Source organism: Sardina pilchardus, chromosome 11 (assembly GCF_963854185.1).
Source record: "Sardina pilchardus chromosome 11, fSarPil1.1, whole genome shotgun sequence".
In the NCBI taxonomy this organism is placed as follows: Eukaryota; Metazoa; Chordata; class Actinopteri; order Clupeiformes; family Clupeidae; genus Sardina; species Sardina pilchardus.
The window spans coordinates 22,273,428-22,381,422 of NC_085004.1; the positions used below are offsets into that span (position 1 = coordinate 22,273,428).

Consider the following 107,995-nt stretch of genomic DNA (forward strand, 5'->3'; position numbering starts at 1 on the left):
AAGGTGCAGAACTAGCATCTAAGGATGGAGTGAAGTGTGCGGCCGGAGGTGTGCGGCCGGAGGTGTGTGCGGAAGATGCGGTGGAGCCCACCAGAGTGGAGCAGGAGAACTGGGCCCTTAAGCGAGACACAGATTCCTGCGTAATCCCGTCTCGTCTCCTAGGAAGGCTCCGGGATGTGAGCAGACAGAGGTAAGGCTTCAGTGACCTGTGAAAAGCTGTCTTTCACTAAACCAACAAGACTGTTGCCCTTGGCAGAGTGGAGCTGACCACAGGGCATGTTGGCTGCCCGAAGCTGGCATGCACGCACACACACACACACACACACACACACACACATCATTTGCACACACACACACACACACACACACACACACACTCACTCACTCACACTCACACACACACACACACACACACACACACACACACACACACACACACACAAACACAGAATCATGTCTTTTCCCTTCGTACCTCAGCGCACACAAAAATACACAAAACTTTCAGCCATCCCACTCACTCAACTACATACAAACACAGACGCACGCACACACGCGCACGCACGCGCGCGCGCACACACACACACACACAGACACACACAGACACACACACACACACACACACACACACACACACACACACACACACACACACACACACACACACACACACACACACACACACACACACATTACATTTTATTTCCCTGTAAGCAATACATTTGGACTCAACAAAGTGTGCAACAATGTGCTTGGCCTCAAGCTTGAATCATTGCTCTCTTCCCAAACTCTCACTCCACGGCCCTAATTCACAAGAGCAGTGTGATGAACAGAGAAGGACGTGTTCACTGCTTTGTGTTTAGAAACACAACTATAAATCCTTCTCGTCATTTTTAATAAAAAACAGTCTTGGATAATATGGATCCAACTAAGCTCTTATTGCAGACAGTACCAATACAGCCACTGTTTTCTCTCTTTTACTCTTGTGCACAAACATACACACACAGACACACACACACACACACGCACACGCACACGCACACGCACACGCACACACACTCTCTCTCTCTCTATTTCTCTCTCTCTCTCTCTCTCTCACCCTTTCCACTCCACAGGTCATAATACTCTTAAATTAAGTTATTTCTCACATAAATTATTGAAGGGGCTGTTTGCATACTTTGGGTGACCTAACTATACCCAGCAGTCTCAGGGACCTCAAAAAAGGGCCCATCCATCACTATCCCCTCACCCACACACCCGCCCAAACTCCAGACTCCTCTCTTTGTGTTTTCATTAAGGACTAGTGGGACGTTTTTGGTCAAAGGAAAATAACTATCGCACAGCTAACTTTCTCTCATTAATCAACGCCCCCCCCCCCAAACACACACACACACACACACACACACACACACACACACACACACACACACCACACACCATATACACATATACACACACACGGCAAAAGTTGTCGTGATGTATTTGGTTGGTGAGTGATGCCTTAGGCAAGGAGGTTTGGAGGTACGGTAATTGCTAGATTATAGTGAGCGCTTATGACTACCACCCAACCACCAGAAAGAAAAGAAAGAGAGAGAGAGAGAAAGAGAGAGCGAGAGAGAGAGAGAGAGAGAGAGAGAGAGAGAGAGAGAGAGAGAGAGAGAGAGAGAGATTAACTCACACTTCCCTGGCCGTAACTCCTCGAGGGATGGCATTAAACATCCTCCTCCTGACTGAGGCCCTCTAATCACCTCCGTCACAGCCCAGCCTGCGTTAGCGCCAGCGCAAGTCTAATCAAAACACCACGGCGCCCCGCTCGGAGGGCAGCGGGACAAGAAGGACACGGCCGGGCATTAATCAAGACAGCCCGACAACGGAACGACGTCAGGTCCTCCCCAGGGACGGCTGAGGGAAGTTTACGGAGGGAGGTGGGTAAAAATAAAGGCCAGACTTTGTGGGAGAGAGCTGATACCCCTGGAGGCACTGGACGGACCTCTGGTCAGCCTACTGTTACCCGAGCCTGGCCTAGCGTGCCGTGTTTAAAAGTGGGTGTGGGTCGGGTGTGCGTAAGTCATCTCAGGCAAGGGGAAGGAAGTTCAGTAACCTGGCCCCTTGGACCAGCTTTTCAGTCTCGGCCCAGAGGCAGAGCTCAGAGGTGAGCCTTCGGATCGGATCGGGCCTGACCCTACAAGATGAGAGGCCCGATGACATGTCATGCAGGGCCTCCATCATTGGATGGAGGAAGAGCAAAGGAGGAGAGAGGGGAAGATGGAGAATGATGGAATAACAATGAGCGGGTGTGTGCGTGAAAGTAATATCTCAAGCACAGCGATCCTCTGGCTCCACCTCAGAAAGATGTCATCACCTCTGATTGTGTGCGTTCAACATTTATATCCATGAGCTTTCCCTCCCTCGCTCTCTCTCTCTCCCTCTATCCTCTCTTTCTGCCTCTCTCTCCTTCTCTCTCCTTCTCTCTCTCTCTCTCTCTTTCTGCCTGTCTCGTCTGAGCGCTGTGGTTTTGGCTGCCTGGGAACTGATCGCGTGTGCGTGTGTGCGTGTGTGTGGGGGGAAACGGTGTATTTTATTGTGGCGGCCGCCGACGCCATAACTCATTTTTCTATTTCTCCTCATTTATGATGACGCACCCCCTCCATCACACGCAGCCGGCGGGGGCGAGCAGGAAGTGGACTGACACCGAGAGGTCTGAGCGATCCATCAGGGGCAAAAAAAATAATAAAACATAAAAAAAGAGCCCATACAGGGCTCCACGCCAGGCATGAGCAAATGTTCTCCCTCACCATTAGGACGAAACAAGAGCATTGTGTAACATCAGAGAAACAGGGGAAGGGAGGGAGGGAGAGAGAGAGAGAGAAAGAGAGAGAGAGAGAGAGAGAGAGAGAGAGAGAGAGAGAGAGAGAGAGAGAGAGAGAGAGAGAGAGAGAGAGAGATGAAAGAGGAAGATTTGGGGAACATCATGTCAGACCACACAAAGTGTAATGAAGGGGGCAGAGAAAGCACACCACCGTGACCTGACCTGGGTTACCCTTTATCTGCCTGTATTATAGAGAACTTGCTATCTCTGTGCTGGCATGGTCCCTTTCTTTCAGTTTCTCTCCTCCTCCTCCTCCTCCTCTCTATTCCTGTCCTCTCCCTCCTCTTGTTCCTCTTTATCCATCTGTCCTCCCTTCCTTCCTTTCCTCGCCGGTGTCCCTTGTTCACGCGAGCGAGCTCAGTGTGTGGCCGCAGCAGGCAAGGGAAGCGTACCTGCCCAGGCCTTTGATTCCCTATTTAAGAGGCACGCTGACTGGAGCTCCTTCCTCCCCAAGGCCCTCTCCTTGAGCCCGGGGTTCCCCTTCTAATTAGCACTGCGCATGGGAACCATTGTGTTCGCATTTCAAGGGCCATCCGCTTTTGGAGTCATAGCACAGATGTGTATGACAATTCATACTAGTTCAACTGTGTGTAAGGGTGTGTGTGTGTGTGTGTGTGTGTGTGTGTTTGCTTGGGGGGTGTGTGTGCACGTGCATGTGGACTTCTGTGTATTCATGCACATTTATAGCTCTTCTATGTTCTGTTCTTGGATATCCGCTTTTGTCGCAGTTGCAGCGTTGTACACATGCCACTGTTGCGTGTGTGTGTGTGTGTGTGTGTCGGTGTGTCTGTGTGTGTCTGTGTGTCTGTGTGTCTGTGTGTCTGTGTGTGAGTGTGTATACAAATACAGTATGTGTACATCTTTGCAATAACTTGTGCATTTTGAGCTTTGTGTTGTATTTGTGCATGAGGATGCATACTACAGCTGTAAATGTGTGTGCATCTGTGAAGGTGTGTGAGTGTGTGTGTTTGCTGTTGTGTACATGTGTGCACTTCCTTGCCCATTTATAGCCCCTCCAGTAATCTGTGAGCATCAGCGTCAGCCAGGCTGTGCTGGTGAAGGGGTTGGCATGGCCAGTGTTTTTGTTTCCCTGTGCAGAGAGCAGCGGGAGAGGAGGGGTGGGGCTGCACCTAGGGAAGGGATCTGTTGCTACTAGACAGCAGTGTTTATCATAACAGCTGTCCACCAGGGAAACTTGGCAGACAACATCAAAGCCTAATTCACAACTCACGTTGTCTTTTCGCTCGCTCGCATGCACCGACGCTCGCACGCACGCACGCAGACACGCAGACACACAGACACAGACACACACACACACACACACACACACACACACACACACACACACACACACACACACACACACACACACATATACACACACACACAGAGACTACTCTCATTCACATATCCATAAAGAATGCAATGGGTAGGCCCATGGGATGAGATAAAATTGCTGTATTTAAAATATATCATTAAGGTCCAAGACCACTCAAAATTTCTCAGCACTCGGTAGCCTGCATACCTTAAATGCATATAGGCCTAGTAAAATGGCAACCTGCATACTTTATCATAGGTAAAGATATATGAAAAGGGTATGTTGTTAGCTAGCCTTACACACTAATCATTTGATTATATCTGAAAATCTGAGTGCACATAGAGGTAATTTACATTTCATTTGAGTTAGCCTCTCTGCTAGCACGTCACCTGTTCCAGGAGTGGACAGAAGGTGAAGGATGGGGTTGAAGTCCTCCCACAACAACCCTTTCCGAAATAATATCTGGTTTCAAAAAAAGGTTTAGACTAGACTGTTGGACTAGAGGTTTAGACTGTTGGAAATGGGATTGTTGTTTTGACTCTATGTCTTTGCGTTTTACTAAAGAAAAACAGAAAGAAGCTTACCATTATGACATTGCCATTGCCTTTAGTTTACCATTATTTGCGTATTTCTTGGAGTATTCTGCCACCGTGTGGTCAACTGCTTCATTTCGTGAGGATCATTGCCTGAGATCTGTTGTTGTTTCCATAGAAACTCCTTGGCTACCTGCAGCAGGTGAACAGGCTATATAACCAAATCGATTGGATCAATCATGAACTCACTTTTCTCAAGGTAAGTCTTCTTCCTCGCGCGGATAAAATACGTTTAGTGACTATTCATTTGGCAAGGCTCAAGCGTTGAATTAGAATGTTGAAATAACACATAGCTTATGAATTCAGCCCGTCTGTATCTTCTGGTTGCTAAGTGTGATTATATAAAGCAGACTGTTTTTGCTTTCAGAGACTCTCAAATAAAAGCGATAGAATCTTTGCTGAATGACGCAGAAAAGTACCTTGGTCAATGTTGCACTACACTCGCCTCGTATACACGAAAGACGGCCAAACTTCGAGACAAAGCGGACGTTCTCGTCAGACAGCTGAATGAATTTGCCAGCACCGAGGATCCCGAACTTAGAACATGCATCAAGAACCTAGCAGAGGACATGGCAATGGTCCAAGACTACAGACAAGCGGAGGTGAACTGTCACACTTTAAATTTACTAAATCTCCACATTCTACTATCTTGGTACCCTGACAACCTACTAAGTCGACGATAATGTATTATTTTCAGGTCGAGAGACTGGAGGCGAGAGTTGTCACCCCACTGAAAGCATATGGAGATATAGTGAAAATCAAGCGGGTGAGAGGGCACATCTCATTTCCTTTTTTCATGAGACAGCATCCTGCCTCTTGATGTAATGTAGCCTATTATGCATGGATAGGTAGCCTATGTAGCAACATCACTACAATGAAGGACTGGATAGTGAAAAAGTATAATGAAATATTATCTGAAATATAATCATACTCTTTGATATAGGCAGATCTGAAGAGATTCAATGCTGATCGCAACAGGGAGATGAAAGAGCTTCAGAAACTGGAGAAGCTCAGACTGAAAAACCCAGCAGACCGACAGAGCATTGTATCCTTTATCATTTGATGAGTGACAGTGGTTTTTGGATTGAATTAGATTATTTTGGCTCAAAGAAACATCTTTAATGCAGTCAGACTGCAAAGTATAGGCCTAAAATACTTTGAAATGGCAGAGAAATTCACATGGTAGAAGATGAGTGTCATGACCCTTGTCAACTGCCGCAGGTTTGTCATATATCATTAAGTCATGCTTCATTACCTTGACATATCACCTCAGTCTCAGGTACTCCATTAAGAATGACTGTGTGGATCATTTCCTCCAGAGAAGAAATGAGTCCTAAAGGACAGACCTGGCACAGATTTTATTCATTATCCCATTTTAACTCCAACCATTTATTTTCAGTCAAACTATATATTAGTCATTGGCCAATGTCTCAGTCAGCCTCTTAAAATCTGAACATTTTGTGGATATGTTATTATTGGACTTTTTACAGGCTGAGGTGAATGCACAGAAAGCCACCAACAATGCTAACAGAAGCACCAGGCAGATGGAGGAGGCCATCACTGACTTTCAGAGACAGAAACTAGAGGATGTGAAGGTTAGTTAGCGAAAAACACACATCCAAGCAGAAGTTCACTCCCATGAATTGACAGACCTTGCGTTTAGTGTTGTTGACAGCATGTACACATTGCAGTGAGTGATTGCCATGGTCCCAGAGCCTGCTGTAACGCTGAAGATTGATTGATTATGTTTTCACTTCTACAGAGTCTGTGCTTGATGCTTTGCTAGTGTTTAATGGTTGTTATGCCATTTCTTGACAATTACAGAAGGTCTTTTCAGAGTTCATTATGGTCGAGTTGCTCTTCCATGCTAAAGCCCTTGAGGTCTACACCCACACCTTTCAGAATCTTGAGACGCTGGATATTGACAGAGACCTTGAGGTAGGCTCACAGACGACTCACTTTCACTAAATCACTCACAAACTTTGTTGTAGGTGACACTTTGAGGAGGTGACTGACTAGACATGGTGCTATCAAGCAAAGAGTAACATGTCTGTGAGGTTAGATCCAGATTGGTGGTCTTCTGTCTTAGTTGTTCAGCAGGAGGATCCAGGTGGCAGATCTACCGTTGGACAACCAGACGCTCCAGACTGTCCGATCCACCTCTTCAGTCCCGCCTTACTCCAACCCTACCTCCCCCACCCTCAGGCAGACAGCCGACTACTTCACACGAGTGAGTCTCTTACTGTCTCTGATGCTTACGGTAATTTCCTGTGTATTAGCCACATTGTGTATAAGCTGCCGGGCAGTGTTTTATGCAAGTTAGAATAAACGAAACCATATTGATACCATATTAACTGTCCCCATGTATTAACCTCATAGCTGAAGAAATTTTGCAAAATCAATGTTTAAGTCGCGGCTAACAGTAGGGAAATTACGGCACTGACTGACCTTTCCAAACAATCCAAATGCAAAATTGACAATCAAACTTCTGGTCCTCATCTTTGTATAATAGAGTGACCTTCCTCCAAATACTATGTCTCCATTGATTAAAATGTGCCCACTGCAAACAAAGAAATATGTCTAGTTGATGATGAAATCCAAAGATCAAAAGGTTTGGGAACAGTGGTTTATTGAAGGGTTGGTGAGAAACCATGCAGGACCCTTCCAGGAAACAAAACAAAACAAAAAAAAAAATAGAGAAATGTATAAAATAGTGACAAAAATTGAAAAGATGGATTCCAAACTCATCTGAATGATGTGGAAACACTAAAAGAGCCTGTAGCATCTGGAGTGCAGGAGTTGGAGGGAAGGACTGATGGAGGAAATTGAAAGAAACTGCACCGAGAGAGAGAAGGGAATATTCCGTCAGACGGTGAGAACTCCCAGGCAGTGTGACTGCGGCCGGATGTGTTTACTGAAGGAGCTGGCGCCTGACCATGGTGGAGGAAATGAATAGACAGGTGATGGAAGGAAAGTAGATGAATAGAGAAACAAATGAGGCAAACGAGAGGGAGAGAGTGCCAAAAAAAGAAGTAGAGCAAGGAGTATCAGAGGATCCGGAGAAAGTGAACCAATGGTTGAAAGCCCACACGAAGGTGGAAAGAAATATCTAACTGAGATATAGTATTCCAGGTGGAATATGATAAACACCAAAATTAGATGGAACATTTCAGATGGTTACTTTGATATGACATCCCCTGTACTTTAAACTCTCTCTCTTTATCTTCTGAATATGATTTTGGTTGAAAATCAGAGGTACAGTATCACTATAGAACTGATGCCATCTTCAGATAAATCCAAACATTTTGGCATGTTACATAGTTTTTCTGCCTTTTTTCTCTTGTCTATGTAAACATGTTTTTGAGCCTTTCAGTTGCCGAGCTTTGTTGTCCTACCAAAAGAGGAGACCATAGAGGGCATCATTGAATTGAGAAAAGGGGCATATTTAATGTTTTCATCTGATGAAGTTTTTCTTATTTTTTTCTGATTAAAGTATTGGTGCTAAATAAAAGGTACATTAAATGAGCATTCCAAATAGTGTATTATATTAAGGACATGCAACATGCACATTCTCTATTATAGTCCAGCCAGTGCCAGAATTATTTGGAACTTTTCCTTAGTTCTCAAGCCAAGTGGTAAACAGTTGCAATATAGCAGAATAGTAGTACACACTGAATATTGCAGTAGTCTCTGTAAATACATTGCCCCTCTTCAGTTTGTGGATTCCCCGCGTGATGTGTGTGTATGCTAGCATCCATACTTAGTCCAAATCATTCATGCCAGTTCCGAGAGTGAGACCAGTCATGTTACCATGTTGGCCTATCAAGCGAATATCAATGCTTTTGTGTCCTTGTCAACTTTCCTGCAAATACAGTCACAAAGGAGTACATCGCGCCGACAAGATGCCATTGAGGTTGACGATGACGAGGAAGAGGAAGAGGAAGAGGAAGAGGATGTGTATGAGTCAGAGGGACCATATGAGGAGCCACAGACTCTGAGGGAATCATACGCTGCACAGTATTCCAGAGTGCGGAGGCAGACATGAGTTGGCACTCAAGTTCCAAAATGTTTACTATTATCTCATGTGGCACTTTAATTAGCTATTTATTCCTGAGATATTTATTGTTATTATATAATATTTCAATTCTGTAAATGGAAAAGAATCACGTAGTTGCTAAGAAAAAAAACAAATAGAACAGCCACAGCATATAATTTCAGTGAAGATAAAAGCATTTTTTTTCATGGGCACAATTTCACAACAGCTGTGACTGTTATGACTGATTGAATTTCAGAGAGAAAAAGTTTACAGAAGAATTTTAAATAAATATTTGCACGGACCCAGATCATAGGTCTTGTCATTCTGCCTAATTACAAAGAAAGCACATTGCCTGCAATAACCCACATCTTCAAGTGTACAGAATACACCATTGTCCAGATGATTGTAAACCTGGCTTGCCTAAAAACCTGCTGTTTTGCATTTTACTTCTGTTCTGTCTATTCATGGCCACAGTTGTCTTTTCAGCAGTTGTCCATGAAACATAGTCCCCCAACATAGCACCGACACAGACTGTATACAGTATATACACACTCTATGGGCGTCAGCATGAGTGATACAGTACACTCCACTTTCAATGTTTTGCTACTTATTCTTTTCTGCTCAAATCCTAATCCAAATCCAAATCCTCTCACCTCTGCCATTTAGATCTCAATACAGTTCTACAAACCCAGGCAAAAAAGTGCGGAATCACCACTCTTTGGGGATGTTCATTCATCTGTTTTATATATTTATTTATTTATTTTTTTTTTAAAGAAGACTAATCACAAATGTGCCTCAAGAATATTTTTGGTAACACTTTACTTGACGGGTTCATTCATAATAACACATTCATAACAGCTGTCATGAACTGCACATGAAGCATTCATGACTGATTCATGAAATATGACTCAACATTCATACCAACCCTTTCATGAATGTGGAAGACAAAATGACGGAAACTTGTAAAAATAAAAGTCCAACAATCTAGTAATCCATATACAGGGTATTATGAATCCTCTCCAGCGTTTGTAGACATCTCATGAATATTGTATGAAGTCTACTTCAAATGTCACTTTACTATACGAGTTGTGAAGTATTCATCATATTGGGAAGTGAACTACTGACCATCTGTGGACCTCTGAATGGTTGGACATTCCTATTTTATATATCTATATATACACAGTCATTGGTGTAGACAATTATGCATTCTTCAGAGGTTATCATAAAATAAACAAACAGACAAACAAAAAACTAAATTCTCCTGGAAACTGGACTTCCCCGTTGACTAAGATGTGACATGATCAGATTGGCTAAAACAATGCTGCAATGCTGCTTTGCGATTGTTGGACTTTTATTTTGACAAGTTTTTGACGTTTTGTCTTCCACATTCATGAAAGGGTTGGTATGAATGTTGAGTCATGTCTCATGAAACAGTCATGGATGCTTCATGTGCAGTTCATGACAGCTGTTATGAATGTGTTATGAATGAACCCGTCAAGTAAAGTGTTACCATATTTTTTCTGTAATAGATAAACATTCTGCCTTTATGATACGAATATTGAATATCACTCAATCTTGAGGGGGAAAAAATGTGCCATCACAAATACATGTACATCATAATTAGTACTTTTTTGACGTTCATTGGCTTTTATGACAGCTTGATTTCTCTGAGGCATAGATACTAACTAATGTAGATATTCTGGATAGCAGCTGACAGATCAGCCTTGCAGGGGGATGGAGCCTTGTCATGTGCTTTTTTTTCCACCATACAGACTGTTTGCTGGCCATGTCATTGGCTTGTTATGTCTTTACTATGAAGAAAAGTTTTTTAACATTCTTTGCTCTGTGCCAATATAATCATCCTAGAAAATTACCTCCTCACCAAAATTCCTTTTTGATTGACAGAACGACAAAAGTGTCCAAAACTTGAATGTACACCTGTGCATTTACTGTAGAGATATGACTGCCATCTTTCCTGGTCCTTTTCCTGACATGCAACCCCATATCATTAATGACTGTTTTCTCCAGGAAGTCATCTTTATATTTTTTGCACCACTCAAATAACGTTCATTCTAATCTCATGCAAATGCATGCACACACACTCTCACAGATATGCATAACCACATGCAATAGAAACATACATTCATGCTCCACACCACACACACACACACACCCACACACACACACTCACAGATATGCACACCCACATACAGTAGACACAAACGCTCATGCTTCACACACACACACACACACACACACACACACACACACACACATACACACACACACACACACACACACACACACACACACACACACACACACACACACACACACACACACACACACACACACACACACACACACACACACACACACAACACACATCCCATATTGTGAGCACAACCCAGAGAGCTCAGGGAGATGGAGCTCTATTTTAGGGGTTTCCAGCTTTCTGCCTCTGACACAGGACACTCATCTCCTCTCTGCTCTGCGCTGCTCCGCGCAGCTTGGCCATGTGATGGCAGAGGGCAGCGAGGCACGTGTCTGTGAGCGTGGTCTCCGCTTGTTTAGAGGTGACTCTGGAGCAAAGGATAGCGCCTCTGCGAAAGCTACAGCAGCCGCAGCTCCCCTGCCCTATCAGGCAACCCCACACACACACACACATACACACACACACACACACACACACGCACACACACGCACGCATGCAAGCATGCACGCAGGCAGGCAGGCAGGCAGACAGACAGACAGACAGACAGACAGACAGACAGACAGACGCACGCACACACACACACACACCACTTATTTTCACATGATCTCACTCATCTATTTTTATCTCCTCCCCACAGCCCTACAGTTTGAATGTATGACTGGGAGGCAGAGAGGCTGCAGGAGGGCAGTGTGGATCAGCACGCTGGCCTCAGCTTGTGCTGTACTGTAGCTGCGCTGCGCACCATTTACGGTTATCTCTTACTCACACATGAATGCAGAGATTACAGCCTGAGCTCACGCTCTGTGCAGAGTCAGGCCATGGCGCCAGCTATGCCACATCTGCATAAGGAGAAGCTTTCAACAGAGATGCCTTAGTTGTGTCAGAGGGAGCTGTTGCAGGGTTGCAGGAAGTACTGTGTGTGTGTGTGATTATGTGATGTGGTTTTGATATTATACACACTGTAACAACCCGTTCCTGGTAAAACAAGCTGCATTACCTTGTCTTACCACATGAGGACAGTAGAGGTTTGAATGATTGTCCCCAGTGTGGAGAGGGATTCACATTTCCCATTCATCTATTTGGACTGAATTTAATGGCAGAGGGAATGTAAGGGCTACTGGTAAAATGGTTATAAAGCAGAAATGCCTTTAATATGAATCTCTCTCTTTAGATTTGATTGTTTCATTGTTGACTATATTGTCAAAACGTCTAAATGAATAGCTGTACTATTATTACAGGGCACCTGCAAATGATGATCATCCACTGTGTCAGAATCATTTATACACTGTTACGTAATAATCTAGTTTGACAAGACAAAATTATGTGTATTTTGTCGCTCAGCTGCAAATGATAGTGGTGCTATGGTAACATTGATGGTGTCACGAGACTGGCAGGGAATAGAACACAAAGGGGTTGCCACTGAAGAGCTTTGTTACCAATGGACACGCACACACATTGCATTTCCTCCATGATAGGGCTGGGTTAAGGGCTCACTGACTTAACATGAAAAGGTGCCGGTGCTCTAGTATGCAGACAAGCCTCATACATTTTTTATAATGACTGGCACAACCTCAGGCAGAGCTTTGATAATGGTAACCCAAACCACCGTTGCCACTGTATCTATGGTTAATTGAGATCTTCATGCACACATACAGTACACACACACACACATGCATGCACATACACACGCACACACACACACACACACACGCACGCACGCACGCACGCGCACGCGCACGCGCACACACACACACACACACACACACACACACACACACACACACACACACACACACACACACACACACACACACACACACACACACACATCAAAAGGTCTCTCCTGGGCATTGTTCCTCCTATCAACAACAACTGGTGAGGTGCTTACTGTAACAACTGCCAGTGAAGGCTGTTAAAGGGGGAGAGGCATTCCATGTCAGGTGACAGTTACTCAGAGCACATTACTGTAAAGAGCCTAAAGAAGAAAAAAAGATAAAAACACAAACACACACATAAAACAGTCGATGAATGAATTAGGCAGACCTACACGAACAAAAGCATTGGAGTTGGCTCATTATATACTGAATGACACAGCATTGCAATTCTGGGGCTTCAGAGACAGACGGTCGAAGGTTCTTGTATGACCCATAAACAACGTAACTAGACTCCAACTCTTTCAAACTCAATTCCATTTATTTAGATAGAGCCAATAGTAACAAACAAAGTCTCAAAGCTGCTTTATAGAGTCCAGAGTCTGAATCCTGCCAATCAAATGTAGCAAATGGTAATGGTTGGTTATGGCTATTACAAATCACTCCAACCCAGTGGGAGTCTAGAAGGCTTTTCAAGTTAGAGGATCAGGCTCTCAGAATGGAGATCTCAGATTGGAGTGGTATTTTGGCCAGGACTGATCAGCAGTAATCAGCAAATGAATATCGACTTTTCCTTAAAACAAAGGTCATTACTTCAGATTCAGAGAAAACATCTTTTGAGTGATTTCAGTTTTACCAAAAAATGTGACTAAATGTTTACTAACATCTTAATGAGTGTGAACATGATTAAATGTCTTTCCTGTATGACAGTTGGTATGTGTGATGTTGATGAGAGCGCTCTAAAGACCACCATCATCATCCTGTTATCAGTAGATGATGTCATGTGGTACATCACCAGGAGATGGCGCCACTAGAAATTCATGTCTCATTCATGATCACAGTGAAGGGAATATGCAAGCAGTCATATGCATTGCATTCATGCACGTGTACACACACACTCGCACGTACTCATCCACACTTGCACACACTAGGGGACTGTAGAGCAAACCACAACAGCTTCACGCTGCAACCACACCAGGCTGCTTTGCTCTCCTCCATTCCTGCATCAGATAGTTTAGCTTTTGTTTCACATTCTCATAACAATGCACACCAGGGACGGCTTATTTCCGATAGCCACTGCACAGGCCTCTGTCCGACTGTTAAACATGTTTGACTCGGAAAAGTGAGTTTCTTTAAATAAAACATAAATTGTAACCGGGCAACATGTGTTTGCCCTGAGGGACACGACGGTAGAACATGACATTGAAACAGCCGGTCAGAGAAGCAGTGTGACTGACACTCAGCGACTGTCTGGCTCATCCGTGTGAGAGAGAGAGAGCTGAGTTTGCATGTCTGCCTCTCTCTGTGTGTGTATGTGTGCGCGTGTGTATGTGTGTGTGTGTATGCGTGTGTGTCGTGTGTCGTGTGTGTGTGCCTGTGTGTGTGTGTGAATGAAGCGAGAAACGACTGTGTCATAATCATGTAATATGCACTCGGCTCTTTAAGAGGGTGGTCCCCACGGAGGGCAGGCCCTGTGCCTGACTCGATCTACTGAGCTGCCTTGTGAGTTTTTCATGAGCCCGTGCACATTGCATCAGCCATGGCTCAGGGCACAGCACGGGGCCTATGAGGCAGACATGATGCTCCTGATGCTGTTTCGCCAGAGGGACCAGGCGCGCCGCTGAGAGCTCGTCACACCCGGGAAACACCCCTGGATACTCAGCACTGTGCACACACACACACCAGAAGTACATGCATGCACTAACGCACGCACACACACACACATACACATGCACACACTCACACAAACACGCACACTCACACAAACACGCACACACACACAAACACTGGGCATGCAACACAACAATTTATGCACACAGCACTGCACCAACCCACCCACACACCACCACTCTACCGGCTCAATGTGGTATAGAAGGATCACTTGACCTCACTGTGAAGAGATGCAGTAGGTGTGATAAACTGTTGGGATAGTGTGGCCATGAAGGGGAAGAGCAGAAGGAGGTGCCACTAAGACGGAAGGAGAGATGATGGTGTGACTCAGAGGACAGAAAGGAAAGAGAGAGATGATGGTGAGACTCAGAGGAATGTGAGGAGAAAAAAGAAAGAGAGAGAGAGATGATGGTTATCTGTGTTGACCGGAGTCACGTTTTGCCGAGTCATGCACGCGCCTGGTGCTGTTGCTCGTCATGTCACATGGAGCCGGGGTGGGCAGGGGGGGTGGGGTGGGTAGCCGCCTGCTGACATCACACCCTAATGAGTCCCCCGCGCAGCCACTGCGGCATTGTGGGAAGGCAAGGGGGGCGGAGCCGCTGAAGCCAGACGTTGCCCTTTCTCTGACCTGACAGAGACATGTGGCGTGGTGTTGATGGAATGATGAATTGAAAGAAACACAGGAGCGTGTGTGTGTGTGTGTGTGTGTGTGTGTTTGTGTGACAGAGAGAGAGAGAGAGAGAGGCAGGGAGACACAGAGAGAAATAGAGAGTCAGAGAGACTGATGTGGGCCAAGAGATCAATCTTACGCTTCCCACATAAACCAATCTCCTAATCTAATGTCATCTCTTCATATTTTGTATGGAAAATAAAAGACTTGCAGATGCAGATAATACCTCATCTCATCCCTCATAAATCTTTGCTTATTGTCTCACTCTTTCAACTGTCCAGTTGAAATAAAGCACACGGCCCTGACAGTGAGACAGATAGATAGATCTGACCAGTGGCACGCAGACAGACAAGGACAGAAAGAGTGGAAGGCAATGAACAGACTGACCAGGCGTTATGAACATGAAACCACCTCTGGTGACTTCGGGGTATTGCAGCTTTGACAGGCAGCGCTCCTTGCTGAACCCACACACAGCTGGGGCAGAGGAATCGGACCAGATGGCTTGTTCAAAAACTCACATGCACTCATATGCAGTACTGGCAAATGCACACACACACCTAATCAGAGAGAAAATGAGAGATACAGAAAGAAAAAGATACAGACAGATAGACAGACAGGCAGGCAGACATACAGACAGACACACACACACACACACACACACACACACACACACACACACACACACACACACACACACACACACACACACACACACACACACACACACACACACACACACACACACACACACACACACACACACACACACACCGCGAGAATCATTCAGCTTAGCACAAATATTAAAACAATCCATCAGCTAATCTTTGGTCAGACCAAATGTTCACAGTTGACACTGACAGAATTATACACGTGAGAGAGAGAGAGAGAGAGAAAGAGGGAGAGAGAGAGCGAGAGAGAGAGAGAGAGAGAGAGAGAGCGAGAGAGAGAGAGAAATGAAGAACACAAAACTGCCATTGAGGGATCATTGGACTCTCCTCTGAACATCATTGATCGGACAGGACATGACCGGACACAGTCTGACCTAGTGGTGATAATGTTTCCGCCACATGCAACACAAACTCTGTGCGTGTTACTGTGAGAAAGAGGGATAAGGAGATAGCCAAAATAAGCATCAGCATGTTCATTATTTATGACCCTGGTGCAGGAGAGTGCCTCTAGCCTGTCAGGGCTTGGTGATTAAAAGTGTCTGTGCCTCTGTGGCCAAAGCCAGTCTAATTGGAGTGTGTTTTTAGTCCTGACTCCCAAGGAGGCCCACCTAGAGGCAGAGGCAGCCAAGGTGCTGATGTTGGGAGGAAATGATCAAATGGGGAAGAGAAAGAGAGCGGAATAAAGGACTGAGTCAAAGAGATTGCTTTGTGTGTGTGTGTGTGTGTGTGTGTGTGTGTCTGTATGTGTGTCTGTATGTGTGTGATGTGTGGGTATATGAGAGTGTAAGCAAGAAAGAGGGAGAGAGAGAGAGAGACAGTAATGCAGACGTGTGTTGCATTGATTTCCAATATCAGCATGATTGCTCATTTTATCCAAAGCTTGCACAAAGCGCAGACTCACTGTTCACTGCAGAAAGTTATAACATTTGAGGCCAGAGTTCGGTGCCTATATTTGTAGCTGGAAGCTACGGCAATGCGGGGACTCTGAAATGGATGAGACTTCTCCAGTGAAGTGAAACTGAATGAACCACTGACGGCAAAATACACTGTCAAACCCGCACCCTTGATCTCTGGACCTCAAAATAACCAAATGCAGAAGAATAATGCCGCTATTCACAGAGTCTGTGTCGCCATGGTCATGCCATCCGTTTGGAATACAGCATCAACATGTTACCATGCAGGCTGTAACTTGCCTAATAAAACAGAATCTAAATGAGTGTGCAGTGAGTTTGAAGTGGATTTACACAACTGAGACTTGGTTGGCTTATGGTAAGTAGCTAAACAGATGTTGAGGATTGTGTTACTGTACTAGAGATAAACAACCTTTTAGACTATTTTTAGGAGAAACAATTAGAGTGAACACAATAAGCCAAGAGTTTCTTACATTCTAAAACTACATTAGCCTCTTTGACTTTATTATGAGAGATAAATATATGTATCTCTATCGTAATCTCTGAATCCATTTGTTTCCTCCCTTTCTTATTGTCCAGGGGACTAAAAGGAAGCACCACTACCTCCATCGGGGCTTGTAAAACACTGTGCCTTAATCCGTGGAAATAAATTCAGGTGAGCGTACAGAGAGAGCAGAGGAATACAAAGTACTGGCAAAGGAAGGAAGAAAACAGAGAGAGAGAGAGAGAGAGAGAGAGAGGAGAAAAGGGGAGAGAGAAAGAGAGAAAGAGAGAGAGAGAGAGAAACGAGGAAGGTGATTTGTTCTGACTGCCGTCATACCTCATTCTTATCTCCCTGTGAGTTTTGGATGGAGTGCGGCTGGAGCACAGAGAGGCACCACAGACCCAGTGAGGGTGGGAGGCGGGGAGGGGCTGTCTGGCCTGGGGATGTGTCTGGGTGGGTGGGGGTGAAGAGAGATGTCACACAGCAACTGACTCTCAGAGAGGCAGCCCAATGTCGCCACACTGGCTGGCTCTGAGGCAGGGAGATAAATTAAAGGAACACGCTGGACAGCAGTGTGCAGAGGTGTCCAGAGAGAGAACATGTTTTCAGAAGGGGTCAAACAACACTTCGCCATTTACTGTCGCTGGTGAGAAGTTCACCACACTGCTGTCAACAGCAGCTGTGTGTAATAGAGAGTCATCTACAGTCCACATTCTCACTCCATCCCTCACGCGCTGTGGGTGGACCACACGACTACCTTCTGCTCTGCTTGAACTCTTCCACCCTCTCCCATGACTAAGCCAAACCAGCCTCCTCTGCACGTCATGGTACAACTCTTTGTCATCGTGTTCTAATCTTTTAATATGTTCTCTTTCACGACCAGCCACGCAAAATAGCTCAAATTTGACCAAACCATGAACTTCAGCATATTACGTTAACTCACCAAGTCATAGTTGAGCGTTTTGCCACCGTGGTTGGTGCTCCAGGATGTCTGCACTTACGAATCTTTTACAGTGTAGCAATGGTAACAGTGATGAGGTTGACTGTTCTTCATACTCACACAAAAACTCTTTTTTGAAATACTAAGCAATCAAAGATCCAACCCAAAAAATATCACTATGTTGTGAACTCTAAAATGTTTTACTGGCATTTTTATGCAACTCCAGATGGTATCCAACTGCCATCTGCCACATGAATCAGATGTGACTAAACTCCACTAAATACAGCAATGATCCTCTAAATAGCAATAGTGTTCAGAACTTACAGCAAATACAGTTCATGTTAAAGGGCAATGCAGATTTTTTGTAATTGTTGTAATTTATTTGTAAACAGACTTGCCTTGCACAATCTTAAAGACAGTTGCAGGCCCATGACTTGTCTCAAGATGGTCACAGCCACAGGTCTTCAGAGCAAAGATAGCATCCATACTGTTTGCCTGCATTTTTTGTAAAAAAAAAATTCAAGACATCCCAAAGGTGTTCTATTGGGTTGAGGTCAGCACTCTGTTGCAAGCCAGTCAAGATTATCCACCAAAACTCTGTCATCGGAATTCATATGTGAATCAAGGCAAATGACCCAATACTTTTGGCAAGACATTGAGTTAAATGGTAGGTGGGAGAACATACGAAAGCAAAGAGGTGAACATTAAATATTTACATAAAATGTGCCAGTGAGTCTGGCCACGTCCACCTAGATCTCCTTTCAGGGAGATACTAGTCTTGAAGCCCATAATTCAAAAGTGGCTGTGGTAAACGGTAGTAGCAATGCCTGCAAATATAAAAAAATTACAGTCCGGAGAATGTGTACATTTATTAACAGCAGGTAGGCCTATTGTTTCCTGACTGCGATGCTGTTTAATGGCAAAGTCTGTGCGAAGTAGGAAGCAACAAAATCAATGTGATTTCCCACGTCTGGTTTTAGCCATGCTACAGTGAGTTGTTACTCTTCATGAAGAGTCTTCAGTTTGTCCTATTGCTTATACACACTTTTTTTGTAGGATGTGGCTCATTAGGTCAAAACTCTACACACAGCCAAATAAGACGCCACTTGAAGATAAATAAGTCACATCTATTACAAAATGAAACACTGCAATCAAACTTAACAATCCTTTCTAAAAAGGTAATTATTGCAACAAAACCACACACATACTGTATGTCATGCACCATTGGGAATACTCTTTCAAATCAACAGCAACACACTGATGTGCTTGCAAAGACAGGCTGGTATGTGGTTGTTGGTCACATACTTTTCATTGGCACAATGAACATAATTATTTGATAGGCTTTAGAAATAGGCAAGTAAAATGGCACAGAACTGTACACGGGTGGTGCTCAGTTTTCTCTGTAAGTATTTCAGGAATGTGTGTGTGCGTATTACCAATTACCAGATGTGCTTGCATTTTGAATGGAAGTGATATGATAACAGGAATGATAAAGATAACAAGAAAAGTGTCTGTAAATCATGTGTAGTGTTGTGGAATAAGTGCACTGCAAACAATGTGCATAGCAGAAAATAAGCTTACACAGTGCTTAAAATATGCTACAAGAAGTTTAGGTATTGAGGCTTTGGTCTAAGCATTAGTTTTTTGTGCAAAAGCAATGGGCAAAAACGGTAATATGGTATACCAGGATTTAGTCCAAACAAGGAAAAACAGATGAATAATTTGTGAGCTAGAATGTTAAAATGAACATTGGATTTTGATCCCAGGCAATTGTACGGGTGCAATCAATTCGCTTGCAGGCATCTGGGTCATGTTCCGCACGGTTCAGCCCCTAGCAGGTGAGTTTTAATTATCTCATAATCAATCACTGGTGCCAGACGGTCACAGAGGGTAACATTGGAGGAAGGACTCTGTGATCTCGCCTCCGCGCTGCTTCATGTAGACCTTGGAGTGTTCACTTATCTCATAAACACTGGGACCTCAGTCCCACCCTCTGCTCGTATAGCTTGACCTTCCTATGCCATCTATGCCATGACCAAAACAGCAACCAATAAGTCTTTACCCACTGAATTAAAATGCTTGCACTGATCAGGTATTCCCATGTAGAATATATAACTTTGCTGTTATGTCATTCATTGCTTTAAAATTACAACTCTTAACAGATCTATGTTGCTGCTTATTCATGGGACCATGAATATATATTGATTTGATTTTCCACTCTCATGCATCAAGTGGGAGCACCATAGATTTCAATTGACTGATGGGTGCTGCTGAGGTAGCTAATTTGTTTCAAACCAGTGACTCAAAGCTAGTGAGTTCAAAGCTATCAAAGCATGGATTCAGTTTCATATTTCATAGGCCCGTAGTGTTGTGTTCAGGGAGCCATGGGCCTTGTTTTACACTGGCTGCACTCACATAATTGCTCTAAAAAAGACAGACACAGATTTTCTAGGCCACTCTATACCAAATCCTGCTATGGGAATGTCTAAACTAAATGTATCAATACCGCTGAAGTCAAACTAGGTTCAATAGAAGAAGCCAAAGATAACTTTACCTGCATGCAGACCTAAACAAAGACATTGAAATGTCAAATGTTTACACAACGATGGAATGTGCTGAGGTTTGATGAACATCTGACTGTGTCATACTTGCCAAAAGGATATGAACGCAGGTTTTAGGATTCCCACAACTCCATTCATTTGTGCATAGGGTTTTTTTTCTTATGAACTGGAACATGGGAAAATGTTAATCAAATGTATAAAAAATGACGGTAGTGACTACCACACTCTACATCTAGGCTATATGATCTACAGCACAGCTCTGGAAAAAAATAAGAGACCACTGAACATTTTTCTGATGACATCCTGAGTGACACTAAAATGAGTTGATGGTCATATTCAAATTTGCACTGGCCTCTCAATTTTGAATAAGAATGTCAACTCATTCGAATAATTTGAGCTTTTTACTAATTCATTTTTACAACTAATTAACTAGTTGTTAACATATAAAATCGGAATAATGGGACACAAACAGACAGCAGATGTAGTGGACATATGAACAGACTGGTACACTAATCTATTCCAGTGACAAAACTTGCCAACTACACAAACTAACTGTGCACATTTCAATACAGTATGTCTGGAAAACCTAATAATTCCTTGAGACACTAAGCTTAACTTTCATGTTGTATTTTCATAAACACTTCAAGGAGCAGGATAAGGATAATCTATGTTTGTGATAAGCAGACCTCTAAGGGATGTCTTATGTAACAAAATAACAGAGCCCTTTGACGTAGCCTTTCTAATAGCTTGTGTACAGTCTTGGTACTCACAGGCAGCCAACACCCTCCAATCTGCCTTGGGAAAGAGAACTGCAGAGGTCCATGGAGGTTGATGTTATCTGATAGGAATCCAGCACAGAAATAACCCTGAAAAAGCCACCCTGGGTACTGTACATGCTCTTATTAAGCACAGCAGCACCAGCAGGCTGATGCTCCACCCACCCACTGATGAAGGCCCCAAAGGCTACAAGACACTGGAGCTCCTGCAGAGGAGACCCAGCCAGAGCAGAGGGCACACAGGATAGTGGTGCAGCCACTGTTCTCGCTATAGAGGATCTGCTTTAGGTACAACAGCAGTATTTTGATTGAAGGATGCGTTGTGTCAATTTAATTTACAACGCCACTGAAAGGGGGAAATAAGGTGAACATCAGTTCATTATGAAAGAGTTACTTGTATTGGTGTCATTTATACAGGTAATAATGAAGTAGAAATGTTTCACCTCATCTGATAGATTTGTGGGTTTTTAACCCACAAAAATAGTACATCAGCCAAATGGCATGATCTTGACAAAAACGTTCAAACATGTCAGCCAGTGAAGACCATCAAATCATACAACACCCTTATGTCACAACTATTTAATGATAATAGTAGGAATGTAATGATACATACATTCCTAAGAGTAGATGGGACTCTAGACTTCAGACACTCTCCATATGCAAAGATCCATTGAGTCAATGCATATGGACATTGCAGACAAAATCAATCAATTCAAGGACATGAGCTGACATATGACAGTAATGACTTCATACGTTACTTATTATCTAACAAATAAATATTATATTGTATAACACTGTTACTATTAGTTCTATACTAGGCCTCAAACGGTCACACAGGCAAATCATTAAGATGAGTGACAAAATGAGTCATAAGCAGTATGTTCCATCACGAAAAGCCTTTAATACCATGAATTAGTAAAATATAGGCTAATATAAATTACAAATCCACTGTAAAAGTATGGTGGATGGTTCTGTCTTTACAAGCTGGTCATGCAACATGTATGGTGTGGGAAATTTAAATTTAAATACAGATTTCATGAACTTAAGCTTACAGCTTAACTGAAGACATAGCCTACATTTTGCATAGATACAAAAACAAAACCCAACCAAATTTCTGAGACACAAAGTGCTATGCAAAATGTCTAACCATGTGTACAAGAAAATACAGTACAGTAAACAAAATAAACATGACAGCAAAAGTGCATGAAAAAATAAGTTAAACCCCAAAAGCAACAAGTACAACTTGGTTGAACAAGTTTCTTTTAGATGTTGCTACATTTCAGCAACTCTTCTTTTAAACTGAACAAGGTGCTTAATCTACATAGAATTCATCTGAAAAACCTAATTACAATCATTCCAGCCTATGTCATATCATTTCATCAGGCAAGGTGAAAGGTGCTCCTGGAAGCTGCACTATTGTCAATTCCAGTCCACAGTGTGCAAACCAAAGCAAAGACTTTTGGCCCTCATGACAATGTCAACAGTGTCAGCACTGTATCATCAAGCACATTCCTACATATTTTTATTCACATTGGTTACAACCAGACTCCTGGACAGAGCCTTCTCAGCACCTAATTGCCAGTCACAACACAATGAACTTCGTTGTGCCATTCATTTAGTTCCGACATCTCTAAAAGTGCCTCTGTTTCATTTAGAAATTGATCACATTGATTGTAAGCATACAATAGATTGGAGAAGAATAATAATAGTAATAATAATAACAATTTCACAGTAATGTGGGAATATAGTCATTCTTACAATCTGTCAACACCTTTCTTCCAGTGCATGTAAACTAGAACAGCCAAATGAAAGGATGTTACTTAATGCGCGTGCCTCTGCGTGTGCTTACTTTTTGGGCTCAACTACCTTCTCCATATTGCTAACATATTTATTACTCACTCTTTCTGAAAGTAAAAAACAAATGTTCTAACATTGTATCATTTCATGATAAAATTGTCCATTCAAAGCACTATTGTTTTGGTCGATGCCCATGACTGTAGGTCACAACAGCAGTTTAAAGCCTCCCTCCCACATACGTCTCAGGGCATGCTAGGTTTCACCATGAAATTCATCAGTCTTAGTAAGAAAATACCTTTCTTTACTGACTGGCAGGCCTAGTCAGCTACAATTACATAAATATTGTATCCGTTTTACACAGTAACATAAACTGAAGACAAACATTTTCAGTGATAGCTCCATCCCAAATCATAACCTGACCAAAATGAAGTCATTTGAAGTCAATCCCCTCTAGATTACCACAATGGATAGAGTTCACCATTACAAGCACATATTAAAATTATTAAAATTAAAGAGAACATAACATGCAATGGAAAAAATCTCAACACTGCACTGACTAAAGTTAACAGATTGGCCATGTGACCAGACTTCGAATAGACCTTGTGATGACAAAAATGTTCATTCATTTAAAAAAAAAAAAAAAAGACCAAATTAAATACCAACATATACTTCATTGTATATTTTCTGATGATTGGAGAAGTGGAATACATGAACAGTGATTGTAACATACAGCCTATACAATTGTTGGCTTGCTGAAGACTTTATGGCACACTGCTGAAGTTATTTACAAATACTGACAAAGACTGCTTTTGTGGAAGGCAGAATCCTTGATGAAAGGATATTTCAGGTGTTCTGGAAAAAGATTAAACAAAGTTCACAAAAATACTTCAGGAGGATTTGAACAAAAGTATCGTTGTAGGCCTAGATTTCCTAGGAAAAAAAAGGTGTTTTCCTAAACCTGAATAAACATATTTAACCTGGATTTACTGACACTGCATTGTATTGTGATATTCACAATAAATATGCCGTTTGAGATCTGAGGTAAACAAGTCCATCAACAAAACAATGCCTGCAACACAAGTCCAGAGAAATACAATTTCTACTAAGTCCATTCCTGTCCTGTCACTGTGAATGTACCACTGCATAGCCTAAACAGACTTGCACAGCTGGATCTTTGAGTCCAGAAAAACACATGAATCTTACTGAATTTGTAAGGCAGTAGTCTGAAACATTGTTCAAAGGAGAATCCCTCCACCACATTCTCTGTAAGCCTGCAACCTGTTTACTAATAGATCGTGTACACTTTGTCCAGGAGAGATTTACAACTGTATTGAAGAACAGTATTGTCTCTGACAAGCATATAAGCTATGCTACGAATTTAATTTAACAAGTGAAATCAGTGACATCAGTTTGAAAATGCTGAATGATCTGTGCTAGCCCAGGGGTGGGTGGGGGGGTGTAGCATCAAACTGATTCTATTGCTCCAGCCACTGTTCATACTTCCTTTCATTATGTGTAATTTACCTGGTGCTGGGATTTCATTCAACTTGGCATGAGGTAGGCTGGGCGGATGCTACGTTTTTTCACCCCTGTAGGATAGGCTATTGTTCGAGTATCACATGCACCAGACAGGCTGTCTGAATCCGCCGGATAGTACACAGTGTACCAATGTCAGATAGGTCTACCCTTCGATACGATGGGCTAAGGCATAGATAAAAGTAAGCGAAATATAAATATGAACTGCAATTTATGCAATATTGAACGCTATGGTGAGATCGTAGTGAACCGATTTGTAGGTAAAATCCCATTCCCACGACACTGAATGATGCATTTACGTTTACAGCATTCAACTGTTGGCGACAACATTGCGATGACTAGACATTGTGTAACTGGGTAGACATAAACCTTAAAGTAATATTAGGATCTAGTGCAGAAAGGGGCAGATGACTTCGTTTAGTATCTAAATAAGACGATGTGATACGTGAACCTATTCTCTATGCGTTCCCTCTGCACGTGCACATGTTACATAAAAGTCAATAAAAAGGCGTCAGACTTGAAAATTAAACGCGTCTACACATTAACTGTCACAATGCAATCTGAAAACATTTCATATTGAATGTAACACCAAGTGTAAGGACATTTGTTTTCCAAATAAGTGATGAGAACAAGCTCCATAAAGCTAACAAAAGCCCTACGCAGAACCGGCGTTTGGGTAGCATTTGCCTTTTTACAGCAGTTGTTCAGTGTCTGGTAGGCTGCAGCAGGAATTTACGCGCAAAAACGCACAGTGTAACGGCGATCGCTAAGCACGTTTAAATAAAATGAATCCAGCCATCCTCCCATTCCCGTGGGGGAGAAATTTTGAACTTGTGGCGTTTAACCTTGTAGTTATTCCCATAATTGTTGTCCCAATATTCCTCTCCACCGACCGTGTACTTTACAGCAAATTGCAACGTACCGCCGCTCTCCAAAAAGGTAGGGACAACCATTTTAAAGGAGAACCTGTCAGTAACTCCATCATTCGATTGTGGGACATAGGATGCCAGAGTATCCATACATGTCATCCAGTTGTTGAGAGTGTACCTTAGAGCAACGCTCTTTTCAAATGCAATGTTTAGGACCCTTACAAACCCAGAGAGGCTGAAATCGTCACTCTGAACACATTCCAACAACACTTTTAACTCTTTCACTTTCTCTAGAAAGTCGGGTAGAGTTCCTGGATTTATGAACTCCATTTCCATCAAAATAGTTTGAGTAGGCACAGTAGGAAACTTGTCAAATCTTTTGAGATAAAGTGGAGTCTGACACCTGAACTTTGACAGGATGCGTTCTGGAACCTCCGGCTCATCAGTGTCGTCAAAGTGTCTGACAGAAGTAAGGTCCAAGCCCAAAGAGTCTGCAAAGCGAACCTTCTTCTGACTTGATGGGCTTCTGGTCCGACAAATCTCAAGCTTAGCTCTTTCGGATGGGGTCGGCAAAGACTTGCACCTGCGGCGCTGTGTTGGACTCTGTGGCGGTTTTAGAAAGCTTTCTCTGCCCCTGGGTCTTTCTTCCACCACCTGGAATTCCAACGGCTCGCAGTCTCCATTAAGGTCCTCTTCTCCCTCTTCTTTCACTTGATTCACAGCTGCCAAGCTCCCGAAAAGCCCAGCAATACAGCTGTAGTTTCTCGGGATGCAGTTCTTTGGAGGCAGCATGACCACGACAGAGTGCAGTGCTTCAGTTTCCATAGAAGGCTGCAAAGTGGTCTACGTGGGGTGCAGCTCGGAGTTTTTGGGGAGGCTGGAGGCACGTCAGGTGTCCGGTGACTTGAGCACGTGTTTGAAGCTGTGGTCGTTGTTAGTGACACTGCGGATTTCTTAGCCAATCTTTTTCATGCAGCTGAGAGAGCAGCCGGTGCACAGAGACAGAGAGTGAGTCTTGGAGAGGCACACCCCCCTTCACTGTCACTGCTGACAAGGTCCTGAAAATGAAGATATTCTTAAGAATAAAATGGCATAAGAGTGTAAAGATGACAAGTGCAGTGGTGATGTGAAGGGGGAGGCTGGTGTGAAGTGTCGCATGATTTTCGCATGATTTTCATGGAGCGAAGCGATGATGGTACAGTCGTGCCGAAAGGGAACACGATGTGCCGACTTGGTGTGTACTTGGCAAAATGATTGAATTTCTTACCGCAAATTTTACGTAGCTTTACAACAATATTTAAAACTATTACTATAAGAAAATATATCAATTTCCATCATATATAGTTTTATATCAATGGTATAACCTATTACTTATTGCAAGCGAGCTATACTGCTGTCAAATTGCACACTGCACACCAAAATTAAAACGTATGAGGAAGAAAAATATATGCCTATAATCACAAAATAATACGTTTCGTTAATAGCCTAATATTGAACTATTCTTGCCAATTCAATAGGCTATTAGGCTACACACTTTATCTTGGCAACACAACAAAACTATATGAAAAAAATGAGAAGACTTACCCTTCCAATAAACTCTAGGAAATAGATGCAATGCTTCAAAAGCAAACAATTACGCTGGTATCAACATGTTGTAAGCAACTGATACATACTTGCAAAAATCAGGATGTGCGCGGTTACTTTGTTCTGCTTTCTGGCGCGCCCCCTTTCCAACACGTCACATCCTCGTTCAGTTAGATTGTCATAGCAACGTTCTACACTAATGATCTCAGGTTTGTTGGTCTATGGTTGTAGTCTAGCGTCCTGTGTGGACAGTTAAAAAGAGATAAATATTTGATGTCCTCGGTCGCCCCTGTCAAATAAACGGACATAGATAGCACCTGCAGGTAGTCCTAACTTGGGGTCGGGTGTGCAATATGTGTAATTCTGCAGGTTAGTTGGTAAGTATGTTTCATTAAGTTCTGACTGTTTTTTTAGGGCTTCGGAACTAGCATCAATGTTGTCACATTTCTTCACTATTATGCAACGTCCTGGATTTTAGTTGTCGGTACACAATTTATTTTACGGTGTAATATGCAGCTTTGTCAACCAATGTTAAGCGGGGAAACATGTCAAAGCTTAATTTCCAAAGTATTTGCTGAGCCAGTTGTCTAAGATGTCTGTGATTAAATGTATCGATAACTAGCATTCATTTACCTGACATTGCCTTGATGTCAATTTTAGCAAGTTGCAAAGGTTACAGCGGTTAGTGCTAGCCCAAAACCTGTTCACTTTTTTCATCCAGGTCATCTCATCAGCGTATCAATTATAACGTTAGTTGCTAACATGATGTTGTTGCTGATGCTGACAAGCCTAGAAGTTATTGTGTAGCCTTCCTATAACATTACCTTTACCCTTTCAGCCACATTCCTCTGAAAGACCATTGGAATGGAGTCTTTCAGAGGATTTGAATCAGCCTGCGTGTATGGTGATGATACAAATGGCTGCATGAAGATGGATACATATGAAGAACATCAGCTATCGGACAGGGACCTTGTTAACACACTTTTGGATGTCAGTGAAGAATGTTTAACAAACGACCAGCACACTGATGGATTTAGAAATCTCACTGGCTGGGAAGAAGCTGTGAGTAGGCCTACCGTTCAAAACATTCTTTTTAGTAGATTCGATTCCTTTTGTGAATTTTTAAGCATAGCTTTAAAAAAAAAAAAAAAAAAAAAAAAGTGTTTTTTTTTTATATAAATACCTAATATGGTGTTGCAACAGTTTTTAACCAGCCATTTTTTTCTGGTCATTATCTAACAGGTCCATGGATGGGGTAGAGGCCCCTCTCTCCTTTGCTTGTTCCAAATGCAAAGGAGAAGCAAGAGACCAAAGACCTGGGACGCAGACTCTCACTGCCTTCTCTGTGTTGACACAAAGGTAGTGGAACCCCATGTATCAGAGACTGCAAGACATTCTCCCGAACTTTGCAGCAGGTCATCTTCAAAAAGTTCAAAGAAGACAATCCCACCTTGCGTAGAATTATTAAAGGCACGCCCAAGCAGCACATGCTCTGCCAGCTCTACCTATAAAAATACACTAGAACTCATGCCAAAACAAGCGGTCTCGGCAAAAAAGTTCTCAGCCATGAGTGGCCTGCTCATCAACCGCACAGCTGCTACTTGTGTAGGCCTCTCCCACCATCAGGAGAATCAGTGTCCTATGTTGAAAGACCAGTGTGCTGGAAATGTCACTCTGGTCAACTGCTTTGCTGTACTGCCTCCTCTCAAAACTTTCTTGGATGGAAACGTGTGTTGCCCCAATCACCTAGAAAGTGGCGAGGTCAGCTTTGGAGCTGACATGCAGGACGTGGCTGAAATTTGGCAGAGAGGTGCCTCAGCGACTGCCACTGCTGGGGAGAGCAGAGGTGTCGACGGCTGTGGGGAAATGAGAACAGAAGCTCACCTGGACTCCAGGTCTGCGGAGGATGGTTTACACGGCTCCGATGCCTCCAAGTACTGGACGTGTCAGAAGAGTCACAGCCTGCTGACGGCTTTCAGCATTCCCATCACCAAAAGGTCTGACCAGTCCTTCCCCACCATGAACGAGGCAATGCCTCGGGTCACTTACCGCCTGGCGAGGTACCCTAGACAGGAGGACGTGGCCAGATCACCTGTGAGGAGTAATAGTGGTAAACTCTACTTTGGTTACAAGACCAAGAACATCAGGCGGGCCGAGCCTAAACTGCCAATGCTGTTTGGCACAAGGGTTGCCATCCCTGCCTCCACTCACCGTCTCTGACATACTCAGTGTGCAATGTACTGCTGTCATGAGTCTGTCAGCTGATTAAAGAGTGGTTTGACCCCAGGGTATGTTTTCATAAATGGTGTTCTTAGAAAAGGTTAACAGTAAATGAAATGAGCACTAAGAGGTGTATACTTCTGCAAGGTTTGGCATCTTTTAACAGTTTTCATTCCCCCAAAATAGTGGATATTGCTGAACCATGATGTTGTGTGCACTTGGATGACACTTTCTGTATTAAACTACTAAGAATGAGTTTAAGGGAGAAAAATTGCAGAGGAAGGGCCCACATAAAGACAATAATATTTTATAACAAAGAATTGAAAACATGGTACCTCATCATGGATAAGCCTTGCAGGTGTCCGTGACACATGGGAGTATCAAGGCTTCCTTCATTTAAAGGTGATCTATGCAAGTTTTTTAGCTCAATTTGCCTTAACTGATCAGCTTCGGAGTCATTGGAATGGTTATTTGATTTATTCCGAGTTGAATGATGGCTGTCTCGCTTCCCCCTAGCGCCTGTGAGCGGAAAAAACATGCTTGCAAGTTTGTGCCACTGGGTCGGCAGCCTCGCGACCATGCTCACGAAAAGGCAGACTGACCGATTGAGGAGTGTTGTAAAATATAGACACTAAAGCTGTAGGTGAAGCTCTGCAGAGAAACCTGCAAGCGTAGAACGAGAAAAAAGCGATCAAAGGCATCAACGCTCAGATGAGTTTCCCTTCAGTTACCAAGCAACTGAGTTCCTCTTACAAGAAACCTCAATGTAATTAAGTTTGTTCAGGAATGCCTTGTGTGAAATTTCAGCTGTAGTCATCCTAACCCCAGTGCAAGTCAGTCTCCCTACGGCAAACATACTGTTCAAGCTACTACAACAGTCACTGGAGACACCAATTCAATACGGTTTCTCAACAGAAATAGATTTATATGAAATGTCCTCCAGTCTCAGCCATCATTAGGTTAAGGTTTTAAACAGTTTTCTTCCCCTAACCCAGAAAGTAGTCCCAGTGGAAGTACTGTTAACAGGTCTTTGAAAGTGGGAGTTTGAGCCTGCCATTTTCATTTTGGTGTGCGGACTGTTATATTGTTGGTGGAATGTGAAATTAACAATTTATTAAATTAGGTCTTGTTTTCTTTTTACAAAAAATAATGCCATGCATTAATAAATGTAAAATGTATTGAACACAAGTGCCAATTGTTTGTTCACAGACTCTGGGAAGAGAATATGGGATTTGTACAATAGACAGGGAACAAATGTCAATTCAATACAATTTATTATGGTCACTGCTTGTTTAGCAGAATGAACTTAACTGACAGTTTACATTTTCAGCAAATTAAGACACCTCCAGGAAGGAAACTCAAGTTAACTTAACATCCACATCATGGTACAAACATGACAGCATGCATTCTCTGGAAAAGAAAATAGCGTTTTAAGTAAACATTTTCAAGTAGAAGTGGATACATTTTAATAGTATTTTTGTAAATGGGGAAAAAAACAAGTATATAATTTTCCAGTTTGTGGTCAGATCGGTGCAATATATTGCTTGCAAGTTGGAGTTTGGAAGTATGAATCCTGCATTGAAAAACGCCTAAAATAATTACATACATCAAATGGATAATATTCTGTTGCAGTTGTGGCCTAGACAACTACCAGTAACAATAATGTGTCATTTAGCTTTATGTTCTGAAAAGGTTTACATATGTTCAACCGATTTCCACACTCAAGCACTGGTAGTGAGTAGTGTCATGCTAGTAGGCTTGCACTTGCACGCACACACACACACGCGCACACACACACACACACACACACACACACACACACACACACACACACACACACACACACACACACACACACACACACACACACACACACACACACACACACACACACACACACACACACACACACACACACACACACACACACACACACACACACACACACACACACACACACACACACACACACACACACACACACACACAATCTATGGGCACAGTGCTACTTACATTCTACAGTTGACAGAGATACACAGACATAGAACAGTATTCTCTATCTATGGACAGAACATACATGACAAATGACAGCTGAGATCCAAGTTTACAGGGCAGATTCTAAAGGGTTGTAGTACTTCTGATATTGCCACCCAAGACTAAACCATTTTGGTGCCACGTTTCCAATCATAAACATATATAGCTGCTGAAACAAGTAGTTTCTCAATACCAGCATCTACATATTTTTACAGAGTACATTTGGTTGGTATTCTAGGTTTACACCATGACATTTCCACATGTTATTGTCTGCTTGGAAACAAACATCAAAGTTAAAGGATACAACTTGTATGGTTGTATAGAAACACTGGTTATGTTCTTCCTTCCAAACACACAAACACCCTCTTTGAGGCACTCACTCAGTCAAAATGCACAACGAATGAAAATGACTAATTTATAGGCACAGGTATAAGGTGTTAACTTAGAGGGTTGAAGCAGCAGGTGCTGGATTGAGCTAGATGTATGACGACTACCACATGCGTTGGTAAACACTCCATAATCTTAAAAGCGCACACACTCACGCACGCACGCACAGTGGTAACAAGTATGGAATGCTGGTTAATATGGCTTCCATGGCAGAAATTCAATCATTCACACAAGTATATTTTTGCTTTACACAGCAGTCACTTATACTGAGCAACTGTTGCGCAGACTTGAAATGTGCAGCCAAAAAAGTAATCAACAAAGAGGTAACTAAAACAAAATCACAAAAATGTTGGTTTATCCACAACACATCATGGTATATTACACCTGCGCAACACAAATGGCAATTGCTTACCTTCTATTAAAATAAGGCACCAACTAAAGGAAAGTACTCGTGCAAATAGATAGCAACAGCACAAATAAATACAAAAATGCACATTCAATGCAGGTATTTCTGTGATATTTCAATGCTTGACCGAAGTATCAAGGTAAGCTTAATGATAAACCAAACACATGTAAACAGCATTACTTTGAAAGAACGGAGGTTGCCTCATGATGACTAAGTGTATTATTAACAGTCAGCAAGAAAAAAAAATGTGTGATGATTCCTGCTAGAGGAGCACAGCAACCATATCTTCACAGTGACAGACTTCTGTTCTATCTAACAAATTGTAGACTCACAATTTACATCACAGGTCATAAAGGTTTCTTTTACACCTACAGCAAGCTCACAAATATGTAAAAAGCAATATCTGGGATAAGAAGTGTCTTTTGGCCCATAGTGGTATCTGACTGAGTATCACAGGATCGTTCCAGTTAGGTCTATGGGCAGTTTTCTCACAGGTGATGTACTGTAGCTTCAAGAGGGTCTACTGACAGAGCAGCAGTCCAAGTGGACTGACAGATGTACATTTCTAAATCTTTTCATGCGAGTACTGTTAGTGTTTAGTCAGTTTACCCTTCACTGAATTGACTGGTATCTATCTTCCAACCTTTGTAGTTTTCACAACTACATTTACATTGACATTAATTTCGGAAAATGTCAAAAAGAAGCCTAATGAAGGAGAACCTTTCATACAGTGTTGAAATTACACATGCTCTGACTGTGGAGATGACCATATACAAATTTGTCATTTAGTATTTAATTTTTTTTGTTGTTGTGCAAATCACAGAGACATGAGGTGAACTGAAAGTGCTGCCAGTATATTTTCTTCAATGTTTTCATTTACTCACTACCTCACACATTTGGAATGACACTTTAGTGAGTGAACACATTGGCAGGGAGCTTCTATAGGCTTATTGATGAGTGTTTGTCTAAGCACCCATTCTCTGACCCTCGCTCCGAAAGGTAGATTTCAGAGGCCAAGAGATGCTTTCCGTGGGATTTGAATTCCAGCCGCAGCAGGGGAGCTGGGCCTTCAGCTGTTGGGCTTCTCAGAGTGTTGAAACAGAGAGAACAGCTCCTCGCAGGTTTGTGTTTCTACCGAGCTGAAATGAGACTCCATGTTCCAGGCCAGGTCCGCTGACATAAAGTCGTCCACGACTGTCTGGGTCTCGTTGCTCGTAAGGAACAGGTGGCCCAAGCTGTCGAAGGAGCTTGTTACCGTTTGGGTCTCTGCGCTGCTAAGCCTCACCTGTCCATCAGATGTGCAGGGCAAGGGTAACGTGGGTGGACGGATGTCCGTCTGTGTCTCGTTGTCCGAAGACTCTGTGCTTATGTTGAAGCTGGACTGCCTCAGAATGTTCCCAAGGGGCATGTGACCACTCGGGTTGAGAATGAAGTTCAGGTCTGTCTGCGTCTGAGTGTCAAACATCTCCATCTCCAAGTCCGTCTGCTGGGTTCTGGTCATGTCGCCTCCGCTGAGTTTGTCCAGGAGCAGGAAGTCGGTTTGTGTCTCAATGTCGAGCAGCTCCAGTTGTGTCTCTGAGCTTAAGCCTCCCAGATCACTCTCCTCAGTCTGTGTCTGAATGTGTGCAGCACTTAAGAACTCCTCAAAGTCAAAGTCAATGCCTGTGCTGTTCTCTTGCACATGTTCCAGTCCTGGTCCGCAGCCCACTGCCGACGGCGACAGTGTCTGGTCATTCTCCAGGGCCCCTTCTCCCATGCCGTCGGACAGGATGTTCTCCAGGTCGTTCAGAAGTGTCATGGTCTGAGTTTGGTTGTCTGCCACGGAGTTCTGGTTAAGATTATCCGTTTGGACTCCGAAACACATGGGTGCTTCGGTTTTGTCGCTGTAGAGCACAGAGGCCGATGAGCTGAGGTGGTCGTGGACACTGCCAGTGCGGAATGGAATGTCCGTCAAGACTGTTTGCGTGGAGACACTGGGCGAATCAGAATCAAAGAGGCCGGAGCACATCACAGACTGGTTCATCAGAACCTTTTCCTCTGGAGTGCCAACAGCACAATTAGTCTGAGTCTGCCTGGTGATGTTAAAGGGTTGAAAAGAAAGCTGGTGGTGGGTTTCAGTCTGTGCGCCGATGGACGAAGTGGCTTTGGCCCGTGCAGGAAATGTCTGGGTCTGCACACTGACCGGCAGTAAGACCTGAGCGCTTACACTGATGTCTGTTTGTGAGCAGGAGGAGACCGAGGACTCGCCCATGGAGCTCACTAAAGCCCCGTCCAATGAGGGTCCCTTTTTGAGGTATGAAATGTCTGTCTGAATGTCTGTGGAGGTGCTCTTACCTCGGAGCGCAAGCCCCAGACCCAGGTCCCCAGGAGACACTGCACTGTCCATGCATACCTGGACACCAGTACTGACAACACCAGAGCCAGGTCTGGAGTATGACACAGTGTCTCTAAAGGTTAAATTCTTGGTGCTTAGCGTAGGCATGACCGCTCCAAAGGACTGAGGGAGAAGATGGTACGTGCTCAGAGAGCCTTGCGAGTCCAAAGCCAGGACGACGGACCTCAAGGCACTGCTGTCTCCTGACGGGAGGAGGACGGGAAGGTGGGCCAGCTGCATCACAGGAACGTTGACCAGGGCCACTTTGGGCTTTGGCAGGAGAAGCTTCTGCATGCTTTTTGAGGGATTGGGATTCTGCCTTGCCGTGTCATGGGTTTGGCATGCTCCTTCAGTAGGGATGGCTCCCTCTGAAAGCTCCTTTTCAGATCCAGGCATCGGAAACGTCGGCTCAATGGGTCGGACTTTAATCGCACTGCAGATCATGCGTTCCATCTTCCTCTTCTTCACCGGCGGGTACCTTCAGGAAAAATGAGAGAGTGAGACTATTTAGCAAAATTCAGTCCAGCTGAATTGTGATGTGACCTGCTTATGTCTTACATGCCTATGTGTACGTTCACATGTAGAAACGGAAATTAACTGCCGCAGGCTGACCAGATGCATTGCCAGCCCATAACTTATGTCCTGACCCATACAGAAAATAAAACTCCTCCATCTACAACCATCATCTCCAGGTTATTACCAGCTATACACAATGCAAGTAACAGTGGAATCATTGAAAATGAGGGCTACCCTCAATGACACTCCGAGAATAAATAAAGGTTGAATGAAAGAATGTGGCTAGTACCGGTGTTCATCTGGAATCTCATGACCAGTTCTGTAGGTGTGGGACAGTAGTGCAGCACGGCTAGCATAAGGGCAGCCACATGTACAGCTGTATGTTCTCCCACAATCCTCCGCATGTCGTCTGAGGTCCCACTCTGTGCTGTAGCTGTTGCTACACTTCACACACTTATGTTTCTTCTCAGTGTGCATCTTCATGAAATGCTGATGTGTACATATAAGGACATATTAGCACAAATTAGCATGTTAGATGGCACAGATCATGTACATTGTGAAATGTGTTGACAGCAATTTTCCAGGATTTACACATAGTGCTAAATTTAAACCTTTTCAAACAGATCATAGACAAACGATAGATTGTTACTTTATCAGTCCTGAAAGACATTCATCAGTTATTCATTGTCCCTTTAGCACCAAAAGATATATTAGAAAGTTCCTTTTGCTTTCTGGACAGCGTCAGACACACATCAATTGGCTGAGTAGATATGTTGACAGAAAGTCAAAGGGATTGCATTTTTTCCCTTAGAGACTGGATGTACTAAGATTAGAATGACTTTACCTGTTTGACTAAGGAGAACTGTGAGAAGGGTCGATTTGGTCCTCGTGGGCACCCCTCTATTGGACAGCAATAGAGTTTTTGTGGGCCTTTCATGTCCTTTCTAACAGTGGGGTTGACAATGCCATCCTAATAATGAAAAGAAAGGCGTGTGACATATCATAACATCATGACATATCTTAAGAAGCATTACAATAGTGACTGACAATTCTCAACTAAATGAATCCTACCAGCTAAACACCACTGACAATACCTATGAAAACAACAATTGCTGTTCAATTCCAAAAGGCAAATGAATTAACAAATAGACCATGTCAGTAACCAATGCGTTTTTTTATGAGGGTCTATGCAAGTGAACCATGATATAAGACTTGCATAACAGAAAGTAATATGCAGGCTGTTCTAATTAAAATGAGGTACAAAAATCCCTTGACAACACCTTGTGATGTCTGAAAAGCTAGAGCAATAGATGTTCTACTGCACTGGAAAACTTGGCAGATGTCAGGTCAGTGCACAGAATCAATGTGCAGAATGATTGCTTACATAACCATACAGCACATACACGGAGAAAGACATTCCTCGTGGGAGATACTGCATTATCTGAACAGCAAACTATATTCTAGCCTGTACTGCAGCCCTTTTTTGATCAAGCCCTTACAGTCTCTCTGCCTTACGCCATGCCTTTAAATGAAAGTGTGCCAATAATGCTAGTCCTTAGTATAAATGCAGTGTGTGTGTTTTTTTTTTAATTATTATTATTACTAATAGGCTATTCTGTATTCAAATGATAAAGGGCCAATATCAATGAACAGGAGAGCACTAGAGAGTTTACTGCAGCAAAGAGAGAAACAGCAAGAAGCAGCCGTAGGTTAACATTCAGCCAGCATCTGACCAAACATCATGGCCCTGTCCCCAGTGCCGTGCTACACAGCATTCATTTGTCTGCCAGCCCTGGAGACACTTCAGTGGGGCCGGCTGTGCTGTTTTGTTTCTCAACACCAGCAGGAGGGTTAGTCTGGACAGCCCTGAGTGGCACACAGTAAGTGGAGGGAAGGCTTTTAGCTTGCTATGTTGAAAGTCAACTAAGAGCTGAAATAAGATTTTTAGCTCATGGTCCATTAGTCTCCACCTGCTACCACCACCACCACCACCACACCCCAAAATTCCTTCACTCACAGCTGTCTAGCTGCTCTCTGCCTGCAGTCACAGGACTGTAATGTGCACCTGAGAGAACTGAATTCATACACTTTTTTCCCTGTGTGGACACATAAATAATGCATGAGGAGAGCCGGATGAGAGTGCGCCACTGCCTGCCTCGCTGCTGCTGCTTACTGATCATGTGTTACTCATAACATCAGTTCTAAACATCCCAATCACACAGCTTATAACCAACCTGGAAGATCTTCAATGACCCTAATACAGTACACAACACAAGTACATAACCAACAAGCTAATTAGCCTCTAAAGCTCGAAATTAGAGTGCAATTACAAGCAAATTGTAGTCCACTGTACACGACCAACAGCAATTTCAAGAGCGAGGACTTGTGAGCATGTCTTATGGGATCTACAAAAACAGATCTGGACATACTCTTTCTCTGAACATGTATTTTAATTGGCGTTGCATGTGATCTCTCTGAGTCATTTAATGAAATCAGCACATGAGTTCAACTCTCCATCACCAAGGGCAAAGGCAATGAAATGTGTAAATCAATCCGACGTTATTTCCCTTTATCAGTCAGGGTCTCTTGGGGCTTTTTGCTCAATTTTATCGCAGAGCTAGTCGATCTACATTTGACGAAGAGATACATGCACCATGTGAGTATTATGTTACATAGGACAACAACAAAACAACCAATACACATCGTGACGGTGGTGGTTTCCCATTGAAGTGGACAAGTGTTTGGCCCACTGAGTACGCCAAGGCAGTGAGATGGATACCTTTCCCCATAGCTGTACCAGAGCCAGTCTACGGCTGTACAGACAAGCAGAAATTCTGAGGAACGGAGCACACTGTCAAAGGACAGCTGCACAACTTTCTTTGATATTGATAATGCTAGCTTGCTAGCTAAATAGCTAACGAATAATGACGTTTGAATGACTCCTACCGCAGTGGTCTGAAAGAGAGCATACACTTAAGGCTAATATGACAATTCATTGACAAGATCAGCTTTAGCTAGCAAAGCTGGTGTATAATCAACTGTTTTCTAAAGACGTGCGCAGTTTCAATCGCAACAACTGGTTTGTTCTTTCACTAAGCGTTAACGTTGACGAGTGCGATCAAGCTAACTGGTCTAAACAAAGGCAGACTAATTTGGTGGAGTTTTACAGCAATCTAGTGTGCTTCTAGGGTGTTTATGTTAAATATAAAACATTAGTTAGCCAGTCATCGCTGACGTTAGCGCACTTACCTTGACTCTGTGGGACTTAACAAGGTGCATGTTCAGGGCTGGGGTATTTGGAAGGATCTTTCCACATCCTTCAACAGTACAGAGGATATTGGTCCGCACCTCTTTGGTTAGCTCTGCTATATCAGGTTTTATAATTTCTTTCGACTGTGAAGGTACCTCCTCGACCACATCTCCGTTATCTGCAATATTGCGTTGTGGCTTCTCCGATGCAGAGGCAGCCATGTTTCCTCTGAGAAGAGAGACCGCCCTGGATCAGAGAAAGCGTAGGGAAGCAGGAGCACCATATATGCGTTCACGTAAACTTCCGGGAGGGGGACCTTTCTTAGCAACCAGCTGGCTACTCCCCCTGAACTCCACCACGCGCGTCGCTCCTCATAATAAATTCATCTGAAACCTTCTAGATGTGTTTGCTTAGTAAGATCACTGGTTACTACAATACATTAATCTGCATATGTAGGTACTCAACACAATGCATAACTCACTAGATATTTTGTTTAGAAACTTTATTTTAGATACACATAAAGAAATAAAAACGGATAAACATACATTTCTGAAATTAATACCTAGTAAAACGAAGAGAGAAAAAATCAGGACTTCCTCCACTGGAAAATCTCATCAGTCAAACCAATGTAGGACAATAAAATTATTATATAGTTAAAACACTAGTAGATAAACCACTGGAAACAGATCCAATTCTTATGATGGAGTGTGGTGCAAATCTACTCCAATAAGCACGTCTCACACACACCAACTTCCTGCTCTTAGACTTTTGGTCTAGAGTTCTGGGTGGTGGCGTTGTGTCCTTTGTCTGCTTTGTCTGTGATTACAAAGTAATTCCGACCTTTCTGAGTGATGGATGATAATAGTGGAGAGACTGGAGCTTCAGCAATACCTGTACCACAACAAAGCAAAAGTTCTGGTCAAGTGTTGTAGATGGGGGGTGGGGGTGGGATATTCCAAGTACGTGGTTTAGTGATAAACCAAGTGGTAAACCTCCTACAACAAGAGCCCTATGGAATTGTTTTGTAAGGCAAATTAAGCTATACAGTTATTCTATTAGGAGGTTTATCACTTACTCAGGTTTGTCACTAAACCACGTACATGGAATACCCCCAAGAGGGCTATACTACGAAACAAGGCAACTGGTTTACCCAGGTATCTTCAGGAGTTACCGCTGAGCTCAAAACACCACCACAATGAATAGATGTTTGGTGGCGTGTTATTTAAGAGATCAGCTGTTACCTGGATAAACTAGTAACCTCATGTCACAGTACTGCTCTCCAATATAGGAGAACAATATAGGAGTTTCTGCATTCCTCTTGTACAAGAAAAGGTGAGGTGATCACAAGTGCTAATGCCTCGGTCACTGGCCCTCTTGTGGTATGATATGAGTACTACAGGCTATTTGTTTGTGATGCAAGATGCACTAATAATGTATATGAGATACAGTAATGCATTCATACCATAAAACTGTTTGACAGTATGCCATCAGACACAAAACCTTTGATATTTTGATTGTTTGATATGACCTGATGATTTGGGTAAAAAATCTTATGATTATGATTCCTGCTTCGATGTAAGCTCATATTTATTGGCTGTTGTTCATATAACATGAATGGAGATGGTCTCTAAAGTCTACAGAGATGTAGCAAATCCAATTTCTACAGACCATGATTCATGATGTTTGAAGTGCTATGTCAAATATGATTGGAGGGTAATTTCACAAAGCAGTCAAGTAGGTTCAATCAAATAAATTATTCCAAGGGCATTGGTCATGTGATTTGCCAGTTTTTCCATCTTGATAAAAAAAAAAAAACACTCTTACTGGACAAGTTCTCATACAATAAATGCTCTGTCAGTGTATGTGTGACAGTCAGTGTAAGAGATGGCATTACCTGACGATACACAGTGACGTAAAGATTCTAGGAGGCTGGTGCTGGCAAACTGGACAACTGTTCTGAAGGGTTTCTCGCCATCAGAAAATGTGTCCATACCTCCACCACCTCTGAACCTGGTCTCCAACTGGAAATAAAAATGAAAAGAAGAAGAAATAAAAAAATTAAATGTACTGCTAAACTAAGCAACTGTCAATAACGACCAACATGTCATAATACCGTAATTTCCCTACAATTAGCTGTGGCTTATACATTGATTTTGCAAAATTTCTTCAGCTATGAGGTTAGTACACAGCGGCAGTTAATATTGTATCAATATGGTTTCGTTTCTTTTAACTTGCATAAAACGCTGTCCTGCGGTTTACACACAATGTGGCTAATACACAGGAAATTACTGTAGTCGGTTTCACAAGTTGCATAAATGTGGATGTGGAAAGGGAGAAAACAAATAGTGGATTAAGTACCGTGTATGTGGCAGTCTCCAGTTTAGGAATGTCTCCTTCACCGAATGCTTCACAGGCCACCTGCTGTCTTTTCTCAGCATGCTCTTTATGCTCCTTTTCAATATTGGGATCTAAAGAGACAGAAGACATAAAACATATCAATGCAAATCAGGAGATACAGTTAGTATATTATTCAGATTAAAAAACACATTTTAGTATTTCAATACCAATGCAATACAAGAAAGACAGCAACATCATGATATACAATTGAAGAAAGACAATAATATTAAAATACAATCACTTTAGTATTTAATTCCAGAACAGAAAAGTATGGATTACTATGCTGCAAGGTGCTTCCCTTCTAAAAGGCTTCTACAATGACACAGTTCCATACATACGTGCTACAGGAGAGTTCCTCTCCTGAAGAGGCCTTGGGTGATTTGTTGGAAATGACTATAAAGACAAACAAACAAAATGTATGATTATGACAATACAAAATCTGGTCAAACACACATCCGTCATAACAGCAAAGTGCTATTTACATAATGTGCCAAAGCACACCATTACATAGTCAAGAACAACAAAATATGCTGAATGCAAGCATTCACATAAACACCATAATATCAAGTTCACATTACCTGCTGGTAGTGGCCCATCAGTAAGTCCCTGACTGCATGAAGGCTTCGTCCACTCAGATGTGCATCTTTAATGGATCCATGTTTCGTGGCCAAAACCATGGCCTACAGTTGCAAAACATAACATATGTTACATTTTAAATGTAAAAATATGTAGCATCCGGTGAGTGAATCATACCAGATCAGTCTGGTTTTAGACTAATCCAGTATGACTGAAACAAGATTATTGTCTGCCTATATACTGTACATGTAATGTCGATTATGTTGTGTTGTTGCGGGCCCTTGAAACCAACATGCCATAAAAATTGTCAACCTTGGTGCCACGGTTCAGGTAGTTATTTAGGGGGAGAAAAAAAACATTTATTTAGTTTCCCTATAAAAGTCTAGTCAGTTTTACTAGCTAGCTCGACTTGCCACAGCCAACAGCTGATGCACCCAGGAAGCTACAGTGCTACACTGGAGACATGTACATGGGGGCTCATGGACAGGCCCACAGAGTGAAGTTCTGTTTTCATCTAAAATTAGTCTTGATCCATGTATGGGTAAACCAGCCCTAAATGTATTATAGTAAAGCTTGCAGAACAGTGTGGTGCAATGATTATGCTGTACATACAATAGCAGCCAAGAATATAATTTATGGTAAACTACCTGGTACAACAGTGGCTTGTGCTTTGAGCTCAAATTGGAGATGAAAACATATGGGGTCTGAAGATCATGCACCACATATGTAGGCTTAAAGTGATTAGGTTTGCTGAAGTTGTCTCCCCAGGCAATGCGTATCCAAACAGACCCATTGTCATGCTTCTTTATTTTGACTGAGACCTAAAGAAAGAAAAGCATGGGAGCAATCAAACGTTATGAGGACTGCCAGCAGCATCAGGAATTCATCACATTTGTACAGAGGTGGAAAGGTCCAACTTTGGTGAGTAAAAGTCAGAGCATGTATTGGTTCTACCTGTGCATTTAGCACAGGTGATCTCATCAATTAGCTCTACCTGAAGAGTTGTGCTAATTAGAATCAGCTGGTTTAAATGAATGGTCAGCACAGATATGTGGTATGACTTTTACTCACTGAAGCTGGAGTTTTCCACCTCTGCATTTGTAGGAATGTTTACATGGTCAACGCAAAATGTATTACTTACATTTCTGATCAGCTCTGCCAAGTGGGATTTGAACTGCTCCCTAAAACTAAGCAGGTCTACAGATATGGCATCATCTGAAAGTGTCCGTACGAAAGAGGAGATCTTGTTATGTGAGATAAACATCACTTGTGCTGAAAGCAACACTTGTAGAAACAAGATTTGAGATTATTAGCGAGATTTTCACGGAATGAATCAAGCGAGCCACCTAGAAAATTACTAATGCAGAAAGACTGTTTGCCTTTTGGTTGGTGTATCTTTGTGATGAAACAATAGTATGCCATACCGTCAGCATCAGTAAGATGACAGGCCCTCCAAGTTCCTAGTTTTGGATTGTCCATACAATCTGTTTTGATAAATGAATGGCAACGTTAAAGAGTTCATTATCATGACTGGTGAAAATTCACCTGAGGAGAGCGCCTCGCCGTCTCATAAGTAAACAGATAAACCCAGTGTAATTCATCTCAGTAACCTAATAAAGTGTTAAAGGTGTTTTTAAAAAGCTAATGGCATTGTTAACATGATTGATAATTCACTTACAGATCATCTCCAGTTCGCTCACATGCCTCATTGTCGATCCATTTTCCTATCAGACACATTACGTTGTAGTAAATGAATACACACACATAGGAAGGAATTGTATTCGATGGAAGGTGAGCAAACTGAACATGTAACAACGAAACATCTGCTACTAACGTTAACGTTACATGACCTTGTACGTTAGCTAGACTACTGATAAACATACACTGGCAGCTTCTAACAAGTCCTCTGGCTAACTAGCTGTGTGAGGTTTATTGTAGACAGTAATTGTTACGGAGAGATATTAACAATTCGTCTTGAAGCAAGGCCAAGTTGTTGTTAAAATAGAAACCCAAACCTTACCTCACATAGAGAAACAAGGTTTTCATGTAATATCCATTTTGATTGGGTGTAGTTCACAGATTGCTGTTGTGTTCTTGAAAGGTGGGCCCACTTTTTTAGCGTTTCTTCTAACTTTCCACTCGGTATTTTACGAAACGTTCGCTGTAAAAGGGTCCTTGCTACATCATCCATGCTAGGACTAGTGAAACACACATGCAACAATACACTAATTCATAATGTTAAACAATACTGAGATAAAACGTTGTTCAATCATAAGTCCAAACACAGAATAACAGCACCAACCAGACCAAACCGCCAAACAACCGCTCAAAACAACCAATCAGCAATCAAGATTTGCTTCTGACGAAACTTCCTCCTTTAGCCGAGTCCGCTGAAAATAGTAAGTGATGAAGTCTCTACTGCCGCCTGTTGGGTTGGAAGTAATAGATCTTTTTATGTTTTGTTTGTTTGTTTGTTTTGTCTCCAGATTTATCGAATAAGTGAGATTGATTTAGCCTACTTAGGTATATTTCTCTGTGCATACTGAATACATTATGCATTGAAAATTATTTTTTGACGTTTTACATAACTACCATTCTGTTGGGCTTGTAAAATGTTATTTCCTACAAAACATATCCTATCCATAATAAGCGCTTTCTATCTTGCTTTGGCCTTTTTAAAACCATAAAATAGCCAGGAACTTTCTGTTTATATCGCTCTGGGACCATCCTACTTATGTCACATGTCTACTACCGCGCTGGTCTACTGTAAACGTTAACAGTCAGTGATTGGCCACTCTTACTTCCGGGTTCCCATGCTTGCTTTATGCAAGGGTGAAATAAATGGCAGCGAGTCCTCTGTAAGACTTAACGTGGTTCTACCACACTATAATCTAACGTGACTTGTTTTCAGACAGTCAGACAGAACATATTTCGTTCTGCAGCTGTGGCATATGTAGTTGCGTATCGCAGCTATTCGGGTTGTTACTTTGTGGTTAATTCTGTTCAAAAGGTTTGTTCAATGTCATGCCCTAGCAATAGTAGGCTACATTTTCAAATAGAGTGATAGCCATAGCCATGGCTATTTTCCTGAACCGAATCGGTCTGTTGTAAATCCGTCGTATTAGGCTACATTTCCTGCACGTTACTGACTGTCTGAGAACCACGATTTGTCGCCTATAACATCTGGACAGTTCAGAGAGTAAACGTTAGCACTGTGTACACTGTTCTTGCAGACCTCACAACTTTACGTCATTGCATGACAACAGTGGAGTGATTGAGCTTCAGATCTGCTGTGACACAGTCCTCCCTTTCTTTCTTTCAGGTAAGTGCCTCAGAGGGGGAAAAGTTTCAACATGAGTGACGATGGAATGGGATGGGGAGGCGCTAGTATCCTTATTATAGGTAAACATAGAAAAGCTGCAGTGACCTTTGATTGTGTTCTTTATAAAGTCTTAATTCAGTGCTACCATAGAGTAAGGCTAATAATGATCTGTTCTGTTTCACTATAGTCAAAGAAGCACACCTTTTTTTGTTCAATGTGTTTAAACCCACAGCAGAGAAGTGAGACCTTAACTGAAAATGCACCCAGACCTGTCTCCTCACTTACACTCTGATGAGTGCAATGATTTAATCGCACAGCTTAGACAGTGTCACCAAGAGGTAATATACTCTCAAGCAATTGAAGACAGTGGTTTATGTGCACATTTTTCACATTTACACATTTAGAGTGTACTGATGTTTTGACTGAACTTTTTTTTCTCCTAATGTCCCCAGCATAATGTCATGCGCTTCTTTGGTACTTGTAATGACATGGATCGTGCCATGCGCCAATGTCTTAAAAAAGAGGTGAGGAACAAGCAGTGGTGCATTGAAGCATGGGATGTTATGTGCAACCCCCCACCCCAACCAACACACACTCATGCTAGTTACATGTTAATTCTTGTCATAAGTGACCTATCCTCGCTCGGAAAATCCAGGCCCTGACCCTGGTGATCTAGAAAGATTAAGAGTCAGGCCACGAATAATGTAATGGCCCAACACGAGGGGTGGCACCAAACACACATTTGAAAATATCTCTGCACGCAATTGGATAACACTACGGCCAATGTTTGCTCTGACTGATTCCGGACTTCGACGCACTACGACCAATGTCTACTGACTTCCAATGCTGCAGCGCTGTCGTCATATGTTTATTTCGCCTCTGGCCCGCCTAGATCAGATAAACCGATGTGATTGGTTTCCCCCAACGCAAGGGGCAAAAGTAACGTGTATCATTACATGCAGATGGCAGGCAAGAGACCACACATTTTTCATCTTTGTTTCTTAACACTAATGGTAGCACCACCCTTCATTCTGCTTGCAGTACCAGGTCAAGAGGGATCGAAGCAAAGCTCATGCAGCTGAGATGAAGGAGAGGCTGAAGACAGCCCCCAAGGAGTATTGAGGAGGGGTGTGCCGGCATGGAGCCACAGTTGAGACCATCCAAGCTGTGATATCCACTGAATGCAGGGTCTCTATGACCAGGCCGTTAGGAAGAGACTCACATAGCTCACTGAGCTCATGGTTTCTGGACTGACAAACGTGTGTGTGTGTGTGTGTGTGTGTGTGTGTGTGTGTGTGTGTGTGTGTGTGTGTGTATGTGTGTGTGTGTGAGTGTCTGTGTATGTGTGTGTGAGTGCACGTTTGATGATGTGAGTTTGGGTGTTGGACCCTCTCGGATGAAGAGAGAGCCTTCCTGCAGTTTCCCTGCTCAATGGAGCTTGTCAGAAGCAACAGGACATTTTGAATGTAGCACTGCTCCCTCTTGTCCAGGATTGTACTTGACCTAGGCTATATCTGGATTAATTTAAAGCTATTTTAAATTAACATTCTGTTGTTGGCTCAGTGCAGTATCGATCAGGGATGTTTATCCTGCTTGAAATGCAGTGTGATGACTTTGGGCAGTTCAGTAAAAAATAAAATAAACTCTTTTTTGTGTGAGTGTGTGTGTGGCCGAGAGGCACCAGCCTGTGAAATTTTGTGAAGATGCTCTTTCTTGAAGTGCTCAATAATCTTTGATATCTGTTTTCTGTTTTCGTGAAATGTCCAAGCACCTCTCTAAGCATAATAGATACAAATAATTATGTTTATTCAAGTACTTTCTGAACAGATATTTCAGGGCTCTATTTTGGCGATCGGAAACGCGGCGTAAAGTAGTGCAAAGCTTATTTTTATATTACACCCAGTCAGTGGCAGAACTTGTGCCGTGCACTCCACTATTATTAAACCTTGCGCTCAGGGATATGGCAGAAGGTATGGTCTGGCACATGATCCAAAAATTGCTACCTTATACCCTCTAAAAATCATTACGCCACTGACCTAGAAAAACCTGGTGGATTTTTATTCAATCATTCAAACATTATTGGGATAAGGGTTGCTTTTTTTCTGGCTTTATTCTTTATTGTAAGCCCTTGTCAATCAATAGTGACTGGCAAAATACTGATGCGCTGTTTGAAGTTGTACTGCTTGCTGTTAAAGGGAATGACAGATGTCATTGTCATTGGTTGAAAAGATCTTACGCCCAAAGCACACCCATGACTGATTAAGAAACAGAAGAGAAACCCCTTTGAAAAATACGCCACACGCTTGATAACAAAACCACCCCGGATGTGGAATGGCCTCACCCCTAATTGTATTTAAAGCTTTCCACCACTAACTAATGCGTTCCGATCGCCAAAATAGAGCCCAAAGTCTCCTTGTAATCATTAGCAGGTGATTACAAAGGGCTAACAGAGAAAAGATGCATCTAACCCATGCATTAAGTATCACATAAAGTATAACGGTAAGAGATAATGTTGTAGAATTATCATTATTAGTTTCATATACTGGTGCAGGATTTTCACCAATCTAAATGCCATTCTGAACTTGGGTGGAGAATTGTAATTGGCATTTCCAGCCTAATGCTGCCGGCTTAACATTCTGATCAAATTTGTCCACACATTGCACACAATTATATGCAAATTAGTGATGACGTTGAATCACTCGATGGAGTGAGCACAATGAAATCAAGCTGTTTGAATAAGTAAGACATCTTTGCAGTATTTCTCGGGAATACTGCTTGAAACACCAGATGGTGCAACAGGAGCATTGACGATAAGTGAAACTAACCATCCACTCCACTTCGAGTGCAGTAATAGTACATTGTGTTCTTGTAGACCCTACAAAATACAGCAGTGTCATTTTGCACTAGAAGATGACTATGTTGAATAACAATGAACTTTTGTGTGGTTCAGATTATGTTTAGAGATGACAGTTATTTTTGCTCTGCTCATCAATATGCAATACCAGTACATCATATTTCCTATCAGGCCATGTCTATGGCTTAGTCATTTCTGGAAGGAGGAAAGGCTGAGCAACAATGGAAAGAAATGGCATGGTAGTTTATAATGTATTTGAACAAGTGAAGTCTGTTGCTGTGTTCTCCTGGAAAGCTAGCATAGATGAGGCCACCAATGCAAAGGACAATCCTAACCAATCAATTACCATTAAAAAGGTCAATTTTGATTCGTGCATTTACAGTACATCTGGACATGTGGTCAAGTGTCTACTACATGTCCACTGAGTACAAAATCAACACACAGACCATGAATACATGTTAACTTTTTATTCTCTCAATGCAACCATCTCTCAAAACTAATGTGAAGACAGTGTTTTACAGATCCTACAGGAAACGACTTCTAAGGCACCCAGAAAATTTGAACTCAACTACATTGTGTTGTAGGAACTGTTCTCCCCTGGTGTTGCCAGGGGTACATCAAAAGATTCTTGAAGGGAATTTAACAAATTCATAAAAGCATTATAAGAAAGGTTGGCATGCAATAAATTATCCAAATGCAATACATGAAATTAATTCTGTTTTAAATAATACAGAGGAAATATTTCAACACAAGATTGACACATTAAACAACAACTAAAATCAACCAAAACACCAGAAGAATAAAGATTTTCCCCCAGTCAAGTAAATAGATGGGATTCTTTGTCAGTTTTGAACTTTTATATGTGCTGTCTTACAGAGGTACAATCAAAACAGTATGTCTCTTTACTTCTTGTTGACATTGTTGTTCTCCAATAATTTCATACAACATCAGTCGTTAGTGTGATGGTATGAAATGATGTTTGATATTATCCAGGATTTCATTAATGACACTCAAGGTTAAGAGGACAAAATCAGAAGTTTCTCATGATGGAATCTCTTGCCAGACAAATTCATTTTTTTCCATATCGCTACAGGTTGTCAATAATGATTACATACATTTTAAACTGTACACTGCATATCTTCCATGGGTCAGACAAATGGATGACAGATTTGGCAATGTTTGTTTTGTTTTTTAAATGTATGTAGTATGACAGCATACATTTACCAATCAATGACACTCCTCTCTAAGATTACAGTGATTGTACACAGGTACGTCCAGCAATTTGTATATGAAAAAGTTATCATCTTCATCGGACAGATGAATGTCTATGCTCGTTAAACACAGACTGTTAAGGTACATTTCACACACAGTTCACAAGCTGTTATTAACGCTTTCACATTCACTTAAAATAATTATCTGGGGTTATGTAGTCAAAAAGAAACTCAAATGTGCTTCAGGGAGAGTTAAATATTATGGCATTGTCGCCCCACAGGGATCACTGTTTAAAATCTTTAAATAAATAAAAAAATAAACTGTGCAACATTTCTACAATTGCTCACTATGCCTATACAAAAAAACACCAGAAATATAAAGTTTTGACGGTGACAATTATCTACAATATATTACATGCATAATTACACGATATAACAGCCTATACTATACTGTAAATGTACAGATTCATACCATAAACAGTATCAATATTGTAAAAATGCTCGCAAAAAAACTACATCTGCCATTGTATATAAACAAATATATAATATATTTATATATGTATACACATATATCCTGAAGACATGACATGCAGACAGAGTTACTTCTGCAGCACAACCACCATTACAACAAAGACACCCTAACTGATGACAAGTGTGGTGACACAATCTGATAACTTTGGGACGAAGAGGACATTATGTTTCTCTTGATACAAAAATACACAATCTTATGAACCAAAGTGAACGTATAGTTACTTGACCTAATTTTACACATGGATACAAACTATGCACAATGATTAGACCTTTGCCTCTCTTATATTTACACCACAAAGATTCAATTCAATCACACGCTTTAAAACGAAGAGCAAATATACACACTGTTCTCCAGGAAGCATCTTCTGGCAATAAATAAATAATAAAAATCTCCACCCCCTCAAGCTTTTCTCTGAGCTCAAATGTCTCCTCTGACAACCATCCTGTGTGGTGTTTATTGTCACTTTGGATATTTCAGTGCTTAAAATGTGCACTCTCCACACTGCCAAAACACAGTGCTGTCATCTCTGTTTGAACAGCTCTGACAGAATAGAATAGGAAGAACCACAAGTGCTGCATAATGAAGGTGGTGATGACGTGGTTTATGGGATGCTGCGATGCTGATGTGGCTCTTGGTACATCACAGCAGCACTAGTGAGTACTGTTGCCCACTGCATGTCATGTTCCTTTTGGTGATTATTTCATTAGCCTTAACAAATTATAAGGAGCACCATTTCAAAAGCAAACTCCACATATTTCATCGCCTCATCCTTCAGAAAACGTGGTGTATGATGTTTTTTAAGTAATGACTGAATGCATGAGAGTTTCAGCTTCAGCTCTTGAATCATTTTACAAAAAGAAACAAATGCATGTGTTCTCTGTCTCAGGTGCATTCACCCTTCATATGCAGAGTTGTATTTGTTAGTAGTGGCCTTTTCAATGATCCTTTAGTGCAAAGGGCATATCTAATGTCTACACACATACCAGTGTGAGCTGCATTGCACAGATATAGATGATCCTGACTGTTAACTAAGCTACACACACAAACATTGTGAAATAATGTTAATATTCAATTGTTTTCATCACACTGTTTGGATTTAATCCTTACAATAGGAAAACCTCTGAAAGTCACAACTCCCTTACCAAGTGGCTGAGCAGGATTCTACAGTTGGCTGAAAATAAATTATAAATAAAATGGCCTCATGCTATAATTAATCGTGTTTCTTGTTGCTTCTGTGGGCCAAAAAAAAAAACTTTTTTATAGTTGTAAAAAATGCTGTGGTGTGTATGGTTTGCAATACTGCCTCCCCTTGCGGCGAACGGTGCATAAGCTTTTAGAGAACTATAATTATGTTCAGTCACAGTTTCGATCCGCACAACAGTGAAGGTGAAATGCATTCTTGTCAAAAGCAACTGTGACCTGTGTCACCAACCTTTGGTTTATGATAAGACAATTTGTACATGATGTTACACACCTGGAGAGATTAAAAATCATTATCACAAAATTTTAGACTGATGAAAATCCACAATTTAAATATTGGACTGCTAATCAAGTAATCAAGGAGGAGCCCACCTAACATGGCTACCAGAGCAGTTTTACACTTCATTGCATTTTTTTGCATAACAAATAAATATGACAAAGGGCTTCATACATGAAGAAATTCAGCTTCTGTCGTAATCAACAACAACAACAAAAAATACATTTAAATTCAAAACATGGAGCCTGCTTCCTCTTGGTTCTAGAAGTGCTCTGAGATTTACTCCAGCCTTACGACCTTTAGATGACTGAATGACCTTCCACTGAGAGTAAGATGTACGCCAAACCATGACCCCTCATCTCCTCACGGGATGATCATACAGGTAGCTCAGTGATCCTGGACCTTCCTCCAAACTGAAGCTCTGGGACTGATGCAAAAGCACAACGGTGGCGACAACACTCAGAAAACCCAAAAGACCCAAAACAAGCCACACCGTGCACAGTACACATTAGAAACAGTGACAGGTCGGAACACATATCTCTCTCTTTCTCTCTCTCTCTCTCTCTCTCTCTCTCTCTCTCTCTCTCTCTCTCTCTCTCTCTCTCTCTCTCTCTCTCTCTCTCTCTCCCTGTCTCTTTCTGTCTTTTGTTGTGACCTTGACCAAGCCTTAAAATGAAAGAAAAAAATAAAACAAAATACGATCAAGACTGGTCAGGCTTTGTTTTGCTCTCAGGGCAGTGGGAAGGTCTACAGTCAATCACACACTCTCGCACTCTCACTCTCTCAGGATCACAAAGCCTTGACCAGCCCCTGTCTCCAGGGATGCAGGTCTGCAGCTGCTGGCTCAGGCCTCGTAACCTTTGTTCTGCAGGTAGTTGAAGAGTGCCTCCAGGCCCTTAGTGGAGCACCACAGCTGCTTCAGCATCTGACACTCCTTCTCATTGACGTCATCGAGAACGGACAGCAGGATGCTCCGCACCAGGCATTTGGACTCTTCCAGAACCTGCATCACACAGAGCATGTCATGGGTGAATAACTGTGACCCTTCACACGGCGAAACCAGTACCAAAATCAAAAGTGAAGCTATTGTGTTTTCATGACAGTCCATAACAGTCCACTTCCAAAACGTTTTTTTTTTTTTACATTTTAAATAGTGCTTGTGATGGTCATGATTACATGCTTTACAGTCTCCTGTGGAAACATTGCCTGTGTAATGTATTATTTTTTCTTATTGCTCTTTCTTTTTTAGAAAACAAAAGTAGCCAATAAGCCTAAATCCATGAATTAGCATGACCTTTACTGTTAAGATTGAGCATCAGTGGAGAGAGTTAGGTACACAGAGCATTGAGATCCCAGTTAGGATGATGACTTTACTTCTAAACACCATAGTACAACTTCAGAGAAACACCACCTGATTTTTGCTATTTCTTTTTATACTTAACTGCACCGCTATTTTAAGCTCTGAAATATTGAACATGTTGGTTTGCCTCAGAGTGTTTCAAAGGCACTGAGCCCAATTATCATTTCCACCTATCCACATTTAAACCAAATCCCTCCAGCTAAATGGCTCTACTTCTAGAGTATGACATGCTTCACACTAGTTTGTATTTTCCAGAGTGTGCAACTTTGGCTACACATTTACAACATGCAGATCTGCATGCAAATCACTGAGAGGCTTTGAGTGTGTGTGTGTGTGTGTGTGTGTGTGTGTGTGTGTGTGTGTGTGTGTGTATGTGTGTGTGTGTGTGTGTGTGTGTGTGTGTGTGTGTGTGTGTGTGTGTGTGTGTGTGTGTGTGTGTGTGTGTGTGTGTGTGCACGTGCGTGATTCTGTGTGTCTGTGTGCATCAGTGAACACCTAGCCCTCACTTTGAGCTTTGCATTCTCTGAACTGTGTGCTGTTAGCGTGAGGGGGCTTTTGTGCTTTCCTAGACATAAACCTGTCACAAAGCTTGAAGCAGACATATGAGCTTAAGACAGGGCTGCTAAATCCTCCTCCTCCTCATGAGTTTGGCCCAGACAATCCATCCTCTGTTCAGCTAATCAAGGTTCTGAGGCGCATTTCATTATCGCAGTCTGCACTGGATTAGGCAAGAACCAAATCCTTGTGAGTTGGAGGATGGACCACTTGTGGCTTCAGTAAAATATGATGTTTTGGATGAATGCTAGACTGGAGTTCATTTCAGACCATTTCGTCTTCTGATACTTCCACTTGCTATTTTTGACAGAAAATAAGGAGCAAAATAATGCTTAGCATTTTGTTGTGTTCAACAGGACATTTATATACAGTGAGGAGCACATGTATTTGATACCATGCTAAAACAGGAATATAAAATCATCATTTGACAATTGATCTTAATGCCTTAATTAAAAAATTGAGTAAAAATCAAACCACCAAGGACACCAATTTTCTTTGTGATTGAAGAATGTATCGTGAATAAACAAATGTTTTCCTTAAATGCTAAGGGAAGTTAGTATTTGACCCCCTATGTAACCCTATGGGAATTTAACACATAGGGTTAACATAGGGGCAGGCAGATTTTTATTTTTAAAGGCCAACTATTTCATGGATCCAGGATATTATGCATCCTGATAAAGTTCCCTTGGCCTTTGGAATTAAAATAGCCCCACATCATCACATACCCTTCACCATAGCTAGAGATTGGCATAGTGCTTTTTCCAGTAGGCCTATTAGCCTGTTTGATTTGCATTGAGCTCAATGAGCATCAAACAGGCTAATAGGCCTACATTAAGATCAATTGTCAAATGATGATTTTATATTCCTCTTTTTAGGCAACTTTAGCATGGTATCAAATACATTTTCTCCCCACTGTGTATATTTATATATATATAAATCCAACTTAAGGCAGATATATTACAAAACAGATTCAAAGAGATGACCATTTCTACAGCAATATTCGGAAACACCCACACAGCACATTCTGGGACACACTCTGACCATTCACGTAATATATGGGCCCTACCACTGCACTGCAGGCAGCCATTTCTTTCACCCGCAGCATCACTTCCTGGTTGAATGTGGTGGGCCAGAAGACCTGGGAGACCAGCCCACGACTGCAAGCTTCCTGTGCTGTGAGCTTCCTCCCACAGAACAACATCTCATTTGCCTGGGAGAGAGCGAGAGCGAGAGAGAGAGAGAGAGAGAGAGAGAGAGAGAGAGAGAGAGAGCAGCATAGTCGGAGACACAGAGGAAAATGAATACACGTAGGCACATTCTCATTCACATTCACAGAGCCTTCCCTCAAATATAAAACAATCTTTCACAATTTGAAGGGTTTCATTGCATTTGAATACTGTGGTAGCTCATGTTAGTAACAGGCAGAAAAAAAGGCAGAATGTTTAAATGTCAATAAATGCATAATGATAATAATAAAAGATTGTAGACAGGCATCACTGTAACCATGGGACAAATCCAATCACGGTGTAAACAAGTGGGGCTAACAACAGCACAGTGCTAAATGTTTCTCCTGACAAGGCCCTGTGTCCTCGCTCACTCACCAGAGCCACCCCCAGTATCTGGGGGAAGGTGTAGGAAGAGCAGCCAGAGGGGGTGAGGCGCAGGGCAGCGCAGGGCGTCTGGAACCAGGCTCTCTCACTGGCCCACACAATGTCACACAGCGGCAGGATGGACGCCCCAAGGCCCAGGGCAGGACCATTGATGGCCACCACAATAGGTTTTTTAAAATGGATGAATGCCTTCACAAAGTCCCTACAGACAGAGACAACAAAGACAAGCAGTACTGTACACTATAGGCTGGAGCTACGGTCCCTCCACACTAACACAGCGTTTTTAGTGGAAACTAAGGGGGTTCTGAGACGCTAGTGATGATTGATAGACCTGGCAACATCAGACATTAAGACTGTAGGTGAGAATGGGTTCAGTGGGCAAAGTGAGCATATTTCTGTGTCGATGATAAAAGCTTACCAAGTTGCCGGAGAAGCATACTGACAAGAGTGTGTAATTCCTGACAAATTTGCAGTCTCTCTCTCTCTCTGTCTCTCTCTCTCTCCCTCTATCAGAATCACTCGCTCATTTTTATCTGCCCTTCTCAGCTGCAGTATTTCACTTTGCATGAGTCAAAACGTCACCTCTGATTGCAACAAATTACATCCCTCTTTTTTTATCCCTCACAGTGGAGCAGGCGCCGCTGCTGCTACGGCTGCTACTGCTGCTACCGCCGCCGCCACCACCACCACCACCACCATAGCCCCGCCGCCTGCAGCCCTGGCCAGACTCCTGCTCCAGCTATTTCCGTGCAGACCTCCTGCTGGAGCCCAGATACAGACTGAGGCTAACTTCTGTCAGCTGCTGCTTAAATAATGTTCAAAATGAGAGTCTGAGTTAAGCAAGTCTAGCGAGTCGGCGTGCGTGTTGACAGCTCTGTTAAATAAGCCGGTGATAACATCTGCATCAGTGACCTTGACAGATCCCAAAATAATCCACCGCTTATCATCCTTAAATGACTGGAAATCACAGCGGAGGCGTGAAATGGGGAATATTGGCAAAACAGTGACTCGTAGCCACTTCTGCAACAGATTTATGCGAGACTTTCCGCCAACGAGAGGGACTTAGAAAACATCATCCTCAACTGCTCAGAAAAGAAAACTTCAAAGTGTGGTAGAGAACTCAATGAAAAGAGCTATTCACACCATGAAACTGTGATGTGTACGAGGCAAATTTGTTCCTGGAAATCCGCGGAGTATTTATCATCCCGTTCACCAAAAATCCAAGTCTTAAACACCTGTTTTAAGTCTAAAGTCTTAAGCAATAATCCCTGCCTCTTTTAGCTGGGAAATGTAAAACACTAAACTGCATTTCAGAGCTCTCTCTAGAGAAAAGCCATGTTTTGTTGTCTTGGTGTACTTGCCTAATCCTAGGCATTCCGTCAATATGTCGAGTGGTGTGCGCATTCTCTGCAGTCTAGGACAGTAAATATTACACTTAATCTTAATCTTAATATGGATAGTGATGTGAAGAATCAGAGTTTCACCCAGCCAACAGGTTTTTACTGCCAATACCAATGACAGTCTGTTTCACAACTTCATTAGTCAATTTAACAATTTCTGAACCAAGGTCAACGAGACCATTATTGCGTTGGCAGGGTAAAGTGTCTTCTGTCCTTCCTGTAGAGTGCGCTGTAAAAGAGAGACTTTCTACGACTCTGGTTACGTCTTCCAACCTGAACCTCTCAAACTTGACAAAGACGTTTTGAAAAAGCGCTGCACTTTTAATTGATCTGTTTGCTGACAGCCAGAATGTGGTGACAGCTTGGACATTTCAGCAGCTTTAAAATGGGCGAACTGCTTGGAGAGAGAAAAATGTGAGCATGAAGGCATAAGCCTATTTCACAAGATGTCGCCACTGTGTAAACTAACTTCCTCTGGAACAGCTCAGTCTATAGGAAAGACAGAAACAGGAAGATGTTTTACCCTGTCAATTAACGCATCATTAACATCAACTAGGCCAGACACCTGGACACTGTGAAATTGGCTCATTGGGAGTTCTGCGAGTGCAAAGAGTGCTATATTGACTGTCATGTGTGCTGGCCAGCCCTACCGCACAGCATCGGCGATCCGGCTGCTCTCTTTCCGGCGGTCGGTGGACAGGCGTCCGATGAGGTAGGAAGGGTCCAGTCCGCTGCAGAAGATGCTGCCCACGGCACTGAGCAGCAACAGCTTGCTATCGTCAGCCGCCGCGTTTCCCAGGGCACGACACATCTCCTTCATTATCTGGGGATGGGCGGGAGAAACACACACACACACACACACACACACACACACAGCGCAGGCTGAGTGGGAGGTTGCTCGTTTGCAGCACTCTCTCGCCCTCCCTGCTGACACACTCCTTTATCACAGGACGACAGAAAAGATCTGAGGACAATGGCCCGTCTTTGTATAGCATTTCATATATATTTATATTATATATTATTAATATCATTCAAGGTAGTATTTTCTTACATCCACTTCAAAAACGTCTGATTTCAATAAATGTGAGCCTGAAATGATGGTTTGTAGAGATAACAGATCTGAGACAAAATGGGCTGTCTGGCTGTGAAAGTTTAATGTCACATTTCCTTAAATCCACTTCAAAAAATGGATTTTTAAATAAATGTGAACCTGATACGATGCTTTGTAGAGTCCAGTAAGAAAACAACACAGGGTGTAATTTCAGATATACACAGGAGAGATGCTAAATTCCTAGTGCTATATAGGAAGGGGATTTCACACAGCTGCCAATCAGCAACCAAGCCCATTTATCGTCAAATACACAATCACTAACAAATCAACCTTTGTTGGCAAAAAGCATCACCAAAAGAACAGCCTTCAAGACCATTTACTGGGCTTATCAGCAGACAGCTTCATGGGCGTTTCATTGAATTAGGCACACAACACCTCCAGAAGGCTCAACAGCGGTATCCAGCATCACAAACCCCTTCCATACTCATGATGGGTTCTCTGCCAACAAATACCGACAAATGGCCATTTATGATCAAATCTGCCATGTAACCAGACAAACCAAAAGCTCTTGCGGGCACAGACATATACCTATACATTCTTCAGTCAATCCTGTTGCTGTGGCCATTCATGATCCGATCAGCAACATACCCGATCGACACACAAGCCCTTCGTGAGGTGGGCTGTTGTTAATTCTTGTAAAAAAACGCCATTTAGAATAAAAACAAAAACACTGCATAAATCAGTTCTGCCCATTCCAGCATCCGCCTGAGGGCTTCTCCCCATCCGCCAACAGAGAGGAGGAGGAGAGGCAGGATGACAGTGACACAGCCCCCCAGCGGATCCAACCTCGGGGTAAAGGCCATCGCTGTACCACAACACACTCATTAAGGAGCCTTCTAACTAGGCTCCTCTCCACCATTATCTGCCCCCCCCCCACTCCCCCCCACCCAATGTCCTCTTTTGTCTTTTTATAATCTAATCTGATAAAGGGCCCACCATGACCCAATTTAGGCTGTCATAGCATGCTGCTTCAACTGCTTCCTGGTCCGTTTTGTCAGAGAGTAATCCCTGCCGGAGTGTCGGTGGAGATTGCATGCAGGGAGTCAAGTGCAGGGACTGACACCGGCTTAACGGCACAGGGTCAATTAAAGCCATGAGCCTCCCGGACGAAAAGGGCAATGATAGCAGTGCAAAATTAAGAACTGGGAGGGACTCCAAACATTCTCCACACACATGCCACAGGAAGCCAAGAACCCAAGGGGATACACACACACACACACACACACACACACACACACACACACACACACACACACACACACACACACACACACACACACACACACACACACACACACACACACACACACACACACACACACACACACACATGCTCTGGCAATGCCACTGCTGCAAGGGCTTGTCAAACAAGTCGGTAGCATGTACCAGTCAATGGTCCATGTGGACCAGTACATTTGAAAGCCAGTCAATGTTTTTTTTGTAGCAATTAGGTTTAGAACAGAAAGTGCTTACACGGGAAAAGAGATGGGTGGATGGTTTGGATTTCTAGGATTTTTAGGACAGATTTGTAATACTGCTGGTCTGCCTGCATCAGGCGAGCTAAATCAAGCACAGAGAATGTTTCAGTAAAGATATTAGCCTTGTCTACTTACTGTAATATGCCTGATGCTAAAATGTCTCTTTCATCTATTACTTTGTAGATGTGTGTGTGTGCTTGTGTGTGTGTGTGTGTGTGTGTGTGTGTGTGTATGTGTGTGTGTGTGTGTGTGTGTGTGTGTGTGTGTGTGTGTGTGTGTGTGTGTGTGTGTGTGTGTGTGTGTGTGTGTGTGCATATGCTTTTGTGTGTGTTCCAGCTAGCTGTGCAGCTTCAATAATACATAAATAAATGTTTTCATGTGGAGATCCAGTACATGTGTGCAAACACCATCTCTTTGTGTGGCTGAAGTCTATATGGAGGGAAGGCTGAGGGCCACACAGCCCCAGGCCTCAGCTCCCAGCAGCCTTTAACATTCATCCATCCTGCTCAGTGCAGGGATTGAGGTCAGTGGAATAAGCTTCTATCTTCAGTGCGAGAGCACAAGAGATGAGGAGAGAGGGGAAGAGAGGCAGAGCTAGAGAGAGAGAGAGAGAGAGAAACAGAGAGTGGTGGAGAATAGATTGACAAGTGTCCAGTGGAAAACACCACACTGCAGTGCATGCCAATGCAGGTTCCACTATTCGTATTACTCAATTTCACTCAAACGCGCTCGAGAGGAAATTCTGAGCAAACCACTGAGCATCAATGACCTCAGCCTGATGTCAGTATTAGATGTGAATAGAGGGCTGAGAAAGACCGGAGATCTTTTTTTTCTTCTTCTTCATTTCAACCAGAGGGCAGGAGCTGTCTGTATACGTTTGGAAATTGTGACGGCAGTGCCTTCTGTCCAAACCGATAATCATTACTAGGCAGATTGCAAGGCAGTAGTGTATACTAGTTCATGCGTTTACATGAAAAGCAACGGCTCTCTGTCCATGTCTAATGCAAAATACATGAGCAGAACACAGCCCCCCCCCCCCCCCCCCCCCCTAGGTTCTCTCCAGCTACTGACAGTCCAAGGAAAGGTAGGCAAGGGTAGAGAGAAAAAAAATACACTTTTCTTATGTCACTTTTCTTATGTCAGCCTCTAAGTGTAGAGGTGCTTGTTCACACCTCAGTCTCATGCATTAGACATACTGATGCATTGATCTCCTTTCTCTCGCTGTCTGGTGCATGACCACGCGCCGTGTGAGGGAGGGAGGGGGAGTGGAAATGGAGGCGATTTCTCCCTCCTGACGGTGAGGCCGGTGGGACTGTACCACTGCACAGTTCAACACAGCGCGGTGCACTGGGCAGAGGGAAAGCGATGGCAGGGAAGCAATAACACACTCCCTCTCAACCATTTTTTTTTCTCTCTCATTCTCTTCCTCTCCTTCTCTCTCCCTTTTGCTCGCTTCAATCCATTTTCCACTTCGCTCTGCACTGTTGACTAACTCTTGAGAGGCTGAGAGCAAGAGGGGATTTTCAGGCCTAAATATGTTGGCTCTCTGAGATGGCCCACTGAGCCCCGGAAGAGAGAGAGAGAGAGAGAGAGAGAGAGAGAGGAGAGAGAAAAAAAGGCTCTGAACATCTTCATAAGCCACGATGGAGTTTAGGATTGCTGAACCACACACACACACACACACACGCGCGCACGCCACGCGCACACACATACGCACACACACACACACACACACACACACACACACACACACACACGCACGCACGCACACACACACACTAATTCATCGGTGTTCATCTCCTCACAATTCGCCCCCTGAAGGTTGGCTGGCATTATCAGCATCCCCCACTGTCTCTGAGGAGCAGGAGGAGGAGGAGGAGGAGGAAGAGGAGGCGAGAGCCAGGCCGTCCTGGGGTGCTTATCATGCCTCGCGCGCCCCGCTGAGAGCAACTGTGAAATGAACGGACCACCCATGTTTCAAATGTGTGGTTATCCGCCACTCGGCTGCAACAAAAATAGGTGACAAAAACACTCTTGACATTCACAGGAAACAAAATAGATCTGCAGCGAGACAATGCAGAACTATCTCTCAGGTTCACTGTTGAATTGCGGTGGTCTCATTCAGCCAATGCTCCAACTGGCAAATGAACAGCCAAGCCCCTTTTGTGATTGTGCGTTGAGGGGCCTGTCAAAAGCTTCCAGCACCATGGACAGAGAGCGTCATTAAAAAGGCAATATGGTCTGACAGATTTCTCCAGACCTTTAGGACAGTCTGCATCATTTATGCACCTGCTACAAATTACAACCAGGGGCAGTCAGCGGCTGCTCATGTGCACTGATCAGACAAGGCTGCCCCGCCTTCAACTGACAAAACATTGACCTTGTTTCTTAACGGTGCTCAGGGCAGGCTGCCTTGTGAAGTGATAAATGGGTCTGTGGCCACCGTCTGCATATCAGTGCCTTAGCAACGCTTGCGCAGAGTAACTGCTCGTTTGAAGTCTGTCTCTCTTGTGAGTGCGGCCGAGGACACACTTTTTTTTTCTGGAGCAGGAGGGGTGGGTTTGCTGTAATGTGTAATTAAGGTGGCTGACGAAGACAAGTAAATGAAACATTTCAGCAGCAGTGACATGAAATGTGAAAAACAATCTGATGTTGGGATCTGGCATATAGATTAACCTATTTTGGTTAAAATGTCAGATGAAAATGTTGACATGCATTGATTATACAATTAAAATGTTGCAATGTCTGTAAATGACACAATTATTTCAAAACATTTTACAGGATTTCTTTCGAGACAAGCCATTCTGCACACAATATTTTGCCAGTTCTTCAATATTTTCAAACGGACACATTCTGCAACACTGTCCAGCACAGATAAACATTTCATTATTGATACATTTGCGGCCCTATCGTGCACCCGGCACAAAGATTTATTCATAGTGTCTGTACACCCAGTCAGTAGTGAGTTTTTTTGCCATGCCCTGCACTTCTATTGAACCTTGCACCCAGGGGCGAGGCAATTAATGACATAGGGTGTGGTCTGGCACATGATGCAAAAATGGCTATCTTACAACCTCTAAAAATCATTACGCCGCTGACCAAGAAAAACCTGGTCTGTAGCGAAAGGCGCATTCAAAGAACAGCTGAAGACGCACTGTCACAAGATGGAAGTAGCAACTCCAATCTCAGTCATTCAAACACTATTGGGGTAGTGTTGCTTTTTTCAGGCTATGTTTTTCGATGGTGACTCCTTGACAGTCAATTAGTGACTGCCCTATGAGTTCAAATAATAGGCGAGTACAGATGCATGTAGGCTACACTCTGCTAGTCACAAACAGGTTTGTTTGGTAATCCTGTGAAGTCTCGCCGGCAAGATTCCTTCAAATGTGCAATATCACATACAGATGCATTGTTTGAAGTTGAACTGGTTGCTGCTAAAAGGAATGAGATGCCATTCTCATTGGTTTAATGGATGCTATACCCCTTGACTGATTAAGAAACATAAGAACAACCCTTTTGCGCCTGGAGTTTGATCACAAAATCACGCCATACATTTAATTTCAGATCACTCATTACAGGGCCCTTGGTTTCTAATCAACGCATGCCGCTCAAATGTCAGAAATCTCACATGACAAAATGAGTTAGGACACATTGACATGATATATATTTACACTGTACCATTGGTGTGCTATTTTCATAAAAAATTACGGTAAAATAATGTACAAAAAAATTGTAATAGTAACATTCTTGCCATTGCCGTTGCCTTTATTGGCCATATAGAGAATTCACTAAATGAAATATTAATAACATACTATTCTGCAGGATGTGTGCTGTCTCTGCATTAAACCAGTTTACAGCATTGAAAAGGTTGATGAACAATATGACGCTTGATAATGTCTATTCAGGTAAACATTTAAATGGACCGAATGTCAGGTGTTTTACCTGTATACACTACTTCTAATGGCTAAGATGTTTTTTTCTTTGAAATGCATTAATTTGTAACCAGTGCCATGTAGACTGTTTAGCACACATCCACTGCATCTCCCAAGAACATTTTAATGCGATATTATGTCAACATCTAATCTCAACAATCTAATCATCATCTAGGAGTACCTACCCTGTGCTTCAGATAATAGTAATAATTTGCTGCTAAATTTGGCCTCAGTCTGTGAGTGTGTTATTCCCACTGAATGGGTCCTTGCATTGTTCCAGTGTCTCTGCTGGTCCTTGACTTACCTCTGGCGTGAGTGCATTGTTGTCTGAGGTTTGGCTCGAAAGCAAAACATGCGTGAAGCCCTCTTCCTTCCTGACTACAATGTCACGGAACCGGCAGTTGTTGTCGCTTTGTCGCACGTTGTACCGAAGTCTCTTGTCAAACACATAGCCTTTGTCCTCCGCCAACTTTCTTTTCACTGAGCTGTGCAAATTTAATCCTCCATTTGCGAGAGTAGTTCCTGTTAAAAGCAAAAAAGATGAATGGGAGCATCAGTACACTGAGTTTTTTTTGACAGACAAAATAAGGTGGATTTATCTCTGGTTACAAAAACCTTGTGATACCAGTTACAGTAAGTGAATGAACTGGAGTGAGAAAAGTAAAAAAAGAAACATAATTACAAAGGTAATACAACCCTTTAGAACCATGCGCCTGGCATGGAGACCCCTTTTCCCACTGTCAAAATAGCCAAAGTGAATTCAGACCCGCCCTAAATACACTTATTTATACATACTTTCACATTTCAGTTGATATGTTTTGATCACTAAAATAGGGTAATATCACCTATAATAACATGAAACAGGTGTATGAAACAGGTAATGGAAATATAACTCAGTCATGAACCAGGGCACCATGTAACACAATCATCATCATTTATCAACATTAACATCAACATCGTTCACCTCTTTTTGGTGGAGTGGGCATGTAAAATGCAACACCTTTGTGTTCTCACATCTATCAATATTGTATATGCTCTGAGAAACAACTCTAGCCTCTCGGACTGCTCGAAACTCGGTAATGGGGGGAAAAATGCCCTCCTGAGATCCAACCAATCAGGACATTGATTTGCCTGTCAATCATATGTCCTGCCGGGGCAGCATGCATCCAGGCAGAAGAACCTCTGGGGGTGGTGTATCTGGTCCCACTAACACTGACCCAAAAAACAGCTATACTGTGAATATTTATCTTGGATAAGTTCTTGTTCAAAAAGAGGACATTTCGAGTCATGTCTTTTGTGTTGTAAAACTGTGAGTAAACTGGGCCGTGGATGGCTTTGTAAATAAAGGCCTGGAATACATATTCTCATGACTGCCAATTCTTAAGAGTCTCTTGAGGTGCTGAGGACAGGCTCATAATGCTTTCACTTACTGAGCGACCATGAAGCCATTCAGAATCAATATGAGCGCTGTCATTGACAAGCCTGAACTAAAAAGGCAGCCACTCGAAACGCTTTGAGTTTATGGGCCAGCAATTCTTCTAGGTTGAGGAGGTTGTCTCTGTATGCTCCAATCGAGGTTGTGCGCTGATCGCTGGAGCAACCTAGCAAACAGCTCCGAGTCGGTCCTCAGACGCAAGGTGGAGTAAACCTAATGATTTCCACCTGGTACAATGGTTCTCTGTGGAAAGTCTATCTGTGCAGCTGTAGTGTGGGACCTTGCCAGCTGTTTCGAAGCTCATCAGTCAGTGTACAGTGCAGTGTGGCCCACCTCCTGGCAAGCAAGTTGCCTTAGTAAAGATAGACGTCTGACAGGCAGATGCTTGTCTTGACTAGCTGAACACCTGTTCATCCTAATTAAGACAAATGATATGTTACAGATTTTGTTACTAATGTTTGCTTTTTTCTCCACAGCATTTGCTATGCTGGCAAGTGCCAAAATATGATGAGAAGCCCACCAAATATGCCATGTGTTCTGAATTAAAGCTGTCGACCCAACCTTTGAATGGGTTGTTAAACATGTATTTGACTATGGCAGGGACGCCAGGAGTAATCAATGCAAACCATTCTAAAAGGTAGGACTCAAAGCTTGGAAATATCCTGATGTAGCCATACTCAATTCTATTCAAAATTTGAGTCTGATGCTGCATGATTGTGATGTGATTATGGGGCATGTTTCAGCTGATACAGGGGGAAAAAGATTGGACACAATTGGACAGACATAACCAATCAGAGCAATGAAACACAATGAAACACTCAGTGAATCATGTAGGGTGAACAGCCAAATCATCCTTCTTCTCAACATATGCCTTAATTGCCATTTCCTGTTCATTACTGCGCTGTCAACATCTTGTACAACAGACGCGATATCAAAATCTAAACATACAGTAGCATCTCTAGCCACAGTCTAAATGAGAATTAGACTGTATAAGATCTGTCCTTTCTGTTGTTAATCAGAACAGTCACAGCAATCAGTATTCTAGGATGACAATCAGAATGGTTAAGTACAAAGATTTAAGGACAAAGTGTGAATGCATATGGGCCCCTACTTGTGTGCATCAATGTTTACTACATTCACTGTTCTCATGTTCAGGGCCCCCATCTATCAAATGTCTAAGTTAGAGACATTTGCTCTAAACAGCTCTCATAATATGCGTTCCCAAATCCAGGCTCAAACAAAGGGCATACACAACTCATAAATATCTTTACCTTTTTCTCAGAAGTGAAATAGGGGTGATGGGTGAATGTTGAATCATAAACAATTCTGAGATTCTATGCAACACTTCTAGATATCTAAACAACAGTTGGGCAATATTGGCTTCCATTCCGTTCCCTATTTGGTGATTTGACCTTGGACCAGAGGACCTCCTCTCGTAGCACTACTTACGTCTTGCTTATCCAATAGACAATTGCACTCATTGATGCACTTACTCACTCATTGATGCACTTATTGTGGTTGTTTACTGTTGTAAAATTTGTTGTTAGAAATGCTCTTAAAAACGTAAAAATGTTTTTACCATGTTGCAAGTCGCTTTGGTTAAATAGTGTCAGCCAAATGTAATGTAATGTAACTGCAATATTGGACCTAATGTTCCTAACAAAGTAGCAGGCTGCTGGGAAAAAGAAGCATGGCTCAGGGAGACTTTGGACACCCTGCTGGGCCAAGCAGCTGGCCAGCCGGCAGCAGCCCCCCCCCCCCCCCCCCCGCCCCCTGGGCTCCGGTGAGCACTCCTGCGGGACTGCAGCAGTTCCTGGGATGATCGATAAATATGGGACTTGGCCCCTCCAGGGAAGGCGGTAAAACTCCTTGCCAATGCAGACACTGCTAGACAATACAGAGCAGGTGCAGTCTGTAGAAACTTTGAGACTTCTTGCAAAAAGTTTAATTCAAGTATTCCTCTCCATCATGGTTCAGGTAAATAACCCAGTATAGGCTACATGGGTCAGTGGTCTATAGAGATAGACATGCAGGCATTTGAGATGAAAGAAATAATACCATTGAAGTGTCTTCACAAAGAATACAGCAGCTTACTTCTGGGGAACATCAAAAGATGAACAGTGACTTCCCCTTGTATACACACTGTGCAGGCAGCTGTTATGTTCTCTATATAAACATTCACTCCTGATCAAGACTATCGCTGTACCTTCAACTCTTCTCCTTCATCTTCTAACTTTGTCCACACTTGAGAGGGAGTGGGGGCTGACTCACACTGTACTGATGGCCTGCCTCAGCCTCACCAGCATTGTATTGCATTGTATTGTATAGTACTGTATTGTGCAATTACCGCACTGCATTGTATTGTTCTGTATTGTGCAATATTTATTTACCACACGAGTAAGTAACATATGTTTAATCACTATATTTACTTCTATAGTGCCGGTGTCTTTGTTGTGATATCAAAAAAGTGGCACTGACCCAAAAACAATTTTAGACGGACTAGGTCTGTATTAATGGAAACGTAAAATATTGATTAAGGCTTTTCTTGCCAAGAGGTTTTGTCAGGTCTCCTTAAATACCCTTCCTGGTAACATGCTGTTCTCAGAGGGTTCTAGGAATTTGCATACCGGTATATATTTTTTGCTACAGATCTATTTTTACCATGCTTCACCCTATTCCATTAGCTTATTTATAAGACATTCTGGAATTCTGCTTGCGGGTATTTTCACCTGAGTGGGTATTCTTTCCTCGATATGGAACCAAACTTTCAGAATTCCTAAGGGCCCAGTTCCGGGGGGAAATTCTGTAAGTAGTTCTGTGTACCAAACTGGTTTCCCATTGGCCACACTGGTAGCACAGATGTGGCCACATACCCTGTCTGTGAATGCAGGGTGTGTGCAGCTTGATGGTGTGGTTTAGTGGTGAGAATGAAAACTGCCCAGTTAGTGCCTTTGTTTGCAGGGCTTATTCCTAATCACGTACCAACTGGTATTCTGCTCACTGTGTCTGTATGTTTTTAGTGTCTTCGTAAGAGCATGTCAATGCAGAAAGTCAAAAAGACCTTCTCTGTCCTTCTCCACATCTCTGTTGTAGCTATTGTTTTGTCTTCAAAATGGTGCCATCGCCTCCAGAGTACTATCTTAATTCACTTTGACAAAGAGACTTGAATTGGCATAGGCAGAAAATAAATGTTTGGTGGAACAACACAATTTTCAGTGTTGACATTAAACCTTTCCTGGCACTAGAGGGGTCTAACATATAATCATCCGTTTCCAACTGAGAGCATGACCTTGATAATCTCCGGCAAACCAAAATATTCTGCAATGACCTGCAGACATTGATAGCATGGGACAAGAAGACATTACAATATAACCACACAGAGCAAATTACCGAAGAGGAAACAGCGCTTACTAACACTGTGCCTGACCTCTAACCTAATCATATTACATTTCAGGGTCTTTGCCTTCCCTTGAATTTGGAAAGGCAAATACCCGTGTACTAGCTGAACTATAAATGTGCTGCCTCGCCATCATTTATTTTCATTCCACAAAAGGAACTATGGAAACGCAGCATTCACACAATTCTACCAGAGTTATATGGAACACAATGATCAAGTCACAAAAGGAGGCGACACATGGTATTGTATGGTTGCTATCCCAAAACTGTCACAAATGTAGGTTATCCTATCTGGGCTTCTGTGGAGAGTAAATACAGATTTTTAGGAAATAAAGGAAACAGGAAGAGGAATATGCAGCTTATTGTTTGTTAGTTAGTTTGTTGGTTTGTTTGTATGCATGCTTCGGGCAGCACTACAGAAACAAACATATAAAACTCATGTCTCTCATTCACAGACATTATTATTGCGATTACAGCTTCAGAGGATATGACTAATATAATCTATTTTGATGGCAATGCCAATGGTTAAAACAGCGGAACTAGGACTCTGTCTGTCTGTCTGTCTGACTCTCTATCCCTCTCTCTCTCTCTCTCTCCCTCCCTCCCCGGGGACAGACAGGAAGAAGAAAGCCCAGAAAGAGTCTGTATTATGCTGATGTGTGGTACTCCATTTTATTATGTTGTGATACTGAACTAGAACTAAACAAAAAAAAGGCTGGTAAATTGCACAGTGGCTGTTTTACAAAGAATGTGATGTGTGAAAGTGATACCACCAATGGTCAAACTATTTTGAATTTTGTCTTTTATATTTTGGCTTTTCTGTAAGAAGTTATTAGCTTGTTGAACAGCGCATGAAACATGCTGGAAATTGTACATTTGCAGAGGACAACGGACAAAGAGATAAGATGAATAAGGGACTGGAATGGCAAGCACAGCAATGCACTTATGAAGTCAGCTCACATACCATTCAAGAATGTCCTCACACTAACAATCGTTGCTACATGAGTCACTCTAAAAATGGTCAGCAACAACTCTATTTATTTCAAACTTTCTGTAGTCCTACATTAGCTCTTTCTGCCATGATTGAGTCTGGGTTGTCTCAGTGAGCTCTGTTTGTTATGTCCCGCTTACATAGTGTACTGTCATAAGTCTTTTCCCTGCATTGAACAGGTACAGGCCCAGGCCAGCCCTGAAGACATCCACTGTCCTTATTCTTGACCCCTTAGTTTCATGGAACATATCTACAATTCTGCATTTAATCACACGGCACTGTTATTTCTGACTACATTTCATACGTCATACATGATGAAACTGGCTGAAAGAAAACCTCACAGTCCTTTTTTTGTTTTACCTAACCCTTTTTTTACCAGCCCAAAAATCTCCAAATTAAGGAGATTACTTGAATAGTACACCCATTACACTAAGCAGATGTTGCAAAACATGTTGATTATGTTGTAGATTATGCCAAATCTAAGTTCATTTGCATTGCAATTGACTGAAGCTCTCTTAATATGCGATGTTAATCCACCACTTATGAAAGCCGTAACTGACCACCGGTTTCAACGATGTGGAAAAAGCGGAAAAGGAACGGGGAATAAACAGGCAATACGGCATAAGAATGAAGCACTGACCTAATCTGCTCATGTGCGGTGGAGCTCCGCTGATGTCCATATCCCCGAGCATTCTTTCCATCCTCTCCCCAGCAGGCATTGCATGTGCCGCTCTGGCATTAGTCCTGTAATGTAAGGGATCCACGTCCCCGTTCTGTAGTCCGTTAGGGCTGCGCGGCGAGGGCACGAACTGCAGCCCTCCCGGCACGCTCTTGTATGGCATAGTTTTGGTCACTCTGTCCCCGGTCGGCTTGCTCCCTGCCGACACCTTCCTGGGCTTATGCTGGGAGTCCAGTCCTGCTCCTCCTACGGCCCCGAGCCCAAGCCCTCCCCCGACCCCGGCCACAGTCCCCGTCACAGAGGGTCGTTTTTTCTTCCGATGGTCCCCTCGAGCCCGCGTGTGCTCTGGGGCGCCTGGCCGGCTGAGGTGCCGAGGGCTACCCCCGCTGGACTTGGCAGCTGGTTTGGTGGTTCGGCGGTCAGCGTGCAGATGCAGGCTGTTGAACTGGTCGATGAACTCCTCGCAGTGGAGCAGGTGGTGCTCGGGCTCCCAGGTGTCCTCTTTGCTCCCGTAGCCTTTCCACCGGATCAGGTATTCCCATTTGCCCTTCTTGTTCTTCCGCTTGTCCACTATTCTCTCCACCTGGAAGTAAATCAAAAGCACAGGATCAATAAACAGTCAACAGGGTGACTTTAGGAACCAGAAATGTGTTGACTGACTGACTGCATATGAAGCTGTTTTGACAGAACAGACATGTTTAGTCACAGTATTAAAGACAGCACAAGGTGGGAGAAAGGTGGTGCTTTAGTGCCATTAACTGTGGGTAATTGGTAAAAGTACTCCCATCTTTTAAGATTGAACATTTTCCTCTTCGAGTCTGCTCTGTATTTTCTACTGCACAAGAAGCGTGATCAACGGGCATAGTTTAAATGACTCTGTAAGCAATTGGATAGTTCTCAACCAATCAGACCAATGATCCGGGTGCGCCAGGTGGATAAGCCAGTTAGTGATTGGTCCCTGTAGATTCATAACGGAAGTAGAATAGAAAAATGTTTCTAGAAAAATGTTTCTAGCCTGGGCTGCAGGGCGAAATCAAATCGCCGGCCGATCAGGCTGGATTTACCCAGTCTAGTGTGAGTTCTCACAGTAAATATAAATGAGTGAAACTGATCCAGTACTGAGTTTGAATGCTAAAATCATACATTTGAAAAGCCTATACAATGTAAGTATGAATCAGCAAAATGTAAACATAAACCATTTGTATTCGCCACTGACTAGGCACAAAATGTTATTAAATGTGCTTTGCAATATGGAGAAGACTCTTACTGACATAACCCCATGTTTACAGTATTTACTTCCAAAAGTAAAGTTATTTATTTATTTTTTTAAAGACAAGGTATGGCACTGAATGCACAAACAGTCCTTTTGATGAGACGTCTCTGTTTTGGGGACACAACATGAAATAGGAATATGCCATTTCTAAGCCCTATTGAATTCAACTGATCATTGCTCTATGCTCTTTTTGCTCCAAGGTGTAAAAGCCATCCTTGAGGGCAGCTGCTCTGAGGAGGGGGCAAGCACTTAACAGGCTCCACTGAACACACCATCTTGTTGTTCACAAGCCTTCACATTTGTATGACAATATTCTAAGCAGATACTTTTGTATGAAGTAACTTACAATTACATAAATAATCATTACATTAACATCAAAATGAACAATTAAAGGTAAAGTAATAGCCTAATATGAATATCAACTAAATACAATTCAACAAAATACTAACTGTGTAAGAGCTAAAATGTTCAGGAAGTATATTATTAGCACACTGTCTACTGAATGCTAGCAGCTGGAACTGTCCGCAGGAACATCAAGGACAACTGTGGTGTTTACTGACCTGAAACAAGCCCTTCAAAAGATCCACTCCACTCCCTACTCAGGTGGATATAAACCAACATGAAACTGAATGTGATCAATTTAAGTATGCCAAACAGGTTCCAAGGTAGTGGTAGTGAATACACAAGTCTCTAAATAAGACTTGTAAAAGTGTCAAGGATGTGGAGAGAGTCATAGCCTCCCATGCTCAAACTAAACCTTGCCAATAAAGTAAAATGTGAAATTTAAAGGAGCAATATGTGCAGCTATTATGGAAATTATATAAAGAGGCTTGTTCAAAGTCTGAAGAAAACAGTAGTCACAATATTTATCTGTATTCTAACAGCACCATTCAAATTTCAATACATACAATGAATGTCCTGAAACTGAGAAATGGAATGCACCATAACACTGAAAGAACAACATCTGTTCTAATAATAACAACATCAAAGACACATTTCTCCTTTAAATATGCTGTAGCAGTTTACAAATACATCTTTATGTTCAGACAAACAAGATTTCTTTTGACTGTTTAGTGTCTCCTCCTCATGTGGAAGTTTAATGCAGCCTACCTGTTTGCCATTAATGAGGGAAATGCATTTTTAATTGGAGTACATTTAGGGTCAAACAGAGACGCACTCACGCAAATGTGTCTTTGGTGCAGAATTTAGATGAAAGTACAGATCTTGCTAGTGCCGTTTTTATTGCTAGACCCATACACTGATACCTCTACAAACAAGCTGTGGAATTAGTAAAACTACTTTTTGTCTCAAAGTGTGTAAATGCTTTTATAAAAACAAATGAAAAGAAAAAAAACTAATTGTGGTGTATTTAAAAATCATCAAATTAGAGAAAATATATACTGTATCTTGATTAAGAGTATGGACGGTCAGGAAACCTGTCTCAGCATGACATTCACTAATTTAGTGTGGACAGTTGAAATTGTATACTACATGATGCAACAGGTTGCTTTGGCAAGATAAGACTAGCTCACTGTGGAACTGAGATAAGGAACCATATGCTGCAGAGTATGCCCATGTATAAGTTACCTCAGTACAGTTTTGCAACAAACACTGATAGCTCCAAAAATGTGTAGTCATAATCATCTATTCAAACAATAAAGCATATTATGAACAAAGCAGACTAGTTACATACCACTTGATGGCTGTACAATGTGTATGCTCTGTCATGCTTTACTTCTACACATAAATGTGACTGCAGTAGTAACAGCCATTTCTTCTATAATTCCCTTTACTTCTGCTACAATAATGACCTTTTCAAACTGCCATTCCAAAACTCTTAACTCCAAATATATACATCTTACTTCTTAAGTGCAAAGCACTTGCATGACATTGCAGAAAAAAAAAACACAAACATGTTAGTCTTGGAGGGGGTGTACGCAAACCAAAAATACTACCAGCAAATAACCAAAATGGCAGGATCACAGATGACCACAAAAGTTGTTTTTCCAAGATAAATGTGAGATGTCTTGGACTCATATAAGTAACCAATGATTGGGGATAGGCTATGACTTTTCCTGCCTAGATCCAAATGGTACCTGTAGAGCTTTAATGTTTGAGCATTGATTCCTTATGATTAATTTGCCATCTTGTCAAAAGTTCAGCACAACAGTGTGAGTTTTCTCACATACACATATTTGTGTTCCTGGCCAGCTGGAAAATTGACCGTTATGTGGGTGGATGACATTTTCTTTGGGTTTGAATTTTCTGAACTAATTCAATGATGTGCGACCCCAAAGTGGCAGAGCTGCCTAGAGGCACATGGAGGAAAACAGCAATGGTGAGTGGTAAAGGCCCAGGCTTGTCTGTTATGATTTAATTTGAACATTTTAACACCATTTTCAAAACATTTTCCCAGCTGTGTATCTAAACCAAGGAAAATAAGATAGGCAAGTCATATGGTGAAGACATGTAGCAATAACAGGTGGAGCCTCTGCCCAGTTCTTTGCTATTTACGGAACTCCTTCCATTTCCATGGCATTCGAATCTTCCGATCTACAGAAGTCTTCCGAGTTATTCACATGCTTGTCATCCAACTGTCTATCTTGATTCTTTTGATTGAGGCACTATGTCGGTCTGGCATATTGGTTTACCCAAAACATAGTCATCTGTTTGTGTGTGTTATATAGACAACCACTAAAACCAGAGAAACTCATGAAACTGAACCACTTGAACTGAGCAGAAAACCAATTTAACGGGGTGCTTCTAAATCTTTGCTCGGACTCATAAATCTTTCAATGAGGAGCTTCAGAGCTTTTAGTGGGGGCCCAGCATCAGACATGGTTTGTGTATTTGTCAAAGCCTTTGAGGGAGTTCAGAGGTCAAATAAGTTACCTATCAGTTGTCAGCTGTTGCCCATCTCCAAATATCAGAAATATGGTGTATGAAACAAAATAGCTGGCACTACAGTAATCAATTTTATGTTCATAAATTCATTCATATGCTAACAAAATTCAGTGGCTGTTTTACATAAGCCTTTCCTTATTAAATGATGTCTTGGAGGAGTTCAACTCTCAGCAGTGATTAATTATGACTGATGGGCACACATTCACTGAACACATTCATTAATTTGACATACTCATTTCACAAAACATGTAACAAGGGTAAACAAATAGACTACCCAATCTGTTATAGATCTTGGTACTGCATGACAGGACAATGGAAATATTTCCGTCAGTTCGTTCCCATGTCTAGAGATGGCGTAAAGCCATAAATAAAAACATATGCTGACAGGCTCAGACGGAAAATATTGTGTTTCTGAGATAATGTGAACTTAGATCATGCAGTTTGGAGTGTTTGAAAATCGAATTGTTTTTTTTGTTGTTTTTTTTTGCTTTGTTTTGCTTTTGTTTTTGTCTCACTTAACTGTGAAATTCTTCGATTGTGTCACTGCCAGAATCGGACTCCTAGTCTAGAATTGATGGGCAAAGCTCCAAAGCTTTATGCACATCCTAAATCTGATTTGTGTGAAAATGCTGTTTCTGTAGAGCTAGGACAGATGATTTCCATCAGCTTTACAGCACATATACTGTAGATGAAGCATAAACCACATATTAAACATTTTTCAATTTGTCTACAGTCAAAATTCTCTCTCTCTCTCTCTGAAAGCATCCTCCAGCCCCCACACTCGTGCTTTAACTGCATGGTCTGGACCTGATGTCAAATTTGAAGCTAGAGTAGAAGATTTTGGCACTAAAAATATCAGTAGGAAAAAAGACAAAAAAAATAATGTTTTGTTGCTGCCTGAGGATCTTGTATACCATTAATAGGGTGCAATCTGTGCTTCACAGTCTGCTCTCTCTTGCAATTCAATTCAATGCAATTGAAAAGAACATCCCTTGTACAGACACGGTTCAGAGCAGATGTTTCCTACTCATGTACTCAGGTTAGTAGGCTATGTGTGTGTGTGTGTGTGTGTGTGTGTGTGTGTGTGTGTGTGTTTCTGTCTGTCTTTCTTTCTTTCTTTCTTTCTTTCTTTCTTTCTTTCTTCAAGTGTCTACTGGTGGAGTAACTTAGGGCAGGTATCTGACTGCAACACCACCACAATCCTGTTCCTCACCTGGTAACATTCTTAGAATTCGATTATCTGGAGTTCCAAAGTCTAGATAGATTATTTTAAATGTAGGAAATCATTAATTTTGGATGTATTTTAGCAGCATTAGTTTCAACATATAGAAACACTGTTTCTAGTATACCGTGGCTGCAGTAGGTACACAGCCTCTCTTCTCTGGCCATGTCTGCCTCTTCCAATAGCCAGGCTGCGCTTGCTTAATCTGTACCTGGTCAAGGGTTTCCTCTGTTTGGCATTAGTCTGCCATAGTGTAGTCTTTGTTAAGGGCCAAACAACATTGCAGTTTATTTTGTCTTTTTGCTGAATATGTCGAATATGTCAGAGAATTTTGTTTTTCTGTGTTTATAATTTGATTTGGCTGGACAGTTTGTGCAAGGATGGCATAGTCCTGAGGCGACTATTGGTCGTATTAGTCCAATTATTCTAGCTACGGTAGTTTGTGTGAGTCTCAATAGCTGTCAGAAGAAACTTACTTTTGTGCTTGTCTGTTGGCTTTTCACGGCTTCAAAACAATAAGAGTTGAGATCACTTGTTTTCAGATGATTCAAGAATTTGATGGCTTGTGTTTTAATTTTAATCAGAATCAGAATAAAGGTTATTCGCCTAATTCACCCCTGCATTGTGTGCTCCTCTGTATTTTGAGGATACTCCTACAAAACTTCAATGGGATGTTTGTCCCATTTTTTTGTTTAAACCCACTGTGCTTAAGATGGGCCCCACATTTCACTGTCATATAATGCAATTGGGCTATCATTATTATTATTATATCACTGATTGGAAAATGCTGAGCCAGATCCCCTAATTGGTATGTCAAATCGGATAGACTTTAGTGGCATAGACAGCCCTTCTTGATTTCTCTTCCAAATCATTCAGTGCCTGGTTGAAATTACCAGTTGTAGTGATCTTGATTACGCAAGTTACAGTACGTGTAATGTTTTGCATGCTCCATGGTATTTAAACCAATGCTACATTTCTTTCTGTGAATTTCTCTCTCATTTTCTCTCGGTCCCTTCCTCTCCTCCTTCCCTTAGCATTTTAAATAGGAGACAGCAACAGGATATAAGGAAAAGTAGCCAGCCTACACACAGAGGAATGGTGCCTTCTTTCCTAACAGCCTACTGTACTCGCACTTCTCTTTAACTCCCTTTGGCTAAACGCACAAAAAGAGGTCAGGACAGAAGGTCTCTCGGGGTAAACGTTCAAGTGGTCTTTGAGGACAAAAAAAACAGAAAAGCAAAATAAAGACCCGTCTTTCCTCAGAACGTTTGTTAGTTGTTTGTCAGTGTTTTCAGACAAGCACCCCACTGTGTAGCTCTTTTGAACAATGATCTCCATAATACACTGTGATGACTCAGAGGAAGCTGCTTGTCTCACTTTTGCATCAGCAGGACGTGGATGCTGTCATTCATTCAGAGCGTTAATTTGATTTAAAAACACTCTTGCTCTTTTTGCAATCATCTTTAATGGCACTGTTTTTTTTGCAACTACATATCTGTTTAAATAAGCTTTAAACTTCCCTGTGTGATTTATTTGGTTAAATGTAGATATTTTCTAGATAGTTCTGGTCCTAGATTATAATTGGCTGAATTGAGTTAGATGCCACTTGCACGTCGTGCCTAACAACACCCCTTAGCTGTTCTAAAACCAGTGTAATATACGGCCTCTTGAGGCTTATTGCTTAAATATGTCATATATGTATTTTTTTGACATTCCCAATGAATGCAGCTAGATACTGTACCTGTTAAAAGTGCTAATAATGTCTGATCATGGTAACAGTTAAAGATGATTAACAAACTGGAAATGACTGTTGAGTCATTTTTTCTAAATGTGTAATATAACATTTCTTTCTATTCGTCATCACCTAAACAACCTTGAAGGATAACTCTCTTACATTATGGCATACCAGTTGCATATCACTTTACATTGTAGCAGCAGGCACCCATCACTTTCATGTCCCCTCTATGCTTATGTTATGACATAAAGAAATCATCTACTCACTGCATACAGGTCGCAATACTGTATCGAACTTATCCACTCCCCTGACCATCGACGAGAACACAATGTTTTTGTTAGCTATGATCAGAGGACACTGCCATGAGGACCATCTGCCTTGTTTATGACCAGAATTACAAAATGTGTGGATATCATGCCAACAAATAAGCAATGTTTACTCTCTGAAACAAACCATAAGTATGATTCGCCAGCCAAGTCGGCACACCATGGGGAATGTCAGACTTGACAGCTTATTCTAACGCTGTACTATGACCTAATTTATTTATACAATGTTTTCATATCAAATCTGAAGTTACATCCACTATATTATAAGACTGTACACTGAATGTAATTGAATAGATCGCATGTAAACTATAAACTGAACTGTGTTGTAAATCACCTTATGAGGACAGCTCTGAGCAGATATAAAAGAACTAATATACATCTAATTTGCATAAACAGGCCATAGCTACATGTACTGCATATTTTGCATCTATTATGCTGAATGAATATTTCAGAGTAACTAATATTGCATTACAATGTTTTGAGGAAGTCATTATATCAGTACCGGGTAACAAATGACACAAATCCTGTCCACACTCTTGGAGCTGTTTCCATTTTCATCACTGCCAACCAAGAGATAATTATTATTTATATACCATATACAGTAACGGTCTTGTTTATTTTCCTCTCTCAACACAAGCTGGAGGCTCGATTTGCTGTGGCAAGACGAGGCAAAAAACATGAACCCATTTTTGTTCGAGACCAGGGAACACCAACTACGAGGCACGCTTTGGCTACACTGGCAGTCATCAAGTGAAAAAGCTAATTAGCCACAGCAACACATCTGAACATTGACACATCTGGTGCATCTATCCCGACAGCACGGACATTTCTGCAGAAATTGTCTGCAATCGTAATGGCTGCTGACAGTGGCTGATGCATTGGCCTCATTTGGTCAACTCCAATCTAGTGAAAAAATCTACCCAAAACTGGATCAGGGTGTCGAGCACAGAGTGTGCTGTCGGACTAAGGAATGTCACGCACACCTGTAGATAAATCACTGCTGTGCATAATACTGAATGAACCAAACCAGGAGAAAGCACCTTCCAATTACAGGTGGCTGACAAATCGCAATATTTTCAGCACATTCACAATCCACAATCTCAATTGCAAATTTGCAATGTTGCTTCCCAATTTTGAGACAGATTTTACAATTTTAGACATTCAGACTTGATACTGCATTTACACCACAACATGTATTCAGTTTTCACTGAAGCTCTGCCACTCCTTTATGCATTGTTCTTACGCTAACACATTTCCATCATCCACAGACTGAGCTGTGAGTTGATAGGGATCCATCTCAAACACTTTTTGACAAGTCAGTGTTCTCACTCGGTTTACACAACAGTTGTACTGTGCATAAACATTTTTTTCAGGAAGTTCAACAAAACAATGGACAACAGACAAACTTGATCTTAAATTTTGCAAGCTCTGCGATTGCCACTCTGGCTCCTAATGTGTCACAGTTAGAAAACAAATGACGTAAGTGTTTGCCCAGCTGTCTCCCTGAAAACACACACAAGCACCTAATGTGCCTTGAGGTCAAGAATAAATGAATGGGCTGTCTAATGGCTGGTCACTTAGGCAGACGATCCTGTTTCATTCAACAAGGCAAGGGCTACACCTTGTTGCACTGCTCTAGGACAATAAATACAATACTGTACCATACAAAATAGCAAACACATTGCAAAACACATAGCAAACCTTCCATATTCTACATGTGTATCATGTAACGCCAAATGTAACATGACTTACATTTTCACATCTGTCAAGAGCACTTGTTGAAGGTTATGAACTATGGCATTTTATGTACTGTATAGCCACATGTATGGGGTTAAGATGTGATTGTTGATTCACTAATACTAATACTAATCATACACTAATACTAATTTAATACACAATTAAATTTACAATTCTCTCTGTGAAATGAAACTAGACACCATGGACAAGACCTTAACCGCAAACATTGATGAGTCAGCTCAGTCCTTCCAAATGCCACACAATAGTTATAGTTCATGTGACTTTGCTTGTTGATAGACTTTGCATTTTGCCTGCCATTTGAATTAGGGCCCAAAAACTGCTGGAGGATGACCATTTTGTGGTGTAAAAAGGAAATGGCAAGCAACTCTCGATTTACCAGAATATATAAGCTTTATTAGAACACTAGGATGAGGAATGACCTCTACCCTGTAAAATGAAGAAAGAACTAAAACCTTAAGCATTCTAGGTTCAGCACTGGTGCTCACCCATTTTTACCAATTCAGTTATTTACTCAAAGGCACTCTCCCATGAAATCAACAATCTTTCCAGAGCTTTACTTTCATGCCCACATCACAAGAACTGATGAAAACTAAACAACCTACTTGTTAAATAATTTTAACCATAATTATAATTCTGTAGTTTTGCTCTCTACTCATAAATGCTTTAATTTCCAGTCATACTGTTTCCCTCTCACAATTTTAACATGCCTGTGGGACTGTGAAAGCAGCTGTGATATTAAAGGTTGGCATAGCCTCGTTAAAACAACAAGAGCTGTACTACACTCGTGTGTCACTGAAATAATTCTGCTCCCATTGTTCAATATTAATGGAAAGGAAAATGAAAACATCAGACAGTAAGAGAATAAGCACACCATGGCAAAATGGCCGAACTTTATGAACTGTCCCCATTCTTTTCACAGTTCTCCACACACACTGGGGGGTAACATCTTCCCACAGCAAACACAGACAACTCAGTTTTACTTGCTTGTGGTCTGCTTGAGGGCAGCCTATAGCCTGTCTACTACATTGCATCCTGTAAACTAACAGAACAATCCACAGCCAAGCAGGAGGCTCGATAGGGTACAACATCAAGGACATCTTTTAGGGTTAGGGTTGTGGTATGAAACTACAGCACAACTTAACTTAACAACAGCATGACTTGACTGGGTTATGTTGAATGCACTTTTTTTTCTTTAACAAAGATAACAACCACTTTCTATTCCTTCAAAACAATGCTGGCATGCAATTATTTTAATGTTCTAGAGCTCAACAGCCTGTTGACTAACAGCTGTGGCATGGCTAAATAGAATGTCTTCCGAACATCCTTGCCACACAGAATCATGGTCAATTACATGACCTAGTGCAGTCTAAAATAGCTGAGTTAAGTCACCGTAGGATCAACAGCTGAAGTATCAACAAGTCTTGTTGATTCACACCTAGGTAAAAGATTTTTTGGACCTGACTAAGACTAACACTATAGTCATAATTCTCTATTCAGATTAGGGTTGGGACTTTAGATGAATTTTCATGTTCGACTAATCATAACGTTATTGAACAATTAATCGATTATTTGCTAAATCATGACGTCACATGGCATTCAGAGCCGTGTAAACATTTGCCCCCACCCATCACTCCCACATGTCCAACACGCACACAATTGATATTAACGATGATATTAAAACAAAAAAAAAACCTTTATCAAGAAATAAGTTGTTTACAACAAGTTGTAAACTTTATTTTACAGGGCATTATGCCATCCGACGTAGGTTCTATTTGAACATGTAGGCTAGCGATTGCAATGCTCACTGGTCATCTCCGGTGCTGGTTTCGTTTATGGTCGGATGAACATTTTGTTACCTTGCCGGTCGGCCCGTTATCTTATCACTTTTAACTTCACTTGCCGGCAGCTTTCGAGGTAATCGTTCAAACACGGGTTATCCTAGTGGTATATTGGTGATGAAACAATTAAGAGGCTTGATGTCTCGGGATACCAGTTTAATAGGCTTCTTTTTGTTTAACATGGAGATGCTTCACAAAACAGTTCTCCCGCATTCACATAACACACACTTCTCTAACTCTCGCACTTCCTGCTTACGTTTTACTAGGTGCCCCGTTCCCATGAGCCCCTAAATAAAGAAGAGGTCCAGCACTTTTCCTCGCTCGCTTCATCTCTGCTTGTTTTTGTCATGCGCGCAAAATACCGGAAAATGTTGCTGTTCTCATATTGCGTGAGACTAAAACGATTATTCATTAGGCATTTATTTTATTCGAATAAATTCTTAACAAACATTATTCGATATTCGATTATTCATTAACAACCCTAATTCAGATCGTTGTATGTTAAATAAATTAACAAATTAATTAATGAATTTGTCATTCAAGACTGTGTAAACTGTGTTGACCTACTTTATAATTTTTACTTACTCTCAAGTCTAAATGGCAAAACAATCCAGAACAAAAAGCTACAGTATCTAAAAAGAATGTTGCCATATTGGATTTTAGGAGTATAAAAGGGTTATTTCAAGTTCTTCAGGTATATATTTTTCTCAGATGTTCAGATAAATCGTTTCACTAATTTTGAGAGCATTTTATTATATATATGTTTTTACATTAAGAGAACCAGTAGTAACCAGCAGCTTGTGACCAGGGCAGTAAGTAGGGTCACCAAGTTTAAACAAACACTAGAGTTATACTGGGGTGCGTTTCTAGAAAGCGTCGTTTGCTAACTTGCGTCGCAATCTTGGGAGTTCGCTCCGTCGTTCTTGAATTTGGTGTTTCTAGAAAAGGTAGTTCAAACTCTCAATCGCAAACAAGGACGCAAAGTTTGGTCGTTTGAACTACTGCCCCTGGGCAGTCGCACCTGTGTCGTACCTTGGGAGTTCCAGTTGGTGATGTCGTCAGTGCAAGATCGCCTGACCAGAAATCACAAGCGCCCAACCAAAAATCACTAAGTTGTTGTTTTCTCGTGACTCAATGATTGCGCTATACTGTAGGCTAATATAAAGTAAAATACCGTTGGGCTCATTCTTGCTACGTGTGTTACCTTGCGTTCATTTGTGTGTTGGTTTGCGTTTTGGTAGGCTACTGTTATGATATTGACAAACCCTCGAGTCAAGCACACCGTTCATTAGTATAATGGTTAAGGCAGGTGGCTTAACATCACAACATCGTAGGTTCTTTTCCCGTATGCATCACACATGCTTTTGTTTCTGACTAGTGAAACGTGGAAATAACCCTAAGTAATGTCGTGGAACTATTAAACTGATGTCGTGTTCCTGGCCACTCGATGTAAAGCAATTAAATATATTTAGGGTCTAACCTATTGTTGTGTGTGTGGTATGCCTGCTCTTACTCAAAAGTGACATGGAGAGGTAAGATGCGAACTTGGGCCGCGCGCGCAATGTACTGACATGCAACAGCTGAACCACCAGACACCGATTTAGTATTGTGATAATTTGTAATTAGTCTAGGCCATATATATTTTGTACAGATATTTATTAGATATTTCACACAAATAAGTACATATATTGGACAGCTTAAGCAAACTGTTTCATGTGCTTGCATAGGTTTACGTTTTTTTCTGATAGCAATGATAATGCCAGCATGAATCACTTTGGGTTTAAATTAGACTCGTCGACACATAGTGGGTGCCTCTCAACATCCCTCCTCGATCCTCGGTCCTCTATCCCATTGTTGCCGCCCTATCATTCAGTGAGGACGAGGATCGAGGAAGGAAAGGAGAATCTATAAAATACAAGTGATAGGCATCCAGTGACGGAGCGTTTCTAGTGGGTGGGGTATCATACGTTGACACCTTTTCCACCAATGAAATGTGCCGCTGGGTCCTCAACAACGTTGTTGGAACAACGGTGTTCGAACAACGGAGGTAGCGAATTGCGACACAGGTACGATGCTTTCTGGAAACAGGTGTAACACTGTCGTTGTTTGATAGCAAGTTGCGTCGCACCACGGTGGTTAAACAACGCTGTTGCTAACTTTTCTAGAAACGCACCCCTGGGCAGTATTATGCAAATGTGCTTCTTGAAAGGACACTGCATTCTTGTTTAATTTCACCACTGGGTGTGACTAAAGGGATGTTTGGCAGGTGTTAAAACAAATTATTGATGTTTACTTCCAGTAATGTAAGATAATTTGTAATGAATATTGTTGAATACTCCTGTCCTACTTTTATCTACCTTTTTCATGTGGTTTAGTTAATGGTCACATAATTCACAGCAGGCTATAACACAAGGAATTATTGCATGGCACCACTAACAATTCTAAATCTAAAACCTGAATCCTAAATTGGGTTTTTTTTGTTTTTGTTTTTTTCTGAAACTACAGCTTAATGAAATATTAATAAGACATCAATTAGGGTTCTTTCTTGAATTAACAGTCATTGCAGTACATTAAACTCTGTGTAGTTGTATGCTACACACCATGACTGGCATGACAACAATAGTCCGAGTGCAGACTAATATTGATATTTTAGGTATATGCTGTCTTGGGCTCAGCATGATGTGAACAGCATAGGGGCAGATCTACACTGCTCAAAACAATTAATGGAACACTGGTTCATAGGAGTATAGCATCAAGCCAGTCACACTACTACTCCAAGCAACTTTTCTCAACCATAAATCACCTCCTCAATCCCCAGACTCCCCTACACTCAGTTAATACGCAGCAGCGGTGCAACAGCTCCATCTCCTTTTTCAAGGAGGTAGACAACATCCGCTCCACTCTCTCCTGCTGGCAGCTGATGCTGGCTCCCCATCACTTCTCATCCTCCTTGACCTCACCACAGCACTCGATACCGTTGACCACCACATCCTTCTACACCGCCTCCACTCCTCTATAGGACTTTTTGGCTCCACCCTGACTTGGTTCACATCATATCTCACCGACAGAACAGAATACAGTATGTATCCTTGGCAGGTGCAAATTCAGTTACACACACCGTCACCTGTGGGGTCCCTCAAGGTTCAGTCCTAGGCCCCACCCTATTCACTTTGTACATGCTCCCCCTTGGTGGTGTCATCAGCCGGCATGGAATGTCTTTCCATTGCTATGCTAATGACACCAAACTATATAAAAACAAACCCAACACCCTCTGCAGCCTTATCCACAGTTTCCACCTGCCTGGAGGAGATAAAGGCGTGGATGAAGGCGAACATTCCTGCAACATAACAGTTCAAAAACGGAAGCCATTGTTGTTGGCACTCTTCACCAGATCCGGTCATCCACTATCACCAGTATCACCCTCTCCGGCCACAACATCCACCTTTCACCCTCAGTCACAAATCTGGGTGTCAAAATAGACCCTCACCTGACTTTTGAGGCCCACATCTGTGCAAAACCTTCTTTTTCCACCTCAGAAACATTGCTAAACTCCACCCTTCACTCACTCTCCCCGACGCCGAGAAACTGGTCCACGCCTTCATCTCCTCCAGGCTGGACTACTGCAACACACTCCTCGTCGGGATCCCCAGCAAGAACATACAGCAGCTGCAGTACATTCAAAAATGTGCTGCCAGGATCCTGATAAGGGTGCGGAAATTCCAGCACATTACACCCATCCTCAAATCCCTCCATTTGCTTCCGGTTCAGTTCGGCCTCAGTGGCACAGCACTGTCCTGGTTCCAGTCCTACCTCACAGGCCGGAAACAATTCATCACACTAAATAGTTCCAACTCTGTTCCAGCACCCGTCAACCATGGCGTACCCCAGGGCTCTGTGCTTGGTCCTCTGTTGTTCACCATTTACATGTTACCCCTGGGTCATATTATCTGTAAACATGGACTCAATTTCCACTGCTACGCCGATGACACTCAGCTTTATATCAGCACCAACCCCTCCTCCCATCTCCCACCCACACAACTTGTCAACTGCCTGCAGGAACTCAAATCATGGATGATCACAAACCTACTCAAACTCAACAGTAACAAGACAGGAAAATTCGAGACTTGGCCCTGGTCGTGGATGGCTGCTCCATTTCCCCATCTACTGAGGTACGCAACCTGGGTGTTATCCTGGACTCCACTCTCTCCTTCCGGTCTCACATTAACAACGTCACCAAGTCTGCCTTCTACCACCTCAGAAGCATCTCACCACTCCGGCCCTCGCTCACACATTCAATAACTGAGACACATCCATGCCTTCATCACCTCCCGCCTGGACTACTGCAATGGTGTCCTGTCCGGACTGCCCAGCAAGGCCCACAGCAGACTCCATACCAGTATGTTCAGAACTCAGCTACCAGGGTTCTAACCCACACAAAGCCCTGGCAGCAGATCACTCCCGTTCTCCAACAGCTTCATTGGTTGCCAGTCAAGTAACGCATCGCCTACAAGATCCTCCTGCTCACCTACAAATGGACTCTCACCACAATACCTCACTGATCTCCTCCACCCCTACACTCAGTCACGCTCCCTGCGGTCCTCTGCTGGCCATCCCCCACACCAGGTTGCGGACTTTTGGGGACAGGGCTTTCTCTGTCAACGCTCCAACACTCTGGAATACCCTACCACTCCATGTTCGCTCTGCCCCGTCCCTGCCCATGTTCAAAAAGCACCTCAAAACATTTCCTTTGACACCTCAAAACAGTCCTTTGACCCCAAAATAAAACTATTTTCGATTACGCTCATCAAAAATGTTTGATCGTTTCCGATTTTTTGCTTTTGTTCTTGTTGTTAAATTGAATTTCACTAACATTAGTAACATCGGCAACATTTCAGTAACATCGCCTACCTATGACAACTCATCTAAACCTAGACTGACCTTCAAGAGCTATCGCACAATTCCCAGCAAATTCCAGCATCCCCTCTATTGGATCTAATATCTGAGTATCAGCATTTGTGGATCAAGAGGAGGACTTAAAGGAACACACCAACCAATTTACTGCTTACATCACAGCTAGATCATTCAGGTGTGTTACACTAGTTAGCCTTTAGCATAGAAGAGAAGGCAAATAAGCTAATTTCCCAAAAAGTTGACATGCTCCATTAACAAAAGACTGCAAAGACTAGGAGGTAAGCTCCCATTATCTGCTTTTATTCTATCAAATATATGATGACTGAAGAATAAAATGGATGCACGCTAGTGACATTTGTGAGATCAGACTGACTGTGATTCTTGCCTATGTCCCTGGGCCTGACTCCATGCTAGCAGCAAGATGCATGTTAGAGAGCTGCAACAATCATGCCATCTACAGACCAACTGATCAGCTGGTCTTTCTGTTTGGAGATTTCACTGTGAACTGAACTCACCACGCTAATCCCTGGAGTGTAACATCAACACGACTGGACAGAATGCTGGACCTATGCTTTGGAAACATACCTGGCACACATGTCTCCGAGCTCCTCCACACACGGTTTCTCAGACCAGAATGTAATGTCACTGCTGCCAAAGTACAGACAGAAATAAAAAAATAAAATCAAACCAGATCCATTCTAAAGCCATCCAGGTCCTGGAATAAGGACTCTGGAAAAAACGAAAGGAGTTTTTTGAGCTCACTGACTGGGAGATGTTCTGAATCAAGTGAGGGTGACCTGAACATTCTCAGTCTGCTTGTACACGTCATTCTGTGTTGACAGCGTCACTCCACAAAAACAGATCAAGCTCTATTCCAACAACACTGTCTGAACCACCAAAAAAATGCCATTTCTCGAGGGAGACAGGGAATGTTTCAATAAACTCAGAGGGGAGCTGAGGCACAAAACCAATCTAGCCAAGCTCCCACAGAAAGACAAGATGGAGGAGAGGTTCACCAGGAGATGTCAGGGATGCAAGAGAGGGTGTGAACATCATGGTGGGTCCAGCTCAGAAAGCAGCCAAGAACCAGTGTCCAACCCTCTTTGCAGTGAGGTTGAATAATTTCTATGCCAGGTTCAACAGAACGGATACTGTGGAGGACTAAATCCCAACCAACGCCAGCTATGCCCTTGCACCAATTAGTGTGGAGGAGCAAAAGGTCATTCCTATCCTCTCCAAGCTACATCCCAGGGAAGCTCCGGGCCTGGATGCAATCAATGGTCATGTTTTGGAGGAGTGTGCAGCTCAGTTGGGCGGTGCAGTGGCACAGCTTTTTCAGCTGTTCCTGAATGCCAGCTTTGTCCCCAGGGCATGGAAGGAGACAACCATAATTCCTGTCCCCAGAAAACCCCATGCCAAAGCACAAATGATTTCAGGGCTGTGCTGCTTACCTCCATTCTCTGCCAAATGCATGGAGAGTGATGGTTCCTGAAGAGCTTATCATCATGGCGAACAAGAGACTAGACCAGCTCCAGTTTGCTTATAAAGCCAAGAGAGGAGTCAGCCTAATGGAGGGATTATGTACAGCAAAACACCTAGCGAATTTCGCCCAACCAAATATCACCTCAGGGGTTTGGATGTAGAAACAGAAAGCCTTTTGGCTGTCGTGGCTGGCAAGTGAAAGCAAGCGAATTAGTTAGGCTATCAGCTAGTTCAAAAGTTTGAGTCCTTACTGAAGATATTCAGGGGTCTTTCTTTATGCCTTGACTAAGTTGCATATAAACATGTTATAGCTCTCACAGCCTATCTTGGTCAGACTTTTTTTGTAACTCCCGCCTCTCTCATGCACCAAACACAAATACTCTGAACTGATTGGTTGTCAAGTGGTTCTCATTTGAATGAAGTTTGCCAACTCTGTTTCGCTTGTCTTGGTGAATGAGAGCAAAGCTAAATTCACTGCAACGGAAACTCATCGTAACTCTTCTGGACACAGGCCCCCCTGGTTTTAAATCCAACAATATGATTTTTTAAATGCTGATGTCCCAGAAGGCTGTGGCTTGTCACTTGTCCTCTTTAACAAACACACAAACAAAATCACCTACAACAGCAATGGATTGTCACTTTTGAAATATGCTGGTAACATGGACTTGGTGGCCCACCTGACAGATGAGCACTCACTGTTTTCATACAAGCAGAGTGTAAGCACCATGGCCCTTAAGCTTATGTAGAGCTCCCTGGAATTGAACAACAGGTAAGACCAAAGAGCTATACCTTTTAACATCACATCGTTGGTACAACTTCCTATCAGAGACAAGCAAGAATGCAACCAAAATAGGCAGCACTTCTCAGAACAAACTCTCAGACCTTAACAGTCGAGCATTGGGAAAAAAAAGACTCCATAACAAAAGATTGCTGACAGGCATCCGCTTCCCAACTTCAGCTGCTCCATTCAGACAGACACGTTGGAGCTCCTCTAGCCAGAAAGAAAACCTAAAAAACTCTTCCACAACCACTGCAGCACATATCTTAAACATGGAGAAATAACATGCCTTAATCCCAAGACAATTTCCTGTCATTATGTGATAGACAGTAAATCTTTCTGAATCCTTGAATCCTTAAAAACTCTAATTGAATATATGAACAAACAACAATAAATCACTGATAACACATTCATGGATGAGCCATGTCTGAAAGCAGCTTTTATGAATACCAGGAAGTTGGATACAATATACCCAGTGAAAGGATATGCGCTGATGATTAATCTGCCACCATCCTCCACATACTGACATGCTAAGCAGAAAACCATTTGCATAAAAAAAAATGCAGTCTTTTAACACACCAAGCTCACGCATTTAAAAATATATATATATTTCCAACAGCAGCGCTGAAGGAGGAAACCTGGGAAAAGTAATGTGCTGTTAGTTAGTTGTGCACCATAGCAGAACAACTGCAACTTTTCAGTCACGTTTCAAAATGTTGTGGTTACAATACCAGCGGTATTCATTTGGCGTTGAAAATTCAATGGACAATCTATCAAGCAATCCATGCAGAGTAGATGGCTTTCACTATATATTACACTTTTGGCAGGCTGACAGGCTACTTCAATCTAATTGTGTCCCTTGTTGTAGACATCAGACAAGACACCAAGCTGCTAAATAACCAGATACAACAATATCTAACTATATAAAAACCTCTATTTCGTTGACTTTTATAAAATGTTTGGACACAATTAAAGTTCAAAACAAGTGAGATAGAGTACAGCAGATTAATTGAAAAGAGCCATTGAAACAAAGTCCCGCAGCTGTCAGTTTCAAGCCTGACACAAGTGTCATAAAATTGCAAATGCTGAGTGCATACATGGCAAAGAGCACACTGGAAGACTAATACTTTTAGCTATTCATGGATTTCATTAGGTCCCTTTCCACAGGTGTAGAAAGTTAAGCACCTTGATTATCAATGCAGACTTGCATGGTGCTTGATTAATACACCTGTGGAAAGGGACCTGATGAAACCCATGAATTGGAAGTTAACAGTAACACTTCAGTTTAATAATTATTGACCCTTGTATTTTCAAACTAAGACAATCTGCAACAATGTACAGTAAAGCGCTTCTTGATAGGCCTATACATGCTCCAAGCATGACAGATTTATTACATGGAAAGAACAAAATGATGAATGACAGTCTGTCTGCCTGCCTGTCAGCAGTTGGTGAGGAGTACATTTCAGGGAATAGGTCTATTTATGTGTTCAACATTATCCTATATCATTTTGTATTAGGCTACATAATCATGCACATTTTTTTTAAAAAAAATGACTGGTGGCCCAAAATTGACCCATAAGACACCTGTAGATCTGATGGTAAAACACCATAGGTTGGAATTCAATTCAAGTGGTCGCAGAACGACGATTTAAAGCACATGCCTCCGTTTAAAAATCAACGTCGGTGAGGAGTCGACTCCTCACCTTTCAATGTGCAAAAAGGACACATAGATTTATGCATGCATGCTGGGTTACTCTTAGTCGCAGATACACAAACCACCACATTTACTGTAGGCTTGAGGAATTTGTTAGAAACACACACCTCAGGCCCACGATGGACAAACACATAACCACATTAACCCGTGAGCAAGACACCTGAATGACGCAACAAAACATTATAGCCTACTTTTATGGCAAGAGCAACAACGCAAAAGGGAAACTGAAACACTGAAGTAGGAACATTACCAAAGTAACAAGTTGTCAGTAATAGTTTTACTTATTCACGCACAAGTCTACATAGCAATCAATTGCAAATAATTACGCGTAAGTCAGTTGATATGAAATACAGGCTATCAATGTCAAAACTTTCACGAAGCCTGTGTCAATAACATATGGTAGCCAATCAATGTTACACACGTACAACCTCACAAACTCGTGGAAATACCTAGTCAACTAAACGTGCAGACATTAACTCTCCAAAAAGACATGTGCATGGTAAAATGTTCATCATCATGAAGTCTTCTGAACACTGTTTTGGTAACGCGTGCTCACCTGTTATAAGCAGTGTTAAACGTGTGCCATTTGTTGACATAACTTAGCCTACAACAATATTTCAGCTTTCACTAATTAAAAAATAACAATCGTGCACTGCAAAAACCATCAACCCCTCTACCGCTTAACTGTCTGCACTGTCATGTTACGATAGCCTACTTTATCACGACTTTAAAGACTGGGGACGTGGAGTTGACATCTTTCGATGCCGTCGCTATCAAATTTACCCGGCCCCGAGCTCGACACCCGACAAAAGTATAGACCCAGCGAGACAGAAAAAAACGGAAAGGTTTCATCTTCATATTGCTTAGTGGATTGGTTAGTTTCGCCTGTTAAAAGGCTTAAGACATAGGTTTTCCAAGCGAGAGGACCTCCCCTTACTTCCTAATTCCAATATTCGTCTATTTTGTGAAGTATAACCCTCTGACAAGGGCTAACAGTACCTCATAAAGATCTCCCGAAGCCATCCTTGGGTGCGGAACTTGCGCGATGTTCTTGACTGCCTCACTCGCCTTTTTTTCGCTATCTCTCGCTCGGTGTATAGGAGAAAGCCCCGATAGACGGGTATTAACGAACTGCCTTGTTATTCTGAGCCAGCCGCAGTAGCAGATCAGCAGACAGTGTCAATCGAGCCCGGCTGCGATGGATTGTTCCTCACTTAAGACAAACAAGTAGGGGAGAGCGGGGCGGTGCTGTTTGTACAGTACGAAGTGGTGTATGGAAATTAGTCAACCTAGTCATCTCCAAAACGCTCTTTACTCTCCTTCGTTGGTGGGTAGCTTCACAAACCAATGGTGAGGTTACAGGACTCCGCCACGCACAGGCTACCATTGGTTGACTCCATGCGCTGACACCAATTTGGTCTCCATTTATTTTTTTTCCCTCCATGAGTTGACAAATGACCATCTCGAGACCTTGTTTACTTGTTTGATAAACACATGAGCGAGCAAAAAGCCACGGCGCGCACAATGTTCAACTTAAACGCATATTGCAGACAGTCCACAACAAACGTTGACAGGAGGATAATAACAGACATATTAAATATCTTCAACAACAAACCCCTGGCAACTTAATGGAGCAGAATTACTGTAGTCTACAGGGTGGTTGTTCTATCAATGCATTCAAATGTGAAGCAGTGCGTAAAGTTTTTCAATATTATGCCACACAGTAATTGCAGGCTATATATTTGCTAATTTATTCCCAAATAGGCTATATTCAATCATCATCTTATGTGGTAAACAGCAACCATTAATAATTTACTCCAAGACAGGGTGCATATTTTACATATTGGTCCCTAGTTGCCTCTCCTGCAACTCAAAAGTTAGGCTATACATTTAAGACGAGTCACTCATAATTTTTGGAACATGGTCCATGGGAGGTTTTTCATGAGCTGTAAATGTTCTGAAATTATTTAACAATTCTGAAATTATTAAATTAACAAATTAATAGTGTTAATACAACGATACATGTACCAACTGAATGGAGAACTCCATGGTAGCTCAGAAAGATATACTATAACAATGACGCTTACCATAAAGACAATGAGCATTATTCCCTAATAATTCCATTGGAAGTGATTCTGCAATGGGTTGCATTTTTAAATAAGTTATGCAACTTTTCTCAGAGTACATTGTGCAGCTGGACACCCTCACTATTAGCTCCACATACAGATGTTGTATCAGCAGTTTTTGGTGAAGACTGCACCATCACAGATGCCTTCTGGCACAGTAATGTTGCACCACAGACCCTCTGCCTCATGCTGTCCTTTGCAGTGTCCCCTAAGTAACCCCACATGTGACGTTATTTATTTCACATATTAACATGTTTCAAAGACTATTAATGAATGGTAAAGTAGAGTATCAAAGAAGTGAGATCCAAAAGATTGAAATGCAATCCATAGAAGTAAAGTACATATATGCACTGCTATAATATAGTAATACACATGTAATAGCTACAGTTATATGTTCCCCATGTGTAGCAGTCTGTCAGTGACCATGCCAGTTATGAGCTCTGGAATTGTAATCCCTACAAGAATGCAGCCATAAGACTCGAGCATTCACCATATAGTGAACCACATCAGTTTAAACTGTCTTTCAACTCATTTGATATAAATGAAATATGTTGTATATCTGTAATGATTGTTCAGGAGTACTGTAAACATTTATCATTTACAATGTAAATAAAAAAGTTGTGTTGTAAAACAATGTTGTGTCATTTGTGTTATGAATGCAGCGTTACTGACCACTATACAATTGTGACCTGACAGGTGTTTGAGAAGATCAACTAAATGCCTGCATGCTTTTGAACACAATGAATTCATTTGGATAGTGGGTCTCTAAGCAGTTCCTTTCAAAGCCCACCTTCATCAGATAAAGGAGCAGTTACCAAGGAGTATGGAATGAGACCTCTTTCACATGCTGGGTGTTTGGACTTAAATGTTCCTATCCTCTTCAGCATTCTCTCCATACTCCAGAACCATAAGACCAAGAGTGATTCTTTGGCAAGCCATCAGCTGGCTCTCACTCTCAAAGTCGATAGTCTGCAAAGGAATCCAAAAAGTTTTGGCTTATACAAAGACAGAGTCACTAAGGAATGCTCAATTTAGGATCATACAAAAATGTTCAGGACGCAAGTGATGCAACACGTTCACCTAATATGCAGTATGAATGGATAGTAATGGATTGTTGTTGATTGTAGAGTGTTTGAGTGCTGATTGCACTATCGCTCAGAAATTCATACCTTGCCTTACATTTACTGAAGAACTAGCCTGACAAAAGTTTGTTAGGTGCTGGTATGCAATGATACATTTTCTCTGATTTTGCTCTGTTTGTGCTGGGGAAATCAGTCTCACTCTTGTGGCCACACCACTCCACCCGATGATACGAAAGTGCACCAATTCAACCCTGTCTCTTTCAGAACGCATATGAGCATTCACCATTTGCAGTCAGTTGCTCTCTACGAGCTGATAAGGTGATGAGACAAATCAACAGCAAAGCAGTCTATACCTTATCCATTAACATTTCATAATGGCCATACAGTACAATCTCCATGGCCTGTAATCACCTGTATTTTGACCAGAATCTGAGCTCGTTTTTCAGCTTTGAAAATAGTTCCAGTCAGACAGTCTATGAACATTCTGATCATGAAGTAATAGGCTATATGTGTCTCATAAGAATGTATCTTCAATTCAAGCTGAACTTTCCGCATAGTGTATGAATGTGTCACTTAACTGAATATCTAATCAGGATGGGTCTTATTATAGTACTCTAACTGCAAATGCAACAGGCTTGCTGTCTCAGTAAGAATTGTACCTGCACCATCCCTGCATTCCTGATACAGCTGTATCATTATGAGTGAGATGTCAACGCTTGTATCTCATGGACACTCTTTCATTGTTTCCCTAATAGCTTCATGCTGCTACTCCACTCTCGCTGCATTCACTGTCTTCTGAACACACACCTTCCATTGGATTCCATTAGTGTACATTCCAATGGAACAGACTCAATGGCAACAGTTACTGTACGAAAGCAAACACTCACTTCCAAGAAGGTGCGCCGTTACATTGATACTCTCTTGAAAGGCCAATTTTTGAAATATGTTTCCATTGGCTTAAAAGTGAAGTCAATTTAACCTGGAAAGTGTGGTAGCCTATCTTTTCTGACGAGAGGCCATCTTGTTGACGTAAAATTTGAGGTGAAGCCACAATGTCTTGTTTGCATTGCTCCCCATAGTTCACTGTTTGACAGCTGTCAGTTCAAAATCGTTGACTTGTCATGCCCTGTCCTTGTTTGGAAGATTTTGAATTCAAATGAAGGGCAAAGTGCAAAATCAGACAATGAGTGAAATGCATAAACTAAAGCTATTGTGTTCAGTGTGGGAACACTGAGTTGACCCTCCAAAATGTCCGCTCTGGAGTCAGGACTTTCGCTCATTGAACTAACAAGAGGATGTCGACGAGTTATTACATTAGATTTAGTCAGACTTTATATTTAGCCCATATTTGCATTAAGTGCCTGGTTTGGATTAATCAAGAATTCCAGCCTGTTCACAGGGGAGAATAGGCTACCTGTGACGTGCATCCAGTGCCGCCACGTCCCTGACTGATAAGCACACTTTCAGCTTCTCAGAAATGTGGGGCTGGAGTATCCTGTGTAAAGGCGGCACAGAAGAGGCTAATGAGGAGAACGGAAGGGAAGGTGTTACTCTCTCACTCCCACACACCTTCCAGCTTAGTCAGTATGTGTTCTGAATCAACAATCCTTTAGTTGCATGCATGCTTACTTCTGAAACCTCTATAGTCCAAGCTTCAAGATCACTGGATTTATAGTTCCGTTAAAACAGTAGGAGGTAGGCAGCTACAGAGATTGCAATGCATCATTTTCTTGGCAATTTTGAGGGGAAAAAAATCAATAATACCATTAATGTATATGATATTGACTATTTTTTAAGTCGGTTACATCTTTTGTCCCCATTTAGTATACACTTCCCAGAGAGTACAATATTGTCTACTACTGTACATGACTAATGGCATCAGGGCCTAGGATAAAACAATAGACGTGTCAGTCTTAACTTTAGGACTTTTGACCTAGGGTAATCAATCACAAAGCATTTTAGCACTAAGAATAGCATCTGTGAGAACTATAGTCAAGAGGACTCCTACACTAAGACCAATTAACAAAAGACTAGCAGCAGTTAATCAATGTGTAATGATCAACCAATGTTTTTAAATGCACATGCATAGTCACTAATGTGAAATGTCAATCACAAGGACATAATCGTACAGGGATGCAATAGCGCCACCAACAACAACCAGAACCATTTATTGTCAAAGTTTCATGCCTAGATTTGATTCGCCTACTCACCAACACAGACCTGTCACTCATTAGGGGTAACTGCAAACAAGCTTGTGCATGAGAATTGACATAATTCTAGCAACACCTTATCCTAGGACTTGTCATCTCCTTATATTACTAAAGGTTAGTTTGTTGTTGATAAGAGAAAATAAGCTCAGAAATAAGGCATGTATTCTGTTTATTCTCATCTGATTTCTAGATTTGTCCTTGTTTGGGTTGGGCAATGTACTATTGAGTATGCAGCGAGGCCTAAAACTCTAAGTACATACAGTATTACATGAAAAGCTGTTCTAACAGCGTCTGGCTCATATATGAATACAGACCTACTGTACATGCTATTTCTATCCTCAGCATTTGCTGGGTTAATACTTTTAAGTTTATTCACATAAACATTTGAAATTGAGTTACGCAAATTAGAAATGGACATTCTCATGGACATCAACCGAAAGCAGAACAGCTGTGGGATCAAAACAAGTTTTTTTAAAAATGTAGATAGAAATGCAATGAATCCGAATAAACAACTACATTATACCTTTGCGGATCCTCCTTTCTCCAGTGAATCAAATTGTTATGCTCATTACAAGATTATATGCACAGTTCATGTGCTCCCAGCCAGGATTTCTTATTTCAAATGGTCAAAATAAAATGCACATTCGAAAAGTTGAATGGAAACCAAGTGACTGGCTTTTGGCAGAACAAAGAGGTCCAGTATAGCACACTCTTACTGCTCCACTGCAGTGTAAGAATAGACACTCAGAGTCATCTGCTCTACTGCAGATCAGCTACAGTATATTTTCATACCTCTCTTTCTCCAAATAGGTCCTTTCAAATTGGTAGGATAACAATGAATTATATTCTAACTGTCTTATTTCTACTTGTGGTGACCATTTTTGTCTGAGTTGAAGAGGTATAACCATTTTCATATAGGCCTATATGAAACAAATACCAGACAAATTCTGTCTTAAATTGAGTCCAAACAGGCTCAAGCAAAGTTGAGTGTGGTTAGCCGCAAACCGATACATAATTACATAACATAATTTCAGTACAGGAACGTTCTAGATTCAGATTCTGACCTATTTTGCACACAATTTTCACATAATGCTTTACTGAACAAAAGAACAGTGTGCCTAAAAGACAACAAGCAACTGAAAATACAGTAATACTGTATGAAAGAGTTGGCTAATATAGTTTGGGCATGGAAATGTAAGAAGATCTTTTATGTGTAACTTTGGAACCACTTGGATTAGAGTCTTACATATGTCAGGTTCAACACATTCAGTCATTTGTTGCAACTTGTTGCAACCAAAAACAGTTGCAGAAGTTAGAGGGTTTCAGTTAAAGGAGAAGTTCGGTGTGAAATTGACCTTAGCTGTACTGAAAGATGTTGCTGAGTACTTACAGTACCGTAAGTATGAAGGTACTGCTTGTATAAACAGTCTTTTTAAATAAACTTCCTGTACACTTCCAAAAATTTTTATATTTAGCTGCATAGGTTACATTTTGCCCCCACAGCTAGCTGCAAGCCTAATGCAAGCTCGGCTGAAAACGGTGTAATTCGGAATACTAGGAGGTGAGAGAAGGTGCCTTTTGGACACATGTATACTTGGCAACATCTTTCAGTACAGCTAAGGTCAATTTCACACCGAACTTCTCCTTTAAACCTGCAATGGAATTGGTCTTACGTAACTTACAACCTTTCACAGTTATTCACGTTCTATCTAAGCAACGACTTGTACTACTCATACATCAGAGGACTTTGACAAGATTTGGGAAAGCTTTTTGATATACAGTATTGGAGTCTTTTAATGAATGCCTCCCATTCAAGCTTTACTCAAAAGACAACATTTTTCAAGAATCTTTCCCAAATCTTGTCAAGGTTTGAGCAACATTTGACGTACAACAAGTGGGAGGGAGTTCGCCCAATCCCCCATGGCACGGAGATGTGCAGTGGGGGTGGGCAGGAGGTGGGCACCAGTGCAGCGCAAGACCAGGTGCAGGTTGGTTGGTAAGGGGTCAGGAGGTTTGAAACATAGCAGGGTGCAAGATTATGTTGGGCTTTGAAAACAAGAATATGATTTTTTAATTGAATATGGTATTACACAGGGAGCCAATGTAGTTGAGTGAGTCCATGGAGGATGGGAGGGCCTAGTACGGGTGAGAACTCTTGCAGCAGAATTTTACTGTAGTCAAGTCTGTAGGTAAGGAAAGCATAAATGAAAGTCTCAGCGGTGGTGGGGTTAAGTGAGGGGCATAAATGTTTTTTGGGATGGAGGAAGGCTGTTTTAGTAATGCATTTAATGTAAGAGTCAAATGAGAGGGTAGAATTAATTAGGACCCCAAGGTTTTTGACTTCAGAGGTGGTGGTGAATAAGCCAGGTTAATTATGATTGTTTGAGCTTTTACAAGAATGCTTTGGTCTTTCTGTCTAGTTGCTAATGTCACTGAGGCAGGTGTGTGTGTGCATAGCAGTGCAAGATTGAACCATACTGATGGGGGACGATGTAAATGATGAAAAGCAGGGGACTAAGGACAGAATCCAGGGGAACACCATGTCAGTGGGGTGAACTGGGGCCCCTGCAATTACCTATGTTGACAAACTGTTCCCTAGTGACCTAAACCAGGAAAGTGGAGTGGCAGTGATACCCAAGAGTGTTTCTAACCGGATGAGCAGTGGTTTGTGATGGACCATGTCGAAGGCAGCTGTGATGTCCAGCAGTATGAGAATGCTGACATGGCCTGATCTTGATGAGGGCTGTCTCGGTGCTGAAAGCGGACTGAAACACTAGGCCGTGAAGGTGTTCTTGGGGCTGTGAGGCAACAGTCCACTCAAGAAGTTTAAAGGTGACACAGAATGGAAAACATTTTTGTCTTGGCTTTGATGAATTAGAAGAGGTTGTGCATAACCAAAGAGCTATCATGAACATGAGGCATTGTTGTGCCCTCCTTCATATGAAAATCTTGAACTAGGGTGAATTAGAACCAAGCCTACTTGTGATGTCAAATATCGCAAAGCCATTGAAGTTCAATTGGGGTTGCCAAAGAGGGCACCATTCAGTCAAAAGGACCATTTCAATACCCAGCCTAAATATAAGGTTTTAATTGGGCTTGTAAAATTGCAAGTGAGTTTATATTTCAAATCAAAGTTGAATATATACTATTTTAATATCAAAGAACACAGTACAATACTCGATTCATCCATTCATCCATTCATCCATTCATCCACTCTTAACCAATAAATGTCAGGTTGGAGATGGGACACTAGTTTTTAAAGTCATTAAAAGCTGCTCCAGATTTCTGAAGAACAGTATCGATAGCTACAGTTTTGAGAGAGCGAGGGACAGAACCAATCGGAACGACGAGGGGGCACAGAGCCGGCAGGCAAGTTTTGACCAGTGGGGTAGGCGTAGGGTCCAGGAGGCAGGTAGTGGACCCTTACTGTACGTTCACACCGCCGCCGACTTGAGCTTCCAAAGATTCCAGAAGTCATTCATTTTCAATGGAAGCCGGCTTCTCTCAGCTGCCAGCAGCGACCAATCCGTCGGTGTCGCATTTTGGGCGTCTTGAGCGACTAGAGAAAGTTGAAAGTGGCTCAACTTTATGGTAATGAGCTATGACGCGGTTCAGCGACCAAACGATCAGCAACGAACATAGAATGCTTCTACGTCAGAGCGGCCAAAGCATCCAAGCTTCCCATGGCGTCCTTGCCAGGGTGTCCAGAGCGATCTTGGAAGCTCAAGTCGCCGGCGGTGTGTTCGTACAGTTAGTGGCAAGGTCATGGACAAAGTGTTCATCCACAGATGTAGGCAGAGAAGGACTGAGCGAGTAATGCAAGGGTAGTGGGGGGCATCACATCACAGCAGTAGGGAGTAATTAAAGCTGCCTGTAGATGGTGCTAATTTTGGTTTGGAAAAAAACTAAGGAACTCACAGCAGAGATAAGTTGAAGGGGTGAATGAGAAGGGTTTGGTAGACTGGAGTAGCTTGTTGACTGTGGAGAAAAGGGCTCAGGGGTTATTCTGACCTCTGGCAATAACGGTGGAATAACATAGAGATTTAGCCTCATTAAGAGCCTCCGTGTAGGCCAATACATGGTCTTTATATGCCTGTGTGAACTGTTAGGCCAGTCCTCCTGCTAAGTCACTCCAGTTGGCAGCCAGCAACGTTCATTTTGCCCAGTGAAGTGAAGAGTTCAGATGCAAAACCTTCTAAATCTGTCTGACCACTTTTCTTTTCAATGAGCATGTTTTCTTATGAGGCTCCTATAGATTTTTGCCTACAAATCAATATTTTAGACCAAGAAGAGAAAGGTATTTAGCAGGTTTTGAAGCTAAATGATTTGATTAACATATACTACAGTAGGCCTATACTTTAAAATATACTATGTGTGGAGACTGGGGAGCATTCACTCTCCAACGTTATCTTATTTTTGATGGAGGTGGCGTTTAGAGGCTTTTGTATTTGAACTCTTCAAGTGTTAAGTTCTTCAGGAGCTTTTTAAATCCGATTCTCAGGATCCATGACTTGAGAGCTTTGTAAATTAATATAGTATTTTGTAATGTCCTCTGCATATGTTCAGATTAAATAACAGAACAGAATGGTAACTAAGTTATGGTGTCAATGTGATGGCAACCCCAAAACATGCGGAAAGTACTGACGGTATATATATCAATAAAGACCTCTGAGGGACCTGACAACTGATGTGGAAAGACCTGGATAAATCTCAAGACCATAATCACTTTAAATCCCCCAAAGGGTTAAGGTGAGATCAAGCTGGCAGGTAGAGCTAAAATGAGGGGAGGTGTGTGAGTGCCTGAATAAATAAATGCCAAGTATTTCTGGAGAGAAGAAAATGAATAAAACATGGCTGATGCAAAAAGTACTACAGAAACAAAGTTAACTTGCTCCTCTGGGTTGAAGTGGTCAATTGTCTAAGAAATTACTCACATTTGATATGAATATAGAGAGAACCTTTCAACTCATTTGTATGGTGATGATTATATCCTCATGAGAACTGAAGGTTAGGAGTTCTGTATAGCTCCACTCAAATTCTGCTTTTTAACCCCAGTTGCTCACCACTGTTGAGTTGGAATAGATGTCCGAGTATGATCAAATGAATTTGGATCAATTTGATCCAAAATGTGTCTTTCAATCAGACATGATCTGAACAATATCTGCTTCAGCCAAATGATATTTTCATGGTAGAAAATTCTATATATTGCCTGTCTGAAATTAAAGTATGAACAAAAAGATCCACAATATGTCGCTATGAAACACATTTTAACAGTAGGTTGACAGAGGGTCTGGCTTTACAAATATTGAAAGACAGGAAGCATAGGCAATGTGTGACATGAATCACCTGTGCTTGATTTTTCAGGAGAGAGAGAGATCAGATGCGATGACAGTAACATGGTTGTGAAAGACTGCTATTTATAACGATGAATTAAAGTGACGTAGGCCTCTATGTCAAAGGTAAAGACAGGGCCAATACATGGCACAAGAATTATCTCATAAGTGGTGCTCACACCCATGGCCAGCTCAAAAGGGACACAGATGAATGCTTGAACCGATGAAACTTGTGTGTCAAATGTTTCCCAGTATTTTAAAACACTTCTTGATGCGGAGTGAGTCTCAACAAGGATTTATAGCCATACTGATAAAATGCCGTTTTTTAAAGGCATAACACAGTAAAAACAGTTTGTGGAGATTAGAGATCTCACTTTCTCTGCGAAGCAACGTGTCTCTTTCACAAATGTCTTACAAAAGTACAATCGGCAAACAAAGAATTTTGTTCCAATTAATAATGTGATTGAGATTTGGAATTCTTTTGTTCAAACAAAAAGTAATTTGAGGCCATACATACTAATATCCAGTATAATGGTTATGAAACAGAAGAGAGTCTCCTCTGATCAGCAGTGAGTTGAGCCCAGTTCAGTTGATGACTCAAGTGGAAGGGAACTGTTCTTAGAACAAATTACTAGCTTTGATCTGACCAGTGCCATGTAGGTCAACAGAAGATGAGTCTAAGGTTGATCTGAGTCGAGGGCAAATACCAGGAATGGAGGATTGTCTCACCTTATCACCTTCGTCTCTCTGTCTTCCTCTGTATGTGTATCTACTGCTGTTATGTGTTTTTCTGTTTGTTTATTTTTGTACGACAAATGGAGTGTGGCATAGCAAATGCTTTTATCTAAAGCAGCAGGGGCTCTCAACGTTAGATGAACTGGGGCCGACTACTTTCTAGGTAGCAATGCTACCACACTGTTCCACCACTTCCTTTTGTCATACTGTGGACAGAACCATTTCACACACACACACACACACACACACACACACACACACACACGCACACACACACACACACACACACACACACACACACACACACACACACACACACACACACACACACACACATCACTTAATTCTTTCAACTCCTACACTCCTACACACGTTTTAGTCCATTGCTTACAAGTCATCCAGGTCAGATAACAAAAGAAGGTTGTGAAACCAGTTCACAACCAATCCAAGCCATTAATTGAGCCTATAAGCTTATGCATGCTAAGACCAGCTCTAACGAATGAATAATTGTGTGCATGTATGTTGTTTTTTGTTTGCATATACTGTACGTGTTTATTTATGTATAGATGTATGTACTGTAGGCTATGTGTGGTGATTTAATTCATGATACCATGAATATGGGTTCTGAACAATATCTGCTTCAGCCAAATGGTATTTTTATGGTAGAAAATTCCTATATTGCCTGTCTGAAATTAAAGTATGAACAAAAAGATCCACAATATGTCGCTATGAAACACATTTTAACAGTAGGTTGAGAGAGGGTCTGGCTTTACAAACATTGGAAGACAGGAAGCATAGGAAATGTATGGCACTTCCCTTTGTATCATGCCAAGAGCCACAAACCTGTAATTACAATATATCATAATATACGCCCCCCCCCCCCCTCACAACACACACATACAGACAGACAGACAGACTTTAATTCACCCTATACTTATTATGTTATATGCCCATTAGATATCTAGTTACAAGCACTCTCACATCATGGCCCCTCTAAAGGCCCTTCAACTCATTTTCTGTCATGGGGAGCTTCATAGCAAGTGTGCATTAGCGCTTTTGTGCATGCATGTGTGCAGTGTCTCCCCCCACTGGTTATTTCTCTGGACTACCTATATGAGGAGGATGTGATGGTTGGCGTGGTAGGATGACACACACACACACACACACACACACACACACACACACACACACACACACACACACACACACACACACACACACACTCATCAGAGTGCACACAATGTTGGGAGCTCATTGGAATTAAGACATTTCATATGATTTCATCACAGTTTTCTCTTTTGCAAATGGTTCTATAGCAGACTGAGGAGACATGATATGTGTGTGCCTAAGTATAGTCTTAGAAATATGTTACATAAAGAAAACAATGTATTGACAAAGACAGAAGACAGGGCAAATCTGGATGCCAGGTCTGATATGAGTGTGCATGTTTTACTGTGCTGTAGCAGGACTGCAGCTCAGAGATCTGTAGTATTGTGCACCTTTGGTACAACACTGCATGAACAGCAATTAGCTTTGGTACAGGCTGGTAGTGCCAAGGAGTGTGTAGGCGGCATCTTCTTTCATGCCAGTTATTTTCACAGTTGTAAAAAAAGTGTAGGCTATGCAAGCAGCTTTTTGGATGTCATATAGCATTTTCTACAAGAGGGTGGCACACTACTTACCAATCTCAGTAAAGCTTTGCAAACAGGTGGCTCAGGAACCCCAGGCAGATGTTCATGTCCTGTCTTCATCAGGTGAGGCTAGAATCTATTCATGTGTACACCAGCTTGTTGTCTGAGGTTAGCCTACTCTGAAGATGAAGAGTTTCTTGGAAAAGATCCATGCGACAACTTCAAATGCCCTGGCAGATGTTCACAGTCACACCCCTCGTTTTCTGTCAAAATGCAGTGGACAGTGATAAAAAAAAATGTAGCAGACAATGTTGTGTGAACACTTTGCTGCCCATTTACTGAATTGATATTGTCAGTCCAGACAAGGAGTATACAGTAAGAGTTATGTTATTTTGGGTCCCCCACCATCAACTTCAAGGCAGCACTGCCTGGAAGACACCAGGGTTAGTCAAGGGTTAGGGTTAGGTGCCTTGAAGTTGACGGTGACATCACTGCCTTGAAGTCGACAGTAGGAGCCCCAAAAGTCCATTATACAGTAAGCCACTGTATGCAAGGCTATTGCCCTGTCTGAATCCAAACAGTCTGCTGAAGATAACCATATTGATTAGATCATATATCTTTGCAGATGTTGGTGTGTTCTTGTTTTCATCGTGACCTTTCCGATGATAGAGAGCACAGATATGAGATCCTTATTGGCCAGGACTCCAGAGGCTTGTGTAAGCTCTCTGTGGTGTGTTTTGGAAAGACATACAATGAAACCATCTCAGAGGGAGGCCGTCTAAGTTCAACCCTGTTTCACTGCAGTGGTGGGAATTAATTTTGTGGTTTTACAAGTTTTAGGTTTCTCAGAAGTCTCTTGTGGATTTTGGGGTTTCAACAGACAGGATGCCTTATGCTTCTTTCTACAAAACAAACATTTTCACACTTAGTTTTCTCAAACTTATGTCAGCTTTATTTCATTTTTATTTTGCATTACTTGCCTATACTGTCACTAAACTGTACTAACATAAGCCTATAAAATAGAAATGGACCTAGCTCTCTCACTAACTATTATTTGGGTTATGAGAACAATAGTAAATAGCTAATGGTTCAGATAACTACAGTATACAATGAGTTTGCAGTCAGGACAGGAGACAGCTAGCCCCTACATTTTGACTGAGTATCTTTTTGTTAAATAAGTATAAATCAAAATATATGCCAGGCAGCAACAACATAGTTACCACCAAAATGATACAGTCTTGTATCACTGATTAAGATAACAAAGTGGGGCAAGGCTATGTTTACATACGGTATCACTGTTCAATCTGCAATTGTTTTTTTTCCAGCAAGATGATGTGTCTTTACTCTAGCTGTTCTTTCTGTTTTGCTTTCATGTGCATCTTTATACTCAGCTACAGCGTGCTATTAAGGAGCGACAGATGCATAGACACAGAAATACTCACAAAGTAGTTCCCTGCCATTAGGAAATGTTATGCCAAGGGAAGCATTTGATGATGGGAAGGAAAGTACTATGGAGTGTAAAAATGGCTTCATTGCTGCAGGGCAGAGACGCAAAACCTGATCTGCTTACTTCATCAGAATCCAGACGTAGCACAGAGAAGGCAGAAGAGACAGTTTGGAAATGGTAGATTGATGAAGTCCTGCTGCATTTGTATGTATGGACAAAGCTGAGATAAGAAGATTCCTCATTTAATAAATGTAGAAAATGTCCTCAAATTCTTTTCAGTCCAAAATCTGATATCATATTTGAGCACAGTGCTGCAACACCATGTAGTGAAGTAAACATTTATGTATTTTTAGTCTTTTTGTAAATCACAGTGCATGAAATGACTGCCTCTGAGTTTAGTAGAGGGGGGCACTGTAGTGTTCCATGCAAGTGATTCTGTGTGGGTGTCAAAGGCTGCTCCATTGTATAAAGATGTGATCGTCAGTTAGCAGCAGGGTACCAAACTTTTATCACTATGTTTTTGTCCATACCTTTCCTCTCTATTCAGGTGTGAACTGGAGATTAACAAGCCATCTGAGGCAAGAGGGAGTCGACCGATCACAGACCAGACTCTGGAGCTCCCCCCAGTGGAACAAACCGGTGCCTCTGAGCTGCAACTGCTTCTGTCTGAGGCTCTGACATCTTAGTTTACCAACAACTTATAATATCCTCTACTACCGCCAGAGAGCATCAGCTTTAGCACTGTTTGGGTCACTCATTCTGCTGTGGCATTCATGCTGTGGTTTAGTGACACCACTGGAGAGACAAGACACCGCTCCTTGAGAGTAACTTTCCTTTCATTTCGCTCCAAAATTCTACTGTTGAACTGGCCAGTCTCCATTTTGGTCCTGGTCGGCCTGTAACAACATTAGAGGCTGTGCATAACAATATTAGCTTGATCAAGACTTTGGCTATGTCTTGTTCCTGCGGTGGGATAACAACTCCTTGAAGTGCAGGCACACCGTATGAAATGCACCCTTGTGAGGTGTCACAGCAGTGAAGCTCTGATGCATGTGTGCTGTCTATAGAGACATCACAGACACAGTTGCACACCCACTCTGTACTGCCTCCCAGTCTATGTGTCAGGCTCCACTCAGCACAATGGAGCCGTGTTTCACTCCCACACAGACCTGCTCACAAGAACACTGTAGTGCTCCCCTCTGCCAAAACTGTGGACCTATACTTACAGTATGATCGACTCACAGGAAGGTATTTCATGCTCTGTATCTTACAAACGAATGAACATTTTGATGGAAACATTTTATTAGAAAAGTTTATTCTACCACTTTGAATGGTATTGCAGCAGTGCACTCAAATATGCATCATATGCCCCCCCCCCCACACACACACAGACTCACACTCACACACGCACACGCACTCGCACACGCACACACATTTCTTAACTGTCTCATTGGCAGCTCAGTGAAAGAGCGCAGCCTCACTTCCATCATGCTCGCTTTTGTTCTTGAACACCTATTACACATTCACGCATCGGGGACTGGTTGCAAGACATAATGCTCTGACGTTTATTCTCAGAGACAATCTTTCTTGGACCAGACACCACCAGACTGTTCTGGGATCAGTTTGTCATCTAGATACAGTGTAAGGCCAAACCATCGACTGGGTCTGAGATAGAAAATCTCTCCTGATAGAAATCTTCAGTGGCACTCCTCCCTCCAGCAGAACCATCAGATTGGAAAAGCCAGGCCTGGTTGGGTCGACGTGTTACAACTAAAAACAGTCTCCCCCTGTCTTCCCAAATATTGTTGGAAATAAAATCAGGAGGTGGGCAAATGGTCAGGAAAAGAGTGAAGACAAGTCACGGGCCATTGGTGAGTGAGTGCGTCTATGCCTAATGGGGCTTGAGCTGCTGTGGAGGACTACAGAGAGCAGTGGGTCGTCTCGTCTCGGCTGACACCAACAGATTTATGTCCGTTCTGCTGCACTGATCCAAATCTGTTGCACCACCTGCGACCCCCACTCGCCAGACTTGGTCCCTTCTCAGGAGAGAGGACGTCACGTGACCCAGAACGTGCATTTCGGGCTGCGCCAGTGTGTGTGTGTGTGTGTGTGTGTGTGTGTGTGTGTGTGTGTGTGTGTGTGTGTGTGCGTGTGTATGCCTGAGGGAAACTCTGACATTGCAGTCTGAGCATGGAATGGGACGTGAGTGCAACCCCCCCAGCAATTATTTCTGTACGTCATCAGTGACATATTGTCCGTTCTGGATTTCTGCTAGTCTGGCAAAAAGACATTCGAAGCCATGGAAGCCTCTGTGCAGTTCTGGACCGTTTATGAGGTATGAAATGTGGCAGTCTGAAAAAGAGGTAACCACACTATACCGATGTGTTACAAGATGTGTGGCAAGAAGTGTCAAAGTGATGCGGAGATGGAGTGAATGTCAGGAGAAGGAACAACAAGTACACAAGTTGAGTACAGGATCAAAGGTTAAAAAGATTATTACAGGTCATCGAAGGAAGTGTGACGAAGGAAGAAGGAAGTGTGACGGCTAGATAATGGGCTCGTTTGAGACACACATTTGGGTTTACTGAAAAACCCAGTCACCTGCTCTAGTTAAGTTAAGATGACATTAGATTCCAAGCAGCCTTCAAGCAGTCCCCAAGTTCAAAGTTCAAACGTAACCATAGAAGAAAAAGATAATCCACCTTATTCTGTGAGGATTTGCTTTCTGTTTGCATATACTGTACTTTTCACTGTGGCCTCCGTGATTATGCTGTTGTAGAGAAAGGACTGGCACGGGTTCAGAGGCACTCAATACAGAGTCATAAGGCCAGGGGCTAAAGTCCCAGTTCCTCCTCTGTCATACTTGCCTTCATCGGTCTACACTCTTAAGATGAATGTGTTGTCCCTATCTGGACACAGAGATGTGTTAAAAACAATGCAAGTTGGGTTGTTTTCAACATTCGTTTTAAGAGTGTAGTATCGTGCTGAGTTGCAGGGACTGGTAGTAGTAGCTGTGGTAGAATTTTAGCAACTGTAAAATGCAAGCTTATTAAGCTTTACATATTGTATTCTGCTTTGATTTTAAAGACGGTGTGTGGTGCTCAAAAGCTTGCTGGGCTCTCCTTGTTTAGGCTTCAGTGTTCTGTATGTTACGAGAGTGTGTTTAAATCATCTGCGTTCTGTTGTGCTTATATAAATGATGGCCATGGTCACAGAATTTGGCTTTGTCTACTTTATTGCTGTCATAAAGAGGATACAATGAAAAGGAATAAATGATTGGATAAGCACAAGCCAGGCGCATCTTAGCGCCTCTGCCCTGGGACAGGGCCAAAACAGATAAACACGACATGGCCCTTGAAATGCAACAGAAGCATGGTAGGGCTGCCACCTGCTTTATCTGTGTCTGCAGTCTACGAGCGTTAATGCAAATAAAATATGCAGAACATTTACTGCAAACACAGGAGATGGAATATACAAAACAGGTGACATTGTTGTGATATGAATAATTAGAAAAAATTATTTCTGAAAATGCATCATCTATTACGAAAGATTTTTTTTCTCCTAATACAGTACTTTTAGTGCTCACATTTTAAGCATCCTCACTGTTCGCACTCATAAACTGAATGTGCCATTTTGAGAACAACTTGTGTAGGTGCACTTTATTAATATTTCCAGAGTGGTGAAATATAAAAATAAATGAACTCTTTAGAGTATTATGTTGGAGAAAATATGAAGTACATTTTTGGACATGGTGCTACCACAGCTTCCCGATCTCTCACTTCTTTGGCATGGAAATAAAACATGTCTTTAGTCACAATGAATCAAGGTTCATTGTGACACATAACCTCAACTGATATCAAGTTTACCATAGCCTCTTGAACTTTGATTAACTATGCAACATATGTCGCAAATTCAGGACATTTAATACAATAATGCAAAAAAAAAAATAATGTACAGGTTCAAGATTGTGTCATAATTTAGACCTGCACACATTAGATGGTGATGTTGCATGAATTTCAGCCCACCTTTCAAGCTTCTTTGCCTTGTCTATGAACGGATGCTTTTTGACAGCATAACATTTCAATGATGAACACCAGGCTTTCCCAATCAGACATTAATTTTGCACATGGAAATAATAGGGGTCCATTAGTCGCAATAAATCAAGTGTCATTGTGAAGCATAACAGATAGCCCCAGCTTGAGTAGCATACTAATGGCCCACAGACAGGCCCATTTCCATGAGAGAAATCAAAAAGAGGGATTGGAGGTGTCACAACGTAATTTTACCCTAGCGGCAAGGTAGCATGCATACAGCAACGCGATGACCAACGCCAAACACCCACGGTTCAAATAGAAGTTCATCTAACTTGCATTTTCATGACGGTACCTGATTGAAAAGTGAACAGTGTATTTTATGGCATATATGAGTGATAATGATTTTGAAATCACTATCACTCATATATATATATATTTTTTTTTCTGTTAATTTATCTTAACAGGTTTTCCTTTCTTGTCTTTTTTTCTTTTGCATATCAAATTCAACAAAGGTCAGAGAGTGAGGAGGGATGAGAAGGTTGACATTTTGAAACATACCTTATGTTCAATGATTGAAAAAAAAAAAA

At 42.0% G+C, this 107,995-nt stretch overlaps 7 protein-coding genes across 15 annotated transcripts; 3 read left to right on the top strand and 4 right to left on the bottom strand.

Annotated features, from left to right (window-relative positions):
• Window positions 1–4,911: 4,911 nt before the first annotated feature.
• LOC134095892 (CBY1-interacting BAR domain-containing protein 2-like) lies at window positions 4,912–8,968 on the top strand. The gene is made up of 9 exons (XM_062549604.1): window positions 4,912–4,976; window positions 5,145–5,379; window positions 5,475–5,543; window positions 5,721–5,822; window positions 6,051–6,056; window positions 6,268–6,372; window positions 6,602–6,715; window positions 6,867–7,007; window positions 8,652–8,968. The coding sequence occupies exons 1-9, from the start codon at window positions 4,957–4,959 to the stop codon at window positions 8,820–8,822; spliced, it is 963 nt and encodes a 320-aa protein (XP_062405588.1). The 5' UTR covers window positions 4,912–4,956; the 3' UTR covers window positions 8,823–8,968.
• A 16,721-nt stretch (window positions 8,969–25,689) lies between these two features.
• Window positions 25,690–26,607, bottom strand: LOC134095278 (protein phosphatase 1 regulatory subunit 3E). The gene has a single exon (XM_062548729.1). It carries the CDS (start codon window positions 26,605–26,607, stop codon window positions 25,690–25,692), a length of 918 nt encoding a protein of 305 aa, XP_062404713.1.
• A 969-nt stretch (window positions 26,608–27,576) lies between these two features.
• si:ch73-103b9.2 (uncharacterized protein LOC100150067 homolog) lies at window positions 27,577–29,652 on the top strand. The gene is made up of 3 exons (XM_062549418.1): window positions 27,577–27,743; window positions 28,205–28,428; window positions 28,609–29,652. The coding sequence occupies exons 2-3, from the start codon at window positions 28,231–28,233 to the stop codon at window positions 29,584–29,586; spliced, it is 1,176 nt and encodes a 391-aa protein (XP_062405402.1). The 5' UTR covers window positions 27,577–27,743; window positions 28,205–28,230; the 3' UTR covers window positions 29,587–29,652.
• A 1,191-nt stretch (window positions 29,653–30,843) lies between these two features.
• On the bottom strand, window positions 30,844–38,792 carry atmin (ATM interactor). The gene is made up of 4 exons (XM_062549644.1): window positions 38,553–38,792; window positions 36,148–36,273; window positions 35,593–35,792; window positions 30,844–35,265 (listed from the first exon to the last, which is right to left on the bottom strand). Exons 1-4 carry the CDS (start codon window positions 38,772–38,774, stop codon window positions 33,483–33,485), a joined length of 2,331 nt encoding a protein of 776 aa, XP_062405628.1. The 5' UTR covers window positions 38,775–38,792; the 3' UTR covers window positions 30,844–33,482.
• Window positions 38,793–39,040: 248 nt separating this feature from the next.
• On the bottom strand, window positions 39,041–43,857 carry cenpn (centromere protein N). Its single transcript, XM_062549136.1, has 10 exons — window positions 43,547–43,857; window positions 43,205–43,250; window positions 42,951–43,010; window positions 42,668–42,741; window positions 42,174–42,347; window positions 41,529–41,630; window positions 41,289–41,343; window positions 40,912–41,021; window positions 40,448–40,574; window positions 39,041–39,444 (listed from the first exon to the last, which is right to left on the bottom strand). Exons 1-10 carry the CDS (start codon window positions 43,715–43,717, stop codon window positions 39,314–39,316), a joined length of 1,050 nt encoding a protein of 349 aa, XP_062405120.1. The 5' UTR covers window positions 43,718–43,857; the 3' UTR covers window positions 39,041–39,313.
• Window positions 43,858–44,320: 463 nt separating this feature from the next.
• On the top strand, window positions 44,321–46,506 carry cmc2 (C-x(9)-C motif containing 2). 9 transcript variants are annotated; one of them, XM_062548955.1, is made up of 5 exons: window positions 44,321–44,384; window positions 44,760–44,848; window positions 45,081–45,186; window positions 45,301–45,372; window positions 45,890–46,506. In XM_062548955.1, exons 3-5 carry the CDS (start codon window positions 45,106–45,108, stop codon window positions 45,968–45,970), a joined length of 234 nt encoding a protein of 77 aa, XP_062404939.1. In that variant the 5' UTR covers window positions 44,321–44,384; window positions 44,760–44,848; window positions 45,081–45,105; the 3' UTR covers window positions 45,971–46,506. The 9 variants fall into 9 exon arrangements, with proteins under 9 accessions (XP_062404939.1, XP_062404949.1, XP_062404943.1 ...); XM_062548965.1 differs by having other exon boundaries at window positions 44,334–44,384; window positions 45,084–45,186; XM_062548959.1 differs by lacking the exon at window positions 44,760–44,848 and adding an exon at window positions 44,849–44,928 and having other exon boundaries at window positions 44,337–44,384.
• Window positions 46,507–48,165: 1,659 nt separating this feature from the next.
• On the bottom strand, window positions 48,166–89,933 carry LOC134095745 (chromodomain Y-like protein 2). Its single transcript, XM_062549414.1, has 7 exons — window positions 89,810–89,933; window positions 68,831–69,452; window positions 62,673–62,890; window positions 56,498–56,670; window positions 54,439–54,649; window positions 53,904–54,047; window positions 48,166–51,925 (listed from the first exon to the last, which is right to left on the bottom strand). Exons 1-7 carry the CDS (start codon window positions 89,831–89,833, stop codon window positions 51,767–51,769), a joined length of 1,551 nt encoding a protein of 516 aa, XP_062405398.1. The 5' UTR covers window positions 89,834–89,933; the 3' UTR covers window positions 48,166–51,766.
• Window positions 89,934–107,995: the final 18,062 nt, after the last annotated feature.

Excerpts from the sequence above, each read along its gene's own strand:
- LOC134095892 (XM_062549604.1), top strand. The coding sequence starts at position 4,957 with ATGAACTCACTTTTCTCAAG. Across the intron at positions 6,716-6,866 it reads ATATTGACAGAGACCTTGAG|TTGTTCAGCAGGAGGATCCA; the intron begins GTAGGCTCACAG and ends CTTCTGTCTTAG. Across the intron at positions 7,008-8,651 it reads CAGCCGACTACTTCACACGA|TCACAAAGGAGTACATCGCG; the intron begins GTGAGTCTCTTA and ends CTGCAAATACAG.
- LOC134095278 (XM_062548729.1), bottom strand. The coding sequence starts at position 26,607 with ATGGAAACTGAAGCACTGCACTCTGTCGTGGTCATGCTGCCTCCAAAG.
- si:ch73-103b9.2 (XM_062549418.1), top strand. The coding sequence starts at position 28,231 with ATGGAGTCTTTCAGAGGATTTGAATCAGCCTGCGTGTATGGTGATGAT. Across the intron at positions 28,429-28,608 it reads TCACTGGCTGGGAAGAAGCT|GTCCATGGATGGGGTAGAGG; the intron begins GTGAGTAGGCCT and ends ATTATCTAACAG.
- atmin (XM_062549644.1), bottom strand. The coding sequence starts at position 38,774 with ATGGCTGCCTCTGCATCGGAGAAGCCACAACGCAATATTGCAGATAAC. Across the intron at positions 35,793-36,147 it reads AGTTCTCCTTAGTCAAACAG|CATTTCATGAAGATGCACAC; the intron begins GTAAAGTCATTC and ends TGTACACATCAG. Across the intron at positions 35,266-35,592 it reads GAGATTCCAGATGAACACCG|GTACCCGCCGGTGAAGAAGA; the intron begins GTACTAGCCACA and ends TTTTTCCTGAAG.
- cenpn (XM_062549136.1), bottom strand. The coding sequence starts at position 43,717 with ATGGATGATGTAGCAAGGACCCTTTTACAGCGAACGTTTCGTAAAATA. Across the intron at positions 41,022-41,288 it reads GAGGAACTCTCCTGTAGCAC|ATCCCAATATTGAAAAGGAG; the intron begins GTATGTATGGAA and ends CTGTCTCTTTAG. Across the intron at positions 40,575-40,911 it reads TGGAGACTGCCACATACACG|TTGGAGACCAGGTTCAGAGG; the intron begins GTACTTAATCCA and ends TTTTATTTCCAG.
- cmc2 (XM_062548955.1), top strand. The coding sequence starts at position 45,106 with ATGCACCCAGACCTGTCTCCTCACTTACACTCTGATGAGTGCAATGAT. Across the intron at positions 45,187-45,300 it reads TTAGACAGTGTCACCAAGAG|CATAATGTCATGCGCTTCTT; the intron begins GTAATATACTCT and ends TAATGTCCCCAG. Across the intron at positions 45,373-45,889 it reads GCCAATGTCTTAAAAAAGAG|TACCAGGTCAAGAGGGATCG; the intron begins GTGAGGAACAAG and ends TTCTGCTTGCAG.
- LOC134095745 (XM_062549414.1), bottom strand. The coding sequence starts at position 89,833 with ATGGCTTCGGGAGATCTTTATGAG. Across the intron at positions 56,671-62,672 it reads ACAATGCACTCACGCCAGAG|ATAATGAAGGAGATGTGTCG; the intron begins GTAAGTCAAGGA and ends GCCCATCCCCAG. Across the intron at positions 54,650-56,497 it reads CGGATCGCCGATGCTGTGCG|GGACTTTGTGAAGGCATTCA; the intron begins GTAGGGCTGGCC and ends CTCTGTCTGTAG.